Source organism: Punica granatum, chromosome 5, assembly GCF_007655135.1.
Source record: "Punica granatum isolate Tunisia-2019 chromosome 5, ASM765513v2, whole genome shotgun sequence".
Taxonomy (NCBI): domain Eukaryota; kingdom Viridiplantae; phylum Streptophyta; class Magnoliopsida; order Myrtales; family Lythraceae; genus Punica; species Punica granatum.
In genome coordinates this window covers 15634662-15778840 of record NC_045131.1, presented here as the reverse complement: position 1 = coordinate 15778840, position 144179 = coordinate 15634662, and the positions used below count along the sequence as shown (strand labels likewise).

At 36.1% G+C, this 144179-nt stretch overlaps 8 protein-coding genes and 1 long non-coding RNA gene across 19 annotated transcripts in view; 2 read left to right on the top strand and 7 right to left on the bottom strand.

Moving 5' to 3' along the window:
- The window catches only part of LOC116208878 (transcriptional regulator TAC1-like), a 1828-nt gene extending 883 nt beyond the window's left edge, over positions 1-945 (bottom strand). The window contains exon 1 of the mRNA XM_031542447.1: positions 201-945. Coding sequence (XP_031398307.1) covers positions 223-753 — 531 coding nt within the window. The 5' untranslated portion in view covers positions 754-945 and the 3' untranslated portion in view covers positions 201-222. The remainder of the gene's footprint in view (positions 1-200) is intronic.
- A 34381-nt stretch (positions 946-35326) lies between these two features.
- Positions 35327-39721, bottom strand: LOC116207239. 2 transcript variants are annotated; one of them, XR_004156891.1, is made up of 4 exons: positions 39011-39721; positions 38323-38371; positions 37439-37659; positions 35327-35522 (listed from the first exon to the last, which is right to left on the bottom strand). It is a non-coding gene; the product is annotated as an uncharacterized LOC116207239 (long non-coding RNA). The 2 variants fall into 2 exon arrangements; XR_004156890.1 differs by having other exon boundaries at positions 39020-39720.
- A 17777-nt stretch (positions 39722-57498) lies between these two features.
- Positions 57499-59019, bottom strand: LOC116209020. The gene is made up of 3 exons (XM_031542591.1): positions 58579-59019; positions 58363-58473; positions 57499-58200 (listed from the first exon to the last, which is right to left on the bottom strand). The coding sequence occupies exons 1-3, from the start codon at positions 59017-59019 to the stop codon at positions 57499-57501; spliced, it is 1254 nt and encodes a 417-aa protein (XP_031398451.1).
- A 12242-nt stretch (positions 59020-71261) lies between these two features.
- LOC116207157 (transcriptional regulator SUPERMAN-like) lies at positions 71262-72424 on the bottom strand. Its single transcript, XM_031540026.1, has one exon. It carries the CDS (start codon positions 72268-72270, stop codon positions 71584-71586), a length of 687 nt encoding a protein of 228 aa, XP_031395886.1. The 5' UTR covers positions 72271-72424; the 3' UTR covers positions 71262-71583.
- A 12303-nt stretch (positions 72425-84727) lies between these two features.
- On the bottom strand, positions 84728-86756 carry LOC116207574 (serine/threonine-protein kinase BLUS1). The gene has a single exon (XM_031540574.1). It carries the CDS (start codon positions 86622-86624, stop codon positions 85038-85040), a length of 1587 nt encoding a protein of 528 aa, XP_031396434.1. The 5' UTR covers positions 86625-86756; the 3' UTR covers positions 84728-85037.
- Positions 86757-86901: 145 nt separating this feature from the next.
- LOC116207575 (FHA domain-containing protein At4g14490) lies at positions 86902-97600 on the bottom strand. Of its 9 annotated transcripts, none has more exons than XM_031540576.1 (9): positions 97223-97600; positions 95163-95372; positions 95020-95076; positions 94231-94922; positions 93620-93732; positions 93155-93206; positions 91980-92456; positions 88185-90989; positions 86902-87283 (listed from the first exon to the last, which is right to left on the bottom strand). In XM_031540576.1, the coding sequence occupies exon 8, from the start codon at positions 89556-89558 to the stop codon at positions 88212-88214; it is 1347 nt and encodes a 448-aa protein (XP_031396436.1). In that variant the 5' UTR covers positions 89559-90989; positions 91980-92456; positions 93155-93206; positions 93620-93732; positions 94231-94922; positions 95020-95076; positions 95163-95372; positions 97223-97600; the 3' UTR covers positions 86902-87283; positions 88185-88211. The 9 variants fall into 9 exon arrangements, with proteins under 9 accessions (XP_031396436.1, XP_031396435.1, XP_031396437.1 ...); XM_031540575.1 differs by lacking the exon at positions 95020-95076 and having other exon boundaries at positions 94231-94475; positions 94806-94922; positions 95219-95372; XM_031540577.1 differs by lacking the exon at positions 95020-95076 and having other exon boundaries at positions 95219-95372.
- Positions 97601-111136: 13536 nt separating this feature from the next.
- LOC116209019 (LOB domain-containing protein 24-like) lies at positions 111137-111951 on the bottom strand. Its single transcript, XM_031542590.1, has 2 exons — positions 111790-111951; positions 111137-111409 (listed from the first exon to the last, which is right to left on the bottom strand). The coding sequence occupies exons 1-2, from the start codon at positions 111949-111951 to the stop codon at positions 111137-111139; spliced, it is 435 nt and encodes a 144-aa protein (XP_031398450.1).
- Positions 111952-116156: 4205 nt separating this feature from the next.
- Positions 116157-128576, top strand: LOC116206796 (TNF receptor-associated factor homolog 1a-like). Of its 2 annotated transcripts, none has more exons than XM_031539601.1 (13): positions 116157-116318; positions 117083-117321; positions 117820-117931; positions 118860-118948; positions 119035-119103; positions 119191-119320; positions 120644-120802; positions 121313-121661; positions 123446-123558; positions 124096-124246; positions 124646-125130; positions 125880-126081; positions 126941-128576. In XM_031539601.1, exons 2-13 carry the CDS (start codon positions 117144-117146, stop codon positions 128258-128260), a joined length of 3357 nt encoding a protein of 1118 aa, XP_031395461.1. In that variant the 5' UTR covers positions 116157-116318; positions 117083-117143; the 3' UTR covers positions 128261-128576. The 2 variants fall into 2 exon arrangements, with proteins under 2 accessions (XP_031395461.1, XP_031395462.1); XM_031539602.1 differs by lacking the exon at positions 116157-116318 and adding an exon at positions 116339-116934.
- A 1101-nt stretch (positions 128577-129677) lies between these two features.
- LOC116207270 lies at positions 129678-130786 on the top strand. The gene has a single exon (XM_031540174.1). The coding sequence runs from the start codon at positions 130024-130026 to the stop codon at positions 130366-130368; it is 345 nt and encodes a 114-aa protein (XP_031396034.1). The 5' UTR covers positions 129678-130023; the 3' UTR covers positions 130369-130786.
- The last annotated feature ends 13393 nt before the right edge of the window (positions 130787-144179 follow it).

Sequence of the window (144179 nt, the reverse complement as noted above, 5' to 3'; positions counted from 1 at the left end):
GTGGGCACATGAATACTATTGACAATATCTTAATGTAGAGAATTAATAAGTACAATATCAATGAACTACATACATGTTATAATGACTGCTGGTAATAACGCGAAAGTCCATCCCCGATCTCTATCAGAACTCTAACCATGTCATTTCCTGAAGAACTTTCGTTCCAGCGATTGAATCAGTTATTCGGAGAGCAAACGCACCTGGGTCTCGAATATCAACCGGTTATGATTCGCATGAGCGACCATATTGACCAAGTCGGAGCTCGAGATCAATCTCATCATTCTCCCCTCTCGTAGTACTCCTCATCTCCTCTACTTGTGACAGCTCGATTCGCAAGCTCAAGTTTGCATACGAAACTTCATCGTTCGTCTGTCCTGAATACCCAGCCCTCGGCATGTCCTGGTAGTTGAAATAATTTTCATCAGCCGAGGGTTGATGATTAAATCCCAACCCCGACACATATGAGGAATCATCACAGGGGTAGCCGTAGCCCCTCGGAGACTCCCAAATGGGGTAGTGCTTGGGCGGCTGGGCGCTCGGACCGGCGACCACCTGCTTTGCCCTAGCCCGATCCTTCCGGTGTATGTTCATGTGACCACCCAAGGCCTGAGCATTTGTGAACCCCTGCTTGCAAAAAACACACTCGTACGATCGCTTGGACATCCCCAGGACTGTCGTCTCATCAGCACACTTGAAACTAGGATCGTTCTCGTCACTCGAAGCCTCCGACAGATCGTGTCTCCGGGATTCCATTGCGAAAAAGTTATATCCCTGTGCTTTCCGCTAAGGGATTTATATATGTCTTAGGTTTTTTGGGTGGTGAATGAAGAAGAATCTCCCTAAGTACAGCCAGGATTTGACAGTGGGTGGGTCTCCAGATGTATGCTGGGGAGAAAGTGACGAGAAGGAGAGGCGTAATTGGAAATTTCGGGGTGGAGAGACACCTTTGGCATTTGCTGGGCGGAGGCATTCTCAGAGCCGGCCCTGTCCCTTTGCTCTTTTTTCTTCATGATGACAACTTTTAATATTACGTACTCATTGTCCCCATGAAATTTCAACTCCCCTCGGATGTGTCCAAACAATTAAACCAACACCGGAAAAATATTCGGTCAGTATTATTAATTTATTATGAATGAATAAAAACCAATTAAAATATTTAGAAGTGGAAAATTATCGGATCACTGTGAGACCAAATTTCCATTTTCAAAAATTCCGATTGAGTGTTGCTCAGCTAACTAGATAAGTAATACTCAGGAGGCATTTGTTTCTATATAAAGTTCGAACTTTACATAGTATTTTACTGCGTTTGTTTATAGAAATCGTAAAAGTTGACTATTGTAATCATTTGGTCGATTTAGAACTTTACAGTCGTAGTCGGAAAAACTTTGCATTCAAAACAAGTATAATTGTTAGATTACAACAGAGATTATTGTCGTGGAACCCATAATCATCTCTATGAAAATAAATCATATATTATATTATTACCCACATTTCCCATAAAAGCACAACAATATCGCGGTTCAATTTTTAACTTGGAAAAAAAATTCCATAGTAATTCAATACTCGAACCAAACTCCCCCTCAATCAATATTTTTTGAACAACATTGACCTGGAAAGGAGCTAGGCGAGGTTAGTTCACGACAAATAGGTATTGTTGCAAAGTGAAGTTACGGTACATTCGAATGAATTACTTAATAATTTTTCAGAGAAATTACTTGACCAAGTAACTTACTTTCACTTTTTATAAATTTTTTTATTACAATGGAGGACAGTAGGTCTAATATATTGAAATACAAATCTTAACAGTTAATAGAGGAGCACAGTCGCACAAGTAGTCCCACTATGAAATGACCGAAAATTTCTTGGTTATCAGGTGCTAATGTGCACCACCAAACTACATTCTTCCTCATATTTTCTACATTTTACTTGAGTTATTAGAAAAGGTTAGGGCTATTTCCACCTCCTATTTGGCTAATATATACTCCAATTGTTATTGGTTGTACTAAATTATCCTATATTTCAAATTTATAGCTTTAATAAATATGAATAAACCATAAATTATCTCCCAAATTTATCTTTTTTTTTATAGGAATTTATCCATTTCATTTCCTAATTTATTATCATGTGGTAATTAAATTGCATACTATGTATTTACCCCTTAATGGGCCGACCTAGATCGACTGGGTTAGTCGGGGTTCATTGGTCTTCCGAATACTATGGTTCACAGAAAAAAAAATGTATCTATATCTCATCTCATAGCTATCATATTACTCCTGGCTTATTTTGATGCTTTATAATATGACTATAAACATTGAAAAGAAATTATATAATAAACAGATTTTCCGGGTTAAATTAAATTTATTGTGGACACAGTAGTACATGAAATTTTCATATAAATCGAGTAAGTTAGTGCATACTCATTTTATGGATTGGAAATCATGAGTATTATTTAAACTAACAATTCATAGATTAAAAGATTATGAAACCAAATGAAAATAAAAAAGTTTGAATGTGAAGCTTGACCGCAGGGACACAAATATATAAGTCTATTATAATAAAGGCAACTGATATCTAATATATAATTATCAAAAAAATTATCAATAAAAGATTTACAACGAAACATATATTAAATAGGGAAAAATATATGTCACAACACAACATTTTGTTTTTGTATAAATTTTATTACAACATTTTAAAATTACATTATATAATACATCGCTTACAGTGTAATGTCAATTATGGCATGATATCAAATTTTCCATGAAAATTAAACGAATGGCTAATGTGACGCACCTGTGAATGAATAATGGGTCCAAACTCTTACCACATGCTAAATAACTCATATTCCGACCCGCCAGTGGCCTTTTACATGCCTGACTCCCTCACCATCAATACCCAAAACCTATTCCCACCTCTTCACATACAAAATAGCTCCTTTTGAAAAAAATCACACCATCAATATAATGAAAAAAAATCACATATAAAACTTATTACAGTTCATATAGTGAACAAGGGATGAAAAATTATTAGAAAAAAAATGGGAAGCTCATACCTGTTAAATGAAATGCAAACCTTAATTTATTTTCTTATATGGGAACAAAAGAGGGACAAGTGTGAAGAGAGAGACTGGCAATGCCATGGGTGAAGAATGGGAGAAAGGGCAAAGCGTTGAACTGACGATAAATTTGGGGCTGCAATGGTGGGAGAAGTGTGAAGAGGCGATAATAAGATTTGGGTATTGATGGTTGGGGAGTCGGGTAGGTCGAAGGGTACCGGACGGGTCGAAATATGGGTTATTTCACAAGTGGCAAGAGTCTAGGTCCACTTTCATGTACATGTGTAACCCGCCAACCTTCCGTTTGCTTTTCATGAAAAATTTGACGTCAAACCATAACTGACACTATACCTTAAACGTTGTGTTGTATAGTGTAATTTTGAAATATTGTAAGATAATTGACACAAAGGAAAATGTTATACTATGATATATATTTTTCTCAACTAAGAGTTCATTTGTGAGTGCGGTGAGATGTTTCATAATCACTTTTCTTTATAATTTTAAGCAGATTTGGTGTTTGGTGAGAGTTTTTCGAACCATGATTTGGGTCAAAATTGCAGTTGCAAATGTGATTTCCTCAATGAAGGTAATAAGTGCTAATGAGATCTCATTCTGCTTATTTTGTTTCAAGTATTAATAATTACTTTTTCTACTTTCAGCTGTTTTAAATTAGTTTCCTCCAAACACTTCAACTTATTCTAGAATCAACACGTATTTTTCAGTAATTTTATTTCATTGCTTATCCATGAGCGACAACACTCCCAAACAAAGGCTAAATATGAAAAGAATAGCAAAAAATTTAATGAAAGAGGGTGTAGCTCAGTGACGCGTGCCAGCGCCTGATTACCAAGAGTTCTAAGTTTGAGACTTGGTGGTACTACTTGTTTACCTTTATTCATTATTAGGATATCTATTTTATCGAACTTGGTTCATGGGCATTTATTGTAATTAAAAAAAAGTAAAAAATTGTAAAAAGTCAGATAAAAAGAGAAAAAGGAAAGAGCAGACCATAAAATCCATATAGCCATCCGAGAGCTTCCATAATCGGATCACATACTTCGAACTATCTTTTACATAGGGAGTATTGTAAAAGGAAAAAAAAACATTAATGCCATTACATGAGTAATAAATTCCATAAAAAAAGTATCAATGTAATAAACATTGTTTAAGCATAGACAAAGTCTTCTTCTTTAAATCAAGAGAGGGAATAGCACAGTGATACACCTCTCGCCTGATGACTAAGAGGTCTCAGGTTCGATACCCAGTGAGACTACCCATACCCCTTTTTTAGATATTTATGATTTCTATTTTAATGTACTAGGTCCATGAGCCTCCATTGTAACTGAAAAAAAAAAATCTTTCTTCTTTGAATTGGTTGACTTGTTAAGATCGATGGTATTGATTTTATACACGTCAATGACGTTTGTCTTCAGAGTTGATATAATAATTTCGACTCCAGAAGAGCAATTTTGGCTATTATGACCATCAATCTTGCAGTAAATGACTTGATAGCATTTTTACATCTGGTGGCTAGAATTTAAGCTTTTATTTTAATAATTTATAGGGGCTTATTTTTGCCTTTAATTAAGTTTATTTGAGTATGATTATTTGATTATTCTTTTAAAAAAGAAAGATTGGCTTCGAGATTCAAAGGAGCAATCAATCATCAATCAAATACTAAACGAAGGGCATTTGAAAATTTTGAATATATTATACAACAATTACTTTTTAAATATTGTAGTTATTTGAGATACAAACGATAAAAGTTCTTATAAATGGTAAAATGTGAGCCTGAATAAAAAAAAGGAAAAGATAGACTTGGCTTGAGAGTGACCTGTGGTCTATGCATATTGTTAATAATATAAATAAGTAATCGAGAGGAACTTGGTATGACCAATAGATCTTGAAGTGTATTAACCAACTAGTGGGCAAAAATAGCCTCAGTCATTTGTAAATCACTTAATAGAATTTTCTCTTTTTTTGTTCCCCAAAAAGGCGCCTAATGTGTTATCCATCGATGAATTTCCGGGTTTCTTACAATTTCAAAGAATCGACTATTAAGTGCGAACTGTGAACTTCCATATGAGTAGCAGAAGGTTGTTTTGAAAGTTCATAAACATATGTGTTGGATATTTTATAGAATAAAGCAAAGACCTCGCTTAAGACTTAGAGAAATGACACTGAATCCCATTTATTTTTTTAAAAATATGCACTTAATCCCAGTTGATCGGTTCAGCGAAGTCTTTATTTTTTGCAAAAATAACAATTGAGGTCGTAATTTTTTAATTCCTTTCTTCTTAATTAAGACCGTACTATTATTTTTTTTGGATAATGAGGATGTCTGGGCGAATAATCTCACGGTCCACGTAAACACCCTGCAAGCCTACATGACAGGTAAGTCTGACCACAGTTGTGTAGGTAGCCCAATAGAGAGTATTCTCCTGCATGACGTTTGTGATATGATTTGAACATAGGACTTCTCCTTGGTCGTTACAGGCTTTAATCACTAGGCCAAGCCTATTGGATTATGACCATACAATTATTTATTAGTCAATAGATTTACAACTTTATAGAAAATTTTTGTGTAAGGCCTTTCTTAGTTTTTAAAATATATATTTTTTAATTTGAGAAATAAAAAATTAAAAAATAAACAAAAATATAAAAAAGGTTGAAGAGAGAAGAAAAGTCTTGACAGCGATAGTTGAGTAAATGGTGGCTAAGGGCCACCAGTGCCCTTTTTTCTCTCTCTTAGAAGAGAGAGGGACAATGATGGCTCGCTGTTGACATCATCATCCCAAACAAAAGTAGTTGATTTCGAAAGCCATCAATGACCTTGCTTGGGAAGGGCGGTGATGGCCAAATATGGACCACCACCGCCCTTTCTTACTCTATTCCCCTCTCCCCTCAAAGAAAGAGATGGGTTGAGCAACTGCCGCACCAGGCGAGGTATTCAGTGCCCTCCGACAACGCCACTTAGGGTTGTGTGTCTGGCAAAGGACCATTGCCGCCCTTTCCTCTCTTTAATTCTCCTTTGTTAAATGCTTTCAATTTTTTTTTGTATATTAATTTCTTATTCTTTTTTATTTCTCAAATTAAAGAAAATATTTATTCTATATGAAGGATCTTAGATAATTTTTTTTATGTAAAGTGGTTACCTTATTCAGTAATAAATAATTGTTTGGTGTTAAGAAAAAAAATCCAAAATAGTGAATTAAATTGTTATTTTTGCAAAAAATAAGGATATGATCAAACCAATCAATTGCAAAATAGTGAATAAACGGTGCTAAGTACCATTTCCACAAATATCAAGGGAGATCATTACATTTTACCCTATTTTATATATTGTTATTATTAGAAAATAATCTATTAAATATCAAATATATTAATTTGTTAGTTTATATTCAAGAAATTTGGATGCATTTTTGGACGTTTATGTTTCATTATTTTTTCCACATTAGTTTAAATAACCTAAGTCGACCATTTGTAATTTCTTGAGTCATTCTTTTCAATCAATATAATTTATGTTCTCTTGAGTTCGACTCTCGGGTCATCATGTCTTCTCTCTCTACCGCACTATATAATATTTGTCCATATATATAACTTATATGCTAGAGGGCATTGCCCGTGAGAGCTTGTCTTTTGTCGAGAATATAAATAAATAAAACAACATAGAAAGATACTAAATAGCGAAGACAGTAGCTAGGTATATTGACAAAGAACCAATATAATATCAATAATGTCAATAATCATTTATATAAATATGTGTAAGGATAAATTTTGTTTAAAGATTTTTAAAGAGATTGTAATTTATCAGCGTCCAGAATATACTGAACATTAATTAAAAAGATAATGAAATTAAGCTCTAAAATACTTAATTTATTTAATCTTCTGCAAAAAAATAATTATCTTTTTATCAATTATTAAAAAATTGTAGATCATACTAATGCCTTAAGAATATAAAATAAATTTTTATTCTGTTAACTTTATAAATATATAATCTTTAAATAGACCCTAGAGACTTTTTAGCATTTTGACGATATGTAAGTAGAATTATTACAAATTAAATTACTTTAGGAAGAATGACAAGAAAGATCAAACGCAATCCCCAGAAAGTGCAATTATTCTGATTGTTGAACTTATCGCTATTTTCTCTTGAAAACTTATCTTACGAAACAAAGAAATATTATGGCATGTCCGTTGTAAATGTAGATTGTATTGGAATACTATTAAATCTGATATCTGTTTAAACAAAAGTTAATGCATGATTTAATATAAATATAAATGTTGTATCCAGTTAAATATATTTAAAAACCTAAAGATGGCGAATATCCAAGTTTCTTTAAGTAAATTAAAATAGAAAAATATTCATTTTTATTAGATTTACTAAATGAATAATCTGTTAAATTATTTTCTATTATTTTCATAAACGAAGATATGCCCACCGTTATTAAGATAGACTGAACTATTTGATTGGATTAAGAAACTGATGTTCATATCTATCAAGTGTAGATAAAAATAGGAATTGTAATCAAATCATATTCACGTAGACTTAATAGTCAGTTTTAATGTACTTGTATAAAATTAATTAATAAATTGACGTTTATTAATGTATGGGCAAAGATCATGTAAGATCTCTTGGTTGCGTAATCCAGATCTAGCGTGTGCGAAGCACCATAAAATCATGAGGTTTAACATTGGTTCCAAATCTTTCTTAACCATTACATTTTTTGGGTTTGCTGTAAAATGATGATGTGGCAGGTCAACATGGAGAGTTAACATGGATTGCTTAACACACGGTTTAATTTATCATCTTTATCACGTGGTTTTGTAAAAATTTTAAATATACCACGTAATTTAATGAAATTTTCAGATTTATCACGTAATTTAAAAAAATTTCATGAAAATTTCCCGCATTTCAATTGTTGCAAAACAAGATGGATGGTTTCAAAATTTTGTGAAAATTGGATTCTACAATATTATTCGTCTTTCTTGAAGCGTAACTATCAAATCCAAATATTTGAAGGGTCGAAATGCATCCTTGCGGTCCTATATCCATGCTAAAAATGACAATGTTCATTTTGCATCAATTTTCACCATGTTTTTTCTCAATATTTCACCTTTTGTTTACTCTAGTCATTTCACTCGTATTTGAACTTTTTAAGACTAGCCATTTACAGTGTGATTGGATAGGACGAAAATGGAGGAAAAGGAAAGGGAGGGATAATCCGTTTCCCTCCATCCATACGGAGGATAAATTCGACATTGCACATTCATCTCATGGCTATATTAGACTTCATTTTGGCATTTGCTGACGGGTGCACAGACAAAGTACTCCTGTGGTGTGTCTTATTAGTGTTCCTATGCTTGGATAAATTACTAACTAAAGACGGCTTCCAAAACGCGTTTTTATGAGTGGCATCTTATCATAATTATCTCCTACTTTACATTTAACCTTGTCGTATAGGAAGGAAAGAAGAAGATTTGAAATTACACTTCTCTTGGAATATAAATAATTGACGAGACGGCCACTTTCTCACAATATACAATGGTATAAGATGATCTCGAAAAATTATTAAAGGATAGAAAGGAAAAGGGAAAAAAGTGGACTAGGATTAATGAGAGTGGGTTGCATTGTATTGGACAAATGGAAGAATTCGCTGGATCTATTCATGATTTCATAATTTGACAGCTCTATCAGTTGCATCCATCTTTCTAGTGACAGTTCATTCCTAGAAAATTCATTAATTTTCCTATGTAAGTCATATGGCAGTATTCATCAATCACTTTCCTTTTCGTTTTATATGGGATCATGTTGGGACATCAAGAGGGTGCTGTTAGGCTGTCTCCTACATATTTAACTGACTAAATCTACAATTTAATTATTAGAGAGGATGCAAGTGTTTGTCCCATTTACTGAATTACGAATGGTGCATATATGACAATGTGGATTTATGTCAGTGCAAATGTAAGCATGTTGTTTGTTTCAATGCAAAATTAAGCACTTAAATTAAATGTTGAAATTTGAAGCTTTATTTGTTTTTCAAATAAAAATTTTACTCCACTCAGATCTATTATATTCTTCATTCAATTCAACAATACAGTTATTACTCTTTATCTTTTTTTTTTCAATTTAATAATAAATTCTCTTACGTACTTTTTCTTAATCATTATTACAACTGATATTTTAATACTAAATTCTCTCAACTATTCATTTTTTTTTCTTTTACTTCAATTTTATAATAAATTATCTCACATACTTTTTTTTAATAATTATTAAAATCAATTTTTTAATAGTAAAATTTTCCACATATTTGTCTTCATTTTCTTAAAATAGAGTAGAGTTAAGTAGAGTAATAACTCTATTTCGAAACCAAATGCAAACATAATGATCCAAATATGCAATTTATTTTGCTTATTTCTATTTTGACCCATAATTTTATATTTTATTATTTTTGAATTACTAAAAAATTAAATTAAAAAAGAGATTAGCCCTCTCTCTTTTTTAAGAGAGAGAGAGAGAGTAGATTTGGAACATCAAATCTTAGTGGCGGTGGCTCATCGCTGACCATTATTGCCGCTGAGATCTTCCTAAACCTCTAAGCACTTAAAATTAAATGCCGAAATTTAAGGCTTTATTTTCTTTTCAAATAAAAATTTTACTCCATTCAACTCTACTATATTCATTCATTCATTCAACAACACTGTCATTACTTTTACATTTTTCTCCAATTTAATAATGAATTCTCTAACATAGTTTTTCTCAGTAATTATTAAAATCAATTTTTTAAGATAAAATTTTCCACCTATTTGTCTTCATTTTCTTAAAATAGAGTACAATTAAGTAGAGTAATAACTCTACTTTGAAACCAAATGCAAACATAATGATTCAAATATGCAATTTATTATGCTTATTTCTATTTTGACCAAAATTTTTATATTTTATTATTTTTAGATACTAAAAATAATAAATTCAAGTAAAAAGAGATAAGCCCTGTCTCTTTCCTGAGAGAGAGAGAGAGAGAGAGATTTGGAACACAAGATCTCGGCAGCGGTGACTCGTCGCCGACCACCACTGTCGTCGAGATCTCCTTACAACTCTCTCTCTTTGTTGTTGACCTCATCGGGGATAGTGATGGCCGCCGACACCCTTGTCGCTACTTTGTTTCTCTCCTGATCAACTCATGACTTGTATCCTCTCTCTCCAAGTGGGAGAAAATGGGACCGATTTGTAATTTAGGCATAGTTGAGGGGCTCCACTATAAATATGAGAAATATAATATAATGTGTTTGGTTTCAGAGTTGAGTTGAGTTAATTTTTTTAATTAATTTGTAATGATTGTGATGTTGAATTATGATAAAAAAATGTGAAAAAATAATGAATAGTTGAGAGAATTTATTATTAAAAATTGAATTGAATGGTTAAAAAATTTGAAGAAAAATAGAAAAGTAATAATTGTATTGTTGACTTTTGTTATGTAGTGAGTAGAGTTAAAGTTAGAGTTAAAATTTTAAAATCAAATTATGAAATCAAACGGAATGATAGCTTTTAGTTGAACTATTCAATCATTAAGTACTTAATGATTATTTAGGTCCCTAGCTACTTAATCATCATTAAATGGCTTTTGAGTTAAAAAATTAGATCTATTAAGTTAAAGTTTTTTTTCTTTTGTGTTTATCAAACAAACTGAATGAAAAATAGTTATCATAGTAATTCAGAAATTTGGGCATTTTTTTTAAAATAAAACTATATGGTTCATTTTGGCAATACACCAATGAGAAAATGTGTAACTTATTCCAATTATCATTTTTTCTTTAAAATATATGTAGAACCAACAAAGTGTTGGTTGAGTAATAAGTAACTCTAACTTTCATAAAGAGGAGAATATAAATTTGAGTCTCTGAAAGTGTACTTTTTAGGAGGGAGAGTAATTTTTAATGTTTGATCTCCCCAAATTGCAAGAGCAATGTTTTCCACAATTATTTTTTTTTCCGATTATAATGGAGGGTCATGAATCTATTAAAGAGAAATAAAAATTGAATAAGAGGCAGCTCTTGATTTCCAGACGAGTCCAGGTTAGGACATAAATTTTTACTTTGTTTACGATTTTTTACTAATAGAAACATGCATTCGATGAAATAAATGTTTGTGGAGCCAAAAAAAAAAATGTCTGTGGACGGTAGGAATGTCAGCCGAACCCAGTAGCCCATAATGGAACATGTGGGCCTCGGCCTGGTGGGCTTTTTCCTTGAACTTTGACAAAGGAAGCCTTATAAAATAACAAAATTACCCATTTTAAGTGACTGAATAATAGAATACAAACTAACTTTGGATATTTTGTGATTACAACAAACGGAAGATAATGTACTGCATTATCCTTAAGTAGCAGAAGAGAAGGGACCAATGAAAAAACACACATCAGGATGGAATTGCTTATGATAGCCTCAATATTAAAAGACTCAACTTGAGACTGCATAATTCACTGAGGTCCCGTTTAGTACAGTGAAATGAAATTAAGGTTCCATTTGGTACGCATGAATGGAATGGAGAGGAATGAAATGAAATGACATTTCAAATAATGAAAGGTAATTGTGTTGAGAAAAATAATAAATTTTAAGTTGAATTTGAGAGTATCAACTCTTTATTTGAAAAAAAAAGGAACTTATTTACAGGATATAATTTTGTATAGATATAGTTTTAGATATAAGAAACTGATAAAAAATATTATTATATAAAACTTAGTAGAAATAGTTGAATGGATATGTGCCTTAGTTTTTTGAAGGAAAGAGTATTCAATCATCGAGTTGAAAGAAAAATATCTTTCAAATGGATTGATTTTTCTAACTCGTAAAAGTAACAACGTAGAATTTTATTCTATTCCATTCCCATATACCAAACGAGATCTGAATGGAATGGAATGAAGTGGATCAATAGAATGAAATTTAATGAGTCTGGGGTAAAGTGGTGATCATTTTTTTTTGAATTGATATAGAACATATGATGTAACATAATTAAAATCTTAAACATATATAATAAGATATATCTAAACAACAAAAAATGCATATTCATTTTATTCTGGTTATTTAAATTTGTTGAATTGGTGAAATAATCATTTCTTCGGATTTTTGAAGGAATGTTGATTACATTGCATTGAAAAAAAAAGGTCATTTATATTTTGTTGTTTGTTTGTTTGTCTCCATGGTTGTCAGAATCGCAATTCAAATAGTAGCATCGTACGATCCTACGATTCAAGGGGGGCTCATTGATTCCAATTCTGCTTGGTGAGTTGTGATTGTGGAATCGTGACCGAATCACGCGCTGAATCGTAGAATCGCAGAATCGTGCGATTCTGCGATTCTACGTTCAGGCCGGATTTGGCCCAAGCCCGGGCCCCGAAAGTGGGCCGAAGCCCAAACCCGAAAGCTCTCTCCCGCCCGCCCTTTCTTCCTTCTTTCTAGTCAGATGAACCCTAATTTCTCCCCTCCTTCGTCCTTTCAGTCCGACCTTCGAAGGCTTCGACCATTGCCCTTAATCTTCAACGAAATCTTCAATCCACCTGCTTACTTCTACGAGCTTTGATTGACGGTCCACCACCTGCTTCTTCCGAGAAGCTAGCTTGTCTGAGCTTCCATCCTTGCGGTTACTTTCTCTGCACTTCCGAGCTTCGACCGAGGCTGTCCATCCCTTCCATAGCACCGCAGCACCGATCGATATTTTTCTTTCGGTAGGGGCTGTCCATCCCTTCTGATCTAATTTATTTTTCCTTCGCACTTACTGGCTGGGTGTTGAATGTGAACGGCTCGGTGCGAAAATGTTTTGTCAACATTTTCCAGATCTGTTCTCTACTTGCCACTGTAACCGTAAAGACTCTATCTCAAAAGCTGCCAGTACCCATTCACTCGAAACTGTTCTACTTCGATTTCCACTTTCCGTAAATGAGCCCGCACAGTGGAGGTTTCGTAGCGCCTCATGAGCATCGGCAGAATTGATGTTTTCTTTCCTTGTTCTGTTGCTTGGTGAATGCTTAGTTGCTAAATCTGTTGATTGCTGCTTGGTTGCTGCGAAGTGTGAAAGAATGATATGTTTGTCCTTGATAGGATTTAGGTGATTATGAAGATTTGGATGAGATTTGATCTGTTTGTTCATTTTATATTATGAGTTATGACATATGTTGTTAACTTTTTATATAGGGAGTTTGAGTTATGATTTGGATTTTGAACCTTGAATTTCGATAATTTGTAACGATATTTTGCGTTTTTATGACTTATTGTTGATTTGTTGGTTTGTGTTTTTATTTGAATGAACAAGAATTGATTTTTTTTGCTCAGGAAAGTATGTTACATATATATATATGTTATTTTTTTAATTGCAGGTAGAATCTTACGATTCACGATTCTATGACCCTCGACCGATTCTAGGTAGAATCGCGATTCTGACAACCTTGTTTGTCGCTACTATCTTTCCCCTTATTATTAGAATTATATAGGAGTTTCGGGTTGGTAATTCCTAACACGACACGTTAACACGACATAGTGTTAAACGGGTTCGGGTTGGGCATTTTTGATATTCTGTCTAAACGGGTCCAACCCGTTTAGACACGGTTAATAAGCGTGTCTTACCAGGTTGAACCCGTATAACCCGATTATACACGATTAAACCTGTTTGTTTAGACGTATTTAATCGTATTATTATAATTGTGTACCCCATTAACCCATTTATATACTAAAATTACAAAAGTATCCTTACTAACCCTAATACTATAAAACCAATAAACAAGACAACACAAATTCACCAACAAAAGTGTTGGCTGAGTAGTAAGCAGCTCACCATCGTAAGGAGGAAAACATAAGTTCGAACCCCGGGAAGCGCACTTGTTGGGAGTGAGAATAACCTTTAGTTCTCGATCTCCCGACTGGATTAGTCAGACTCTATTGGGCTTCTAGATATCAGGGTACACACCGAAAAAAGACAACACAAATTCATTCCTTCTACCCCTCTTTCTCTCAATGCCTCTGTCAACGACTCACACCCAGGAACTCTCCCATAGACCCGCCTTTCTCAAACACTCATATGATCGCCCCATGATGCATATCTTCTCTATTCTCTCGACGGTGCTTGAGGTAACCTCTCTCTCTTCAAATTTTCCTCTTTGTCTCTCACTCTCTCTTGAACATTTCCTCTCTTGAGTTCAATTAAACAATTAGGGTTCTTGGATTTGTGGTTCTTTTTATTGTTTGAAGGCTTTTTAAGAGTAGTAGCTAATACATGTTTCTCATTCTTTATTCTATTTAGGCATAATGAGTTTAGAAATGAATTCGGAGGTGAAGTTGGAATCCTTTGGGAAGGAGAAACCCATGGCCACGATAAACAAAGATGATAATATAGTGGAGCTCGATGAAGACGAGATCAAAGACACTGCAACAGGAACTCAGGCAGGGACATCAAAAGGCAAGCGAAAGAGAAGGCTGACCTCACATATGTGGCACTTTTATGAACGGTTGACAGAAAAGACCATTGATGGTAAGAGCCGTTGTAAGTGCAAGCGGTGTGGCTCGCTTTTTGTTTGTGATAGTCAATATGGGACAAGAAATTTGAAAAAAGGCATAGTAAAAGATGCATTTGTAAGGATACACGAGATGTTAGTCAGCTACTCATGAACCACGGTATTTCTTTGAGAAATCTACATTTGATCATGAATGCTTTCGTAAGTTATTGATTGCTGCCATTATTATGCATGATATGCCTCTCGTCTTTATGAAGTATACTGGAATTAGAGTAGTATTATCATATTTGCGTGAGTGTGTGTTCGTTATATCTTGAAACACTACAAGGGCTGATGTGTTGATGGTTCATAAAAAAAGAGAAGTCACGGATTAAGTGCTTGCTTGAGGAAGCTAGTGGTAGGATTTGTTTGACATTTGATTTGTGGACCTCGATTGCTATTGATGGGTATATGTCTTTGGCCGCACATTTCATTGATAAAAATTGAATTTTCCAAAAGAGGATTTTGAATTTCTCCTCGACGCCACCTCCACATATTGGTGTGGCATTGAGCAACAAGATTACTTCTTTGTTGGCTGAGTGGGGTATTGAGGGAATGTTGCTTTCTATTACTTTGGATAATGCCTTCCCAAATGACACTTTCATGGGCTCGTTGAGATTCGCATTTAAATATGAAGGATGCACTCCTAGCCAAAGGTGAATCCTTTTATCAATGATGTTGTGCCCATATTATTAATTTGATTATGCAAGATAGACTAAAAGAGATTAATATTGTGGTAGATAGAGTGGGAGAGTATCAAGTATGTTAAGGGGTCCTAAGTTAGAAAATAAACGTTTCTTAAATGTGTGAAACTCGTCTTTGAATTCGAAGAGAGGCTTGGGACAAGATATGCCTACTAGTTGGAATTCAACATTTCTTATGCTTGAAAGTGGATTATACAATCGTTGTGCATTTTGCCACCTAGAGTTAAGTGATTCCTACTGCATTGGAGTGGGAGAAGATTGAGAAGATATAGAAGTTCTGGGTTTTCTATGAGATTACAAACTTGTTTTTTGGAAGTAATTATCCGACCATAAATCTATACTTTCCTTCCACTTTCAAAGCGTATGTGATGCTCAAGGATTATAGTGATGTGGCAGATGAAAATTTGAGAGCAACGTCATTGAGGATGTTAATGAAATTTGAAAAGTACCGGTCTGAATTTTCCATTGTTTTATCGATTGCGGTGATATTGGACCTTAGGTATAAAATTCAGTTTATGGATTGGAGTTACAAAAAGTTGTATGGTAGTTAGTCTTCGAAATTTTAGATTGTTCAAGGCAAATTATTCTCATTGTATGAAGAATATACATAACATGAGATGGGGAATCGAACATCTGCATCAAAAGAGAAGTTCCCTCCAAATCCTGATCAAGAGTCAATTGAGCTAGATATGTGAGAGGTAAAATTTTTAATGATGTTATGTATTGCTTTGTCAATATTTGTATCCTCTATATATTTTATTTTTCTTGTTATCATTTGCACTTGAAATATATTTTCTTTTGTCTCTCCTTGTTATTTTAATTTTTTATCAGGAGTTCGATGATTATGATAATGATGAGTATTCAACATCTTCGAAAAAATCTGAGCTGGAAAAGTACTTAAATGAGACAAAGATCGATAGAATGATGGACCTGAACATTCTTGATTATTAGAAGATTAACTCCCAACGATATCCAATAGTTGCAAGGATGACTCGTAATATTTTGAGCATTCCCCTATCCATGGTTGCTTCCGAGGCATCATTCAGCTGTGGAGGTCGTGTTCTCAATCAATATCGGAGTTCTTTGAAACCCAACCTTGTGGAAGCACTCATGTGCTCTCAAGATTGGCTTTATGGATAAGCCGGTAAGTATGCTTTATTAATACTTTTCAAGTATGATTTCTAAAGTTCTTTTATAGATCTTTTTCTATTTAGAGTAGATGCTTGTGAGATTTTCATGAATCAACTAACGGAGGATGTGATGAATTTACATGTTAGCGAGGAGCCATCAACTCAAGGGTCCAATATTGTGGTTAAGAATTAGTAAGGCTTTTAAAAAGTTAATATTTCTTTAACTTTTACATATTGCAATAACATTTTTACTTACATTGAATATGTATTCTTATGTTCCATCGAAGATGGCACGTGGAGCTAGGTTTTTTTTGGTTGGATGTTTTGTTGTTTGTTATCAAGCGATGAAACTTATGGTGAAGGTCATCAAGTTCAGTTTCTCATTTTGTTACTATGATCTTAGACTACGAATGTTATATTATCCCAGTACTTCGTTGATCTATGGATTATATATATATTATGTGTGGATTGTGTTGCACTTATGAGTGTGTTATGCAAGTATCTGATATAATATACTGTTATTGTGTTTTAACCTATAGGTATGGATACGTGTACCTATTATGACACGTTTCGACAAACAGGTTCAACATATCGTATCCGAATTGACACGGACATAAATTGGTCTTGTTTATGTTTTCAAAATCTAACCCGTTTAATAATCGTGCTGTGTACGTGTTATGACTTTGATGACATGCATCTGTTTAGACACAATACATATAAACACAACACGACATGAATTGCCAGTCCTATAGGAGTTAACGATGAAAGAAAAGCGACAAAAAGACATGGCCGCCAAAGGGTAATTAGGTAAGTCAAGTAAAGGCTTGAGAATCCAACATTTTAGCCCCATAATTTACTAGTATTGTACTTAAAGTTATATTATTACATTATTGATATAGTTCTACAAAAAGTGATTCTTGGTCCCATTTTGGGACTTGGGGCAAGTCGGGAGGATTTCCCCACTCGCCACTACTTTTTTTAAAAGAAAGTATCAATTCATAAATTTTTTCTTATGTCTTCTTTTTTCGATGTTCTTTGGACTCGACTGACAAGATAGCTGATAATCCCATTAACTTCTTAGCCTAAATAACCATTATGATCGGACCAATTATTTTCCTCAGTATTTGTAAATTCGACTTGAATAATATAGCGGATGACCCGATTAGCCCCTTCCCAAAATGAATGTTCACTGTGGTCGAGCCAATATATTTTTTTCCCGGACTTTTAGCTAGAGTTTTTTTTATATAAAATATAAAAAAATGTTAGGTTTAAAAATTAGCTTAAACATAATGCATTTTTTTTTTCAAATTTTAGATCTATATTGCAAATTGAATTCTTGTGACCTTTTTTTTAACTTAATTAGAACGATTAATTTTGAACTTTCTCTGTGTGTACTTCTAAAATCCGAATGCCTAAGGCAATGGAGCTCTACTATTTTAGGTTTAAACCCAGGTAAATCCACTAAAGGGTAAAGCTATAAGGATTGTAGACTTTCTCGATATATTCATATGACTAAAATTTGAAATTTTACTTAAAGAAAAAAGACATCGAATATTAATTTTGAAATTAATATAAGATGAAACTCTTGACCTCCAACTTCCTTTTCCTTTCACGATTTCATTTTTTTATTTGAGCCACCACCGTTTTTGTAGGCTCATTAAAAATCTATTTAGTAAATTATTTTGGAAGTTCTCTATTCCATTTTTTTTTACTTGGGCCACCACCGTTTTTGTAGGCTCACCAAAAACCTATTTAGTAAATTATTTGGAAGTTCTCTATTCACATGACTAAAACTTGATACCTTATTTAAAGATAAGAGACTTTGAATATTAATTTTGGAATTTATATAGGAAAAACTCTTGGCTCCCCTTTTGCTTTTCCTTTCACGATTTCTTTTTTTTTTTTTAATTTGCGCGGTGGGGCACTGAAGACCACCACCGTTTTTGTAGGGTCGGCAACAACCTATCTAAAAGAATATTTTGGGCCCACTTAGTTTAGCTACGGCGAACCACTTGGAACCGTTAAGTGCCACGCTGGTAAACCACTGAAATTAAAAGCAAAACTGATATCGTCGTAAACAAGATACAAAATAAAAAATTGGTATATTCTCATGTGATCGGTGTGAAGGATTGGAGAAGAATGAAATTAGATAAATCTCAAATATAATCGTGAAGGACGCTAAATAAGTCAATTAATTAACATCCATCGAATTATAAAGAAGTTCAAAGTAAATTAGCAAATATTGTTCATAGATAGTTATTTGTATCATTTATTTTCTATTATACCTACGTTATTACATAAATTGATATAATGTGAATAATAAATTATTAAAAAAATTCTAGACCCTGCGGCCTCACGCGGGTTCCGGACTAGTAATAAATTAAAATTAAAATAGGTCCATATCAACCTCATAAGAACACATGTCCTCCAAAAATAAAGGTCATATCGTAGTAATGAACTAAAAGTTTTCCAAACACTTTTATATTTCCAAAAATTGCTATAAACTTAATTAATCTTTCACATATATCCCTCTAATCATTTCTAATATGTTTGATTACGATTCTCATATATTATCCCCTTCCAAGACATCTCGTTGAAAATTAAATTTCAATAGAATGCGCTATTTATGTTTTAAAAAATGGTAAATTATAATTATTTTGATGTATTACATATATATATATTTTTACATCATTGTGGAAAGATTTTTCTTTTTAAACACTTCCAACTAACCAATATATATCCATTTATTTTGAAACAGTATATCATTGTCAAGCAACTCTTGAAATCATTAAACTAACCTCATCACAAGTGTAACAACCAAAAAATGAATCTAAATAATTCACATATATATTTTTCCAATGGAATCCATTTTAAAAATTTTCATCCTTTTAGTTAAATACTCTTTAATATTTTTCTCTCTGTTATTATATTTTGATTTCTCCTAAGTAATTTCTGAAAGGATATGACTATTTATTTTCCAAATTTATAGAATCATAATAATTTTAAGGGTAAATTACAAAAAAAACCCAAGTTTTGTAAAATGTCTCAATTTTGTCCTAAATTTTGTTTTGTAACAAAAAAACCATAAGTTTTCTAAAATGTCTCAAAAATGACCTCCGTTATAACTTCCGTCAATTTTTGCTGCTGATGGTGGGTCCCTTTAACAGTCCACGTAGGTCACACGTAGGCTAGTGGGTCCCTTTAACAGTCCACGTAGGTCACACGTAGGCAAAAATTGACGGAAGTTATAACGGAGGTCATTTTTGAGACATTTTAGAAAACTTATGGTTTTTTTTGTTACAAAACAAAATTTAGGACAAAACTGAGACATTTTACAAAATTTGGGTTTTTTTTTGTAATTTGCCCTAATTTTAATGTCGATTGTATTTATATTTCTAATTCTAACTGCGATGTAAAATTATCGACTTTTTTTCTGAACATTTTCTCTCCCATTCGTACTTCAAGATATACTATTTTAGTGAATATTATTTTTTATCAAAATAATATGAAAATATTCTAAATATAAGTGTATCCTCAAAAGACTTAGATCATATGGAATCATCAAAAATGACATGTTAAAAGTACAGAAATAAACTAAAAATTATAACGGGATTTTTAACTCGCCGCATTGCACGGGTCTTCCGAGCTAGTTCCAGAAACTAAAACACATCCATGCAAACAAGAGGAGGACACCTGTCCCTCTTTCCTCTTTTTCATTTAGAACCTTTTCTTTCCTAATTCCTTAAGTTACCTACAAACTTCGATTATTTTTTGCTTTTATCCATTCTTTTGATGTTTTCTTGCACCCACCAGAAGAATTTTAAAATTAGCAAGTCTTAGCTAGCTATACGATTAACTTAAATAGGTCATGCCCTACAAAAGTGGAATAAAGTACCATTTTGATTCTCACACGAACCTTTTGCTCTTAATGATACTACTATCCACAACTTCGGTTTCTATGTAAAATTTGTAGAGAAACAATGATAAAGTGAGTGATGTTATTGGAGCGTCAGAATATTTCTTCACTGTGATATAAATAAGATATCTCACTTCTTATCGAAAAAAATCTTTTACTAATTGTTTTGGGTGCAAGACCAAACGATAAAAATTAATTTTGACATTAATCCCTTTACAAAATTTTCTTATAATGTTATTGTTCTTATATTTTTCCTTTACTTAATAGTATTTGTAAATTAAATATTAGTAACACTTTTCTGTTAAAACAATCAGAGTTTTTCTATATTTATCCTTCTAAGGCATCTAGAGCATATAGTGAACTCTATAGAAATTATAATATCAATAAATAATAGCATGGTTAACTACAAAAAAATTGAACAAATTATTATTTTGTAACATATGATTTAAGTTATTTTTCTCCATAATCATAGTTTTGTAAAACTTTTATAAAAAAAATGAACTTGCAAATTCAATTGAATTAAGATGGTAATTGAGATTATAAAAGTACAATGTAACTAAAATTTGATAAATAATAAGGGCTTAATTTTAATTGTGTCAACAATAAGTTTAATAAGATTACTATTACATAATGATAAAAACATTAATATAATTGAAGAATTTGTAAAACTCAATGATATTATGTAATGAATTATAATAAATATTGTATTGATGTATATAAAGTTTAAAATTTTCCTGGGAAAAAAGGCAATGAATTCAGAATATCTTCATTTTTTTATACTAATAAAGAAGTCACGCGCAGGATGACATGTTTAAGTTTTATGCCATATCTTACTGCAAATATTTAATTATTATATGTTTCATTATAATTAAAGTAGACAATAGGACAATAAAAATGGTTATCAGTTGCAGAATTTTTTTTAGTAAAGAAAAATATGATAAGAGCTATATTTTTCTTGAACCCCCTCATATGCAGAAGGTCATGTACTGACTTGTGAAAGAGTATAATAATTATTACCCAAGAGTAACAATTATTTTATATCATTTTTGACGATATTATAGAATTTCGAAGAGATAAAATAGATTTTGATAAAGGTCAAGTTATCTGCCCGGAGAGAGGCTAGAGAAGCAAATGTTAGAGAGGTTATGTGCACGTGGTTCCCCTTTTGCTTTTTCAGTGAAATAGTTTTTCTACTTTTCTTGCATCTGCAACAATCATTTGCTTAATAAATGAAGAGAAGCAGATTACCTAGAAGCAATTAAGCAAATGAGAAGGAAAAAAGTTTAAATAAAATATAACTATGATAAACATCACTTTTCTTCCACTAAAAAAATCGAAAAAATTCCACCGAGAAAAAAAAATTCACTTCGCATGAAAATTACTCAGACATGACACTAGGGATAATCTTGGTCAATAAGATAAAGATAGGATCAGCATATGTTCAGGATTCCGATGAGCAATTATCCTTCCTGAGATCAAGTCGGTCATTTACCTTATCAGTTCTGCTTTGAAAACCAAACCGTAGGCCGGTATATTCTCATTTTAATGTTGAAGGTTTCTAGTTCTTCTTAATTTTTTTCTTTTTATTTATAACCTATAACGAAGGAGACTTTTTTTCCTCTAAGAGTTCTGGCATCTACAATATAGAACACCAAAATCTTTAAATAAAAGAATATGAAATACGGATTGAACCTCTATAAGTAAAATTCACCTGCAAGTATCCTTCCTGGCAATGCAATATGGCCTTATCTTCGAAGTCTTTTCTTGCACTATATGAATTTCCGGAGATATATCAAATTCTAGGAAAAGGATTGGAAATACTAATAATAAAGGGGGATTAAAAGAGAACAGCGTTAAAAGAAAGAAAAAGACAAAGAAGTTTTCCTGGCCCACAGCTTCTATTACTATTTTAGTCTGTGTCAAACTGTCAATGGCCCCATTACTCAACGTAGAAGCAATAGTCCATTGTTATCTAATGGTTTGTATGTCCTCAGAAGAACAAATGGTTTCTCCAAATAGATAATAACTGCTCAAGAACATGATAAAAAAGGGGCTAGAAAACAACATTAGTGCGCCCCCAACCTTCTCCTAGATAATTTTTGGAGTCATTGAAGTACTGGTAGTTTGGTGTCCACGAGAAATGCACTCCGTTCCATATTGGTTGCAGTAGCATAAAAGTTAGGCTTCATCATGAATGGCAATTTATAAAAGCCCACACTAATATTCTTCTCTTTTGCAATTCAAATAGAAGATGCTTATACAGAAAATTAGGTCAGTGATGCAATTTCATGAGCTAAACGAAAGGATTGTCTCATATTTGGTGACCCTTTCCTCTTTTGGCTATCTTTGCCATAAAGCATAGCATAATTTCATTAAATTAATTACCAAAATAAACTCCCTTTAAATTGTGCAATAGATAATAGAAAAAAGTTGCTACAAAACTTTACCGTTTCTTATCTTACTGGTCACTGCAAGTCTCTTGTAATATAGAATTGATGAATTGAAGTGAACCTGCCCGCTCTTCTAGATTTCTAATATTGATATCCTCACTAGAGAAGGAGATACAAGGCATAGCAGTAAGATTTTTAATGCTCACTGACAGCAACTAAAAACATAGAGAACAAAAAATAGGTGGAAAAAATCATAGTTAGAAGGGAGAAAGGAACATTTGGAGCATGAAAAATGGAAGCACAATTAACGAAGGTGGGAGGCATACTGTTAAGCAAGCAGTTGATAGGCCTGAAAATTACGGGAGTGGGATAAGCATAAAATTCCTTGCCAGAACATATCGTGTCACTGATAACTGGAAGAGCAGGTTCTATGACCCCAAAACTGTGAGAGGTAGTGAAGCAATACTAGGAATAGCAGGGCCAATTCATGGATTTGTCCTGTTACTTAAAAAAAAGTTTAATAAAGTCCGAATAATATATGTTAAACCTGCAATGAGCATCTGAGACCAAGGAAGCTACATCACACAGCAGCAATGACAGCATGATATAACTCAAAGAAAGAGACAAGAAATTATGGAAAATCATACCGAAAACTCTTCCATAGGCGCAAATTCAATCTTTATGGTCTAGTTCCCTTAAGGCAAATCCAATCTTTATGGAAGTGCGTGGAATCTCATTTCACGGGTTGAATTGTTAGGATCCATAATGATGGAGAGGCAAGTAATCTCTTCTTTTCCTTTAGAAGAAGGAGAGGATGACCCTACTCAATAACTAAAGTTGCATATTAGACATGAAAAACTTACCAATTTTACTGGAAGAAAGAACATACACTAAGAAATTAAGCATCGATTTAGGTTGACTGTGACCAAACATGCTAAATAACGAGTTTATTAACCAAAAGGAGGGGGCTAAGGTTCCCTCTGAACTTGAAGAGATAACAGAGTAAAGGCAAACAAAATGTAGCTATACCATGATGAAATTGACCCAAAATTAAACCAAAAGGCAACTTTAAAATCAGAATATATATCAAATGGATAAGTGATTTTTCCACCAAATCTTTAAACAAGCTACTCCTGTTCAACAAGTGAAAAAAATTAAGAAATATGCGTGATTAACTCAAACCATCAAAATTACATTTATCTACAACAGATGGATTACTGATTTTGCGATCAATTAATCGCAACAAAATACATCAACAATCCGAGGTTATGAAAAAGAGCATAATTTATCCAGCTCCTTAGATTCAACATCTATATATATATATATATATATATATAAAACAAACAATAAAATGCTCGAATTGATGAAAAACAAAATAAAAACGAAGTGGCCTGAATACCCGAAGTGACGATTGTGCGTAGAATGGAAACAAGTGGAGCTCAAAAGGTAGATAGGAAGCTAAAAGCGAAGGAACCTTCTTCACTTGCTTCAACCTCCAATATAATATCCTTTAACATATTGTAATCTAATATCCCTATTCCGTCTTCATACTTCTCCATGTTCTACCTCAGAAATTATTTTTCCCACTCTATGGCACCTCAATGCTATTTAGAAAATCCAAAACAGAAAGGGAAAAAGGTTCTATTTCCCTCTCCCTCCATTTGTCTAAAAAGGAAGAACATCGGTAAGACAACACTGACCAGTTGCGGAGTCTTTGTCCAGCAGAGAGGCATAGATGCAGAAAAGGAGCTCCAGGGAATAGAGAACAAGCAACGAAAAATCATGGTTCATAGTGCTTACTAACAGAAATATTAATGTGTACATATATATCATTACAAAATTTGATCCTTGAGCATGTACAATCCATCATACTTAAATTTGCTTCATAGAATGACTTATAAACAGGATAAGGGAACATTATGTTGAACATGTGATTATTGGTTACCTTTTACCTTTTACCAACATACAACGTTTTGAAAATTTAAGCACAGCAAAAAAAGATGGAACATTATGTCGAACATGTGGATAAAGCAAAGTAGATCCCAAACTGAATTCTATGACAGTCAATACACGACTCCTGATTAACTTTTACCTTCATGAGACCAATCAAAATACAACCTTATAAGAATTTAAGCACAACAAGGGAGCATTATGTCGAACATATGGTGGGCAAAGAAGTCAGGGGTGCCTGCCAGTCGATGACGCTTAACAAATGCAAGGCCATTAAAACTTGGAAATATTACCAGGAGATACAATCAAAAGACAGATGAAAGATCATATCAACAGAAAGTCAGAGATAATCATATTTACCAATAATAAATTAAAAGCTCAATGATTAACCAACGTAGTAGTTTATTAACCAACTACGCCCAAATCATTTTATCAAGATCTCTGTTTTCTCTCTATCAATCATCCCAATTAAATTCTCACCGCAATTTGATTTCTTTTTTTTTTTTCCTTTCCATTAACTATATTAATTATTTAGATTTATCTCCATAACGCTGAATTTTCCTTGCTAATTACCAACTTTCATTCTAATTTTCTTCTCAATGTTCAATTCTACAAAGCAAGAGTTCTCTTTTTATCTACTTTTCACTCTTCCTTCTTGCAAAATCATTTTATTGTTCGTTGAAAAACTTCGAAGTATACAGATTACATTGAATCACTTCTGAGAAATAATGTCTATAGCAATCAATTCAAAATAATACTTGAAAAAAGTAATTGTTAATTTACTTAGCAATATTGCATCTAAAAAGTTAAAGAAATAAATTTTAAAACATCAATTTTATAATTAATTTTATTCAATTATTAGAAGGCCTTTGTATTGAAGTTTGTCTTTTGTCCACCGACTCTTTTGGACGGCAGCCACATATGAACAGTTAATTAAGAGAGCTTGATAAGATCGTTGTGCTTTGTCACTCCATATATAACGCCTAAAACAGTTAATAAGTTGCGCCATGTATAATGTTTGGCCTCTCCAGCTACCATTATATAGCCATGTGGACAAGTTCTCATATGGGTTCCACTAACCACGTATTGCCATGCCTTCAAGTGCCTCCTCAATTATAAGATTAAAAATTAATTTAATCGAATCTATATAAGATGAAACGAAAAAGATTACTTTAGTAATAAATAATTTCAGTAGAATTTAACTTCCGAATCAATATATAATATATAATGCTCGAAACAGTTAACCAGGTTGTGTCACATATTTTGTTTTGCCTCTCCAGCTCCCGCCATGTCGCCACGTGGACAACTTCCCATGTGGGTTTCACCAACCGCGTATTGCCTCTGTGTTCAAGTGCATCATCAATTACAAGATTAAAAATTATTTAATCGAATCTATATATAAGATTAAAAGAAAATTACTTTAGTAAAAAATAATTTCATTCGAATTTAACTTTCTAATCGGCAAAAGTGTAGTAATTTTAATACGAAAAAATACATGTGGCAAAGCTATATAAGATTAAATGGAAAAAAATTATTTCAACAAAATATAATTTTAATCAAATTTAGCTTTTGAATTAGTATAATTGCAGCACCAAAACATTTGCTTTAATTTTAATAGGAATATATGTATTACTTTAATTAAAGGAAAAAAATGCATTCAAACAAATTTAATATTTGAATCAGTAGAATTACTAGGCCAAAACGATTACTTTAATTTTAATATGAAAATAAAAAATATATAAACTTAATTAAACGGAAAAGACAATTAATTTAATCGAATTGGTAGAATTACGTTGTACATTGAAATTCATGTAAGATTAAACGAAAAAAAATTATTTTAATCAAATTTAACATTCGAGTTGGTAGAATTGCAGTGTTGTATGTCGCGCTAAAACAATTGCTTTAATCGAATAAAAAACTATTTATCGAATCTATATGTAAGACTAAACCGAAAAAAAATATTTCAAAAATATTTAGTTGGAACAGTTAACCAGGTTCCGTCACATGTAATCGTTGGCTTCTTCATCGTATGTTGGTTCATAAGGCTAAAACTTTCCTATACAAAGGTAAACATAAGAAACAATCAATAAGATCAACAGTAAATGAAAAACATTTTATTTGTCCAACAATGGAGCACTTACCAATCCAATCACTTGATCCATCGCAATTCGATCTGTTCAAACATTAAATGATAATTATTAGAGAAAATTTCTTAAACGTCACTAACTATGAATAAAATACTTCATTAGAAGGAACTCCACCTCTCATCCTAAAAGTGACGATGTATTCAGGAAATATGAAGGAATCCATCTTATAATCGCTCCATATTACATATATCGCAGGCCCAAGCAAATTATCAACCCCAGTATCGTACATGAAATTTTCCGGCCTAATTGGTCAATTTCCAACATTGATTTCAATAATATCTCTAGCATTGAAAGCGAGAATTAGGATGAAAAAACCATTAGTTCACGTCTTTTCATTATATAACTAAATATTGAAAATTTTAGAAGAATTAAAAGATAACTTTATATAAGGTTGATCCACTGGGGGTCAATTGGGCCCCAAATTCAAGAGCACCTACACCAAACTTTCTTGGAAATCCAACCACTGTTGCTAAGGCATTGTCTATGGTGCCCTTATCAGATGGTAGCCACCCATATCGATTATTTGGATTTCCTCGAGAGTGTTTTACTATCTCAACATACTATTTAACTATCTCAGCTCAAATTTGGACCTCCATCCTATTCATTAGTTGGATATTAAGCACTTCCACATTAACGAAGTCTGCTATCCCGAGAATGAACATGTTTCTCACAAAACTTGAGTTCATTGGTGCTCGTGTTTGAGTTGAGTTGGACACAATACCAGAGAGCTCTGACTGGTTGCTTCCAAGTTGGTGTAATGGGAAGTGGCAACCTCCTTTATGGTCAACCCAAGCAATTTCTTCGAGATTTTTTTAACATCATAAATGAACAAACCATGGAAGTCAACCACAAACGTCATCTGACTCTGAATTCATACTTCAATCCTACCATTTTTGGTCCGGAAACGATTCTGAATGAGTTGGACTAGAGCGATAGGAAAGTCAAGCCAATTGTTAGTATAATATAAAAACAGCCAGACAAGATAGCTACTCTTAAGGATGTCGACATGAAGCTCAAGGAACATATGATTGTTGCATTCAACTCTCAAGCTTGAGAGCACTTCGACTTCAATAGCAGTAGAAGCTAAAGCAACAACAGCATATTCGGAAGTATCAACAATCTTTCCCTTCTCCATGATTTGAGCGATCAAATCCTAATGAAAAATACCAAGAAAAAAATGTGAAAGATGTTTCTAAAATATATATATTAGAAAAATCATAGAGTTAGATGTGAAAATTAGTGAGCTATAAAATCATAATTTATTCTTGTTATTCATAACTTATGTTGGAAGAATTCATTTTTTGATTATCAAATCAATATATTGAATTAATGTAATTTTATGATAATGTAAGGAGATGAATAGTTTCACTATAAAATCTAGGGTTTATTGCACCATATAGCTTAACGTTGACAGATATTCTTAGATCTATCCCAACGTCGTTTTTTTGCCTGAGGTATCCCAACGTTGCTATTTTTGTTTCACCAACTATCCCCTGAGGCTAAATGGAGATATCAAATTAGCAACGTTGGGATACCTCAGGTAAAAATCGACATTGTGATAAATCTAAGAATATCTATCAACGTTAGGCTATATGGTGCAATATACCCTAAAATCTATGATATAACTAGTAAAAGACATACAAAATTCTAATTTTTGGCTTTTAGACATTCCTTTATTGTCTATATTCACATCATTTCAGTACAAAAAATTGTAAAAAGTATCTAATATAACTTCAAGGTTAGTTTCAAGTGAATTTCATCAAAACCAATAGGGTAAAAAAAAATAAAGAAAAATAATAAATAAGGGTAAGAAATTCTTATTTTCAAAACAAAGAGTTAGGTAGGGATGGCTATAATGGATATGGCGCAATTACTCCTAGAACCATAGTCACACTACGCCTAAAACGGCACACTATATATTCATTATGTCCTTCACAGTTATGGAAAGTTATAACCATTTTCACACCATCGAAAAGCTGTGGTTATTCCAATTGCACCATCCTCAAAAGTTAAAAATAACATATATACAAATATAATAAATTAAACTAATAATGAAAGTGATCAATTAAGTAATAACCTATACAAAAATATTTAAAATCTATTATTATCTCTCTATTTTATTAGTTTTTATTAGATCAGATAAGAAATCAAGTGGACTAAGGAATAGGCCTGGACAATGGTTAGAATAATGGACTCATAATATAAGTTTAGAGATATAAAGATTTGCACTGCAATTTTTACCCACGAAGCTTTCATTAAAATCGTATTCACATTGGGTCAATTTTTAAAAATGAAACCATATCCACACCATAACTATTTAGTGTGGTTGTGCTGTGCAAGAATTGGTGTAGTATCCACAAAAACAATTTATTTTGGTACATATTGCAATTGCTAAAGTTAGGTGACTGGTAACAACCTAGCATTTGAAAATAAAAATAGATAAAAGGATGTTTACTATTGGCTTTGGTGAAAATGAGAGCTTAAGGAGCAAACAAAACTTTGAGAGTATTTTATATGTTCTAGATGAGAATCAAAGGAAGGAGAGGACCTCTATTTATATATTTATATATAGAGAAAAAATTTAGATAAGTATTATAGAGAGTTGGTGAGTTCTCTACATGCCATGATTGTTCATGCCATATTATTCTCTCCGATGACTTTCGTTTAATTTCTCTCATAAATGATTGTGTTAGTTCGCGTATCTTTCATCTAATAATCAAGACATTGTTATGTTAATATACTATACAAAATTACTACTATGAGATATGCGTCAACCTTCGAAGGTTTATAAGAAATTACCTTTTTCTGTAAATTCATGGCACCTCCTTCATGACGGAGAAAGCAATTTATCTTTCTTCTTTAGTAGTTGTTCGGTCACTTTCCTAACCCCAAAAAATTGATATTATGGTTATCTTCTATGGTGCGACGTAAGCATACATTCATTTTTTACAATATGTCAAAAACTATACCATCTCGGAGGCTCGGTGCTGCAGTTGCATAATATAATCATTATGTATACTTATCTAGAAAAATACTTAAAAAATTTCGTGATCGTGGATAATAGATGTACGTGAACTATTTATAAAATATATCAAGTTTTGGTTCATATTTATAAAGTTATATTATTGTAAATAAATCCATGAGAAATAGCTTGCTATTGTAATAATTATTTGGTATAGTTTGTATCCATAATTTGAAATTTAATTTTGATGTTTGCCATTTCGATGCTAATTATTATCGCCAAAACTATAATGTCAAAACTTTAAACAAAATTATATTATCTATGATTATTTTTTTAGGTTAATAATCCTATAAGATATTTATTTGGCCTAAAAAGCTATTTATTTGATTTCCCAGCAAAATTTTTTGGTGGATCAAATCACCAAGTTTTAATTGCATGACTGTGGAGCGTAATCATTTACGGAAATACATTAACTTGGTCCAACCTCATGTTTTTTAAGCAATGACTCATTTAACTAATTTGGTCAGCACCCCATTTTGGTCCACCGGCTACAGCAAAGTCTTGAACCAATTAGGCCATAATATGAGCTCCAACAGAAAATAATCAGACAAAGTCGGTTCACTATTCAAGGTAAGATCGATAGGCCCGACCAGGCGACTCAAGAAATATGATGACAAATGAAGGTTTTAGGGCCTCCCAAAAAGTTTACGAAAGGATGGCAGATCTTTCACAGACAAGCAGTACAACGCACAAACATGCAAACATGCAATTGAATCAATTAGTGTTGCTCCGGTCACCCGAACCGGGCAAAATCGGCTCCCAAACTCCCAGTGCATCTAGTCATGATAAACCAATATTAGGCTTGTCGAGATCGCCCTTCTACACATATCAACAGTACCTTGTCCATTGTGTTATGAAATTTGAATGTGCAATTGATTGGGATCCAGACTCCTCCAACATCCCTTGAATCCATGCGGGGACCCACGACCACTTTTCCATTTTTATTTATTTGCAAACCAGCTCCATTCTCTTTCTTTATTTGCAATCTAGCCTTTTTTATTATTTTGCAAACTAGCACGTTACTTTATTTATTTACAAAACTAGCACCACATTTTTCATTATTCACAGATTGGCCCCAATCTTTTTTTTTCATAAAACTAGCCCCATTCTTTATTTCATTTGCAAAATTAGTCTCATTCTTTCCTAATCTAGCACATTACATCCATATTTCTCTTAAACTCACATCCAAGTCTTTTCTTGCCTATTTTATTCTACATTTGCCATTTTTTCTCTATTTATTCCCCATTAACTTTTCTTCCATTTTTAATCTCATTCTTCCATTCTTGAACCCAACTTCCAACTCTACTTTTTTTCTTTTTCAACTTCGCCATTTTCCTTCTTGTTTCGTTCCCTCTCTATGGCCGAAATCCCTCTCCTCCCTAATCGGTTTTCATTAGCTTTCAATCCCATTCAATACTTGCCCATCTAAAAATCCTTCCAAGCTTGCTCTTTCATTAATATTATCACATTGATTTCAGCAAGGGGAGAGGATGAATTCGACCAGCATTGGAGGAAAAGAGGGGCAGCTGCTGAAAGAAAAAAGAAAGGAAGAAAGAGTACATTTAACGACTTTTCCGTCCCGCGACAACTTTCCGGTCTTGCACTTCCCTTCCAAGTTTACAATCCCCCATTCATTACACAGCAGAAAACACACTCAAAGAAAGCCAAAATTCGTCCAAATTCAGCTGTGCAGAAGAAAGAAAGAAAAAAAAGCTCATAAACGGCTTTCCCGTCTTGCACCGCTTTCCCATCTTGGACCACTTTCCGTATTGCCACTCCCCCTCATTCATTATACTTCCATTCAGCAGAAAATAGGGGAGAGGAGGGAAAATTCGGCCAGGTACACTGCTGAAAAAGAAAGAAAAAGAGTTTATAAAAACCGGTTTCCTGTTTTGCACAATCTTCCTATCTAAACCCTTCCTTCCTTTCTTGCCGGAAATCTCATTCAATCCTCATTAATGCTACAAGCTATCAGCAGATTTCGATCAGCATTTCCAAGGGAAGACACGGCTAGGTTCATAGGGAGAGGAGAAAGGAAATTCATTAAACCGTTTTCTTGATTTTGGGCAACATTTCTATCTAGACCTTTCTTCCCTTTTTGCCTCTCTCCCTCATTCATTACACATTTATTATTCAGCAAAAATATTCAACAGAGGGCCAAGAATTCGGCCAAATGCAGCTGCAGAGGAGAAAAAGGAAGTTTATTAACGGTTTTCCCGTTTCGGCGCAATTTTCCAATCTTGCACCATCCTTTCCTTCTTGCCTCTCTCCCTCGTTCATTATTCATCGATTTTCAGAACAGTCAGCAACTTTCGGAAGGGAGAGTGAGCAGAGAACAGAGAGAATTCGGAGGAAAAGAGGGCTGCAGAGGAGAGAAAAAAAAAACGTTATTGTCAAAAAAACATTGTTTTTTGGGCAAAACATCCATCTACCCTCACCCAAACTTCGATAAAATACATACCCCACCTATTTTCGACCTCCTAAATCCATTTCCGAGTTTAGTTTTAGCATTCGAAGCCTCCAACCCTGCATTTCAGCATATAACAGAAATAGCACAGAATCGGGTTTCCATAGCCCTTCCCGGGTCCTAGGCATGCCATTTCCTCTCACGTTCATGGTGAGTCGTGCCTACACCTCCTAAGGGTTCCTCATGACCCTCACTCTCCCTCAGTGAAATCTCAGTGTCATTTGCAGAGTAAAGTCTTAAAACAAACTCACACACATAGTTGACTTAATAATTGCATTCTAGCACATTCATCTACTTGCCTAGGGTAGGGAGATTATTTGCCAAGTAACCCCGGTTAATAACTAACTAAGTCACGTAAATTCGGTCTAATACACAACTTGTCTGCACTTATCTGTTTATCCGCTATTTGTCTATTTTTATCTGTTTATATCAGTTTTTATCAGTTTTCTTATGTTTTCCACTTTTATTTGTTGATTTGTTGCGGTTCGGGTCCGAACCCTTAGGATACGATTTACATGGGTCTAACGCCCCTAACCGTCGATCACGGGGTCCAATGCCCCCATACACCGAGTGCGCATCTTAATTTAATTTTCAGTCTTTTCCAAACCACACGGTGAGCACGAGTGGAATAATGACCGAACGCGAACCGATCGGGATTCAGTCGTTATAATTTGAATTTTTATTTATTTGAGAAAACAATGTAAGGGTTTATGTTGTACATTCATTCATGTAAAAATCCCGGTCGGAGAGTGAATGATTGGAGTGTTTCCTCGAATTTACGGTGTCAAAACGGGCGAGTCAAATGCAACCCTAAATCATGCGATAAATAAATAAAATGGCAAGCCTAGCAAGTTAGAGTACCGAAAGGGCGTGTGGTAGGCTCATACGTAATAGAACCCCCGAATTCGGAATTTCCGATTCCGTACAAACCATTGCCTTAACATACTAGGTGTATCCCATATCCCTAGACCCGGGCAACTCACCGGCCCTCGACTTTCGGGTCGTAAACAGGTAATGGCGACTCCTTCTCACGTACGTCTGTCGCGCATCCCCGGGAAGGTGGACACTCCCAAGCCGCGTTGCATAGGCGTGCGCATGCGTGCTCCGACGAGATGAAATTCGGGTGCGCACAACAGTTAATATAAGATATGTGAATATAAAGGAATAAAGACTTTATGGTATATGTTTTACTTCTTTGTTTTTTCGTTTTTGTATTTTTTTGTAAGAATATGTTTTGCTTCCTTTGTTATTTTGAAATTCGAAATACAACTGACCATTATAAGGTATTGTAAAATCATGTTTATACCACTTCTATATGTACATATATAAATATATCATAACAATAATAAACACTAGGGAAAACTCCTGGACATATCACGGTTTGAGAACAAGTATTACAGTGCATCATATTTCGAAAAATTAACATGGTGCATCACGAAAAATTTGAAAATTTTCACACCGCATGAGGTTTTGTGGCTCTGCCGACGATGGAGGCCATATCTCCTGAACGATCAACAAACTTATGCCAAATATTACAAAAAATGGAAGAGATATAGGAACAAGATTGTTCAGGACATGGCAGTTTGTGTATGGTTGTTAGTGCCTTTCCGTTTTAGGAAAATAACACTGTGCGTCACAGTTTGAAAATAATTTTCATAATGCATCATATTTCCGTGGCCAGGTGGGACCCAGATGCTGAGTAAGTACGGCCACATTGGCACCATTTGTGCCACGTTAGCTTTCCGTCCATCAGTTGACGGAAATGATACACGGTGAAAATTTTCAAATTTTTCGTGATGCACCATGTTAATTTTTCAAATTATAATGCAATGCGATACTTGTTCTCAAACTATGATGCACTGTGTCATTTTTCCTAAACATTATAATCAACAAATTAGTGGACACAATATAATTTATTACACTTAATGTAACTCAAATATCCAAAAAAAGAAAGAAAAAAAGAATGCCATAATAATTACCCAATCTATTTCTCTAAATAAAAAATATGGAGCTTGTTAGTATGTTTTCGAGTAAATCGCATATTTGATACAAAATATTTGACGACTGTAGCACTTTCGTACACTTATCAAAAAATTGTAGACTTTGTTACAAAAACTAAACAATGTAACAATCAAGAAAATTTTTTTCCAAACTATAACAATGTTGTACAAACCGTCAATTTGGGGCTAACTGAGTCAATTAGTGTTTATATGGATCTTTCGTGGCTGCTGACAACATTACACATTGCTTATGTGGCTCTGGGGGCGTTAGCATGTCATTTTAAATTAATAAAAAAGTGAAATTAAAATAAATATTTAATAATAGAAATATAACAAATAATAAATAAAAATAAAAAGAAATTAATTTTAAAAATAAAAATATTTTTTTAAAAATAAAAATATATATAGATAAATAAAAATAAAATTATAAATAATGTAAAATAAATAACAATAAAAATTAAAGTTATAAAAATTAAACATTAATAAATAAATAAATAAATAAATGAAAATAATGATATTAAGAAAGAAATTAAAATTAATATGAAAATATGTGAAATTATTAAAAAAACAAAACAGAGAGAGAATGAGTGAACAATGGTCGGATATAGAGGTAGGGGTGGGGGTGGCGCTACAGCCGGCCACTCCTTTTCCCCTTGACCGAGGTCTCCAACGGTCTCAAAACCCACTGTGCCCTTGGTCAAGAGGGTGGTGGCCGACTAAGATCTCTCGCATATGGGGGGTAAAGCTCGTTAGTGTGTTCTCACATGTAGAGTTGCCTTCCATGTATTTTATTTTCCTATGAAGACTTGTCAAGTGTGTTTCCATTATCAAAAGACACCCTATTAATCAAAAGAGTGTAGAGCAGTGACGAGCTCCCTCACCTGGTAACCAAGAGGTTTCAGATTCGATACTTAGTGCACTGCTCGTGTCCATTTATTAGCTACTAGTGAATCTGCAGTGTGTGCATGATTCGCGAAATTATTTAATGGTGTATGTATATGATTCTGGAAGTAAACAATCTTATTTATTAAACTGCAGTACATAGTTAGCAGTGATCAAAATTAAGTCTGACCCATGTTTTTTTATTTCAATTGTCTTCAGATACATCATGAACTATGTGCCCTCCCACAGCTCGGTGTTCATTTGTTGCTCTATTGAAAATATACGACGCTCCAACAATTCTTGCAATGCGATTTGGTACCTGCCAGCAGATGAGATAAGTATATTAGATATGAAATAACTCCGGACCTCTGAAATATAATTGATATTTTCACAGTTTAATAAAGTGGATGTATGATAAGAAAGAAAACAAATATATGTAAAGTAATTGAATGATAAAGTTATTCTTTGGTATGTGAAAGCAAAACATTAGAAGGACCTAAATGTTTACAATATGTACAATATGTATTAATATTCCTTTTCAAGATATGGCAGTCACGGAAGCCTTCCAGTTTTTTTTCACGGAAAGCAATTCATGCCATTATATTTTTTTGATAATAAATGATTAAATACTTATGTATTCTTAAACTTTAATATTTTAATAAGTTCGATTTGAAAAATGATGGTAAATAAAGTTAAATATAAGTGGATGGGAATTTATAAGATGGTGTGTGTCCTCATAAAACTTGGCCTGTAGAGTTGCAAAGGCAAGGAAAATATGGTGGGTAAGGCAATTCGCCAGAGCGCAAAAGAAATACAATCGAAAAAGGAGACGAAGAGTAGCAGCGAAAAGCACATTAAAAGTCCGTAACCTATGTTGCTGTAAGCGATTGTTGAGAGTTTAAGCATAGCTCCTAGTGGCCTGATAAGGAAAAGGCAAAGCTCCTAATGATAAGGGTCGAAGTCGACTAAACAGGAACTGGAGCTCTTTCCCAAAAGCATCCGGTAACAGTTTATATACGGGCCTCCAGCTCAATGGATTGGTATCACTTACAGCAAGGGCATAATGGGTTTAGGGCAAACTACCGAGAATTGGGCAATTGTACGAGCATGAGGTGTGGGATTGATCATGCCATAGTAGGAAACTCATACTCATTCAATAACAATCTCATTTACTGGCCATATTGAGGATATTTTTAGTAAGAAATGTGCTGTACACGGTCAATAAAGAAGAGGTAAGAAAAAAGGAAAGCTAATTGCTGAGCAGAGTATGTAAACTACAGTAAGTTGTGCACAGCTACGAAAAAAAGTCATGTAGAAATAAAAAAAATCATCACCGCATAAATTTATCATCTTCCCTTCTCTCTTGCTTTATCAAATATATATTTAATAATTGGTAATCATAAAGTAGTAAAATCATTTAGTTTCACATAAATTCTATTTATCCTTACAAATAAAAATGCTGCCACTTTATATCACAGGATGCAAATTTTCTTTTTGAATTTTTCTCTTGCATATATATATATATATTCTTTTTCAGTTATATTCTCCAAATTATATAATATTCTCTTTTATATAGGATGCTCGCCATAACATTTGATAGGAGCTCAATCATCGAAAAGTTACAGGTAAAAATATTCAAAGTATCTACCATCTTCTTATAAAACTTATACTAAGTAGGCAAAGTATTATGCTTTATTCAGGTAACTAGGTCAAGGCTGAATATGTGAATATACGATTGTGAGCCGTAACTGATAGTTGGTATGAGGAAAGTAGTATACTATATTCAGTTGGGGCGCCACATTTTCAGTTTTCCCTCCACCAATATCAGCATTTTTTTTAGACATCAATATTCAATCTGATAAATCATACTCATTTCTGGTCTAAATCATCTTTTTCAGTACCCCACTTATCTTGCTTCTGTGTTTTCTTCTGCTGTTGAAGCACTAACTAAGCAAATTTCATTTCTTTAACAGACTATGATGGATAACATGATGCAATTTTAGTAACCTGTTGTATTTTTTTCAAGATTAATTTCTTATTCACTGAAAAATATAAATTTGTCACAGGTATTAGCAACAGGACATCGCCCTGAAGCGATTGAGACCCTAAATAAAAGGAATGTGGTGGAAACAAATAATTGGCCAAATCCAAGCATATATATGGGGAATCAAATCAAGAAAGCGCTATCTTAATACAAAACAAAAGGCGAAAGGAAAAAAAGAGCTTGGAATGTACCAGAGTTGTTTTTAGGCTAAACAGTTGAGGTTGAGAAGAGGAGCATCCTGCAATGATGGGTGACGCAGCGGCACCTGCTCTTGCGGTAAGCAGCCTATGCCAACATCACTTAACCGGTCCCAGTTTGGTGTTCTTTCTTAGCAATGACTCTCATCTTCTGTTGTTCGGGTGTAGTCGAGAATACCAACTGCGGCTATGTATGCATGAGGTCCTTCTCTCTCCTAGAAAGGAAGGCATGACTAAAGAGGTCAGCATAAAATATAAGTAAAGGACATACTGGATGGAATAATAAATTCATACATAGACACTAAATTAGGAATAGGTGATATAGAACGATAATTAGCAAAGATATTTTTATTGTACTGTAACATGATAAATTGGAGTTTCACAGTATTTTACATGATCACCTGGCATATTGGTTAGCAAATCAAATTTAATGATGGGGAATTCTGTAAAAGGAAGACAAAAAAAGTCAATTTGCAGGACCCTTATGCAGCACCATTTTTTTTTTCTCTCCCCTAGAGCAGTAGCACCTGAACTCCCCGACAGGCAAAACCAATGTACATACCCACAGGCACGATGTCAGAAAAAAATTTGTTGCCACAAAAAGACCTTAAGCACGAATAAGAATTGCACACGAGTAACAAGTACACAAAGCTAGAAATACTTCACTTCAAACAATTTTATTTGACCTCCCAAATAGGTCCAAGACAGTCAAGAGCCATTGTTCTACACAATGGCAACTCCTTAGCCTAAATAGTTTATTTGGACCTAAGAAAGGGCGACTGGTGACACTGCAGCTTCAGGAATAACTTAAGCACACGAGGAATAAGACGGTAGAACCCATTTCAGAGGCAAGGGAAGACACGAAATGAGGATCTCACCTCTACCCATGGTATTAGAAGTACAAAGAGGTGTACGAGAGCACAGTGCCTGCATAGGTAATAAGGAAGTATATATCAGAATACATTTATAGTGTGCATATATAGAATAATAAATGGCAAAAAGAACCCCCCCAAAAAACAACTTAACAGCAGGTTCTTAACGTGGAAAGTCGGAATAAATTTCTCTTTTTCATTGTAATTTATGTGGGAAAAGACTCCCCAAAAACCTTAGTTTAAGTGCAAACAAAAGCTGCAAAGCTTAAAATAATAAGTATGGCCGAAATACTACTGGCCTCGAATTTTTTTGATGAGACAGGCAAAGAAAAAGAACAATAAGTGAAGCAGTTCAATTAGAGGTAAGCTTTCCAGGAAACACAGAATCAGAGTGTCCATCTTGATACAGAGTCAGTTACAAGCGCTTTGCCCGTGATTGTTTATTAATTTGGTTTGCAGTTTTCATGGTTTGGGACATTTTCAGGACACTATACATCGCAGCCAATCTGGAAAAATGTAGACAAACAGTGGCTTCTCGATGTACCGCATTCTCCAGAGTTATTTAATGAAGAACTGAACTCCAGATAATATCGGTAAGAAACTTGGAGTATGGCAAAGTTCAATGGCATCAGTTTGAGACAATTAGATCAGAAACACACAGGACGGAAACTGAGTAATCAGATGTATGACGAACAGTGAATACTTGCATGTTGAAGCAGCAACAGCCATGACACAGCGTTTATTGGTCGGGGCGGCAGTTGGGCATTCGGTACAGAGCGCCTGGTGGTAATGTTGCTAGCGAGGGGACCAGCGGCGGCGGTGTCAAGGGCCAATGTTGGACAAGTGGGCCGGTGAAGGACTCGGGAGGCAAGGCGTGCCGATTGTCACAAATGGCGTTTGAGGTCGGGGGTGGCACTTGGCATCCGTTGGGGTTCGGAGAAGGCGACAATGCTGTCTGGGAGGAGGCGAGGAGGAGGAAGAGGCAATACCAGCGTCAGTTTCCAACAATGGAGCAGATTGCCGGTGGCAGATCACACGCAATAAACAGAGGACTGTGGCGAGAGCCGAAAGCAGAGCGCCTGATCGGGGAATGACAATTATCCTATAGCCCTTCGAAATCTCAATCTTCACATCTGCGTTTGATCTCTTTCCTTCTCTGTTCCCTTTTTGTTTCCCATACTTTCCCCGGAAATGATCAGTGCTATCGAAGTGCCCACCTCTCTGCTCTGTTTTCCCTTCTTGCTCTCTCTCTTTGCAGACTTTGCTTATCGAAGCGCCCGTGCTACCTTCCCCCACAGAGAAGCACCCACCACTACTTCTCCATTTTACCGCGGATGCACTATTACGGCAATTAGCATCCCTCGTCCTCTGCTTCTTTGTCTATATACTTGGAACCTCGTTGCTTTGCGATAAATATGTCACAACACTCCAATACTTATTAATAGACCACCTTACACCTGCTTGCATCTTGATCTATTTTTGTTCTTTGCTTCATATTTGAATGTCTTTGTCACGGTTTAACATTTGTAACTCGCCTTGCTGTCTTTTTCCATAAGGTCTCCGACATATTGGCCCTATGATTTCATTCAACATATTGCCCCTATGATTCCATTCAACATATTGTCCCTATAATTCATTTCTTATGCAGCTAACGTCCAAGGAATGCTAACTGGTATTTTTTTTTCTTTTTTTCATTTTCAACTAACACGACCCCTCAAAACTCCGACTTGATCACTCGTAGGTTTTCATTGTGTCCTATGCCTGGTCATGTAAGAGAAAAAAAATTAGCCCAGTTAGTATGCACTCCCACTACTGGTGTTTATTTCTCCGCCAACATATTGTGGCAGTAATTTGGATGGACTGAATATCTTGGCATTCGGCGAAGGGATTTCTCAATAATTGTTTGCTATTTTTATCAACCTAATCGGCATTCTGCTTTTATCCAAGTACATTAACTTCTGCTTTAGCCATTAACTTTTGTCTCACCTTGCTTCTATCTAATTTTCTATGGAAGTTTTTGACTGTTTCGTTTCGTTTTCATGTACTGCTGATTTTAATCTGATAAAAACCAGCTAGCCGCTTTACGAGTTAAACTATGCTGCCTTTGCCTCCTCTACATTAAACTCTTTTGCTACAACTAGTGTACTGCATAGAGTATAATTACTGTTACGGTTCTCCTTTTAACTACACAATTTTTTACATGCATGAATTAGCGCCATCATAGTTGAAATTCGTGCCTTTAAAAAATTGCGTAGTGAACATCACTGGTTTTTTCTCCTTTGTTCAGATGAATGCATAGTGATTGTCTTGATATTTGGTTGGATAAGAATGCATTTATAGTTTACACGAAGGCATAATTAGAGCAGAGCAATACATTTGCAATGGGTAAGCTTTCTTCCGTGAACTCTAACATTGAGAAATTCCTGTAGTACAACGCACCCTCAGTTTTAATATGAACTCATCATTTCTATAGGAAGGGGTTATGCTCTTGCTTTGTTGGAATTTGAAAAGAGATGTCTAATATTAAATAAATATAACTGTGAAATTCAAGTAACTCCAGAAAATTATATGGGAAAATACTTTCTATTGAGTCAAATGCATGACCTGTGGCCAGACATATTTATTCTGTGGGCTTGCAAAGTGTTCACATGAGCCGTGAGATTAATTGGACTAAGCCCGGACACGCTCGTTATAAAAAGGAAAAGGGCAAAAAAAAATACTAACTGTGAAAGTTCATGACTAGCTCTTAACTGAGAAAGTTTTTCACGTCTTTATACACGCTCTTCATTCAATGCTTGTACTTTCCTTAAGGTTGACATCATATGAAGGAGAATTTTTAGCATTTTATTATGTAATATCTCCAAATTTTTTATAAAGTCAAAATATAATATATATGAACTATTGGGACTTTGATAATTTAATTAAATTAGGAAGTCAAGGATTTGATCGGGAGTTAGATATTAATTAAAGAATTAATTATTTTACATATGAATTGATCTTATAAGTGGCCGATGGATAAATTTTGTTAGGGAAAAATGCACCGTAAATTTCAACCTTTGAAGGTTATTTCAGTTTTATTCTATCTTATAAAGATTATCTGAAAATACCAATTTTATTCTAAGTCTATACCTTTTTTGCCAAAAATAGACAGAGAGGATAACGTGACTCAGTTAAAGGGGGTAACAGTGCCTACGTGGATTACCCCTTAACGAGCCATGTCAGCCTCTTCGCAAAAAAAAAGTCACTGTGGGATAGATTTTGAACATAATACAAACAGTGGGTATTTTCAAGTAATTTTTAAAAGATTTGATAAAATTGAACAAAATGCACACGTTAGATTTCAAGCAATGAAATCTAAGCAAACATGGAGCCATTCTCTTGGCCGATTACCCAAGAAATTGTGCCTTCATCGCGTCCACATCCATCTCGGCTGAGTTTATCCACATTCTCGACTGAATTGGAATTGCCATTATATTTTTCTTTGTTCTCATATCCACTACGTGGCTAACTTGGTAATGAATTGCCTTCCAAGCTAAGAATTAACTAAACTTAGAAATCCACTCAAAGATTGGCTAACCATGAGTCTACCCTCATCTTCGTTCCATGTGAACTCCGTGACCACAACACTAGGCTTTTGCCGTCTTACCAATTCCGCGGGCGGGCCGAACCTTATTTTGCTGTGGGCTTATGGACTTGACAATGCATTGGCCTTCGGTACTGAGCTTCAACAATATTCTCTGACACATCTTGAAATCATCCATATCACGAAGTGTAGAAAATGGGTATAAACATCAGCATATAAGTAACTAAGTATTCTATTCAACACATCACATTTCGATATATATATATATATATATATATTATTTATTTATTTATTTGAACATTTTTTAAAATATTGAAAATAAAATCCTTATTTTCACATGATAAATTTTATTTTTTAATTTGCTAGTAAATCTATATAATTAAATAATATTCTTATGATAATTTATGCATATGATTAACTAATTATTTTCAAATATTAAAAATATCATATTTATTTCAATATATGTTTATTAAATTATTTATTGTTCAAAAGATTAAGTATAATTATTACATATATTGATAGCATTTATTGTAAAAGTTAGTCAATTTTACATAAGTGATATATCTTTAGTAATATTTTGATTTCAGAAATTAATTTTTTTATTTTCAATTGCATTAATTATAGAGGGTTTATTGGGTAGCATTTATTGTTATTCAAATAAATCATACTTTTATACTGGATTATTATTGATGGTTATTATTTACAATTTTAGAATTTTCAACAGTAACTAAATTTTTTTAATAATAATCCTAATATATTCGAGACTTGTTATAAATAGTTTAATAAAAACATGATACTAATTCTCTTATTTAAATAGCATTGAATATTTAATTTCTTTTTCTTTTTGAGAATCATATTTTATTATACCGTTGATTTATCCTTTTCACTTTTTACCCGGTCCTAATTTAACAAAATAGTGTCTTAGATTGACATTTGAAAAAATCATGTGTATGGGTACTAATTATTTTATTTAATGTACATTGCATATTTATTGAACTATCAATATGGTACAAGATATATTAAAAACATCTTGTTTGGATATATAAACTTCATTTTGTATATCTTTTGAAATAATATTATTCGAAGTCATTAGTTTCACGAGTAAATTTTACTTTTGATATGCTCGTAAATTCATATAATTAGCGTGTTTTGGTAATTTATAGATATGGCTAAGCATAGTCGGTCCATTTTTTGATGATATTTACAACATAACACTATCAACTTTACCATATACAATGGTTCTCATTTATTTATTTCTTGTTAAATATTTTAATTATAATTCTTTGTTTTAATTTTCTTTTAATTATTAAGGGATCTAGTTACTTGTAATGCTACATTTTAATGTTCATATATACATATATATAAAGTAATTTTTAAATTTTGAAAATCAAAATTAATTTATTTTGAATTTTTAATTAGTTAATTAACTAAATCACATCTAATGCTATCAGGTGAATTTTGCTATATATAGACAGATATAGATAGATAACTCAAAATTCTTATTTCGCGCATTAAGTTTTATTTCTTACATGCTTATAAAGTTATATAATTACTGAGTTGTGGCAGTTTATGTATATGCTTAATCAATTATTTTCTAGTATTATAATATTTATTTTCATATTTGTTTATTAGAACCTTTTGTTATTTTAGAAAAATTTCAAGTACAATCATTGCATTTATTGATAAATTTATTCGAGCAAAGTAGTCAATTTTTGCGCGATTCTATTTTTATATTTATGTGATTAATTCTTATTGAAGTTATTCATATATATTTGTGAAACATAACTTTTATTACTAAAAATAATCTTGGGAAGTTTCAATAATTAATTTTAGGTTTAAAATGATATTTTCTGATAAAATTAGGCTACCTTTAGATAATATATTAATAATTTTGCATTTATTTGTTTAAGTTTATTTAATACTAATGGATTACAAAATTTACCAAATTTTGATTTATTTTGCACACTCTTTCTGAACAGAATCTTTCAAAAGTTAAATATTTTTTTTTTTAAAGGTGTTATTACCCCATATATCTTATGGTTTCACCAGATTCTCAAATCTATCATATACTTTAAAAATTACCTAAAATATCCAATGGTTTATATTTGGTTCGAAATCTATCCCGCCGTTATATCTTCCATCAACATTTAACGGTGTTGCTGATGTGGAACATAAGTGGGCCTATTTTTGCCACTGTGACCCTTAACCTAGGATAAATTTGAGAAAAAATTAAAACCATGGGATAGATTTAAGAAAAAAAATTAAAATCATGGGATAGATTTGAGAAAAAATTAAAATCATAGGATAGGTTTGGAGCCTATTTACGTTTCATTAACGGATAAATTGACAGCGTGATATATTTGAAACCAAATGTAAACCGTGGGATATTTTGGGTAATTTTTAAAGCATAGGATATATTTGAGAATTCGGTAAAACCATAGGATATATGGGGTAATAACCTCTTTTTTATATGACCATAAGTTTATAAAATTAGCAATTTGTGCTAATCTTTTTTTTGGAAATCTTATATCTGTAAATCTAATAATATTTTCATATTATATGTCACTTGCATCATGTGGATTCATATTTTCATACATTTATATCATTCTTATAAAATGGAATGGCTATTGTAAGACATTTTAATTCTAATCTGCAGAGTAGTGTGTTAATTGAAGTAAGTAAGGATAAACTTAAGTGCCTTAAGTGTAGTACTGAAAGGTGCTCATTTGTTAGAAAGTTGTGGTCTCGGCAATAAGACCCAGACCGAGGCAGTGAGATCGTTGGTTAGCAATATTCCCAGAGCATTTAAAGGCTTTTAAGGTTAAAATTATTCTCTTCAATTTATCACAACATTTTGTAGAAGAAAATCAAGATCTTTGCGTTATTCAGAAAGCTCTCTCGCTGAAGATCTAGCACTAGCTCAGAGGCAATATATATTCTTTTCATTCCGCTCAAATAGAATTTTCTACGCCAACAATGGAATCTCACCAAGATTTACCTAATTCGCAAGAAGTTCAAATTGCAAATATAGAATAAGATCTGCAAAATTGGGATATCCCTAAGACTAGTAAGAAAAAAATACACATTTTTTATTCTTTTCAGGATTATACGATTAAAACGGTCGAAATCAATCCCTACTTCGGAAGAAACTATTAACCTACAATTATTTGCGAATGAATCCATAAGAAAACATACAATGAAATAAACTTTTACATATTGACTTAGTACAGATAGTTGTAAAACCCGTCCATAGAGCATGATTAGATGTACCCACCTTAGTTTGCTCAAGGGACACAAGATTTACCTCTTTTAAGCAATCTTTGCTAGAAGTTTTAGAATTAAATTTATATGATGGCCCTGTATATTTTAATTGTTATCTCAATTTCTCTATAGATCTAAATGACCCTTTAGTATTAGATATTTTGACTCTTAACGTACAAATACAGAATCATGATTTCGTAAAGCAAGGAAAAGGTTTAGTCCTAATATATAGAATTTATTACAAACTAATGACCACTAATCTTTCACCAAAAAAGCCTTGAAAACGCCGAAAATGGAAGAAACTGTTGTAATAGAAGCCAATACGCAAAGATCTTGAGTCATTACCCCTAAGCCTATAAAATGGGAAGAAATTACATTTCCAAAATCATGGAATCTTAAAGAAATAATACCTAGATCTGATAGTTCCTCTAGTTCATATAATGAAGTGGTAAATAAGTAATTTCCTTGAATGCACCAGGATCAACATAATAAGTTTGCATGGACTGGTTTAAGAATCTGTTGGCATGGGTGCAAAAAACAAGGAATAGGGCCCCCAACCTAAAGAAAACATTATTTTCACACACACACAAACAATAAAAACAGAAAGGAAAAAAATTTGTAACATGTGGAAATTCAAAAGTTGAAGGGACCACTTAGTACAAAATTGATTATCAAAATAAAATAAAAAGTTCTTAAAACAAATCACATGAGGGAAGATCAAAGAGGATTGTCACTTGATTAGACAAATTTTAAAAGTTAATTGATATCCTGCCATACCCAAGGGCAGAACAACTGGGTTCAAACTCAAATGTCACACTCAAGTGAAATAAAAGCCCATGGCCTTGAAGGCAATTAATTGCAGTAGGGATGATGTTCCAGAAAGCCCCCGCTGTTTCTTTTAGGTTCTTACCCTCCTAGTCCTTCTTGCATCTTGCAATTTCACTTGTGGTTTTGGTTCTCCATCTCAGGTTTTCTATTCTAGGCAGTTTTATTCTTGGTATTGATGATGAAAGTGCTAAGCTACGATTATTATTCTTAGAGAGGGAAAATCAGTGAAGTTTAGAAGGCCATAGAGACATTGTATGCAAAACGGAGGGCTGCCATACAGACCTCTGTGTGCTTCGATGTGTACTTCAATTTCCAAACTGAAGAGCATCGCAGAAAAATGATTTTTCGTATTGATTAGACTTTGGTATCGGAGATATATACCGTTTGTTATTTTCCATAATTTGGAGTACTTAATTTAAATTAGTACTTGAGAGAGCATCTTGTCCTTGTTACTAATTTTTATTGTGATAATGAAATCTAATAAGTTGATCAAGTGGTTTTTTATTTATTAAAAGTTATTATATATAGGTTTACATATGTATGTATATATTATATCTAGCAAAATCTCATAATATAACTGGTGGGATGAACCAACGTGGGTTGATTCAAACTGTTCGATACTTCTTCCTCTTAAATAAGACTCTAAGTTTGAGTCTTGTGAATGGAGAAAATCTACGCTGGGAGAGTTTTATCCTTTAATGAGCCGACCCGACTCAACTGAATTAGTCGTAACCCAATTGAACTTCCGAAAATCAGGGTTTAGATAAATATGAAAAAAAAAACTGATGGGATCCCTAGGATAACATTTGGCAGCATGCTGTCAAAGTTGTATAAGATATTCGTAGCAGCTGGGAACTGGCCGTGAAAAATGTTATCAAAGCCTTTGGCGGCAGTTCAAAACTGCCGCCAAAAATCACCTACTAATAAAGAACTGCCGCATGGAAACTGCCGCAAGAACCTTTCCCGATGGCTTCTACGCTGGCAGATGTACGAACCGCCGGCAGAAGTTTTCGCGGCAGTTTTCTAACATTTCGCGGCAGTTAGTAACTGCCGTTAGTTGCGTTATATGTAGTAGCGAACATAATTAATAAGCTTTGCTTGGACTGGTTTGCGAAGTTGGAAACACATGGTGGAAAAATGGACGAAATTAAAAACCCACCCAAAAGAAAACATTATTTCCACAAACACAAATAATTAAAAAATATATAACATATGGAAATTCAAAAGTTGAAGTACAAAATTAATTAACAGAATAAAATAAAAAAGTCATAAAACAAAACACATGAGGAAGATCAAACAGGATAGTCAATTTAATTAGACAAATTTAAAAACTAATGATATCCTGCCATACGCAAGGGCAGAACAACTGGGTTCAAACTCAAATGTCACTCTCAAGTGAAGTAAGAGCCCATGGCCTTGAAAGCAATTAATTGCAAATGAGGGAATGAGTTGATTTCGAGGGAGAGCGAAAGAGAGGGAGAGGGAGATGGGGATGTGTGATTTTGTATGTAACCATAGCTCTCCTTTATGCCATACCTCTCTCTCTCTCTCTCTCTCTCTCATTTCTACACTTTCACTAAAACGAGCACTTTGGCACCTTTCTCTCTGATCCTACTTGTCCCTTCCCCTTTCTCTCAACACTCACTTTCCAAAAACACGCCCACACTCTCTTTGCATGGCAATTCTTTCCCCGTAGGTATGACATAACATGACATTCGTGTACGCTATTACCGATTCCTTAAGTAAGGTCCCTCGTGTTCGAGTCTTATAACTTGAGAAAATTCACGACTATACGTCTGACCTGGTTCGAATCTAGTGTAGCTTGTACCCTTTGAATTTTTTGATATCAAATGATGCACGCTGAAAAAAAAATAAATGAAGAAAAAAGAAACATGATTACCAATTATAGGTCATCCAATTAGAGCTCATGCGCATGCTCGCAGACCTGCATGGCTCCATTATTGTTGTAGCCAGCTATATGAAAAAAAAAGTAGCCAGTATATAATTTGCAATGTTGTAATATGTATATGTGATAGTAATGTACTCGTGTGATTAGAACTTCTTTGAGGTAGATATGTGAGAAGCCATATATACATCAAGCCAGCATAACTAATGAAGCGATGTGCGATCGCCTTGAGATGGCTTCGACAATTTTCTGTACATCATATGAGATTGTCCTTTTTCAGCACAAACAAATTATGCTCTTTCGTATTTTCATCTATGTAACTTTGTCGTTGATTAAAAATGATGCTTATTCAAAATACTGTTGTTTCTTGCATTTAATCAATTTCAAAAGATAAAAGCGCTACCATTTTTATTTCCTTTGAGTTATATTGTTTGAAAATGTATAGGAAGAGATCAGATAAAATTGTGACGTGAACCAAAACCTTATCGAAACTTACTGTAAACGGGAAAAATACATTCTGGTGTTAATGTGCATTTTCAGTGTTTTGATTTTGATGTTATAATCATTTACCATGACACTTGAAGGTCATTCATCTTTCAATTTAAGTAAAGGGTATTGATACTCTTGGATGTTGGAAGTTAGATAATTTTTTTGGTACTGTATTGTTGAATGTTCATGGGTGTTGCACGTGCTTTCTTACTAGCTATACAAAAAAAATGAAAAGTTATAAATAGAGTTTGAAGAAAATTAAAAAATAAAAAGAATGAGAAAAATGATGTAGTGTAGTGGCGCACGCTTCCACCGGTCAATAAAGAGGTTGCATGCTCGATTCTCATGGTTGGATTACCTATGCTTTTTAATTAGCTATTAGGATTTCTATTTTGATGTACTATACACACAACCATCCATTGTAATCGAAAAAAGAAAATAATAAAAGAGATGTTGAGAATAAGAAAATGGATAGCGATCATACGGCAAAAATTACAAAACATGTCATTGATTATTTTGAAGCATTCAGGAAAACATGTTTAAGAGCTTGCCCACAAATAGATTCACTAAACAATTAAACTAAGAAATGGATATTCTCTAATATCTTGATAAATTAAAATCAATTCACAATAATAGTATAAAGTATAACTACTCTAATTATCATTTCTGATTTTATTTTCTAAGTCCACAATATCTTAAACACCAAACTAGCCATATCTCTATAACAGAGTTAAAATGAAGGCTTGATGATCTATCTTGTTTAAAGCCCCAATCCTGTTCCTCCTTGGACCTCCTAAAAGATTTGAATCCGGGATATTCAGGAGGTCGGAGCAATTTCTACCTTACTATTTGATGCTATCTTCTTGTTATAGTGCACCCTAGAAATCAGACAGACGAATTCGCGTGTAACTGGCCAAATTAATTTAAGCGGGCCATGCGGTACAGTGCAAAGAATGTGGAATAGATTCTCCCCTAGTAATAAAGGAGTTGCACCAGTATTAGCATTTTGTTCTTGTACTTTGGGAACACTCAGTTCGTTCTGTCTTGGGCATGCTCAGTATCTGGAAAAAGGCCATGTATATCATGTTTGCTGGCAAGCGTGCAACTTAATTCAACAAGAGATCAGGTTCCCTCCGTTGACTGCATTTTCATTTTCTGGTGGATTTCAGCAATCATTCAGTGTTTACCTGTTGGAAATTAAATAGGTATATAAACTGATGTTCCCCTTCGCAATACTAATCGAATACATAACATATATACTTACACACACACACACACACACATATATATATGTATGCAAAATTGTATAAAAAAAGACTTCACCCCGAGGACTAATATAAGGTTGTAAGGCGTGCGTAAGTCTCATGAATAGTCGCGATGAAGCTGTGGGTTCAAATCCTCATTAGATGCATAGCGCCCTTGGTGAGGGCACTTGCAGGTGTGCTTCTCATGAACTGACTTGGACACATGGGGTTGTCAGGTATTCACGGGCTCGCCCTGCATAAACACACTTGGTTTATTAACAAAAAGTACTAAGTACATCAATTTCCGTCGAATTGATCCACGAAATTGCGACCTTGTTGATCAATGAGAACATGCGTCAAACCACCTCATGGGCGTTGGCTAAGTCTGTACTTCATAATATAGTTTATATTTATATTTACTAGTGTTCAATCCCCGTAAATTGCACGGATTTGTGTTCATATATTTATATTTTGTACGAGTAATAATTATCACAGTTTAATATATTAATTTAATTATTATTATTATTATTATTATTATTGAAAATAAAAGTTCTCAACAGTCCATTTTCAAAAATAATTTTCAATAGAATTGTATGAATGCTTTTGAATAGTTCAATTATAATTTTATAATTAACATTCTTATTATGTCTTGTAAATGCATTTAATTTCTTTCACAATTTTAGTTTGTATTATATTTAATTATATTATTTTATATATTTTTATTCTTTATAGTATTTTCAAATTTATGGAATCTTCCATTTATATTTTTATTGTTTTTATTCAATATCGTATCATTTTTTCAATCTATATAATCTTTCTTCATGGGTAAGGATTGTTATTGTTCTACATATATGTTTTTATATATGTATATTATTTCTTATATACTAGGGGTGTTCAGGTCCGAGTACCCTTTTTTTTTTCACGATACTCGAACCCTACCCTATAAGGAACATGTTCCAAGATTTTGAAACCGGACCTTACCCTGTTGAATCCTGAAACTGGAACCTACTCGGAACCTGTATTATACCACAGGTTCCAAGTACCCCTATTTGAACCTATAAAGCTTTTTGTCTCGCTAAATAAAACCGAAAATGTCTCATCCATAATCAGTAATCACGCAAAACAGAATATCGAAATAGATTTAAATTAATCCACAATACATCTACACCAAAGAGTAATATGTTTCATCAATCTATCCACAAAACTAAACATTCATAATACGATCAGACCTCACCGAGGTTGTCGAACTAAAGCTACCGACGATAAGGAACGCGAATCTTCCACCACGAGAGAGAGACAGAGAGATAGAGAGAGAGGAAGAGGGTAAAGTAAAAGGGAGAAATATATCTGAATATAATTAGGACAAATTATTATCGGGTTTGGGTGCCGGTTTCGGTTCTGGATACCCTATATGCAGGAACCAAAATCGGTTTTTATCGGTTCTTTATTTTAATACCCGGACCCTACCCCATTTTTAATACGAGCTATCCGGACCTACCGTAATGGGTAAGTTCTGACTGGTACCGGATATACATGGTATCTGTGCACAAACCTAATATATACTTTTTATATTTTTTTATTGTTTTAGAATTTATTAAAAGGTAATCATTTCTATAGTTCATGATTCTTATTTTAACACATTCAATCTCATTTTTTAATATGCTTATACATATATATATTTAGTTTTTATGATAAATTATATATATGTTTCATTAATTTTCACAGGAATATCAATATTTTTATATCAATTTCTATAAGTTACGCTCAATTTTTATAATGTCAAATTAAGTTAATTGTTTATAAACATTTACCACTTATATATAATTAAGAAATTATAACAAAAATTTTCACTTAATTGTAATTAGTAAGGGATTTAAGAACATTTAATTGCATTTATTAAATATTTTAGTTATTATTCTTTGTTTTTAATTTTTTCCATTTTTAATTTTCCTTTAATTATAACATAGTGAGTAGGATATTTAGAGACATTCATTGCATTTATTAAAAAAATTTAATTATTATCTTTGTTTTTTAATTTTCTTTTTCCATATTTTCTAAATTTTCTTTTAAGTATTTCTTATGTACTCAGTCTCATTTATTATGCATCCAATCCAAGTAAATTTTAGTTATATAGTTGTTCTCGCTTAATAATTAAGAGATTTTAAATTCGATAATCATTATTGAGATTAATTATGCTCTTTTATTTAGTTTTCCTTTCTTTTATTATCTCTTTTATAATTATAAAACGGGAAAATTTCAACAACACCCCTCATAGTTTGTGAATTGGCATATGACACTCCTCCTTTCAAAAATCAGCCACATACTACCCCTCTTAACGCTGACGTGGTACAAAGATAACATTCACTTTGCTACGTGGGTCCCATATCATGGAACTATACAAACCGATCAATTAGCTGATTTCTTTACCCGAACAAAATTTGACCTGATTTAGGGGGAAAAAATAAAAAATCAACGAAAGCAGGGGTCGTACGTGGCTAATTTTGAAAGGATGAGTTATCGATGGTCATTTTACAAATTATAGGGGGTGTCGTTGAAATTTACCCTTAAAAAAAAGCTTAATGGAAGATAAGGGGCTTATTGCTAAGAGATTCATGTTGCAAAGAGATTAAGTTGACATTGGCCCAGAGAAAGGGTTTCTTCGAAGGAAACCTCAACAGTCCAAAGTTCAATAAGACAAGCCCGTTAGGAGGTTTCATCAGCTCGAAAAAAAAAAAAAAAAAAAAAAAAAAGAGACAGAGAGAGGGAACAACATGCTTTTTTTTTTTCAGTTATAAGGGAGGATATGGTCTAGACAGTATAAGAATAGAAATAGCAAAGTTAAATAAAGGGGCACAGAAGTTCCACTGAAGAGGATCAAACCCGAGAACTTATGGTTCCGAACAACGACTTATGCTGCTGCACCAAATCCCCTTCCTCTAGCATCCTTCTTTCTTCGTATGTCTAATGAACTTCGGTCATGTTTGATATTAAAAAATTGAATGAAATGGAAAGAAATGAATTTAGAGAATCATGAAACCGATGTTTCCAAATACCAAGTGGAGGAAAAAAAATTATGAAATATGAAGGGATTTCGGCGAATTACTGAGGAATATCTCCCATGGTAATCACGATATTTTTAGCAATGGTATATCCAGAATCTGACTCTAGTAATCTGACTAACTTTCCCATCAGCTACTATTTAGTTTAATCAGTGTAAAGATCTTATTCTCCACCATCTATAATGTGCATTTGACTCATCTTGCCTATGTGTTGCATTTCAAGCGTGCATCGAACATAATTCTATGTATATAAAAGCATATTTATTATAATATGTAGGTTAGAAAAGATTGCTTAATGCTTATGCTAGAAAAAGAGATAAGGATGAATAATACCTCAGTGTCGAAAAACCAAACATCAACATTCATCTACAGCACAGTTATTGAGTTATCCCACAACAATTGAGTAATACCGCATAATAAATGAATAAAAATATATACAAGGATAAAGTCATGACTAACGTTTGGAGATCCAACATTGCTTAGCATGTGTAGTGACAGTGACAAAGAATCATTCACCTCTAACCATGCAGCTCAAACAACAATAGGACAGAATTTGAACATGCAAAAGAAACAATAATATCACCGCCATATATATAAAAAATCAGTACATTTGCTGACCTTTATGTGTCTAGAAATCACAATATATAGGTGAACCAATGTAGTTGAATAGGATTTAGTTTCAATTTTAAAAGGAAACCATTTCAAGCAAGCAAAATATTTCATCTTATCAAATTCCACATAAGGCTGACTGAATTAACCATATACATTAACAGAGAAAAATACATCAGCTGAGAAAAACAAACAGTATGTCTGTCATGATTTTTTTTCTTTTTCTTATTATAGAAAATGAGAATTCATTTATGAGTGAAAGAAATGGAGTACACGAAGGGTATACAGGGCACCTCACCACAAATGAGGCGACAGAAAGAAAGAAGAGAACAAAAACATAAAAAAAGGGCAAGATTAGGAGCACAAATTGGATAAAGAAGGAACACTCGATGAATAGCAAAAGCCCACTGAGACCACGCTAAACTAAAGTCCTGAAGTGTAGAAGAAACCAGATTCTCAAAGTCCTCAAAGTCCTTCGGTTCCATACACCATATTGTCCAAACATTGAAGAAAGGGATAGGTGGAATTACAGCTTTTAGGGATACCTTGCAAAGAATTCATGAAGCAACAGTTACACCAGTGTCCTTTGAAACATAATTCCAATGAAACATAAGTCTGACATGAAGTTTTTCCCAAAGAAAATAAACTCCGACATCATTTCAAGTATCCAGATCCAAACTCAACAAAAGTTCAGTTGAACTAATCCCGAACACCCACAGGATAAAAGAAACTGTATTTTGGACAAAGCAACAAACAGGGCTATTGTAAATGAGAGATTGCAATAAGATATTTACTTGGATTCGAAAGACAACTTGGGATAGGAGTATCCTCACCAGCTCTTTATTGCACACTCATCAATCATCATTTCTACTATCGTAAGCCATACAATTTAAGAAGAAAAAAAAAGCGAAAATATGTCGCAATTTGAATAATTATTAAAGAAATATTAATTATAAATTATATATATATAAACTGTGTGCTGCTGAAAAACAAACAAAGAATATTAAAGGTGTCAAGGCGTATATATTTTACCTGCATTAGGTGGCTTTTGGGCATTAGAATGATAACGAGCCTCACAAACAAATTTGTCCTTGAGAAAGATGGGTCAATAATTCAATAGGAATTATTAAAAATATATAAATTGTATAAATATATCATAGTATGTTGCCAAAATATTCCTTCAATTAAAAAAAGAAAAAGACAAAGGAATTTAACTTGTTAATCTAAGAAAGTGCAATCTGAAAAGTATCTTTATTAGTCGCATATAAAATTAATCTTACTTCTTCTTGAATTAAGCCTTCTGTGATCAACAGATATTTTGATTTTATAAAACTCAATAATCACGATATAGGAAGAGAAACCCACAAATCTCAGAAATCAAAATGGAAGAAATTAATAGTTAATCAATAGTCCCATGGTCTCTTTTTTTTTTTCTTTCCTTTGGTGGACGTCCTCATAGTCTTTGAGAAAAAAGAAAAGAAGAAAAGATGTGTACAAATCCATCGGAGCGAATAATTAATAGAAACAACCATGAAAAGTTCTTGATTTGTAATAACAAAATCAAATAAAGCAAAAAAAAAAACAAACACTTTATGGGCACACAAAATATACAAAAGCAGGACAACTTTTTAGGAGTTTAGAGGATGATAGAACAATGATTTCATATGCATATGTTTAAACTAGACAGGTGCTCAGCAAAAAAAAGAAAATAATAGAGAACGATAAGCTCAAAAAAGACGCGGGAAATGGGGCGTGACGTTTCTTTTTTTTTTTTTGTTACAATAGGAGGCTCATGGCCTGACATAAGGAAATGAAAAAGAAATCTAAATAAAGGGGCACGGGTAGTCCCACTAATGATAATCGAATCTGGAACCTCTAGGTTATCAGGTGAATGTATTAGTCACTGTACTACCTCCCATTTCTCAAGCATGACGTTTCTTTGACATATACTAAACTGGGCGTGTGCAAAGCACCTTGTTCAAGAAATCGTAATTAACTTTGCTTCTTCTTCTTGACCATTCATGCCCACTAACCATTGACACCTCCATCAGTTTCTTTGATTCAATAACTGATGCGGCAAAAAACGTGACAATTTTATGTTATTTGGGTATTTTTACAATTTTTAGAGAATAGTTTATTTTAGAGAATATTTTATTTTCTTCGTTATAATTTCATTTTGCAATTTTTAGGAAATAATTTATTTTAGAGAATATTTTTATTTCCTTCGTTATAATTTCGTTTTTCCTATTTAAGCGATGTAAGCCCTAGAGCTAAAGTAGTTGAGTTATTTTTGGATTATCAATATAAATTGGAGCTTTAGTGCTCTTTGCCCAATTCTTGGATTTGATCCGAGTTGGATGCCAGTTACTTAGGTATTCGAAGAATCAATAGGGATTGAAGGTCGTAGTTCCGGTATTCTGCGGAATCAACGATTTTGTGACAGGTTACTCGCGTGTACGCTGCGTCAGTTGGTATCAGAGCCGCGTTTGCTCTTGGATCAGCAATGCCGCCCCGAAGAACGGCTAATCAACGTCGTGTTGTAGAGGATGACAAATTGGATCGGAGGATCGAAGACATATCATATGATAAAGCCAATCCAATTTTCGATATATACCCAGATGAAGATCAAGAAGAAGTTATAGAATTTGTATTTGATGATCAAGGAAAACCAACGTTCGTTATCAATAAATCTGTATTAAATGATGTTGGAGGTTATAAACTTTTTCATTATTGTGCTTAGATTGAGGATATTCTAGATGAAGAAATTTCCAATGCAAATAAAGATGCATGGATGCTTACGGTGCCGATTTCGGAGGTTATTCAGTTGCCAAAGTTGGTCGAAGTGCACGTGACTCGATCGAGAAAGCAAGGATTCAGTGAAAGTGTTTATTGGCTAAGAGGTGTACGAAATTTTATGTACGAATAATTAAGAGAAAGAGTTCGCAAAGAGAAGAATGCATTCAAGTGGCAAGTGAGGAAGTAACAGAAGCATTTTAATCTCTCTATTCGTGAAGATCAAGGTGATAGCTCGGACGATGACAATTCGAGGACGAATTCTCTCCATTCAGGGGAGAATGATGCGGTAGAAGACGAGACAATTTTATGTTATTTGGGCATTTTTACAATTTTTAGGGAATAGTTTATTTTAGAGAATATTTTATTTCCTTCGTTATAATTTCGTTTTGCAATATTTAGGAAATAGTTTATTTTAGAGAATATTTTTATTTCCTTTGTTATAATTTCGTTTTTCATATTTAAGCGATGTAAGTCCTAGAGCTAAAGTAGTTGAGTTGTTTTTGGATTATTAATAAAAATTAGAGTTTTTGTGCTATTTGCCCAGTTCTTGGATTCGATCCAAGTTGGATACCAATTATTTAGGTATTCAAAGAATCAATAGGGATTGAAGGTCGTAGTTTTAGTATTCTGCAGAATCAACGGTTCTGTGACAGGTTACTCGCATGTATGCTACGTCAGTAATATTCTCTAAAATAAACTATTTCCTAAAAATTGCAAAATGAAATTATAACGAAGGAAATAAAATATTTTCTAAAATAAATTATTCCCTAAAAATTGTAAAAATGCCCAAATAACATAAAATTGTCACGTCTTCTACCGCATCATTAGCTATCACCTGTATAAGGAACCAGGTGCTTCACATTAAACACATCGGCAGTACAAATGTGGCTGGGAAGTTTAAGCCGATAGTCGTTCGAATTGATCTTCTCAATGACCTCCACAGGACCAATCTTTCTAGCAGCGAGCTTGTGGTAATCACCGGCAGAAAATCGATCCTTCGTAAGGACAGCTCAAAAAAATCGCCAACTTCAAACTCCACGTGCCTTCTCCTTTGATCAACAATAGCCTTGTATTTCATGGCAGCATTTTGCAAATTATTCTGCACAGCCTCATGAATCTCCTGCAGCCCGTGAACGAAGTCAACTGCCTTACCATGAACCCTGGTCTTATCCGGCACGGGTAACCGATCAAGGGGTCCCTGGGGAGTAATAGAATAGACCACCTGGAAGGGACTGAAACCAGTGCTGCGATTAATAACGTGATTGTGCGCAAACTCCACCTGACTTAACTTCTGATCCCAGCTCTTCACATGCTCCCTACTAAACCTCTCAACAGATTGCCCAAGGACCTGTTAACCACTTCTGTTTGTTCGTCTGTCTGCGGGTGATACGTCGTACTGAAGTTCAGCTAGATGTTCACCATCTTCCAAAGGCTCCGCCAGAAATAACTCAGGAAACGGGTGTCCCTATCAGACACAATAGAGCCTGACAGACCATGCAGACGGTATAACTCCCGAAAATACAACTGAGCAACTCGCACAGCATTAGTGGTCTTCTTGCACGGAATAAAGTGTGCCATCTTGGAAAACCTGTCGACGACGACATATATAGAATCATTACCTCTTTGGGTACAGGGCAAGCCGAGGACGAAATCCATACTGATATCCACCCATGGCTGCGAGGGAATCAACAAGGGCATGTACAACCCTGCGTTAGTTGTTGTACCCTTGGACACTTGACAAACCTTACAGCGTTGCACATACTTCTCCACTTCTTTATGAATTGTAGGCCAGAAATACGATGACTGGACCAACTGCAAGGTCTTGTCTCTCCCCACATGACCCTCGCCGTGTAGCTGCTGAATAATGTAGGCTCGCAAACTACAATTAGGAATACAAAGCTGATTTCCCCTGGAAAAAAAACCATCCTGCAACACGTATTTCGTTCTTTCTCCAGCCCAAACTTGAGCTAGCGTCACAGAAAAATAGGGGTCGACTTCAAGCAACTCAGCAAAAGAACTAAAACCAGGTACCTCAACTGTCATCCTGCTCAAAATGCTATGCCTCCGACTAAGAGCATCAGCAACGCGATTAGTGACTCCGCTCTTGTGCTTTACCACGGAAGTAAAACGCTCCAAGTAAGCCACCCATGATGCATGACGAGCTGACACCTTATCTTGGCTATGGAGGTGCTTCAGAGCCTCATGGTCGGTTTACAAAATGAACTCCCTGTGGAAAAGGTAATGTCGCCAATGCTTCACCGCCTACATTACAGCATAGAATTCCACGTCGTAGGTGCTGTATCTCACCTTCACCCCCATCAGCTTCTCGCTGAAGAAAGCAATTGGCTTGCTGTTCTGGCTCAAGACTGCTCCAATTCCCACCTTCGATGCATCAGAATGCAGCTCAAAGGGCTGTTGAAAATTCGGCAGGACAAGAATCGAGGAGGTCGTCAAACGCTCCTTAATCTTCTAGAATGTCGTTTCTACCCCCTCAATCCACTCGAATTTGCCTTCATTCATGCAGTTAGTTAAGGGAGCCATAATACTACTGAAATGGGGTATAAACCGCCTGTAAAATAAGGCTAACCCATGGAAGCTCTTGACTTCAGTAATACTCGTTGGTCTAGGCCACTGTCTAACTGCCTCGACCTTGGATGAGTCAACCCTCAGACCATCAGCAGCAACAACATAACCAAGAAAAATAACTTCTGACCTCATAAAAACACACTTCTTCAACACCGCATATAGTTTCTCGCGTCGAAGGACAGAGAGGATTTCGCGCAAGTGGGCCAGGTGTTGCTCGGGGTCGGCGCTGTAGATCAAAATGTCATCAAAATACACAACCACATACCGACCAATGAAAGGCCGCAGAATCTGGTTCATCACTCTCATGAACGTACTCGGCGCATTCGACAGCCCGAACGACATTACCAGTCATTCATATAACCCATCCCTAGTCTTGAATGCGGTCTTCCATTCATCTCTAACACAAATCCGAATTTGTTGATAGCTGCTCTTCAAGTCCAACTTCGTAAAAATCTCAGCACCACTCAGCTGGTCAAGCAGATCATCCAAGCGAGAAATGGGAAAATAATACCTGACCGTTATCTTATTGATGGCTCGACTGTCTACACACATACGCCATGATCCATCCTTCTTTGGCACTAGAAGTACCGGGACAACATACGGGCTCATACTCTCCCGAATAAACCCTTTCGAGATAAGCTCCTCCACCTGTCTCCTTAACTCTTCATGTTCAGCCGGGCTCATCCTGCAGTGTGTTCTGTTCGGAAGGGCCGCACCAGGCTGCAGGTCAATATGGTGCTAGATATCTCCCAAGGGCGGTAGACCATTTGGCAACTCCTCAGGAAAGACATCCTGAAATTCTTTCAAGATCGGTAAGGACTCACAAGACGTAAGACCCTCCTCCACAACCTCCCTGCCCACGAGAGCAAACATAAACTCTGCATCATGCAACTCCTCCTAAAATCGGGCAAGGGACAACAAGTTGGTTGCAGTAACCGGATTCGCAGGTTCGGGCTCGATAGCGTCCCTATCTCTGTTCAGTACCAGTACAATATTTAATCCCTTATGCGTGAAGCTGTACTTATTGGTCCGTCCATCATGGCTCACGCTCCTAGCAAACTGTCAGGGCCTTCCCAACAAGTGACACGCGTCCATCATGACAACATCACACCACACAGAGTCCCTATACCGGGAGCCAATAGAGAAGGTAACTAGCGCGTGCTTCGACACACTCACTTCACCTCCTTTCTTCAGCCATGCCAGCTTATACGGTTTGGGATGTGGCTCACTTCGCAAGCTCAACTTCTGCACGGCCTCAGTAGAAACGATGTTCTCGCAGCTGCCCAAGTCTATCATGAAACGACAGATTTTATTCCCGATGGTGCAAGTGGACTAGAAGATGTTGTTACGCAGTCATTCTTCGTCCGCAGTTCTCGGGGTCATCCAAAACCTCCTCACCACCACTCCATCTCCTGTCACAATCTCTTCCTCCTCGTCAAACTCAATCTCTCCATCGCCTCCAGCTACATAAACTGCGTCATCAGACAATTTCCTTCGTTAAAATTTCGTTTTGCAATTTTTAGAAAATAGTTTATTTTAGAGAATATTTTTATTTCCTTCGTTATAATTTCGTTTTTCCTATTTAAGCGATGTAAGCCCTAGAGCTAAAGTAGTTGAGTTGTTTTTGATTATCAATAAAAATTGAAACTTTTATGCTCTTTGTCCAATTCTTGGATTCAATCTGAGTTGGATGCCAATTACCTAGGTATTTGAAAAATCAATAAGGATTGAAGGTCGTAGTTCCGGTATTCTGCGAAATCAACGGTTCTGTGACAGGTTACTCGCGTGTACGCTGCGTCAATAATCGATCCCCATACCCAAGAATGCTCCGTCTCAAGCCACCTTTTCTTTCCATGCAATTATCCAATTCCCGCTTCCTAACCTCCGCCCCTCCCTCTTGGTTGACATTCTACCCACCCTACTTCCAGTTTGTCTCTGTACTTGTTCTGAAAAGTCGGTCTTGGTGAGTTTCCCTTCACCGTCGGAGAAAATGGGCGCCGTGACTGTTCAAAGGAATAGGCAATGGACGAAGGACGCATTTAACTGATATATAGGCAGATCAACGTTCGGTAAGTCAGCACCTTGGAGACTCTTTGGAAGGGCAACAGTCAAAGGGCAGAAACTGGGGAAGGTGGCGTGGGAGATGAAGAAGTCCAGCAGGGATGGCAGCTAACACGGGAACAAGGCATAGGGGCTAAACAAGGATGGAAGGTTGTTGGTTTGGGCGTGGCGCATGGGAGGGAGGGAGAAGGCACCGTTCTTTGACCATGAAACTGACTGACTGTCGACATTAATTAAGAGAGGCGAAAGGGTGGCTCAGTGAAATTGGCAAAAGGGCATGGGTAAGTGAACTATAAAACTGATGTCAGACACAGACTAATGTCAAACTAAGGATCAATATTTTAATTGTAGAGTGATATGTATCAATAAATAAAATAATAAGTTGTTTTATTATAAGTCAATTTCCTCTTACTTACTTGTGAAGTGTTTTTTTACTACAAATGAGACTCATTAACCTCGAAAAGGGTATAAAGAAAAAGAAAATGAAGAAGCACAAGAAGTCAATTAGTATTAACCCCATCCAAGACATCTTCGTCCCAAATCGAGTGCAATGCCGTTGCGACCAACTTCCTTTCTATTTATTAAGAGGTTTTTGACTTGAAAGGTAAGTGGTTGGCATCAACATCTTCTATCTCTCTCTTCCTTTCATTTAGTTTTTTTTTTTTTAAATAACTCGAAATATATGAGTTCAAGAAGAAACCCACAGATACAGAGACTGGAGATCAAAGATGTCCCAAATAACAAGAGAACATCAGCACGAGATAAAAGGAAAAATTACAACCAAGCAACGAAATCGACCTGTCTAGTAGTCCCGGAATTAATTTTTGAAATATTTAGTCATCAATTAAGCATCACAAACACAGATCGATGAAGTACTATATGGCTGAGGCAGTGCCTAAGCTGCAATCTCTGTCTTATCAGGAGGAATTTTTCGATGGACATGACTACTAGATAAAAATTTGGTGAGAAGGCAACTTTATTGACAGCTGCTTGGGCTGTTGGTTTTTATTGGTTTGCTTTTGCAAGATGCTGTTTCACTGCTGGCTGTGCTGGTTTTGAGGCCTTTCGTATTCCACACTCTATATTTTCTTGTACCCCTCTATTCTTTTTTTATTGAGTCAAGATATAAAAAAATAAAAATAAAATAAAATCAAGCAGTTCTAAACCTATATATATACTAAAGTGTTACTCGCGTTACGCGTGAAATAAAAGTAATTTTATTTTGAAAATCCTAGTCACTTAACTGATATGTTGATAAAGTATTTTTCGTTTTATGAGTACTAATTGGCACGCTGGTCCTACTCGCGAATCTAATAAAAGTAATTTTCAAGTAATTCTGCGACATATTTGTAAATTTTTACATATATTTGACTGCACAAATTTTCTACTAAGAAACATAACGCACAATTCTTTTTTTTTCATAAAGTTTAATTCAAAAATAGGATAATTACACAATAAGTTGTATTACTTGTCGAAATCATCATATTTATTACAAAAGTTTTAAATAAGTCTAGATCTTATTTATTGAAATAATTTTTATATACCAATCTCGTTGCAAGTAGTCGGGCGCCAATTGAATTTCTTGATACTAAGGTTCACACCAAAAAAAAATTGAAAAAAAAGGAGGAAAATAAAGAAAGTGATTTTGTAGGTGTGTTCAATGAAAATAAAGAAAAGCTAGAATTTTTATTTTATTTTACTAAACATGCATGTGAATGGGAATATGAATCCATTATTGATTATAGTACGCCCATGTATTGCTAATTCATCAATAATGTAGTCGCATGCTAGCTAAGTGCACAACTTTCACCACATTAGCAATTGATTTTCGACCCATTTGTGCAACAGACGCAATGATGATTGAGGCGGTGGAATGGTAGACCATTCAAATTAATAAGGTCATGGGGTCATCTTTTCCTGCTAGACCATAAACGTGTACCACGCCTAAGTTATTATTACTAGCTAGACCTCCGACAATAGCATATACATAAGCTACTAAACTTGTGATAGACCTAATGTTACATAATATATAACAATCAATTGCGACCATGCATGTGGTTTGGTGCAATTTGGTTTTCCTAGCTAATAAATGATTGCAATTGATTCTGTACGTATGAGAGAGCTGCACGTACGTACGTGCGGGGTGGGGGGTAAAACTCTAATTTGGGGGTGAGGGGGTGTATGTATGTGAGTGTCGGGGAGTGCTGTGTATGGAAAGGAATTTGGGGGTACTGAAAACATTTTGGAAGGCTCTGAACTGACCGAAACATCTCATCCTGTTTAAGGAAAAGCCATCATAACATTTGACCCTCCCTTACTTGTTTATCTCAATTGTTTGTTGGAAACATGCAACAAAATAAATATAACCACACCCCCTGATGATCTGGTCTGGATCTTCAGAGCTTCGGGAAGAGCATCCAGAAAGAAGGGAAGAATAAACAATAACTCACGAAAAATATAAACCCTCAAAAAAAATCATTGACATCATTAGCCCGGATACAGGCCAAATTAGGTGTATATATACATCTCTCTCTCTCTCTCTCTCTCTCTCTATATATATATATATATATATATATCTGTGTGTATACGAATATGCACAAAAAAAAAAACGAATTCTGGGTTATGGGCAGAATTTAGTCTTGCCAACTGATGATTAATTCTTAGCCCTAACATTTTACTGTTTCACTTGGAGTTTGATTAGCTTTCGGTGTCGACTGCATTTTGTTATCAAAAAACTCAATGCGTCCTGACTTATCATAGATTTCTCTACTTACAATACTTAAAATTAAAATTAAAAGAAAATAAATGTCAAATTTTTGAACAAATTCACGTCTTTTGAAGTTTCAGTTTTAAACTTTTCAGAATGTATGGTTATTATACCGATTATATGTATGCTGATCAATCTGCCTTTCCTAGCTCTGGTGTAGCTAGATCGATCTGATCTATACCTGTGCCTCCACAGCCCTCCCCCCCCCCCCCCCCCCCCCCCCCCCCACGCTCTACATAATTTGATTCGTCCCTTCTCCCCAAGCTCCCTCCCGGCACCGTCCTCCCCGATCTCGAGCGATCCGATGATATAGAGGATGGGGTGAGATAATTTATTAGGCGCGTCGAGTAGTTTGCTATAGATAACAATCTAAGACAAATTATTTGCCCATGTTTAAAGTGCCAAAAATAAAGGACGTTTCATGTATCCACACGAAGTTCACCTTGATCCGTATAAGAATGGTTTCAAGCCAAATTATTGGTACTGGACTAATCATGGGGAGGAGTGGCCTAACATTACAGAGTCATCTTCTGTTGGATTCATACCGATCCTCCTGCACCTGAGGATCTTCACAATCCATTAAATAAGTACAGAAACACGGCCTATGATGCGATGGGATAGGATTATGGTCATCACACGCATGGTGAAAATCCTAATCTGGAGGCTATGAAATTTCACCGGTTTTTGGAGAATTGTAACCACCCTATATGGCACGGTTGCAAGTGACATTCCACCCTTTTAGTTGCCGCGAGATATCTTAGCGCAAAATGTGAATATAATGTCCTGCAAGTTGGCATGGATGACCTTCTCGACTTACTACGAAATGAGTTGGCTCCGAAGATGAATATTGTCCCTAAAAATTTCTATGAGGCGAAAAGGTTATTGTCATCTCTCGATCTGAGCTCAGTCAAATTCAATTGTTCCCCGAAGGGTTGCAGGTTGTACTACAAGGATAATACTGATTTAAATTGTTGCAAATTATGTGGGGAGTCCAGGTACAAGTAATGTTTAGACGAGCACGGTAATCCAAAAAGGTGGGGAGGAAAATAATGCACTATATGCATCTCATCCCTCGATTGAAAAGGCTATACGCTTCAAGGAGGTCAGCGTGTAAAATGAGATGGCATTATGAGAATCATCAACCATAAAATGTTATGTGTCATACATTCGATGAAAAAGCTTGGAAGGACTTTGACGACGCGCATAAAGATTGGGCGCGTGAACCTTGTAACGTCTATCTCGGTTTGTGCGTGGACTGATTCATTCCATTTGCTAGAGGGAAAGAGGCGTACTCTTGTTGGCTTGTTATTTTGACTCCGTACAACTTGCCCCCAGAGATGTGTATGACGGCAGAATATACGCTATTGACATGTATCATTTTAGGTCCCAAAAATCCAAAGACAATGAAAGATGTTTACTTGCAGCCATTGATCGATGAGTTGAAGCAACTCTGGAACGTTGGGGTGCTTATTTATGATGCTTCCACAAAGCAAAATTTCATCATGAGGGCAGCTTTGATCTGGATCATAAATGATTTCCTGGCTTACGGAATGTTGGCTGGTTAGGTAACCCAGGGGAAATTGGCTTGCCCTCACTACATGAGTTATAGTAAAGCCTTCTACCTTAGAATGGTCGTAAGTGCTATTGGTTCGATTGTCACAGATTTTTCTTGCCAAAATCGCAATCATACCAGAGAAACGACAAGAATTTCTAGGCCGGGCATAAAGAGAAAGACTCACCGCCTCCAAAGCCTAGTGTGAAGAAATCTTATACTGGCTTCACGAGAATGTGAAGAAAGTTACCGAAGAGGGTGACAGGTCAATCCTGATGGTTACGGAAGAAATCACAATTTTGTAAAGCATAGTATCTTTCGGAAGTTACCATACTTGAAAGATCATCGCGTTCTTAACAATTTAGATATCATGCACATGGAGAAGAATGCGTTTGGCAATATCTTCAACACCTTCATGGATATCAAGGATGAGACAAAGGACAATGTTATAGCCCGTATGGATATGGAGGAAATTTATAGACGCGCTAAACTAAATTTGGTACACATGTTGGATGGACAGATCAAAAAGCCAAAGGACCAATATGTGTTCTCACGAAATCAAAGAAAAACCATATGTGAATGGGTCATGAATCTCATGATGTCGAATCGATATTCCTGGAACCTGGCCAAATTAGTGAACGTCTATCATTGCACTTTCCAAGGATAGAAGAACCATGATTGTCATGTGTTCATGGAACAACTGCTACCCATCGTCTTTAGAGGTCTTTCAAATCACATATGGGAAGCATTTGGCGGAGCTCAGCAAGTTCTTTCGAGATTTATGTTCCAAAAACTTAAGGCTTGAAGACTTGGGCATTATGGAGCGGAACATCCATATTATCCTATGCAAATTAGAGAGAAATTTCCGTCCTACTTTCTTCGACGTAATGTAACACTTACCAATGTATTTGATCGAGGAGGCATGATATGGGGGGCCCATACAATATAGATGAATGTATCCTTTTGAGAGGTAACTGCCCTTTTAAAGGGTTTTTTCAACATTCAATTCTAAGTTAGCTATGTTATAATTAGTGAGGGTCATGACCTTGCTTATAAGTACCTTGGTAAACTAAAGCGTACCATTAAGCAGAAATCTCGGGCTGAAGGCTCAATATGCGCGGCTTATTTGGTTCGTGAGACCAGCAATTTATGCTCATATTACTTTGAAAATGATGTTCGAACATGGAGAACACGTGGCCAAGTAACGATGATGGAGGTCCATTAAGCAGTGCGTAACCACTGTATGGTGTCTTCAACCAACCCAGTCAGTCTTCAGATTATATTGGTGAGGAATACTTGAATGAGGCGGACTGGAATGCCACACAACATATTGTGTTGATGAATTGCCCTGCAGTGAAGCCTTTCATTGAGTAAGAAGAACTAAAGTATCAAACGAGTACGATCTCCTTACTTTACTGTCATGGCTAATCTATTACAGTTTGATATTGAAAATGCAGTTACTTCATTAATTCTTCCAACATTGCTCCAAATGATGGCTACTATGCGATTAAGGATTATTTTGCCCAATGGTTCAAGACATTTGTAAGTACAACCTACTATAATGGGATATTATATGGATGGTTATGTTGGAAGAAATCTGATGATAATTTTGTTATAGTAGGTACATAATCTCAATAATAGGATTAAGGATCAAGTGCTACAGGATCTTGCTTGGGGTCCTAGAATGCGCGTAAGAAAATATACAACGTACTTCGTTAATGGGTACAAGTTCCAGATATATGGATATTGCCAGGGAAATGCGACATGGAACAGTGGTATTTGGGTTACAGAGGATAGTGGAGATGGAATTACGATTGATTATTACGGTATTTTAAAGGAGATCGTAGAACTCGACTATATTGGAATACTAAGCAAGATGGTGGTTCTTTTTCGAGGACAATGGTTCAACCGTACATCAGATATTGGGAGAAGCAAGATTTTCAGAAGATTTCTAAGGCGAATAAAAATTCAAACGTTGGAGCATCTGTCCATACCGGAGGATCAAACTCAACGGGTACCCTTGCCTGTAGAATGGTAAGTCATGATGCTTGTCATCGTCATTGAAATGATCTTTTTATGGAACTTGACTTGTAGTTATTCACATTTTCAACAATTCAATATAAGGTTTAACCGAGCATTGCTCATGAATTCATCTTTTCTTTGGTTTTTTTTTTTTTTTGCAGTCGAAGAAAGAAGGAAGACAAGTCACTCTCTTTTAGGTCTATGTGAAAAACCATCAAAAGAAGGATGGTACTTGGGTTAGCCCATATACACAAGAGAATGTGGTAAGTTCAAGTGGAGATTGAAAGGACTTGCTTTTTAATACTTAACAAGAACATTGACTTTGTTGGTTATTGAATGTTATTGATATGTGGATATCTTTTTTTTTTTCATTATCTTAACAGGAGAAGTTCACTCAGGCATCCCAATCTATTGGTCCCAACCTTTCTAAAGAGGACAAGCTTTGGGCGAAGATGGTCGGGACGAGTAAGAACGGCCATGCACATGGGATTAACTAGTATCGCCGCGATTCTAGTAGCTCACTACCTATTAATTGTGGACCATCTAGTGGCGGGGATGAGTGACAAACTTTATGAGGAAGTGACCACTAATTGAGCACTTTGGAATCGCAATTTAAAGAGCATCAAAAGCTTCTGAGATTTATTGCGGGTTGCATGGCAGGACAAATGGGAAAATCCATTCTCGCGGAAGCAACCTTGCAGCGATAGTGCCCATGGCGAGGGGGAGGACAAGGATTATGCAAATGATGATGATGAGTAGGTGTCGTTTTGAATATGTGTTAAATCGAATGGTTTGTACATTTGGTTTTCTCATTGATTGGAAGACTTGAACGTTTATACGTGGATAATCATGTGGATAAATGTTGGTAGGTGTAGGTGTTTAGTAAGTGGATATTGTGTTGATGTGGATGTTTGTATGTTCGGTTTGTAACATGAAATGTTTTTGGTATTTTGAGAAATAAAAGTAAATTATATTAATATAAATATAAAATATAATTAAGTGTAGAAAAATGACAAGTGAAATTTGATATAGCTCAACCGTTAAGGAGATTGCCATAAATGGAAGAGGGATGACCATACAGGGTGCGGGGAGCGCGAGGTCCTGGGTTTGAACCAGTCCAATAACAAAGAGCAGAGAGGGATCAAAGGCAGAATTGACTTTAATTTTTTGAAAGGCATTAGTGAGGCAGAGTTTAAAATTTTTTTTTCTTTCTTGCCATTAACGAGGAATTTACCCTCACTAAGCGAGGGATATGTCCCTCCCTAAACCGAGGGCATAGCGAGAGACAGTCCTTTGCTAACATCGAGGGATTAGCGAGGGAAATATTCCTCGCAGATCTAGTGAAGGATTTGCGAGGGTATATCCCTCGCAAAACCCATGCTATAGTGAGGGATTTTTCCCTCAGTAATTCCCTTGCTAATACCAAGAGATTAGCAAGGCCGTGTTTAGTGAGGGGTCTTGATCCCCTCGCTAATGCCTCGCAGGAATTAGCGAGGCCATGATTAGCGAGGGATCTTACCCTCGCTAAAACCTGTTATTTTAGTAGTGCTATGTCATCTTTTGTACTGAAAGGGCTTCTTCTCGTGCAAATTCAGATTTTATTGGAGATCTTTGTTAGGCATTTATCAGTACCATACTAGACAAAGTCAAGTACATTCATTGTTTCTTGTTACCTATCGGTAGGCCAAGACATCGTTGATGCGTAAATTCGGAAATCACGTCAGAACAACAATACTATAATCGGAGAAGAGATTGTAATTTGTTATTAACTTCAAATTATTTTATTATTAGATAACTTGTAAAGGTTGGCTATGGAGTAAATAACTCAGAGTAAAGGGATCTGTCTACACTACACTTAAATTAACTGCAAACCATATATTTCTGGAAAATATATTTTCATCATCATGGTGTTCAACAGAGTGATTTCTGCAAGCAGTTGGGGTTCTTTGACTCAATAAAGAACAAACCTATCCGTCGATCCCAAGGAATATGAAAATGGAATCATGACCTTTTAACTCCATTGAATCATTTCTTTGGAAATTGGGTTTCTGTCCAAGAATATCTTTTAAGCGATTTGCTTCGAGAAATACTATAATAAATTATCACATGTATTTAAACTAGAATTTTCGATTGAACCCCAATATTTAAAAATATCCAATTAGTCATTCACCCAAAAAAAATTAATTAATCGTGACTATTCCAGTTCGAATTGATCTGTTTAAGAAGAGGCAAAACTCTTGTAATCATGAATTTTCTCTGTTCATAAGATTTGAATCGAGAGCTTATTTAAGAAAAATAGAAGCCGAACCACCTTAATCAACTCATGTTAGTTTTCAAACAAGATTTTACTCAGTAAAAATTTCCGCAATATTTTGTTGAATGGTTTTATAACAAACCTTTGCTTAAAATTAGTGAGAAAATTAGGTTCCAAGGAAACATGATTACATTTCTCATCAATTTGCAAGTGTTATGTCCTAGGGGGGATCACTACTAAAATTTTGATTGTTTATGCAAATTTATATGTTATTTTTCAGCTTTTGATGAAATTTTGAAGATTCCCTCTTCCTAACTCGGAAAGTTATTTTCCTATTCGCTTGCTTGGAAGACCTCGCCCTTAATCCAAATTCTACATCCCTTTCTGTGTCCTAGCTAGCAAATTTTCTAAGATATAAGAGAATTTTCAACTTTTTGGCTGATCTATTATATATATATATATATATATAGCCATGAGGTCATCATCTATCAAACTAGATATATACACACACATCATTACGTATGACAGATAAAGAGCAAAAAAAGAATAAAGGCATACCCGTATACAATCTTACTGGCTATATGGCTGCGTATGAAAGTATTAGTTCCAAATACTTAATTAAATGAAAATAGTCCCCATAATAAATTAAACCAAATAATGTTCAATTATGATGTTGGTGACTGCTCCCTAGCTAGATAACATGCATTCACCAATGTATATTTATGTGTGTACATATATATATATATATATTTCCCTTTTTTAATTTATGTTGGCTAACTATTGGAAGTTTGCCGGGGCGCTCCTCGAAAACCATTGATCCATTTTTCATAGAAGTGTTTCGGCTAATTAAAACATACAGAAATGCTCAAAATCCATCTTTTTATATAAATACGGTAACAACGTTGGATTCGGATAACTAGTAAAATCTCCAAGAACCGTATTTCCTGGGCCTGAGCCCCAGCATCCACGCCTAGAACAACTGGCGGGCGGTAACGCCTAACTATCCTTCGATGATTACAACTCTCTCAATTACCCAAAATCGACCTAAATCGACATGGGGAATGATTACTAGAATGTGCTGCCATTAGTCACTAAATTAATCTCAAGAGGTAAGATCTCTACCTATCATGCTGAGATTGGAAATGATAGTTCGTAAGTAAGCGAAATCTTAGTTCCCATAATAAAATAGCCAAAATAAGTTTAGTGATGTTGGTGACTGCTCCCAGATAATTAAAATGGCCCCACAATATATATAATTTATTTTTCCTCTGGCGAGATGAAATTCGCCACATCGCAATTTGTAAGACCCAAACGTGAATCTAATTTTACCTTTTCGTATTATATATAGTTAAATTACTGTTAACCTAACAAAACTATCGCATGTACAAAGAAAACTGTGTTATTAATCAAGTTAATTACATCGTTGAAGGAAGTAAATTAAATCAGGTGTGATCAGTAGGCAAACTGCACCGTTAATAGGCGAATTTTACATGTAGTATAAATATTCAAAACTCACTAAAAGTATTTCGGAGCCAAATAAACCAATAACCAAATAGAGATTAGTTTCAGTTAATTAATTGAAAATATTTCGTATTTCACAAAAAAGGTGAGACAGTCGCATTCTCTTTTCATCCCCTCTCTCTCTCCCGAACATTATTTTCCTCTCACTTGCAAATGCCATGGAAGCTAGAAGAAGACAAACCACAACCATAACGTAGTAGCACATTTTTACTCAGTAGGGTCGGTCACATAGTCCTACAGCCCTGCAAAACTCCTTCGTTTGTATATAGCTGTCAAATAAAGATTTAACTTCTAAGGAAATTTAGCCAACGAATTTCATAGAATGATTTAAGTTCGACTTTTGTAAAGATCACTTATAGTTCAGCGAAGGATTACTATTGTATGTGCAATTATATGCATAAACAGTATAATTAAACTCTCTGTGGATTACTGAACAAAATAAAAATGTCTCTCTATGATCCAGCATAGTCAAATGTGCACAAGCATATCCCGATTCTATAACTTCCCAAGCATTGTGAATCTTTCCAGCCTCAAATTTACATTCAACATCGATTTATCACAAGAAACAGGACTTTTCCTTGTTTTTCCACCCCAAAACTTAACCAAGCTGAACAGATCAGAGAGTGCATTAGGACTAATAATCATTTATATATATATATATATATGCTGCTGTACTAATTAATACCCTGAAAGAAGGCAGCACAAAAACCTGGAATATTATATATTAGCCTATGGGCATCCTAAGCGAAGTTCCAAATCTATATAATCATCATTTGGACCGCTAAGAAGATCCATCTCCATGTTATTATTAGAATACTTGTACCTTTCCCCCATTTCTTGAACCCTAATCGAAGCTTCACTCCTCAACTTCGGTTTTGACTCCGTAGCTCCTGATCTCAAAGAGGAAAGCAGGTTTTGATCTGCAGCCTTTACTTCCTTCAGAGAACCCAATGCTGATGAAGGAGCTAGAGTAGGACAAGACATTGATGAGCAACTAGTGATCAAGAGGGGAGTGGCTGAGGAAGCGACATAAGGGTTAGGGTTAGGCTTATGGTTCGAGGTGGGGCTAGGGTTAGTACTGCTCAGGGAGAGAACCGGGTACTGATGAAAATCCTCCATGGGGGATGACTGCCGGAGACGTGCCCGGTCTCTCCTATGAACGTTCATGTGGCCTCCGAGGGCTTGGGCAGATCGGAACTCCCGCTTGCAGAAGCTGCAGGAGTAAGATCTCGGGGGCCATGAGATTCCACAGAGATAGTTATCTTCCGATCTACCGTAGGTGTGAGTGCTGCCATAGTTGTTGTTCCATGGATTTTTCGACGAGCACAGCCGGGGATGGTGGAGGTGGCTATGCGAGGAGTTGTTGCCGGCGCAGTGGTCCTTCAGGGTTTTGCTCAAACTGTTGTTTCTCTCCATACATTCAATCTTCTTGGGGGACTAACTGAACTGGGAAGAGATGAACAACAATGAAAAGTTATATAATAATGTGGAGAAAGAGAGAGAGAGATGTAATGGGAAGAGGAGGAATATTATTATTTTGGAAGAGAAATGGGGTGTGGGTATGATGGAAGCTAAATACAAAAATATTGGGTACATCACTTTCAGGGTTCCACATCATTCGCATATGAAATTATCTTTGTCAGGTTTTATCTACCGGTCCTCGTGACCCTTTTTATTTATTAACAGAACATGCTGCTTATTTTTAATACAGTATTATTACCAGGTGAATATACTTATTCTACATGTTCGAAGTAGTAAATTGTTTATTCATATATCTACTGAAGTTGTATACTAATATACCTTTGCTCATATATATAATGTCTGGATTGGGACAATATATATATAAAAAAAAGATATATATATATATATATATATGAGAAAATCGCAGCAAAAGTCCTATAAATTTATCCACATTGTCCAGTCTTCAAACTTTCACTTTGACTAAGTCATCCCTAAAACATTTAGTTCGTCAAACACTTTTAGTTCAAATCGTGACTGAATGTTATCCAATTGACTAATGAAATGCACATAACATCGTGAAATATTCCCCACGTTTCATTAAAATATCTACGTGGAATATATAAAAGTAAAGTGAATATTACGTGGAAGTCCTATAAGTTTTCCCATATTATCAATCGAGTCTTATCAATTTCAGGTTGGCTAAATCAGTCATTAAATATTTAATCCGTTATACATTTTAGTCCAAGTGCTGATAGGGACATAACGACGTGAAATAACTGCGAATAACTATTATAATAATATTAAAAATAAAAATAAAAAATTACTTTCTAAAAGGGAATAAGAGGAAAATATTCGTCTTCTTTCCAAGATCGCCAATGCTGAGTGAGCTATGGCAAGTCTGCTTTCATTTGGGTAAACCCAGCCATCGGTTACATGTCAGTCGACACCATGACCCGCTCCCTCCTGCTCTTGAGCTGGCGATACTAGATTTAACCTCAATGAACCTATATCTGACCTCGTCATTTGAGATCTAACTTGGGGGCCTTATGATGGGCCTGAGCTTTCCATGTAGCTCAAGCTTCCTAGCCACCCAAGCTCACAAACTCCATGGTTGGGTTTGCCTTGGGCTCACAAACCTAACCGTGGGGTCCACAAGCCCTGACTTGGCAACCCCTTGCTCGATGGCCGCTGGGCAAAATCAGCCATTGGTTTAAGGACCCCCAGGTTTGCTCAGCCAAGGCTCATAAACCCCATGTTTGCATTTGTTCGAGTGGCTGCAGGCTCCCAAAAACTCGCTCAACTTCGACATCTTTGGCTTCGTATTCTTCACTTTAGAAAAATCAATTATTTATTTTAAAGTTTTTATCAATATTAATATAATATTTACTCCTAGTTATTTCATGTCATTGTTATGTCAATACTCGATTTAACAAATATAGCGTATTAAATGTTTTAGGATTATTTAGCCAAATTGAAGCTTATAGGATTTGTTGATAATTCGGGAAAACTTCTAAAATTTCCCGTGTAACTTTGAACTGTTTTTATATATTTCATGTAGACTTTCTTTATAATGACACGTGGAATATATTTCACACTACTATGTCCACGTATCACTCAGTTAATGCTCAGTCGTAAACTGAAGTAAAAATGTACAATGAACAAAACGTTTTAGGATTGATTTAACCAAAGTGATATTTAGAGGACTTGATCGGTAATGCAAGTAAACTTATAGGTCTCACAGTAATTTTATCTCACGTATAATGTCTGGTTTGGGACAATATGCAAAGAATATATATATATGTGCGCGCGCGCTTTTGACATAGGCATAAATCCAATTATCAACCTATCTATTTATATACTTAAAGCATAGCTCCCGTAGGGACCCTCCTTGACATATTACAACAAAAAATCATAGGCGGCTTCCATTTGTTTTCTCAGCATGTACCATAGTATTTAGAAACTCAATGGACCTTGTCTAATCCATATTAAGTCGGGTCAGCTCACCAAAGGGTAAAGCTGTTTCAATCAAGAATTTTCTTCATTCAAATTCAAAACCGATGCCTTATTTAAGAGGAACATTGCATTATAGGTCTTCCAATGTAATTTTATCTCACATATACTGTCTGGTTTGGGACAATATGTAAAGAAAGATATATATATATATATATATATGTATGTATATGTACAGGCGCATATGCTATGGGCATAAATACGATTATACATCTATCTAAATATAAGCAGTGTTCTCGTGGTGACCCTTCTTGACATATTTTGACAAAAAAATCATTGGTTGGTTCAAATTTTTTTTCAATGTGTGCTTTGATAATCAGAAATTCAACGAGTTTTTACTAATCTAATTCGAGTCGAGTCGTCCACTAAGGGGTAAAACTCTCACAATCAAGAATTTTTTTCATTAACAAAATTTGAATTCAAGATCTTATTTAAGGGAAACAAGCGCTGAACCGCTTGAACCAACCTTTATTGGTTCAATTTTTTATATCTTCAATATTTTCCATTTCATATAAGTCCCTCTAACTTTCCTTTGGAAATTTTTTTTTAAGTTCTTTATAACTCTATTAACATATGTGAAAAAGATCTATATAATATTCTACTCAACAAGTTATTAGAGTTATATACAAGCATGATTTATATTAATTTATGTGCTCCATATCTCCATGTTTATTTCTAATTCATTTGACTTTGTTTAATGCTCAAATACCATAATATATTCACATATTTGATTATTTAAATTATATGGAAGAATATTGGTGAAAATCACGTTAGAAATAGTCGTATTATACAAAACTCGAAGTAATTTATACAATATTTACATAGTTTATTTCGAATTTATGATAAAATTATTTTCAGTATGATTATACGTACCTTCCTGCTTTAAGCGCGTTGCAAAAGGAGACCCACTACATCAAGGTTCTTTCAATTTTTTCAGATAAAAAAAGAGCAAAAGGAATAATTATATCTTTCTTAGAAATGGGCAATCAATATGTTTTTATCACAAAATTGCTATGTGTTGGAGTCTCCCCAGGTTACGCTTCTCTTTCTTTCTAAAATAGGAAAGGTGTGTTTTTATGATCATCTAGCGAAGATTATTAAGCCAGTGCCCTTCCTTCAAAAAACGTCATAGTCGTGCAAACCACTGTTTTGACCGGAATGAGTCAATTGGTCAATGTGTAACGGCACTGTCTCATTATGATTGGCCAATGATGATTCGCTTTCAAAAAAAATTAAATAAATGAATAACAATCCATGATTTGAAAATCAAGCTGAACCAAAAACACTTAGCTACCTTTTACGGGATTTTATATAATGACACCATGTCACGGGGACATGGAATCTTCATTGGCTATTCCGAAACTTCAAGTCGGTATCCATCCAGCCCCTCCTCTACAAACAAATATAAATCAGAGTACTGAAGTTTCATTCAATTTTAGTACTTCAGTTATATTTCTTTGTAAATAAAAACTTATAGAAGTCTCCGTTATAAAATGCAGTTCTTTAAAACAAGTATAGAAGTCTCTATATCCAAGTTCTCTATTGTCCGAAATCTGTTCTGAAATAGGGTGGGAGGCTTTGTACTTACCATTTTTATAGATTTATAGTACTCCGTTTGTCAAATATTTAGTACAAGAAAAATTAAACGGAGTACCATATGCTCCTTCGCGTTGTACTAAGTTCCAGTAGTATTGGTGCAGTATTCAAAACACTAGTATATTGAAAATTTGCTCCTGATAGTATTAATTTTTTTATATTTGTAGCAATTCATTAGTTTGTTCATTTAGTATGAAGAGAATGAATAAGAGCACCACATTTTTTCATGGAATAATAAACTCAACTAATCATGAAGCACTTCTATTCAAAACCCTAATACTTTGAATACTCACTCATGTACTGACTTTTTGAACTGATAATACTAAATTTTATAGATTTATACTACTTAGTTAGTCAAGCATTTAGTACAATGAAAAGAATTGGAATATCATACATTCCTTCATGGAGTATTAAGATCTACTATTGGTGCAGTACTTCTTTTCAAAGCCCTAGAAAATTGAAAAGTCATTCTTGTAACGACCTTTTTAACTAATAATATTAAATTTTATACATTTATAGTACTTTGTCAGTCGGACATTTAGTATAGAGAGAATGAATTCGAGTACCACACATTCTTTCATGTAACACTTAAACTGACTGTAGGTGCAATGCTTCCTTCAAAACTTTGGTACTTTGAAAATTCATTATTGTACTAATCTTTTGAACTGATAGTATTAAATTTGATATAATTATAACACCTTGCTAGTGTGACTCTTAGTACAATGAAGATGAATTGGAGAATTATCCATTCCTTTACATAATACTAGAATTTACTATGGGTGTAGTACTTTTACTCAAATGTCTAGTATTTTGAAAATTCAAAATTCATTATTGTACTCACTAGTTAAACTAATAGTACTGAATTTCATATAATTAAAGCACTTTATTAGTGGGGTATTCAGTAGATAGTACTTTATTAGTGAGTGTCATAGTTTCCTTCATGGAATGCTAAAATTGACTGTGAGTGCAGTATTTCTATTAAAAGGCTTGGTACTTTGCAAATTCGTTATTGCACTTGCCTTTTAAACTGGAAATACTAAATTTTATACAATTACAGTACTTAATAGTGTAGCATTTAGTACAAGGAAAAAGAATTGGAGTATCACACATTCCTTCATATAGTACTAAAATTTATTATAAATGTAGTACTTCTACTCAAAGGGTGGTATTTTGGAAATTCTATATTGTACTAACCAAACTAATAGTGTAGCATCTTTTTCGGTGTACGCTGGTATTCGAAAGTCTATCGGGTCTCGACCAATTCAGTTCGAGTTGGGTCGGCCCACTAAGGTGATAAATCTCTCACAGCATGAATTTTCTCTATTCATAATATTTGAACATGCAACCTTGTTTAAGGAGAACAAGCGCCGAACTACTTGAACCAACTAATGTTGATAATAGTGTGACATTTAGAGTTTCATACATTCCTTCAGATGGAACTAAAAATTGTTATAGATAGAGTACTTCCACTCAAAGAGTGGCATTTTGAAATTCTTCGTTGTGCTGATCTTTAAACTAATATTACTAAATTTTATATAATTAAAGTACTTTGTTCATTGGGTGTTTACAGCATAGGAATTGAATTGGAATACCACAGTTTTCTTCACAGAATACTAAAATTATTGAAAAGGTTGGTTCTTCGAAAATTCATTGTTATACTTGCTTTTTAAATTGATAGTTCTAAATTTTATTTAATTATAGTACTTTATTAATGTGGCATTTAATACAAGCAAAATGAATGGATGTACCATATATTCCTTCAAATACTATAAAATTTGACTAAAGGTATAGTATTTCTACTCAAAGGTTTGGTATTTTGAAATTTTCATTATTGTGCTAACCTTTGAAACTAATAGCACAATATCATATATAATTAAAGTACTTTGATAGTGGGGCTTTTAGTATATACAGAATCAATTAGAATACCATAGTTTCCTTCACGAAGTAATGAAATTGCCTATAGATGCAGTAATTCTATTGAAATAATATTTTGAGAATTCATTGTAGTGCTTGCGTTTCGAACTAATAGTACCTAATTTTATATAATTACAGCTTTCAAGTAGTATGGCATTTATTACAAGAAAAATGAATTGAAATCCCATACATTCCTTGAGATGATACTAAAATTAACTATAGGTATAATATGGTATTTTGAAAATTTCAACAGTATACAGACCATTTCACCTACTAGTACAAAATGTTACATAATTAAGGTACTTTGTGAGTGGCGCATTTAGTACATAGAGAATGAATTGAAGTACCATATATTCTTTTACCGAATATCAAAATTGACTATGAGTGCAGGGTTTCGGCTCCGTAATCCAAAAGCAAAGAAAGACTAAGAATGTAGTATTAAAATTGACTACATGAACAGAAATTAACCATTCTCCACTATCGGATCCAATTTTGAGAATCCAACGATGGAAAACCCCTATATCATGGTGAGACGATGTCACTTTATAAGCATCCCATTCTAGAGGGATTGGATTAACATCTAAAATCTGCTACTACCAATGCTGAATAAATGGCCAAGTGTTGCAAGTACATATTTCTTTTCTCTATAATTCATGTTATGATATTCAAGCCTTTTGCTTCTTTATCTCTATTTTTTTTAATTATAAAGGAGGTCCAAAACCTGATACAATGAAAGATAAACCCTAAATAACTAATAAAAGGACACGGGTAGTCCCACTAGATATCAAATATGTAATTTCTAGGTCAAAAAGCGAAAGTTTGCGCTATTGCACTATACGCTCTTTTAATTCTTTAACTCTGATTTTGTTGCTATGAAACGCCAGCATAATCCATGACGTCAAGGAAGCTACTGTAATCAAATCGGGGATCATAATCTCTCATGACCACACACGTAGAAGTTGTAAAAGACCTTCATTATTATATGGTCATATTGTAAGGTTTTCTCAGGTTTTCTTTTTCTCTAATTGAATTTTCACTTCGTTTTTTTTTTTTTTGTGTTTCTGTAGTCTGCATCATTAGAAGTCATATGGACCCTACTAATCCAAATTTAAGATGGATCAACCTACTAAAGGGTAAAAGTCTTGCAATTGTCTTCAAGCACAAGACTCAAACTGAAGATTTTATTTGAAGGAAAGAGATCTTGAACCACCTGATCCAAAACATGCTGCTATTTTCATGATAGGAGAGTTTTATTTTTTAGTAGATCGATATGGCTCGAACTGGATTAATTGCAGCTCATTAGGCTTTCGAATATCAAGGTACACACTGAAAAAATATGTTGGTATTTTTAGTTCGCATTTTTTGTTTACTTATATGGAAACCATCCAGCACTTCTGTAAATTCTCATCTCGTACGTTTTGGGCCAGTATGTATTATAGAGCCACGAGCCATCAATCACTAGAGAATGATCCCGTCTAACAGAAAAGTACCGGACAAAACTTCTTCTTTTTTCAGCGTGAACCATGTTATTCAGAAGTTCAATTGAGCCTTAACTATCTAGTAGAGCCGAGTCGACCCACTAAGGGGTAAAGCTCTCTCAACGTGATTTTCTACATTGCAAAAGAACTCGAACCCGAGACTTTACTTAAGCAGAACAAGTGTTGAACTGCTTGACATAACCAACAAAACTTTTATCTTACTGTAAGAAAGCACATTAGAGGAAGTTTGTTTGACTTATAATAAAATGGTTGAAACAACAATTGCTTACCTCACAACAAATTACAGTGCTTAAGCTACTAAAAACTAAATATGGATGGTTAGATAATTCCTTTATGCTTGAGAGATATATCTAAGTATAATGATTTTTCATAAGCAATAGTTAACTTGTCGAAAAAGATGATATTTGCAGCCATCAAATTTTTCGTAACCAGTTATCTTCAAATGATTCACGCCAGAAATATTATTTTTTGATTTACGAAAAATGCACATGAATGACATGCACTTACAGAACATCGCACGACATTCCCGAGCAAAATGGTTTGATATTTAGTCGGTGAAAGACAACGTTTTGGAGAAGTTGAATTCATGCTTCAACATCAGAATTAAGACTGATAACAACTAGTTCGCCAATTCAATTACTCTCTTTTTTTCCCCCTGAATGCCAATTCAATTACTCGTTTTTTTTTTCCCTTCATTTGGTACCATTCGTACCAACAACCTTCATTAAGAACTTCTTTTGCATCAAGAGTGCTAAAGAATAGCATGTAGTAACCACATGGCTTAACCAACTTCATCCTTCTAATAAAACTTTTGTGCTTGGTGTTTAGAATTTTTTTTTTCCCTAGCAAAATTAGCCGTATCGTGGTGTTCAGACAGATTAATTGTCAACTCACAAGAAACCTAGGAGCAGAATGTGTTTTTAATTACTTCGAGGACCGTACCAAAACCAAGATTCACTACGTAGAGGAGTGGATTGTCTTGAGATCTTAAATAAGCTCCCTTTATTTGATTACTCAATAATAAATTAAACAGTCATTCAGTGAAGGGGTTTCTCAACTTCAAAGCATCAATTTTCGGTCCAGGTGGGTCATTAATTAAATCTTGGCCGATTGATTGATTGATTACACGTTCAGCTCATCTTCTGCCGCAGGTTGAAATGGTCTGTGTATGTCCATGTGTACATACATATATATAAGTATACTTGCTCTATGCATGCATGGGCCAATGGCATATAGCTAGGGTTTATAGGGTTCTAGTGCAAGCAAACAAAGAAACAAACGTAAAAAAAGAAAAATCTCACTTCAGAAGGAGGACCAAACTCTCTTTTTCCCTAAATTTGCAACAAGATGACCTTCTCCTCAGATCCCTCAAGACTTAGACAAAAGATACTGCCACATTTAGCAGAGATTTCAGTGAAAGACTGTTGGCCAATGGGATGAGCCCAATTATTCAGAAAATTTAAAAAATGTTAGAGGCCATTATTTTTCTTTATTTTTTATTTCCAGTTAGAAACAAGTCCTATGAGCCTGAAAATGCATGGAAAAATAAAGAAATACAGGAAGTCTCAATTGTATGGGTTGAATTCAGATCATTTGGTCTCAGGTTGAGGGTGCAACTACACCAATCCCCTCGGTCATTTATTATGCTTTGTTTCTTTATGGAATATAATTTACTTCACTTATCTTCACTTTACTCAACTTTATTTTTTCTCGAAATTCGACAACATAATTATTACTTTTTTATCTTTTTAATATAATAATAAATTCTCTCAAATGATTTTTCTTAATTGACATTACAATTAATTTTTAATATTAAAATTCTCTCAATTATTCATTATTTTTTTCACAATTCAACAACATAATCGTTATTTTTTTTATCTTCTTTCTCAATTTAATAAGAAATTATCACACATAATTTTTTCTAACAATTATTACAATCTCACTTTTATATATATATAGAGAGAGAGAGAGTGAAGTGAAGTTAAATTCAAGCCATTACCAAACACCACCTTATTTTTTCATTGATTATAAGAGATGTTCATGAATTTATTATAAAAATAAACAAAAAAGTAAAATAAAGGGGAATGAAATGTTTCACTGAGGAGATGGAAGGAAAACTTCTTCCTTTTCCTTCCATCTAAATCGACGGCTTTTAGCAAGGAATAGAGGTCTTTTCTTGTTTACATAGCTTTCTCTTTTTCAACTGAAAGTACTAGCTGGATCTGAGTTTTACTGGTTTGTCCGAAGAATTAAAATGGGACAGAATGGTCCACCCATGATAGAGATTAATTAATTAATCAATTATTTATTTGTTTATTCTCCTTTTTTATTTATTTATTGGAGTGGAAAGCTGGAAGAACAACTTTATGGGAGTCTCAGAAAATCTAGGGATGAATAATACCATTTTTGTGGCTGTCTCTGACAGAGAGAGACAGAGCGAGAGAGAGAGATGTGCATGGGAAGAGGATTGTAAAAGATAATGCCAAATATTTGTGCTGTGGGGATTTTATGTCTGTACTTAAAATCTACTTTTCTTTATGTTCTTGAGAAGTTCAATTAGTTGGTTAATTATTAGATTGACAGTGTGTGTTGTCAGACAGTTGCAATGGAAAGAATCAACCGTTCCCCATTTGCTTGCTTCTCATCAACCGGACAAGAGACTCATATATAATTCTTTTATAAGAAGATTCAATAATTTATATTGAGAAATTTCAATTTATGATTGTTTTGCTTAGATTGCGCTACGCTCTCCGGCTAACGCGTGGCGGTGCTAAGTTTGCTAGACGTGTTAAGGCACTATCCCAAGAGTGCGCAGGGTGAAACCACCAACTGTCCTCATCGTACTAAAACGTAGAGTGTCATGGCCCCTGAGGTCCAGAGGTTTTAGTCAGCAACTGGGTTTTTGAGATAGTGACGGTGATGTCGATCGGGGTGTTGATGATGATGAGCTTTTGATGATGCCGCGATCATGAGGGTAAGGCCGCTTCGATCCTCCCAAGTGTGCGCGTGATTAAGTGGCCCGATATTTGTAGGAAGGCAGCCTGGAAGCCGCCCTTGAGGATATTGGTCACGGCCTCAGCCTGTGAGAGATACCGGCATCAACCTGAGCTGGCCTGTGACTAATACTGGCCTCTGAGAGATGTTGGCCTCAGCCTGGAAGTCTTAATTCTAATGAAGAGATTGGATGCGTGTCTCGGCTATTTGCAAGTTGAAAGTTGTGAGCCTTAAGCTAGAACTCTCGACTCGGTGGAATAGATAGCCCGTAAGCTGATCCTAAGTGTAATGCAACCACGAACCTCGGAAGATTCGTAGCCTGTGGATCTCGACCTCGCAAAGCCAAGAGAAACCGTACCTAGGTCCGAAAAACTAAGCTTGGGTAAAAGTCCGTTCCTTGCCCGGAAGTTGGAAAAGGGGTAGAAGGGACAGGTGCTGAATGATCGGCGTTGTGTAGGAATTAGAGGTGCATGGTATTGAAGTGTGGAAAATGTAGTTATGTAAAGTGCGGTGTAAGAAACATAAAGATACAAGAAAAGTAAAAGATAAAGGAACAAAAAAATATATTAAAGATGCATGTTGTGTAGTTATGTTGAAGGGGGTACAAATGAATACCGAACCAGTATATATAGGCTTGACCTAGGATAGAGCCCAAGATACCGTAATCGGAAAGCGTCTAATAAGAAGAAACTAAATAAAGACTATCCTAGAAATTATTGTCTATTTGGAGATATTCTCTCCACTTATTCCTAACAAAATTGGAGAATAAATCTCCATTATTCCTAACATAAAGATAAGACGAAGAAAGAAAATTCACTAGATCTATGCACGTTCGGAGCGGAGCATTCATGCAAATATTCCACTTTTCGGAGCGGAGCATTCATGCAAATATTCCACTTTCCATTTGCATATTCATGTATATTTCTTTTGCATGCGATAACTTTTCATTGTCTTGGGCTTCACGTAGTCAATCATATATTATCCTCTTTTCTAATAGTCTTCCCAAACTTCCCAATCAAGGTAATAATCTTCACATTACCATCACTATAGAATTACCTCATGCATGGAAAGTCCTCGAAATCGGCAAGACCATTATTACACGTCCATGGCCAATATATTCATAATCTTCTTTCACTTGGCTACTCTTTCATGGAAGAAATAATATGAGATGTTCCTCGAAATAGAGAATCCTTGCCAATCGTAGAGCCGTTCACATTCATTCCCACCCGTACTTGGAAACTTACCACAACTTCCATACTTGAGCCCTCCAATCTCCACATGACTGTCCAAAATCAGGTGATGCCGCGGGCTAGGATCAGGTCTCATCTTGGGCTTCGGTCATAGGCCATTCTCCTTGCATGGGACTTGCTCTTCCAAACCAATCAATAATGTGCTGCCTTGTGGGCCCAATTATACCCATAAAATCCATCTTATCCGTCACATGCCCAACGAGCTCCACAATTATCACTAGGTGCAGATATTTAGTGTAAACAAGGACCTATTAACTGTAATTAATCCTCATTCGAGTATCTAGTTGATTCTTGCAATAAGATACTTCTGAGGAGTTAGGTGACACTTTTAACATATGAAGGCGTGAAATGAACCCATGTCAAGAACAACTCACCACTGTGTAATAAGAATGAAGAATTAATAGTATTGGATGTTGGACCAACTGACAGGGACATAAGTTTATGGGTCTATAGGTCCAACCGGGTTTTAAATGTTATCTGGCCACATAATTAAAGATTAAATAGATTTTAATGATGCTAAGAAGAAATATGACAAAGATTTTAATGTTGTTAAGAAGAAATGTGACAAATAACTATTGCAATAATTCCAAAGAAAGAAAGAAAAATTTCAGACGGTAGGCCTGAGATAGGCTTCAATACGAAAAGCCCAATAGAGAGGGGTAAAGGAATGTGACCATTACTATTATTTTATGTTAGGGCCATTTATAGTGAATTACCAAATGGGCTCGAGATGAATTGAATTGGGACGAATCAATTACAAAGCCCGCCTGAATACTGGTTATAAAATAGCTCACTGAGGAATATAACTCCCCAATGACTCATTTTCAATCAATGAAATTATCTTTTCAACACCCTTAACTTCAATTACATTTTCCATTACGAGTTAACTCCTTTTACTTATTCAAGGCATCAAACCTCGGGATATCCATGTTTCCTACAGCATGTTAGATCAAAAGACTGTAACCGATGAGGCTGAAACCCCCTGGCGGCGGAGCTACAGAAGAGACCGAACACGGCAGAGTAGGGGAAGAATCGTCGTGATGAGAGAGATAGTCCCTCCGTTCCGGAGTCCGTTAGAGAGGAACAGGTGAAGTGGGTCAAGAGCCCATGATTGGCTAGGAAGGGTGAGCTATTATATTTGCCAATAGATTTGCAATTTCGGAATATGGTTGGAACTTCCATAATTCGATATCACACTCTGTACTTACAACAAACTGTCATCTTGATTGAGCTTATCTATGTATACATAACTGTGAGCATCTGCTATCAGCTCGAGATTTAATCGAGGGCATCATGCCCGGATCCTAGTTCAAGTAGGAATGCTTATATTCAAAATAAATAGAGATTATGACATTGTTAGCAATTGGTTTAAACTCTTGACATAGTCGAAACCCGAGATTGAGTAGCTCACAAGCACTGCTGCTCCATCGGACACGCGACCCCAACCCTAGCTAGTTTTCTAATTTTTTGGAATTTGGCGCCGAAGAGACTCCATTTGAACTTCCAAGTCCAAGTTCCTCTTCCTCTCCATCTCCAACTCAGCCCTCAGCCTTTCAATCACCATAACCAGCTGCTCCTCCTTGCTGCTAGTGCTGCTGCCTGCCTCCATGCTTGATCTTCCCTCCCCTCCAAGCCCTAACCCTAACCCTAACAGCCCAATCAGATAATTCACCTTCTGAATCTCATCCTCCAAGCTCCTTTTTAGCACCACCAAGGTCCCGATCATTGCCTCCCTATCGAGTCCCTGAGCTCCGGCTCCCTGGCTCTGGTCGTCCCCTGCCACTTGGGCAGCGGGTGAGCTCAGGCTCGATTCGTCCGTGCCTCCACAAGATGACACACCCGACTCAACCCCGAACTCGGCTGCTTTCTCTTTCAATATTGATTCCTCAGTGAGTCGAGTGGGCTTGGTCGTTGAGTCATCTTGGGCACATTCGATGGGGAATACCGGATCGAATTCGAGCATGTCCTCATTGAAATTCCACCCGCTGATTCTTCTCACCCTCATGCCAGCTTCTTCATCATCTTCGCACTCTTCACCTCCCTTGTGGATGGATATAGAGTGAAGGAACTTGGTCCGCCGGAATCGTTCTTCAACACTGGGCAATCCGAGCAGTAAGCTCTTTACAAGGAAGTCCGAACCCTTGCAGTTCTTGAAGAAGGGATGCTTCAAGAGCTTATCAGCCATGGGCCTCCTCGAGGGGTCTTGGTCCAGACAGGAAGCAACCATGTCCTTGAAAGCCTTTGAGAACTTCTTGTTACTATCCTTCTTGAGCTTCTCATAGTCGGAGAATCGGAACCTCTTCGTGATCTTCATAAATAGGGACTTCGAAGGGGAAAGGTGAGAGTGAGGGGGCCGACCGTGGGCCAGTTCCATGGCCGTGATCCCAAAGGACCATATATCGGCCTTGAAGCTATACCCGGTGTGTGAATGGATCACCTCTGGCGCCATCCAATACAGTGTCCCAGTAACATCAGTCATCAAAAGGGACGACGAAGAAGAGCACGAGAATCCTTGGCTCGTATTTGACTCGTAGATGGAAGCTGAGACCCCAAAATCTGCCAACTTAACGGACCCATTTGAGTCCACAAGGATGTTACCAGCTTTGACGTCTCTGTGCAGATGGCCTTGATTGTGCAGGTAAGAGAGAGCCAACAGAGTATCCCTTAGGACCACAGCAATGGGCGGCTCTGATAGTCCGCCAGGGAAGGAAGAGGCCACGATCGACTGCAAGGACCCTGCAGACATGAAGGGCATCACAACCCAGAGGCGGCGGCCCACTGTGAAGGAACAGTGAGCGTTGAGGATGTTGGGGTGGGATAAGAGGGACATGGTCTTGGCCTCCCGCCTGACGCTGTCAAAGTCCGCGCGGGACTGATCAAGGTCAATCGACTTGATCGCGACCACCACCGAGTCCATGGGCAAGCACACTGCCTTGTACACCACCGCGCTGACTCCTACCCCAATCTCATCAAGGATCTTGTAGGAGGTAGGGTCAAGGGGGAACTGATGTCGCTCTGGTTTCTTTGACTCTTCACCATTGGCCATCGAGGGAGAATGCAGCACAATAATTGTCGAACCGGGCTATTTGGGACAGATGGATTTATAAAGAAATGAACGTAAAGGAGTCTGAGCAGTTTTCCCGTGAGCAGGAAGCGGCGGTGGATGGAAGCTTTTTGAGGGTGAGACGATGCATGTGATAAACAGCTGCTTTACGGAGGAAAGGCAGAGCCTTCAGGTTCTTATCATTAAATGAAACAAGGAAAATTGCTTCCAACTTCTAATAAAATCCTCCCCATAGGCTAAATCCCGACATCATTCGAGATTTCGCAAAATTATGAGCCATATCTCAGATTTCACACAATTAATGCATCAGCCGATAGTCTCATTGATCGGTCATTATGGCATCATAAATCGATTTAGCCACACAGAGTCAGAGAGGCTCTATTAATGACAGATCTCCTGTCATAAGAAGATGAGCTTTTTACAAGAGAACGGAAGGAACTTCATCCTTCCAGATTAGGTGTCATTCCAAATAAGATTGCTAAGACGAACTTCCGAGTCCCACCTGCAGAAAGCTTTTGATGAGGAAGCCCCCGGTGGCTCAATCATCTGCACTGATACATTATTTACTAAACCGTGCTCCACTTTTGAGATTTGAAGCCGCTATAGTTGATTCAGCATACATTCATATGAAATCATAAACCCTGTTGGACATGAGGACAAACTGAGATTATTGACAATGGAAAGAAATTCCCAACGAACCAAATTTAAAATACTCATGAAACCGTCTGTTGCTATAATGTGACATCAAAGCAAGAAAGCCGACTGCAGCAGTGCCAGTCTAACCAACAAAGTAACAGGACATATCCTAATTAAAGTCGGAGAACTTTCGTTTGGCCTCTATGAGACAAATAAGTGATACGAAATCACAGGAATCACAATTCTCCCTGGTCATTTACAACAGAAGATTGTCAATGGAAGTTCAAACTGCTCCTCGTGATCATAATAATGAGAAACTTTTGGACCAGAAGCTGCTGTACTGTGCACTTCCTCTGGAGACACACTAGCCACAAAAAACATCGGAACACGGGTTGTATGGAAAGTTCACCATTATAACACGAAAAGATTTTTCCATTTCCATTAGCAGAGGATAACGTCTAAAAATTGTTAATTCATTTTAACTTCCCCTTTTATGTTTCAAATTGTCCACATTTCACATTCTATACGTATTTTTCTTTTTACTGCAGTTGCACTAGGAGATCTGGGAAAGACGGATTTATTATCACTACTCTAATCATCAACCGAATAAACTGCCCAACTTAAGGAACAACTATTTTCAAGTTGAGATAAGCCGTCAGTGAAAACGAGAATGAAAACTAGGATATTTCCATTATCATTCTGTTTAAGTGATAACACACGAGTTCATCCCAATTCATATGTATACCCTCCTTACAAGTGCTATAGCCAACATGCATTCAGATGAGATTACACCAAATGTACAAATGTCAATCGATGCTCCACGAAATGATTTTACATGCACACTTCTGGGCACTTTCACAAACAAATGTTCAGGGAAGCGAAGAGAATTAAGGAATGACTAGTTACCTAATCAAAATTTCCATGGTCCACAGGCTACCGAACAGGTTCTTTGCACTTGTTAGCCTTCTGCTCTGCGACATACTCCCTGACCCGCACGGCTTTGGTCCTCATCTCAGCAATCATCTTCTCGGTCTCGTCAATTATTTGCTTAGGCAAATGAGCCTCCATGAAATCAAACCACTCCCTCAGAGTCATCTTTGTCAGATCAGGCAGCGAACCATCTTCCCTGGAACTTTCATTCACCCCACAGATATTCTTATTCCGTGCTTCAACATGAGTTCCCCTGCTATCCAATACATGGGAACATCCTTCTCCTAGATTTGGCTCTGCCCCAGTAAGAGTTCCAACCACATTCCCATTATCCGACTTCACATTTCCATATTCTTTTCCTAAATTCAAAATTTCTGCACTCTCTTTATCTTCCCTACCTTCATCCCGTGCCTCTTCTACCGTGTGCAACCTCTCCACATCCTCCATAATACCCATTTGCTTCTCCTCATCTAATTTCTTCCTTCTCCTCGAGCCTGCTTGCGCTCTTTTACTTTCAGCTTTCTTACCTTGGCATTCCAACCCATGTTGTTCCTCCAAATTTTTTGAGAATAAATTTTCCTTATCCCCATTCTCCTCTCCCGAATTCACCACCCCAACCTCCTCTGTACTTTCCATAAGATCAGGACACATCTCTTTCACTGCATAGTTCCCCAGAACACCTGCTTGCTTCTGCTCATCTAAGTTCCTAATCCTCCTCGTACCCGCGCGAGTCCTTCTACCTCCAACAGCCTTCTTCTCTCCACATTCCGACCCATACTGATTCTCGGAAGCCCCAGCACCCACTGATGCAAAACCTAATTGCTTCTCCTCTAACTTTTTCCTACCTCGGGTCCTTCTTGGACTCACCCGGGCAGGCCCCACCTCCACCTTCGAGGCTCCTGTATTCCCCAATCCCTCTTCCGGGTCTAAATCAACAATCTCACACTTCAAAACACTACCTTTCGCATCCTCCTTCAAGTCATTCACCTCTTTCGCACCTCTACGCGATTTCGTCTCCACAACAGCAGAATTGAGCTCAACCGAGATGGAAGTGGACTCACCGATCTTAACGACATCCGCGTCGCCCAGGAAGTAGGGTTTGCCAGGGGAAACGGAGGAGTCGTTGAGGAAACTGCCATTGGAGGAGTCGAGGTCCTGGAGGACCCATTTCCCGGATTCGGGGTCGAAGTCGACGGAGAGGTGCTTTGAGGAGATCCCGGCGTCCTTGATGGCGACGTTGTTGCCGCGGACAACCCGGCCCACCCGGACCCTGCACCCCGGCCGGAACTCTAGGGTTTCGCCGGCCCTCGGCCCTTTCGTGATGTGGAGCTTCAGCGGCTGAGCATCCATTGCTCTGCCGAAGAGAGAGAGCGAGAGAGAGCGAGAGCGAGAGCGAGAGCGAGAGAGCGAGAGAGAGAGGGAAAATGGGAAATTTGAAAAAAAAAAGAAGAAAGGCGGCTTATTCTTTTTTGTACTTACAATTTAGTCACTTATCTATTGACTTATTCCAAATTACTACCAGGAAATTTCTTTTTGAAAAGCAGTCATTCCATTTATTTAAAGTTGCGTCCCACACCGTTCAATTTGCGTTATCATTGTCACTTTATATTAGACAGAGCCACTGACCGCAGGCATCGTCGGGGGACGTCATAGGTCTGTGGTTATCATGAGCAGGTTACTTAAACCCTAAAACCTGACCTCGAAAGAGGCTCACCCGTTGGGGGTCTTTGCCCGGAGTTTCCCCTCGTGCGGCTAAAACCAAAGAAACACCGATGCCCACGCTCTGTGACTGGCCTCGAGATGGTTTGATGGTGTAGCTGCTGGTACTCGAAATGTACCCTGTGGCTACTGTCTCCTCGCCTCTCAGGCATCCCCCACTTTTTTTCTCAAGTTTTTAGACCATACATTTGACCATGCTGAACCGATTGATGGTTCGGGTAGACCTCAGTTCGTTAACCTTCAAATGAACCTCTTACAAGGTACGCAGATCAGATTAGTTAGGATCAATCTGCACTTCAGGTTGACGTGGTCCTGGCAATGAGACCGAGTCTCCCATGACTCCAGTCAAGCGGCTATTGTTTCATCGATTCACAAGGCCGATCAGTTTGTCAGTTGCATATGCATCTAAACCTGCAACCATTTTATATTTGCACCTCGAATTAAGCTGTGGGGTGATCTGAAGCTTAAGCCTCAACTGTAGTTTTCAACAAAACTGAATAGTGCCGGCTCAAGTGATCCTGAAAGTTCAAATGAGCTGGAGCCTCGTCAACACCTTTCTCAACCTCGACGTGCCCTATTCAAGTAACACTAATGATCTTCTTCAATCAAATGGAGCATCTTTTTCAAACCAAGTGTCATTACACCGTATACCAGAAAAAGAGTAACTGCACATTCATTTATTGAGATTGTCTGAGCAGTCGAGGGGCTGATAACTTCGCATCTTTCACTGGCTACGACGTAACCACATTGTACAAGAGCTCTTCTGGCAGGGCGGACATAAAAAAAACAGAGCCCCGCTGATAGTTCTTTCGTAGTATGTCAGTTTCTGCTACACAGATCCTTTGCAGTTGCTTCTCATCCAACAAAAGACCCAGCCAAATTCTCATGTAAACCTACGAGAATGACATGACATACGTCCCCGCATGATAATGAAAAGATTAATAACGCAACACCCGACAAGTTAATCATAAGAGGCAGGAAAAGCTCACCAGCTGTGCATCGCATGTGCTGCAAATGGGACCTATGATGGTCCACATCGACACTACAGGTCCAGGATAGCATCTGCAGAGAAGAGAATACAGTGATGAAATTCAGGACAAAGGTGCATTGAATATATAAGTAAACACCAAATCATAAAATCCTAGTTGGCGGCTAGGTAACTATGTCCTTTGAAAAACCCTGTGGTGCACAAGATAAGACGGCGTCAAGTCGAGAAAATATATAACAAAGAAACGACGACAAAATGACTCCATCGATCTCAAAGTCGAGAAAATGAGTAGAAAAACAGCAGCGCAATAAAAGTTCAGAGAATTAGTTAAGGATGAACAAATAAGGGATTCTCGAGATCATTAGAAACCTGCCATCCATTCGATGAAGACACAAATAAAGATATTGGCACCTTCATAAACATGAACATTTGCACAATACAAACGCATAGAGCAAAACGAATGTCTGCTGACAACAGCAGTAAACTACTCGGATTGTTTTAGGGAGAAAAGGAATACCTCTCAACAGATAAAACAACTCTTTCACATGATTCTTCATATCAAGAGGCATGCTATGTTCCATTACTTATTCGTGTTCGTTCTAAAATCAGAGTCCTTTCAAAGCCGAAAACCAAACCTTAGTCAATAGGTTACCCAGAATAGAGACCAAAAAGATGTACCATTAGGGTTATTTGAAGAGAGATATTTCCTGATCGAGCACAGAATTCGACTCATTGGCTTAAAAATATATATTATATAAGAAATAAAAGCTTTACAAAACTTCAGCAGGAGATTCAAAAAAGACAGCACATTCCGTGCGCAATCATTATATTTGGCAACTAAGTATTAGGAGAAATTGCTAACGGAAGCAAGCCAAATGATGGATTACCAATCACCACATAATCATCAGTACTTGGAACTGTAATCTCACTATAGATGTTCAATAAGATGAATTTAAATTTAAAACCCATAAAAAGGCAAAAAATCAAAGAAGGGATAAGCCTTTCCATGAGGATCACCTGATAAGATTTGTAAAGCATGGAGAAGCAAAGTCATGCATCTTTACCTTATAGAAGGGGCTCGCTTCCACATAGGTGGTGCACGGCTTTGTGGAATCTTCAATGAGAATTGACCTGTCTCAGGAAGCACTCCAAACTCAAGGATATCCTGAAGCATTCTGAAACGGGTAGCAAGGGTCTCCAAGTCCAACACTGCACCTTCTAACGTGTTAGAGAACATCGAATTTAAGCGTATTGTGCTCTCACTTTTCAATTCTTCCAATGCTGGTGCAGCTTCTTTCTCCTTGTCTTCTTGGATATCAAAGCCAGTAACACTGTCAGAGGAGTGGGTCTTTTGAACCCCTGAACCAGAAGGTTCTAGAGTCCCTTTAGATTTAGCAATGCTAAGAGGACCTTCAGCTGCTAGCGGTGGTACTATCTCCAATGATGATGGTGAGCTCCTTGACCGAGCCTGGGAAGAAATAAAGCACTAGATCTAGTATTCTTCCGAGCTTCGTGTGCAGAACGGGAATCAGCAGGTTTGCCTGCAAAAGTGTGCGACTTTTCAGTCAGAAATCCACCTAAGTGAAGTAACGGCAATAGCTAACCACCCAATCTCTGTTCGACACCATCCTTATCGTCAATTTTATTTCTTATCCAAAATCAAACACAATATCATTCTCCCAACGTCAATTGCAGGATTAGTCCATCAGGTGAAACATGAACTCTACAAAGACACTTCTTCACAGACCAAAAACCCGACTTATAGCTCGAGAAAAGTAAAGAAAAAATTGCATTTGGGCTCCCTTTTCTTTAATGGACTTTATTTTCCAGGAAATAAATTTCCAAATTTTCCATTGTTTGGCAGCAGAAAACCCTCTATTTAATGAAAAACATTATCTCTCAAGCAGGAAAATCAGTTTACATAACCATAAAATGATGTACGACTCAGTTATATTCATTTTTCAGAAATTGCCAAGGACCACAAAAGCCAATCCAAGGCCACTGCTGCCACCCAGCATATAATCATCAGCCATCTGGGACAACCTGAATAGACCAGACCAGGTCAATTCCAGCATGCCACACCAGCTGCTTAATGTGGGTGGCAACAAACCTGAATGGGCTGGTGCAGCGAAATTGATCCGAGCATGACTATTGGTTTCAGCAGTAGAGAATAAAACTCATACAGGTTTTCAAGCATAATGCTCTGGATAGTACCTAGGTACAGATTGTCACTCCATACCTTCATTAAGAGGCTTGATCAACTGAGCACAATGGCGGTTATGTTTACCAACCTGCAACCATCAAACACTGGCAGTTTAATTGGTGAGAACAGTAGAAGAAACCAGGCCCTCAAAATGAAAATTAAAGGATCATCAGAAGGCAAAATGATGTGAAATTATATATTCGATTAAAAGCATAAAATCTGATGTAATGATCATTACAGTGCTTATTCCACTTAATTTCAAATAATTCATAACTGAATAATTCCCTGATTCAGCATGTACATGCATAAGCCCTCGTCCTATCATCAAGTTCTAAAGCGATCTAGATCTTTCAAGTTTCCAGTGCAGGGGAAAAAAAATCAAATGAAAAAAGAAATTATCAGAATGATAATACACCACCTTCCTGGTATAAAAACAAGTTGTGGAATCAAACTGCACAATCAAATTAACACAGAATGGGAAATACAGGACTATGGGTCCACCTTTATGGTTGGCAAGGTCCAACCAGTTTCTGGAGACCATTCTAGAGAAGGGCGCAGATCCTTCGAGTAAGCATCCCATGTGTCTCCTTCACCTTCTGGAGGACGGGGTAACTCTATCTAGCCAAGGACCAAAACTAAATGAGATAAGAACAAAAGGGCTTCCTCTCTGTTAAGAATACATAACCGGTACATGAAGAAAGTGAAAATATCCTTAACAAAAGCTATCAAGTATATAATTGCAGACAGGTCACAACAGAAACAAATTTTAACAATGTAAATCTTCTAAAATCCGAAAATCATTAAGAATCTCAATCAGAGAAAAAAGCAGGTGGAGCTGTTGGCATCAGGTCAGGAAAACTCCAGTATGTACTCTCAACATCAAGAAAAAGTGTCCAACATCCAGAACACTCAATATATGAAGATATATGTAGATGCCCATAATTATAACGCCATTTCAAAACTCAAATAGAAAGGCAGCATCCAGACCCTCAGCTCCCTCTATTGAAAATATCATGCAATTGCAGGTTCATACCCAGAGGAGATGAACCCCGAAGACTTTCTTGTCCCTCATAACCTACTTCTATTTTTCAGGAAGGCAGGAAAATAAGTACCTGAACCTTCTCATTGTCCAGTACTTTAGTCACACGTCCAGACCAATAGCAGTTATCTTTCCACCAGTCAACCAAGTCTCCCTCCTTCCACTGATCTTCGGCAATAACAGTCAATTCAGAGCTGTCATCAATATTGATCTTCTCGCTCTTGCGACGTACTAGGGGGAAGCGCGGGCGCACCATCAATTGCTGTTTTTTTGGTTTAACTGATGGAATATTCTGGTACAATTTCGTTGGCAAAATTCCTGCAATCTCAAGTGTTTGACTTAATATTAGCAATACAAGTCCTGTAAGAACTAAGACTGAATGCAATTGAAGTTTGAATATTTCATAGAAGGTTATCTATGCAGTAAAGGACGATGATGCCCGGGTTGAGCTTACTTTCATCTGGAAAATCATAATATCTCAAATGCACATATGGGTCACCACTCCTTCTTGTAATCTTCCATATCTTATAGACAAGAACAACGGTTTTGCATTTTATAAACTGTTTCCCAACAAGAAAAGAGACTACCAAACAACAATGCACAGTAGCTTAGTTTTATGATAACCCATTGAGAAGTGTTTCTCCAAACCTTGCAACAGAACCAAGTACCATAAAAGCCGCGAATAAAAGATTTCGACTCTGCTAGCTGGCCGACTTCAACTGGCAAGTCATGCTCAACCATAATTGGGGATAAGATGCTTTATGCCTGCAATGCATGCATAGAGAATTTAGAGAAAGTCCACGTTCAATATGGTAACATAAATTAGTACAGTCAAGCAACAAAATCCTACAGCGCCAAATACCAACAAATTTTTTCTGTCACTTCGTGCCACCTTTTACACTCAGTTTGGATTGAGTAGCTGGAAGGGAGTTAGACGGGGTCAGAGAAGTTATTGTTCCAGCTTAGCAAAACTTCAGATTAAATTTGGAGTGTTTCGAAACCTACAAGCAAGCTCAATTTCCCAAGCCTTCCACAATTAGGAGAGTTTGGATCTCTCTTACCTAGAGATATTTGGACAATTGTGCCCCCAACAGTACATAATAAATCAAAAAAGCCTAACTAAACCCTCGGAATGTTTTAATAACGTTTTGCCAAACAAGGGCTTTGAAAACTCTTCAATCCCCTCGAAAAAGCTTCCCTTCCCCTAGTCACGACCTGAAAATTCAGCAACATTTCCCCTGAGTTCTCAATATTCCAAATATTAACCTACTAGAAAACTTCATAATATTTCCCAAGCAAAAACTATCCAGCTAATTCGATGCTAAATACATCTCAAGAAAATAATTAAATCTACGAAAGAAACTTCTAAAATATCTCTCACAATAACCTATAAGCGGTTAATCAAAATCTTTCATAGTAAAATAAACTATTATATAATTATTAAACGAATATTTATTCTTAAAAATACATATAAATAAGCCATAGTCAATATTCGATCCATCACATAACCCACAACCACATAAATCATGTATACCTTATCCAAACCCTCACCAAGCTCAAGCACTAGCAAACAGTCAGACCATTCAGTATCATGACAAATTCAGACGAGCTCAACAATCATTACATCTTTTACGATCAGTCCAAACATCAACAAAATCAAGAAACACAGCCATCGGCTCACATTTCCCCACGACAAAGTTATGACCGGTACCAGTCCAGACATCAACAGAATCAAGCAACACAGCCATTGAGTCGCATTTCGCCATGACAGAGTTATGACTGGCCTGTCCAGACATCAACAGAATCAAGCAACACATACATTGAGCCGCGTTTCCCCATGACAGAGTTATGACAGATACCGTGACCTTGCACCCCTCTGTTAAATCCTCCCTAACTCCCCATATCGCCTCTCATAAGCAAGGCCGCCCATTATCAAACCTCCAACCTAGCGTCCATCTTATATCCCGCCAGATAAGCGGTCTAGTGTCCCTTTTTATATCACGCCGGATCAATGGTCTAGCGTCTCTTTTTATATCCTGCCAAATCAACAAGCGCCCCATTTTCTATCCCGTCGGATCAACAATCTAACGTCCTTTTTCCTATCACACCGGATCAACGGTCTAGCGTCTCTTTTTCTATCCCATCGGATCAACAGCCTATGCATCTCATGGCTGTCAGCAAACAAGTAACATCAGCACACACAAACACGTCACATCATCTCATAATTAAATAAAGCATTAAAGGTCAACATCTCACACAACAAATCAAAGCCAAATTCTCAATCTCTAGCTATTACAATATTATTCTCAAGATACCACATATAATTATAATATCATTTGACAATGGAATAGAATACGTACAAGACTACAAAAAATAATCATCAAGTCAAGCTTTCAGGGTGCAAATTTGCAGTCTCCTTGATCCATATCCATTATAACCACAAAAATAAGGAAATATGCAAATGATAAGCTGACTCAAATATAGGTATGACTTTACCTCATTCACACAATGAAACTGATAGAATGGATGGACTTGAACTCCATGACTATGGAGAGCCTACGTATCTCATTATATCGAGAATCAGAGACCATCTAGTTCTTATATCCCCATTAACTTATATCTAGAAATTCAGAGTTTGTAACTAGAGATAAGATATTCCATATCAACACCTAATTCTTCTTGTTGGAACTAACAGTATATAAAACTTAACTTATGTAATTTCACCCAACACGGCACAAAAGGATACATTCATGGTCTCCATATATTCTTGCATATCATATTCCTCTTCCACCATTTAATTAAACAATCTAATCAACTATTAATTCGAAATTCATAACATGAACAACACGATTGAATGGAAGAAACTGGAATGAAAAAAAGCAACTGCCTGCCTAAACATGCCTATATCCTATTTGGCTCCAACCTAAACCCTTTTGGCCTAATTTCCCCCAATCTATCACTCCAATTTCAGAGTTCCACTTACCTAAATACTTCCAATTTCACAAGAACACAATCAAATGAAAAGCTTAAATAATCAAAATCCACCGAATTGAGAGCAACTGCACCTCTTTCCTTTGAACGTTATCCTATTTACTGTCCTGAATGTTCCCTCAGCTTGCTGTGTCCTCTGCCTCCAATCGGGTCCCTTTCCCCGTCATCCTCTTGCTTACACTCCGTTTACTCGCCTTGACCTCTCTACGTAGCTCTCTCTCTTCGCCTCTCTGTACCGCCCGAGTCCTCTCTCTCCTTTTCTACGTGTTCCAATTAGGCCAAACCCCAAAACTCCATCTTCCTCTTCATCGAGCTCAAGCTCAACCTATTGCACCCCTTCACTCTCTCAGTCCCTCTGCCGTTTACACCCAAACAAAGCTCTCGAGCTCTCTCTCTCTCTCTTTCTCGCACCGTCTCTCCCTCCTTCCCCCTCTGTGTTTTTCTGTAACTGCCAGAATATAAAAGATAAAGATCAGCCGAGGCGGTGGGAAGAAATGGAAGGAAGAATGGGCGTGTCAACTGTCATGGGTGGGCTTAAAGCCCACACTATCAATCGGTTCTAATGGGCCCAAACTCTTCTTCTTTTATTAATTTTAATTTTATTTTATTTCTGTCAAGTGGACCAACCAACGCAGAACACTATATATATGTATATATACATATGTAAATGCCGGGTTTCACAACCCTAGCCCCTTATAACCCTCTAAGCAGGATACCCAAACATAGTGTTACAAGACACTTTAATACTACAGAGACCAACTCAGGTTTCGACTACTCTTAAAAGCATTGTTATTAGAATTGGACCGGGCCGGCCGGTTTGACCGGTCGGACCGGATACCGAACCTATGTCCAGTCCGGTTAGTTAAAAAACCCAAAATGCACTAAAAAATCAGTGAATCCATAAAATCGGCCAGTTTTTAAATAAATCCATCGAACTCATTCGAACCGGCTAGTTGCATGAATTCAGAAATTTAAATGAAATCTGAACCGAAGCTACCCCGACCCAAAATGAAAACGACCAAAAATCACAAAACTAAATTGAAAATGAGCACAATTGAGTCAAAATCAGAATCGATTGAAAACTAGTCTTCTTCATCTTCACTCTTCATAACCTCCACGGGTAAGTGCTCCATGGTAATCAACCAACCACCATCAACAAGCATCCAAATATCTCAAGAATATCAAAGACCACCAAACATGTTCCTCTCAGCTCTCAAAATTTTGCAACAATTCGTAACTAAACCCATCACTCCCTCTTAAGAAAACCCTAAAGATTTATGTCCTTTTCTTCCATTGATTTAGATAAGGCGACGAACATAAACCCAACAACCTTGAAATCAAGAACATGAAAGAGCTTCAACAACACTACAGCTCATGAATGCAGAGGAGGGAGTTCCAGCAGAAGATGCAGTTATGGAAGCCGAAGTAGTTGATGATGCCATCGTTGCGCTTGACCGAAGAACAAGATTTGGGGTTGTTGAAGATTTGGGGCTGTTCAGGAGGAGCTATGGGAGAAGAAGAGGTCGGTGGGGAAATGAAGAGGAAGAAGAATAAGCTATAGGAAATTTGATGTAAAGTGAAATTAAATTAGAGCTACAAAATCTATACCAAAACACAACACAATATATAGTTGAGCACAAGGACAACATATAACATAGGTTTTGCTTTTGCTTTCCATAAACATTTATCTCAAGAACACAATTTGAAAATATTGACCCCACCTCTAGATATAACTTGACACATTCTAAGTGAGGAAGACTCCAACAACGGAACTTTTCCATGGAGTAAAATATTGATTTCCTACAAAGAAGAGCGTTTTTCTCATCTTATTAAAATAAGCAGGAAATTGCGTGAAACCAATAATATGATCATGCATCTTATTCTCTCCATTCTCTAACAACTTCTTAAATGTTTTGACTAATTCTACTGTGAACTGTTCAATGGTGCATCGATTTTGAAAAATGATTCATATAGAGGCAAGTGCATTAGATTAATCAAGTTTTCATCTCTTTGTGCCAACTTCATCTTCACATTTTAGCTCTTAAATAACACATTTGAGTTTTTTCGCTCTCTTTCACTTAACTTAAAAGAAAGTTCATAAGTCCATAATAAACTTTCAAAATTTTCCCAAAAAAGAAGAAGAAGAAGAAGAAAATGCTTATACCTTCTGAATTAGTATTTCTTTCACCACCTTCATAAGTTGGGTATGTTTCTACATGTCCTAGTAGATCTCCTCTTCATAGAATTTCTTGGGAAGTAGGAAAAACTACCGTTACATATGTCAGCACCCCATTTTGGCTCACCAATTCAGGCAAGGCACATCAGCAATGATTCGGGCCATGACTTGAGCATCGATGCAGAAGAGGGCTTGACAAAGCGGCAAATTGTTATTCATTCTTTAGTCAACAAAGATAAGCAGATGATTCAAGCGCATGACAGAAGAACATACGGAATCATCCAGTAACATACAGAGCAAACAGGGAGCCCATATGGCATCCAAATCGGCATTTTCAGAGTACATTGCGGACAGTCATATTTTCGGATAGTTCGATCCATCGTCGGAAGATAGCCAATATTGGACTTCAAAAATCCACATCAGTGCCAAACAGATGAAAAGTGTCTTCAAACGCATTTTGCAAATCATATGCTCTATACATAACAACTTTCTGTATACAAACAACTTTTTTAGTGAAAGTCCAAAAATGCCGGTTTCTCATAGAAAAGTTAATTCCAAATGTCAGATTCGGCCATACCCCACAAGCATACAGAGCATGAGCAGTGTTTCAGATTGTCTCTTAGAAGCCACACAGACACTTCAAATGACTTATGAGTGACAAAATAGGCATACCTCTCTTCGGAAATGCATAACCGGAGACCGGTCTGACGGAATAACGGCAAACAAAGTTGACACTGCATTGCCCTGAAAACCCTAAAAGACAGACGCAATTGGGCAAAACAGACAACAAAACCCTTTTCAATTTCCCAAATAACCTCCGAGGAGCATAAAATGTCATTTTCAGTGGAAATCCATATTCGGAGGTCCTCTTTGGGGAAACTTGACGTCGGATGCTTACCTTACACAGTGCTAGCCTTCCCAAGGCTTAATGTAGAATCGTCAGAATGAATTACACAACTCATCTAGATCTCCCGAACAATGCTTTAAAGGTCTTAGAAGCATTTTTCATGTCCTTAAAGGTCCAATCTCGACAAACAGATATCACAGTGATCTCCGGAGCGCCTAAGCAACTCAGAAAGCAATCTGAGAAATCCAGTTTCGGCCTCCTGGGACATCTCCGGCTCCGCATTTGCATTACCGGCTTAAGGGTCAATTGTTCATGTTGTTTGACAATTTATGTCGAAATGACCAACGTGGGATGCAGATACAATATATGTTGTCAGAAATGGCTAACTTTGCTCCAATCGCCTAAAATAAGCAAAAATCGGCTTCCAAGCCCAAAAATCACACGAACATTCCATTGGGAAAAATGGATGATTTCGGGCTCGTTTGAATCGTTTTCGCGCGCACAATGACAATTCGATGTTCGTTTTAGTAACGAGCCTCAAACGTGCAATCAATTGAGGCCCGAACTTTGTCCCGAACCTTCCTCAAAACACGTGGGACCCACGGCATGCCCTAGGGCAGCCGTAATTCCCATTGCCGCCCTCTCCATTGCCTCTTGTCTTCTCTTGCACACTTGCACCAAAATATCTTCAACTCTTCCAAGATCACACTCCAACTTCACTTCCATGCCATTAATGCTTCTTGGCTCATCTTCATGAAGAATGCATGGAGGAGATTCATCATTATCTTGCTTAGCAAATTCGGATCCCCATAAGCATGCCCTTAATCAATCTTTTTCTCACTTAATTGCACTTAAGCTTAACCTATATATTGCATTTATGTCATTAACTTAATCACAAGTCACCACATGCCATCTCTCTAGCATTTCTTACTCTTCAAGAAGCTCTCAACTCCCCTTTAGTTCTAGCAAAAAATCGCAGCAAGCAAGGGCAAGCAAAACCCTCAAAGACTTAAGTCGGAATCATGGTATTTACCATCCCGTCTTAAATCCAAACTTCACCAAACTTCACACGGTGGCGATGTCCGACCCGACTGGTGCCGGACGGGTCCGAAATTCCAAAGGTACTCTGTTTTTCGTGATCTTTGCAGGGCTGTGCTAGTTTCACGGGACCTACGGAAGCGTGAAAGGAATAGAAATTCAAAATTTCTTACCCGTGAAACTAGATCCCAAGACCTACTAGTAGAATGGGAATAGAGAAAGTGTACCTGAAATCTTTTAAAACGTCGATCGAGCGTCCCAGGCGTGATGCCTCTACCGGTATCCACACCGACTTCGTCGACGAGTCTTCGAGATCAGCGGTGCTAGCGGCCAATGCTCGAAGGAAACACCGGTGTGACTCCGATAACAATAAGACTAATGGATGTCTTCAAATCGAACAATTCGATCCAAACTCTCGTACACCCATACACTCATATATACAAAACATACATGCACACACATATGTCATCTATATATATACATATATCCATCCCATTTCTGATGGCTATATATATGCATTCGACAATGCATTGACTTTGCATGACTTTCATGCAAAATGAGGCCACATGGAATGCACTTGGCATCCATGCAAATGACATGTGTCTCTTGGCATGTGTGTGCCACGTGGCTCTCAATTCGGGTCCCGTGTGTTTCTGTGTTGTGTATCGAATTGAGTCCATCAAATCTAATAAATCGGGGTCTAATTAATCGGTAAATTTAATCTCATTAAATATCCGATTAACTAATCGCACCGTAACTCGTCTAATCTCTATTAGACAGATTTAGTGTTTCAAAACCATCTCGTCGATTTGGTCGTAGTGTGTGACCCTGTAGGTTCCCGATTACGTTGACAGTAATATCGAAATCTCTATTTTAATATTACAAACAGTGAGTGGCATCTAGCAATGCATCACTGCTACTCAAGTAATCGAAAAGTCAATTTCTCGACGAACCTTGTAACCTATGTTACCGTGCAGTATAATCCCTTTGTCCTCTATATCTCTATTGAGCCCAAGGCATGGTCGTTGTCATCCTTGTATGGCTCAATCTCTCTTTCTTGGTTTACCGGGTAAGTCTATCAAAACAAATGAGATCGATATCCCTATATTGACTCATTTGGGTATGCATACATTTATAGACTCTGCCCACCAAGCGGCCGTGAGATATCACTCCCATTACGTAGGAGAGACAAATCCTATCTTGGTCACTCACATTCATCTCCATGCTCTATGGTATACCCAATAAACTGTCTTTATAACCAGCCTGTTACGGTGGCGTTTGACAGTATCAAAGTATACGACATTACATGTAAGAAACTATGATGACCTCAAGTCAAAGGACCACTGCACCATAGTCACTATGAGATCTGCTAATGACAGTCACGTAACAACCCATGTAGCAGTCTCATGACGGGTCAATCCAGTACACATTACTCTTAATGTATATCTGCGGTGTGACTCGATGTCTCTACATCCATGACCTGTGAGACTTGGTCATCAATCTACACCCACACTAGTCTAACCGCATTATCGTTGTCCTAATTAACGATAATACTTTGACTATGGACATTTAAGAATAGTGTTCAGTCATTATAGGATCTCACAATCAAGTCACACTTGATGCCTGTTGAACCTACTATTCCAATGACGTTATTGTGTAAAATTAATATTCAGTGCAACCCATACAATAACATAAATGCCTCGTACTATAATGAACTATATGTCATATTACAGAATTGATGACAGATTGCCTCTAGGGCATACACCAATTCCCAACAGGCTGTACGGGTCGATCTGATAACTCTGGGACCAAAGGACCACCACAGTCACCTTCGAGGGTCAGTTAGGAGTCAGGAGCCGCTGACCTTGCCTCAAAATTCCATCGGGAACTTCCGTGGTGACGTCCGACCCGACTTGTGCCAGTCGGGTCTGTTTAGTGTTCCAACCGGGTCTGTTTGTGCATTTCGGGTCTGTTCAACAAAAAACGGTCCAAACCCGACCCAACAAAGGTCCAACTCGACTTCTAACAGTCCCATCTCGCATCCTGGGACTAGGTATGACCATTCCCGACTTAGAAGAGCTAGGACTTTTATATTCTCGTTGCGTTTATGGAGTTATAAGGGGTTTTATGCATGTTTTATTTCCAAGTTTTAATCTTTATGCAATTTCCATATTATATCATGCGTGTTTATCATCGTTTAACGTGCTAGCATGTTGGAAAATGTTTAAATCGAAGTCGAGAAAACCATATCGACCCGGAAAAGCCGAGATAACTCTAGGATTAACCTCTTGGAGAGGTAACCGAGGGTATTCTTGACCTTTTGGGTCAAGACCGGATTCCTTGCCCCGATTTGAGTTGTTTCCCGAATTTTTATTTTTTCCCAAGTCCATGGAGCCAGTATTGTTTTATCGATTCTATAAACAACGTGTTTGTGCATGTTTGTATGTTTGAATGCCTTTTCCAAACTCTTAGCAATACCGGCTTTGTTAAATACATGTCATTTATCGTGTTTAACATTTGAGCATGCGAGAAATAGTCGAAATTGGGTTAACGAGAATGCTTGAAACCCGGAACGGGTCAAGGAAACCCACGGCTATTCCCAAGAGGAAAGAGCCGAGAGTTCTTTGACTTTATTCGGGTTAAGAACGGTCTTTTTACCTCGATGAAATCAATTTCTCGGATTTTGTGCAAATTGCAATTTCAATATCGTCGTAAACCCCGCATGCTAACAACTTTAAAACATTGTTTTTAAAGTAAAAATGCATGAATTCAAGTATCGATGACTATTTCGGGGCCATTTGGATTCCGAGGGTATTTTGTTCATTTTGACCAAATTATCCTCGACCTTCCTGGACTCGTCTTGGTCGCCGTGTCATGAATTGTTTTCATTAAATTAAGCTTTTCTGGCACTCATACCTCATTCAGTGGATTAATTCATGATTTGTCTGATTAACTGTAACCTGCACATTTATTGCATTCGGCATTTAATTTTAAGCTGTAATCCACAAACGGGTTAATCGGGATGCTCACATGATTAAACCCACTTGGCACTGATAAGTTTGCATGAATTGGTAATTAACTGATAACTCGCGTCGATGAGTTGTCAAATGACGTTAATGCCTTTTTCAAATCTCACATTTCCAAAATCCCGAAACGTGCGGTCCAATGTAGCATGGACGTCTAGGAAGAACTTGTGTGTCTCAACTTGAGTTTTACTTGATTTCAAGTAACTCAGGTCAGGATACAGAAGATCTTTTTAGATCACTTTCGGTTAGATCGACCAGTTCTTTGGCTTTTTCGGGGTTCTTGCACAACCCTGGACGATCCAGGGAATTGGTCGACACCAGCTACAGGCCGAGGTGGCCAGCACTGTGATGTTTCCCTTTTCTGAAAACAATTTTCAAATAAAGGGTAAAATCGTCTTTTCACAATTCAGCGATGCCCCTAAGGTTAGCTTGACAGAAACACTACGGTATCAAGATAAGAATAGGCTACCTGTTCAGGTGCAGGTTCATCTGCAAAGCCTTTTCTTATCCATTGATGAGTTTCTGTCATCCTAGCGAAGACTCGGGTAACTAGAATGGTTATCTCTGTTAGAAAACATGCAAAATGCGGATTAACCTTTCACTCGATCTAACCAAACATTAGATGATGGTTAGGAGGAATTCTAGATTCTAAATCTAGAGTCAAAACACGAGTTTGATTAATTCAGTGGAAATTCAGTGTCACAATGCAAAACAACTGTAAAAGCAATCCACACACACGAGATTTGACTCTCTTTGTCTGGTTCTCAAACCAAAGCTAAATGCTAAAACCTTGGCACATGCTTGTTTGTCTAGGGTAGGATTTGCATGCCAAAATACTCCGGATTAACAACTTGTTAAAACACGTACACTTGACAGTAACAAACACTTTGTCTGTTATTATTAACATGTTGCGTGTTATCTTTCTGCACTTGTTTGTCATGCAGGTCGAGCCTGATCCCTAGGTCAAATAATATTAGGGTTCAACGCCCTAATCATCGATCACAGGGTCCAACGCCCTAACCATCACTCACAGGGTCCAACGCCCTACTTAGTGAGAGCGTGCATTGAATTTCAGTTCTTCGGTATTTTCCCTAAACTCACGGCGAGTTAGAGCGGAATAATAACCGAACGTGAAACGACTGGAATTCGACCCTTTTGTAATTTGTATTTATTATTTTCGAGAGCAGTGTAAGGATTTTATTTTGTACATTCGTTTTGTAAGAATTACAGTTGGTGAACGAACGGTGTGAGAGTCAAATTAATCGAATCGGTCTAATGCTCGCCCAAAGGAAAGTAAATCCAAGATCTCGCGGTCCTGGTTCACGCAGGAATTCAACCTCCATGATTCGATGAACTGTAACGTAAGATTGTGAACCAATTTCCCGACACAAGGGTTTACTTCTCTCTCGGCTTCTCTACCGACATCGTTTAGTTCACCGAATTCCCGGTGTCAAAACATGTGAGCCGAGCGCAACTCAATTCACGCGGTAAATAATAAAACATGCAAGCCTAACAAACCAGAGTACTGAAAGAGCGTGCGGGATATAGGCCCGCACGTAACATGAACCCCCCGAACTCGGACTTTTTGGTTCCGCACAGACCAATACCTTAACAACAACTAGTCGTTCCATACCCCTAGACCCGGGTAACTTATCCGCCCTCAACTTTCGGGTCGTAAAATGATAAGTGGCGACTCCTTCTCACGCGTGTCCGTCACGCATCCCCACGGGAAGGTGGACACTCCCAAGCCACGTGATCCAAAAGCGCGCGATGCGGGCTCTGACGAGAGTCCACATTCAGGTCCGTATAACATATACATATTATAGATATGAATATATAATAGCTATCTCTAATTTATTAATTAGAAATATTAGTAATTTACTAAAAGTGAAACTTCCATGGTGACGGTGGACCAAGGAGACGGAGAGATCGTGCAATCTTTTAAAATACTAGTAACATTGGCGGATTTTCCTGAATATTAGTAATATTTTCTAAATTTTCATTTATAAATGTTTCAGCCAATATACCAATATGTATTAATATTTCATGGATGCTACATTACGAGTGACGATGAGTGAAGGGGAGGGGGAGACCATGTTTTTTCTAGCTTCCATTTTCGTGAGCTGTATGAGAAGAAAACTTCGTATATGTCCATCTACATCTATCAAATCGTTGCAATTGATGTGCGATAGTCTTCGAAAACTGGGTATTTATGATCCAATAAAAAATCAAACGTATTTAAATATTTTTGGTATTCTATATTTTTTTTTAAAAAGGCACTCAACCTATAAAACTGTTTATCATATTTTAACGAAGGCCGGGGTTTTTAATCAAATGAAAGTTAGTTAATGAAATAAATAGAAAAAGGAAGGGAGAAGAGGGTGGGGTGATTTATATATAGCTTTGTATAACTTTTTTTCCCTACTATGTCCCCCACCAACACCTTTTTCGTTTCCGAAATATTAGCATTTGTGTATTTTATAATTATTATATAGTATTATTTCTTAAAATCTTCACTTGTAAATGTTTAATTTATACCAATACGTATTAATACCTTATGTCCGTGTAATTTTGTGTATTTTTTTAATATTAATACCTAAAGTGTTCTGGCCATCATACCAATACGTATTAGTACCTCACGTTCTTTTAATTTTTTAAAATATTAGTAATTCTTTTTTAAATTTTCTTTCGCAAGTGTTCCGGCCATTATATTAATGCTCGTTAGTACCTTATATCCATGTCATTTTATGTATTTTTAATATTTGTAGTTTTTTTTCTATAAATTTTCATTTGTAAGTGTCCCATTCGATCCATTATATGTATAGATACATATTAGTTCCTTATATCAGTGTAATTTTGTGTATTTTTAAAAATATTCAATATTAGTAGTTTTTTCTATAAATATTCATTTGTTAGTCTCCCGGCTACATTTATAGATACGTATTAATACCTCATGTACGTGTAATTTTTTAACAATCTTGGTTAAATTCAATTTAAAAATAAGAAAATTAGAGAAAATGTAGGAATTTAAGTGTATTAATTTAAATAGGCTTCTCATATGCCTGATACATGGCGACTCTTGGTGAACTGATTTGTCAAGCATTTGAGAAGCTTGCAATTCCACGTGGTGCGACCTCACTAAATGCTGATTTTTATTTAATTATTTGGCCAGGTCACTATGTAATTGTGGATAAGCAATGTTTATAACTAGGTTACACACCCGCACAATGTAAAAATTACGAACTCTACTGATAATAGATGATTCATATTTTCTAAAAGATTGTACCAATTAAATTTGGTACGGTATAAAAACAAATATTTCTCCAAGCTAATCTTCTTTTGAATTTTTAATATTTCTAATTGGAAAATCATGATTGCAATATAATAGGCCTTAAATGGCCCATTAATTTTCAATGTGAAAATTTTATTTGCAATAGGTGTTCGAAATTCATTAAAAGTATCTTGTGGTCTCAACCATATCCAAGCGAGAGTCAGTCTCAGTCAATAGGCTAGTATAACCTTATATTTCATTGGAAAAGATGAGGGTATTTTTAACATCACGAATAGAAAAATAAACTATTTAAATTGGTGATAAGTTCCACTAAGCACTTTACTAATATGGATTGGTTTTAGGTAATCCGACACTTATTAAAGTTTTAAGTAATCCAACACTTATTCTCTTTTAAGTGATGCCTCATATGCGAATTTTGTGATAGGGAAAAAAATCACAATTGGGCAAATTTTATCACTTCGTAGGCTGACCTCGCTTGTACCAAAATTAATCGGATCTGTTAGGCTTTCGGATATAAGCTAGTACATGTTGAGAAAAAGTATGCATAATTAAATATAAAATTAAAATAATTAAGAAAAATAAAAAAGAACTTCACAAATAAAAAAACCACTTAAATTGATGATAAATTCGATTAGGCATTTTACTAATATCGATTGGTTTTAGATAATTCGACACTTATTCCCTTTAAATAAGGTCTTTGGTGAGAGTCCTATGATTGGAAAAAAATCACGATCAAGTGAGTTCTTATCACTTAGCGGGCTAACCTTACTCGTACCTAAATTAATAGGGTCCATTGAACTCCTGAATGAGGTAGTGCACCATAAAAAAGGTTCAAATAATTAAATATAAATTGAAAAATTAAAAATTAAAAATCTTAAGAAAATTAAGAATTTTTCTTTAAAAAAAAAGAGAAGGATGGGTCCTTTAGTGTGGGAAAACCCACCCTACTCTCCCTACCATGCATATGGACCGGAATTAATGTATTAGATAAAATAAAATTGTGTTTTTAATAAATATTTAATTATTTATATTGATTAGATGTGAAATAATGTTTACATTGAGGTGATTAATATATAAAAACTTAAATCATAATACAAATTCTTATATGGCATATAAGATGTTTGCTATTTCCTTTTTTCATTTCTTAAATGATGATACTTCAGTTTTTTCAATTATTGCTTTGATTTTTACTTTTGTGATGTCTAAATATCTATATATTATTGAAATTAACTTTTGGATTTTTACTTTTGTCATAATAAATGAAATTTCTTGTCGTGAGTGTTTCATTTAATGCATTTGAAAAAGTACAAAAAGACAATATGATTTTAAAATTATAAAAAACTAATATAATTTGAAAACAATGAAATATTAACAAAAGATACAATACCTTTTTTATCAAAATTTTACCAAAAAGCATATAACATTAAGAAATTAAATCTATGAATAAAATTGTATTGGACATTTTCAATATTATCATAATAATATTTACATTTTATACACAAAATTGATGATCATGTTAAATATTAAAAATAATAATATAGATGACTTATTTTATTTAACATTATAAAAGGTTAAATACAATCAGAAATATGTATAATTAAAATATGCTTGTGCAATGCACAAGATGATTAGTAGAAAATTAATATTGAATCGTAGAACTTACTCTAATTGCAATTAAAGATTACTCCGATTTTTTGACACAAAAGGTACTCTACCCTATAGAATTTCTTGTTTCAAATTGCATTTAATAACAAAAATATTATTACTCTAAATAAGAAAATTAATCTTTAAAAGTTTAATTAATTAAAATAACATAATAAGCGATAGTATTTTTGAAAAAGCATCGATCTATCTATACATTATGTAAAACTAACTTAAGATCAATAAATGCTCCTCAATATTTCATTAAATGCTTTTCAAAAAAATGCAACAACTATTCTAAAATTTATTAAGACGATAATTAAATATAAAAATTGATTAAAACATTATTTTCATTCTATTAAAAGTAATAAATTGAGCATATATATATATATATAAATTATTACAAGTCACTAATTATAATTTATAGTCATATGCAGAAATAAAAGTTGAACATTGAAATATATCAACATCGAAGAATACTACTTTAAGAAAAAATTCAAAACAATTAGTATTATCTAAACTAAATATATGCAGTAATTAAATGATCAATGGATACTAAATAAAAAAATTGTTGCAAAATTGATGCTAACTAATATAATTTTATTTTAAAATAATTAAGCCGACTTTCACATTGGATTTCTAAAAGAATCATTTGCAAACACTAACCCTACGAACTTATGTACGCATAAAAAAAAATTCAGCCAAAAAGGGAAAAAAAATTGACTTCAAAGGTAAGAATATCATTAAATGTTATTTTAAAAGTTCGTCACTGGATCATTTTTTAAATTTTACCTATTATATTAGAACTTATTGTTTTAATTTGAAATTAGTAGTTCTAAATTCTTATTGTTCTTAAGAATAATTTTCATTAAAAGTATAATTTAAAACCCCGTGCAATGCACGGGATTGAATGCTAATATTATATTAGCAAAATTAACAAGATCAAGTTTGTACACCTACATTTAATAAATTTGCATAATGCTCACGATTAAACAAATGTTAAATCCACTTTAAATGAGAGAATTAGTTGCAAAATTGTTACTAAACTATTAATAATTAAACTAATATATTAGAATTATTACTTGATGCTTTTTATTATTGTTGAAAACTCAAGAAAATGATAATAATTACAATTAAAAAAACTTGTGCAGCGCACAGGTTAGAACACTATTATATCCGTATAACCTTTTTTTTAATCAAGTCTCATTCGTCCTCTTAAAAAGGTCTCTTGGAATTGTGAATGTTTACTTGAATTTACAGAATTTTCATTTTGTGATCTATCATACACATACATATATATATATATGTATGTATTATTTCTAAGTAATTCATTTGCCAATGATCATCTGCTTATAGTATTCTAGATTTATTCTTTAATGTCGCGGTCGACGTCTCTATTAATATTTTAAATATTAGATTAGTTGCGAACATAAATGGTTGTAAAAGTTTCTTTTTTCTTTTTTTAATGGAGTAAGAGAAAACTCTAAAGGGTAAGATCCTATTATTAGTTCCTTTTTGACGTCATCGCCTCCTTCTAGACACAACACCTTTTGTCTTGCTTTCATTATTCATACTCCAATATGGTGATTAGGCCCGCATGCGGATGTCATTAATATATAGTTCCATCAAAATAATTTCCGGTCTTTCTGATATGTATGGATGTGTGACACCATGTAGTGTACTCTCTCTAGGTGCTTTCTTACATGTTTTGATGCTTAATATCGGGATATACAACGACATTTATGATAAATCTTCTCTTGAATATATATAAAGCATTCCCAATCTCTAGGCACACTTATTATTGAGAATCATGGGGCATTACAAATGATGATCCTTATAGAGATGAGATTCACCACAAAAATAAGGAAGAAAAGTTTATTCTTCGATTTGCGATATCTAATCAGTTCAAACAAAAGAAAAACAATTTCAGTTAAACCAGGGAGTTTTAGTGGAAGTTCCGTGCATCTACTACAGGGGCCCCTTATGCTTATTTGACAAGTTTTCCATGCCCATGTCATCAGTTTGGGGATGCTGGGTGTTCAGTTCCGAGATACTGATGTTGGAATTGAGGAATACTGTGATTTCTGCTCGAGTCTTCGCGATTTCACTTTCGACATCATGTATTTGCTGTTGGAGCCAAGATACGATGCCTGCACATCCATAGACGGGATCTTGAATCCGGCAAAGTGCTTCATAGTATAAAGACTCCACTGCCTCAAATCGAGCCCTTTCAGGGAGTTGCTGAAAATTACATTCATAATTTGCATCAACATATGAGTTGTCAATTTTTATTTGGCCCATTTCAAATTGATAACGAAGAAAATTTGAACAATTCGATGACGTATCAGATACCTGTCTAATTAATTATGTGAACCACCTTAATTTATATATGTGCTTCTGCTAACAATGAAGGTATCAACAGCTTCATTTCTAGATAGTGCATATGTTGAACTAAACTTCGATGGACAAAACATAAACACGAAATGCGAGATTTTAATCACGGCTCTTCGCAAATTGTTAAAGGATTTAAATTTAATGAAAAATATACTGAGTTAACTTTTTCACATCATCCCAGCCTTATGTACTTTGTCGGAATATATATAATTAACCTCGATCATTACCTGGAGTAATTTACCAACATTACTAGCCCCATAGATTTTATGAACATAAGCAAATCTTTGGGGATCATTGGAAGGAAAATAAGGAGAGCAGATGCAATCTTGAGGACATCTCCTCCTCAGATACTTGCAAGCTGCACATCTTGAGGACGTTGGATTGGACATTCCTTCAGAGGAAGATTTTCGGAATCAAATCTTTATGATGTTAGAAAAAATCTGTTTGATATTTTGCTTATTAAATAAAGGGAGTGCTTCTATAATGGGCAATGCATTTATTTGTGGCTAAAGATTTTATAACGGCTAGTTAATTTAATTTATTTAGGAGGAAACCTTCGATGTTACTATTTAAAGAGAAAAACGGCTAGTTAATTTGAATATTTGGAGCCTTGTATTCATATTTGTACAAAAAATGACTAGTATTCTAACTCATGCATTTTAACAAATTTATTTTCAATTATAAGTATCCTCAATTTTTAAAGATGAATTTATATTTAAGAATAATAAGAATTTTCAACAATAACTAAAAGAATTTGAATAATAATCCTAATAGATTAGACAAATTTTGAATAAATTAATACACTTTTGCCATTCATTTTCTTATCTATAATGCATTGGATTTTCTTTTTGAATATTATGCATATTCACTACCGATATTAACTGAAGTACAAAACTTGATTTTGATTTTTTAAAATAATATTTTGTTATATCTTTATTTTTATTTATTGATTTTTCTTTTCACGTGATTCTAATTTCATAAAATTAGTGTCGTTTTTTAGTTTTTGCAAAACCTGTGTATGACTAATAATCAGTAGTATTTTTGAAAAGGTATAATATTTGCAAAATTAACTTGAAGCGCAATAAACCTGTGTATGATTAATAATTGATAGTATTTTTTAAATGTAATTAATTAAAATAACATAATGATATATAGTATTTTGGAAAAGTATTATATTAGCAAAACTAACTTGAAGCGCAATAAATGGTTATTATACGTTGAAAAAGTATTATACTACAAAAAAGATACTTTTTTTTAATCAAAAGTAAGCAAGAATGAACCATCAAATTTCGGGTTACGTATAGCACGATATTTCGAAAATTTTCACCACATAGCACATAACATATTAATTTTACCATTTAGCATAATATTTTGAAATTTTTTCATGAAATAGCACAACAAGCAATAATTTCAAAAAATAACACAAAATTTTAATTTTTTTTCACCATATAGCGCAAAAAAGTGACAAAAAACTAACATCCTTCTACGTAGTGTAAAAATTTCAAAATATTGTGCTATTAGGTGAAATTATTACTTGTTGTGCTATGTTTGAAAAAAATTCAAAATATCGTGTTGAATAGTGAAGTTAATGTGAAATGTGCTATGCGGTACAAATTTTCAAAATATCGTGCTATATGGTGAATTCAACCCTTAGAGTTAATAAAAGTTTAAATTTTTTCCCAAAAAGCATATTATGTTAAGAAATTAAATCTATGAATAAATTGTATTGGATATTTTCAATATTATTGGAATAATATTTGCATTTTATATAAAAAACTGATGAAAAATATTATTATTCTATATAAAAAATTGATCTTTTTAAATGTGATTAATTAAAATAATATGATAACCGATATATGTTTTATTTGTTTTAACAATGTGATACTATGTAAAATAATTATCATTAACCTTTTTTGATAATAATTTTAACTTTTTATAAGTCGTTGAAATGTCGCATCATATAATAAATGAGAATCCCAAAAGTATATATACAAATACAAAAAGATTACACTACGTAAGACAGTTTGTCTATAATTTACATTAATTAATATTTTTTGTAATATAGCAAATTATTATTTTAAAATTATAGTTTTAAATGATATAAAATAATTTACACAATGCCGCTCTTAGCATAGGTAGACGTTTCAAACCGAGCTTATATTGACATCCCGCCTAGCCCAAGGCATCTACTAGTCGTATTTAACTCTAGTAGGGCATTTGGTATGAGGTAAGACACGTGAATTACTTGGAATCTCATTTTAAAGTCCCTGGTCATCACATATTACCATGTTTGGCTATTATAGATTACTGCTAATCTAGGGCACGTTTGGTTTCGGAGTTTGATTTTAGAATTATGATTTTGATTTTAACTCTACCCACTACCCAATAAAAACACACGTTTCCCAAGTTAAATTTATAATACCATCTCATTTGTCTTTTCCACAATCAAAATCAAAATCAAAATCAAAGTTATTTTTAACTCTGAAACCAAACGCACTCCTAGATACTGAAGGTAATCCACTTTCCTATTTAATATATTTTTCCACCATTGGGTGTCTATCTAGATTACCAGCAAGATTATCAGTAATTTAAATATTACCAGTCCATACCAAACATGGTAATAGGCATTGTTGGTAATTTTAAAAGTGAGAATCTATTTTAGTGAAAATCTAAATTACCGATAATCTTAAATGGTAATGGACCAAAGGCCACCTAATTAAATTAAAGAAGGCAAATGAAAGAAGAGCCCCTCCCCTAATTGGGCCAAGCAAATATAATAAAATATAATATGCCCGTCCTTATGGGCTTACCATTGTCGCAGCTGAGGCCTAAACCCAACACACCTTATGCGATCGAGTCATGTCTTATGCCCGTACCCGAGATCCAGGTACCCATGTCTTTCCTTCAGAAACTCCAACTTGCTGAGGTGGCAAAAGACTAAAACCCTAAAATCCTAAAACGACTATATGATGCAAAAATATTTTCAAAATTCGATATGAAATCTGGTTTCTGGCAAGTACAAATTGACGAATAGGACAAATATAAGACAACATTTACAATACCTTTAAGTGATATAAAATAACTTACACAACGCCGCTCTTAGCATAGGTAGACGTTTCAAACCGAGCTTATATTAACATCCTGCCTAGCCCGATGCATCTTCTAGTCGTATTTAACTCTAGTAGGCCATTTGGTATGAGGTAAGACACGTGGATTACTTGGAATCTTATCTTAAAGTCCCTGGTAGTCACAGATTACCATGTTTGGTTGTTACAGATTATCGGTAATCTAAATACTGAAGGTAATCCACTTTCCCAGGTAATATATTTTTCCACCCCTTGGTGTCTATCTAGATTACTAGCAAGATTATCAGTAATGTAATTATTACCAGTCCATACCAAACATGGTAATGGACATTGTTGGTAATTTTAAAAGTGAGAATCTATTTTAGTGAAAATTTAAATTATCGATAATCTTAAATGGTAATGCACTAAAGGCCACCTAATTAAATTAAAGAAGGCAAATGAAAGAAGAGCCCCTCTCCTAATTGGGCCATGCAAATATAATAAATATAATATGCCCGTCCTTATGGGCTAGCAATCACAGCAGCCGAGGGCCTAACCCAACATACCTTATCGGATTGGGTCATTCTTATGCCCGTACCCGAGATCCAAGTACCCATGTCCTTCCTTTAGAAACCCTAACTTGCTGAGGTGGCAGACGGAAGTTGTGGGGCCCACTGAAGTGCCTGGCCAATCAGCGCGGCGGCCCATCTGCCTCTAAAACCACCGCCGATCCAATCTTGCACCGGTCCTGCCTTCATCATCCCTCGCCCTTTCTGGCGTAATCCTTCCCCTCATGGAATAATAAATGGAATAATATAAAATTTCCAAATTTAATGAAATTGCTTTCGCAATTTTCCCTTGAAAAGATGTAGGAAAATTAAATATATTCAGTATGATACTTTTAATCTTCCTGGTCCATGCAGTTTAAGGCTTTGCCCGATGAGAAAAATCTCATTGATACCCTTTTAACGTACTGGCAATTACCTATTTATTATTGTGTATATATGGCGCTGCTATTCAAATTAAATTTGAAAATTACAGGTAATGCAAAATTTTTTATATTGATGAAAACAATTTATCCATATAAATTTTTTTATATCAATGAAAATTTTTATATATTCGTCATGCACGCATTAGTGCTTGAGTTATTCCTTAATATTATCATATGATATCCATATTACTTATGTAAAATTTTAATAAATCATTTTATCGATTTATATTATAATGTTTTACTTACAGTTCAAGTTATCAAAATTTATATGCATAGTAACACTGTAATGTTAATTGAGTTTCAAGTAATTTTTCATAACTTGGGCGCATCTAACAATTTCTCTTTGGTACTTTGCGTTATCAAAATTTCCATATAAATAAATATATTTTTTCTTTTGCTACAAAAATTACAATTGACACAAAATAAAAGAGTACAAGAAAATATAAATATTTAACGAGGATAAATGGAATAAATGATTGAATAATTAAAATACAATTTTCTTTTCTCCTTCTGGTTTCCGCCTTTGGTCTTTCTCTCTCTCCCTCTCTCTCTTTCGTTGGCTGCTCCTTACGATCTCTCTCTCTCTCTCTCTCTCTCTCTCTCTCTGCTTTCTATCTCTAATAAACCCTGCGCGAGGTTCCAAAATCACTCGTCTCTCTCAACCCGGAGGGAGAAATAAAAGCTCCAATCTTTGCCTCAGGTTCGTCTCTGCCACCACCCCATCCAATCGCCCGCCGCCGCCGTTCTCCCCGTTCCTTTTTTGTCGCACCCGGTTTCAACCCTTTTCGGTTCCCCCCCCCTTGGGCTGATTGGCCCGATGTCGATTTGGGTTAGGGATTTTTAGGGTCTCTCAATCTAATTTGACCGTTTCGTACCGCGGGGAATGTCTCTTTGGGGTTTCGATAGCATGCAATTGGCCCCATCCGGCGAATTATAATTCATGGGTCTCTCGTTCTAGGGATTTCCTTGATTGGAGGGGTTTATGGATTGGATGATATTCTATGGGGATACGATGATTTTGTGTCTGCTCTGGATTGATGAGTTCTGCGGAATCCTAGAGATTTAAGACAGTGATCGGATTCAGAAAAGAACAGGACATGAGTTATGAAATTTTCTGAGTTTGTTCTTGTTTTTACTGAAGTAGCTGAAAACTGGGAATTAGGGTCCATTGGGAAAGTAGTAGAATGGGATCAGCTTGAAGGTTCACCGAATGGAGAATCAAACAATGGAGCCTTGGTTTTGTATACGATGCGTTCTTGGTGAATTGGGAGAGCTTTATAGGATGCGGAATTTGATTATAGCATCACTGAGTAATGGTACATCAGAAATTATAGTTCGCTGTGTAGAAACGGGAGATGATACAAAGTTTATTGTTCGGGCTGTATTTCAGATTTTCTGCAATTTTCGACTCTGATTTTGTCGGAAAATGGAGTTTGATTTGGGTTGTTTTTGTTTCTTGTGTAGCTAACTTTATTGGGTTGGCACCGCGGGGTCAAAAGGTTTCTTTGTGAGTTAGGAGGTTCCTATGGCAGGGGTTGTTTTGGAGGAACCGGGAGTTGGGAGGTCTGATGAGGGAAGCTCGAGCATGCCAAGCTCTCATTCTGGTGAAGCCCTCGCAGAATGGAGGTCCTCGGAACAGGTGGAAAACGGGACGCAATTGACTACGGCTCCGTACTGGGACACTGATAATGATGATGATGGTGGTAAATGCTTGGATACGTTTTTACATTCTCATCACTCCATTCTCTTTTTATTGCAAAGTTTTCCCAACTCTTTTTTGAAAGGGAGAAGGAATGAATCAGTAAGTTTAGGCAGGACGTGGCATGAGGTGTCTAGCTCGGCTCTAAACACTTTGATATCTTCTGGTTTTGTAACGGAAAAATTGATGGATGAATGGATGGTGTTGTCAATTTACAGAATAGGTCTCCTTGACCCGATTTCCCTTTTTATTAGATTTCTCATTCTGGATTCCGGATTCTGGCTTCTAAATTCAATGTAGAGCTACCTGCTGTCAGTATTAGATATATATATTTGTTCAATCTGTGTTAATTTCAGTGCTCGTACATGTGGAATACTACTCTTGTTTCCATGCATTGCATGCCACTCAGCAGACTTTTTCTTTGTAGAAGCTTCATTTTCCAGATTTTCTTCTGATGGTATATCGTGTTGTGGTTGATTTGACAAGAGTTGCTTTCAAGCAGGGCCAAAACCGTCCGAACTCTATGGAAAGTATACGTGGAAGATAGAAAAATTTTCAGAAATTACCAAGAGGGAGCTCCGTAGCAGTGCGTTTGAAGTTGGCGGCTACAAATGGTATGGATCTCTGAATGTTTTTCCCTGATATAATTTTATTTCAAATGCATTGCTTCCCTTATATAATTTTATTTCAAATGTATTGCTTCCCTGATATAATTTTATTTCAAATGCATTGCTTCCCTTATATAATTTTATTTCAAATGTATTGCTTCCCCTATATAATTTTATTTCAAATGTATTGCTTCCCCGATATAATTTTATTTCAAATGTACGATAAGCATCTCCTTCCCCCTTCTCCATGAAAACTAATATTTTGGTTATTGTCTTCAATTTCTCTGATGGCAAAACCCTATAAATTTGCATGCACTATCCTTTTATGGCTTCATCGCTGCCTTGAAATTTTGCTAATAGTTCTTGTGAAGATTTGTGGTTTTTCTTATTACTTATCGTAAGTTGTATGCTTGTTTAACTATGCTCTGTGCCACTTATATATATTTATATATATATAACATTTATTTAATTTAATTTTGAAAAGAGAATGGGCCGTTTTTCTACGAAACCTTAAAAGCATTTTCGCTTGTGTATTTGGCACTAATAAGTTAATTTGACCGTTTCTGTGATACAGATGCAAAACTTTTAACCTAAGGTGCTTGTTTCCTTGTTATTTGTGAATTAGGTCTGAGCTTCTCTGGTTCTTTTTTATCAGTGCTTATACTAAGGGCATGTTTGGGTAGTCTAGTTTAGCATGTGAGCTCTTTGCTGCCTCTGAAGTTTTTAATAATGAGAATGAAAGAATGTTAAAGATTTGTTTGGTTCGCCGGCATTCTGCAATCTCATGATATCAGTGTAGGTCTTCATTTGCTATGTTTGTATCTACTACATGTTATAGATCATTTTGATGTAATATGAATTTTGCATTCAGGCTTATGCCAAGATTAATTGTTCTCCTTTCTTTGTTAAATTTGTGCCTTCTTTTGTGGTGAAGGTATATTTTAATCTATCCTCAAGGCTGTGATGTCTGCAATCATCTCTCTTTGTTTCTATGTGTTGCAAATCATGATAAACTTCTACCAGGTATGCGAATTCTATTTGTTTCGTTTGGCGCAAACTTTGATTCCTTTTAGGTCGTTGCTACCTAATAGTTGTCTTGCTTTCCACAGGGTGGAGTCACTTCGCACAGTTTACAATAGCGGTGGTGAATAAAGATCCAAAGAAATCAAAATATTCAGGTTAATATATGATAGCAATTTTAGTGTTTGTCTTGAAATTCTGGTTTTTAGCAGGGTCAAAGTCTGATTGGCTGTCTACTTTTGCAGATACTTTACACCGATTTTGGAAGAAAGAGCACGATTGGGGTTGGAAAAAATTTATGGAGCTTTCTAAAATGTCTGAAGGATTTGTTGAGGAAGACACACTAATTATAAAGGCTCAAGTTCAAGTCATAAGGTTTCTTGGATTTTAATAATTTGCATTATCTCTTCCTATTGTTTCGGAATACTTTTTGATCATTGCAGGAATCTTTGCTCTATATTTAATTTTCTTAAAAAATTTGACAAGATAATAATATTTGTACTAAAAGCATTCGCGGAATTAGAAACTCAGGAGGATGTTGGCTTGTGAATTACAGTCATTTCCTCTGGTGTCAGAAGACTGAAGTCTATATCACTTTCCCCAGTTATATTTCTTACGCAAAAGTTGGTGGCTGTCAGAAAAGGCAGTGGTAGGCGATGCTAGGCCTAAAAATATAATTGGTCTTACACCTGGCCTAAAAATAATAGCACAATTAAGTTTAACAAGATTCAGTGCTTTGCTAGGAGTGTAATTTGCATTTTTTTATATGCATTCCGCGATTTGACTTGCACTTGATTATTATTATAATCCTCAATATTGAGTGTTCTGAGTTGTGCATTCAGAAAACTATGCTTGATAAAAGTGAAGTTTGGTGGTATACCTTGAAATGTATTTAAGTCTGTCCCAATGGAGAAAGATTTACTAGTTAATTTACCTCTCTATGGTTCCTCTGAGAGACAATATCTGACTTTTTATAACGCAAACGGAAACCAAGTTATACTTCTGCTTTCCCGTTTTGTATTTCTTAAATCCAGTATGCATCTAAGTTAGAGATATTCATTGCTCTTTGTTTGCTGGGCAGGAGGGGAGTTGAGCTTTTTAAAGATAAAATTCTAGTTCTCGTTATTTGTCTTCAGGTCTTCTCTCTCCATTTTCTGAAGCGAAACCTTTGTGTGTGTGCTGTTCGTTTGTCTGTTCAATAAGAAGAGCTTTTCGAACATAACACAACTACCATTTTATTTTCTTTTACAGTTTGTTTTCCTCTGCAGATGTACTTTTTCTTATTGGGCGAATTGATCTGTGATATTAGTATTTATGGAATGGTTCTAGCATCATTCTAAGGCTTTTAACCAGACTTGTACCAACAGTCAAGCGGATTTGTTCTGCTAACTATTTTATGCACTACTATCCATTTTAGACTTATTGGTCAAATTGTTTGTCATTTGTCTCCTGTCATGATTATATTTTGTTGGTTATCATTTTTGTTGGTATAGGGTGGTACGTGCGACTTCTCACTCTATGTTAATTGCTTAATGTCTCACCTGATAGTTGCACTGCTGTCTTCATGTATTACCTATCCCAAGGCATTGATTGAAATTGCGTTCAACCTTTCAATTTGTCATCTTTTTTTAATTATTTTTTTCCACGGATATTGGTTTTGCCGTTTGATGAATCCTCATCCCTGCTTTTAAATCGCAGGGAGAAAGCTGACAGACCTTTCCGTTGCCTTGATTCTCAATATAGAAGAGAACTTGTTAGGGTATACTTGACAAATGTAGAGCAGATTTGCAGACGCTTTGTGGAAGAGAGAAGAGGAAAACTAGGCAAGCTAATTGAAGACAAAGCTAGGTGGACAAGGTACTTAATAATTCCCTGGAATTTGACTGAAGTGTGTATATATATCGATAGTTATTTTGGTTAACTGAACTACATACAAGGGTGATTTGAACTCATTACCTGTAGATAGTTATTTTGATTTACTGAACTACATACAAGGGTGATTCAAACCCACTACCTCATGAACTATCCACGAAGCGGATGCACATTCTATCTGCTTGCACTAGTCCCTGACACTTTTCCAGATACATTGTTCACCATGTCATAATCTTTCCTTTTTATGTTTGAAATATATGGTGTTCAATTTTATCTTAGTTGAGTTTAAATTACTTTGGCATTTTTTACACCGAAGATTATCCATCACATATGCTTTTAAATTCATTTACGCATTAACAGATTTCTTCCTTGGCTTTAAGATCTGTTTCCAAAGCATCTATCAGCCATGGGTTATAAGAAAGCCGATTTGTTCATTTGCATCTCTTTCTAGAAGGATGTGCGTAATTTCTGAAAGAATATTTGTAATTCCTGCAGCTTCTGTGCTTTTTGGATGGATATCGATCCTGATTCCAGGAGAAGCATGTCCAGGGAAAACACAGATGTGATTCTCAAAGTAGTTGTAAAGCACTTTTTCATAGAAAAAGAAGTTACATCTACTTTGGTGATGGATTCCTTGTATAGTGGATTAAAGGCTCTTGAAAGCCAGAGCAAATGCAAGAAGGGAAGGGCAAAAAAGTCTGATACAGATGACATGCCAGCTCCAATTGTTCGTGTAGAACAAGATACTTTCTTTTTGGTGGATGATGTATTACCACTACTGGAAAGGGCCGCAATAGAACCTCTGCCTCCCAAAGATGAAAAGGGTCCTCAGAATAGAACGAAGGTAAGCTACAGTTCTTGATGCAGAGTTTATGCTAAAATGAGTTCTTAAAATGGCTGGTTACTTGAAGTTGAATGCAATAATTTTTTATTTCCAGGGCTTTAGTCATAGATAAGGCATGTTTAGTAAACTTAACAGAGTATAAATTCTTAAAAGACAGTAGAACTATGTTAAAGAAGAAAATAAGAAGGGATAGAACATGGGAGGAGGGAGCTAGGGGTTATATTTTACTGGAGGATTGATGACAACTGACAACCAAGAAAAGGATCAATTGTTTCGTTATGTTTTTCTATTCTAGTCTGCAGACTAAGCGAGATCTCACTGAATTGGTGCTTTAGATGTCTCTATAATAACATTCATCTGATGTAATGATTTAAGAGCATCCTGGTGCTATGTTTATATAGAATGCAAATTTATTTTTGGCTGCACAAAGTTGGGGGAAAAAAAAACACATGAAGCGACAATTCGGCGACTGATGAAGCATGAAGCTGGGGAACACTAGCTTCCTAACTTCCACTTGTGGGTCTTGATGTTAAAATACATACATTCCCTCGACAAATTTTCTTCCTAATATGTAAATTCATTAATTGCAGATTTTTCTTCATCCTGGCTTCCATCTATTGTTCAATACTGTTTAACCCAAGATTATGAAGTCCATCATGTGATAGAGAGATGGTCTAGCAATGAAGCATTAATTTGTCATTGCGCGAAGATGAGAGATAAAAGACTTTTCAGACAATGAAAATTCGGAAGTAGGTGGAAGAGGAATGGGTTGGCTTTGTGATGCAACAAAATGGGGAACATGATGAAAAGACGGGTGGCCTCAGGGTCGTTTTACTGAAAAATAACTTGAATTATTTGATTTTTTGGTCCATTTAGTTATTGCTTCTGTGAACATAGTCACTAAGTGATCCCAGTGGTCACAGAGATATTCTGATATAATTTTATGTTTCTTTCTGTGTTTATTTGGCCAATGCTATATAATTGGGAAAGAATATGCCAGCAAAGAGGGAGGGGGTATAATCTTAGTAGAAGTGGAGAAGACAAAGCTTGAAAAATATAAAAGAAGAAATAACTGGGGAGACAAGGAGAAAGGGAAGCAGGTACAGGAAAGAATATATAGGGACTGTTCCATTTTATAAATCAAAGGCAATGTGGATTAGTATTAAATTTCATGTTTCGAAATTCAGACGTATGAGAGTATGCACTTTGCATTAATTTTACCTTCTATTCTTTTCAAGCACAACTAACTAAAAGGTTTTTATAATACTAATCAATTTGACACGTAGCCACAGCTATAAGCTCCAGCCACCAAAAACATACTCTTTATCATTTATGTTTATCAGGTATCCTCTGTTAGGACTTGTTCATGATTATTGAATTGGTTTTTGCTGGGTGAAAGTCGGCTCTGCGTTCAGGCATAATTATCCATATGCACTGGGACATCAACAATTTGATGAATTGAACCTTCACTAAATCCTGGTGGCTTCATCCTCAATCAGGACCTTGTAGTTCTGCCTGGCAATATGTACTAGTAGCACCACCTGCGATTCTTGAAATTGGCCCTTGCATCCTCACTTATTAGGTTTGATCAATTGCATACCATAAATAGGTTTGATTGGCTGGATGAGGTTGAACTTGTTTCCGGGTCTGCCTTATGACTAGCTTGTATAGAAGTTTATTTCTTCAGAGATTAGGAATAAAATAGTGATTATTCTGTAAGTTTAGCGGTAATTTCATGTCTCAGATTGGATTGTTAATGGCTGAATTTTTGTGTCAAAATATAGGATGGAAACTCTGGAGAAGATTTCAACAAGGACTCAATCGAGCGTGATGAAAGACGTCTAACGGAATTGGGTCGGAGGACAGTAGAGATTTTTGTCCTTGCTCATATATTCAGGTTACTACCATTGTCTTTTGAAGGGATCTACTTGCTTGCAATGACCATTTGCTTGTTTGTTCCTACAGGGATAGATTGTATAATCAATTCTTCACCCTTGTCAGACTTCTTTTCAAGTTTATCAAGGCTCAGTTATCCGAAGTAGAAAAGGAATAGCGGTTTGAGTGATTGTGTTGTTGTACCTTGCGGTTTTTGAGGGCGCTTATGAGTATTTTGGATTTGTTGGTTTGGTGACTGCCAAGTTCAGTACAGGTTTGGTAGTACAATTGAGCTGTGGTGGAAGCTGTTGATATACAATATATTCCTTAGATGCATAATGGATAACTTGAGACTGAAAGTGGAAGGGAAAATCCGTATGCAAACTTTTATTTTGAAATACAAGTGGCTATTTGAGGCTAAAACTAGACTCTTGAGATTGAGTTATCCCTGTAATTTTATTTTTAATTTATTGAGTTTTTGAACTTCCATCATGGATATTAATATGCCATCTTTTTATCACTATCTTATTGCACATGTCCAATTTGTCCTTCAATACAGCAATAAGATAGAAGTTGCTTACCAAGAAGCAGTTGCTTTGAAGAGGCAAGAAGAGCTTATTCGTGAAGAAGAGGCTGCGTGGCAGGCTGAAAGTGAGCAGAAGGCTAAACGTGGAGCTAATGCAAAGGAGAAGAAATCAAAAAAGAAAGCGGTCTGATTTTCATCGTCCCTCTTATTATAAAAAGTTTTTCTTCATATTGCACTTTGACTTGTGACTCTAGCTGGTTGGTTTGCATATGGTTTTGACTACAGACTTTTGGAACATGATACAAAATCAACCTTAGAATAAGATGTTTCTGTCATGAAATTATTATAACATCAATCAGTTGACTCCTATGTAAGTTCATTGAAGGATTGATGCGAGCATGCTTATTTTCTTCTCTTCCTCTCTGAGGACAAAATAATTGATTACTGTTTTGAGTTGGCAAATGATTTTTGTGTCCTCATAATGTGGACTCTGATCTGGTGGGTAGATACAATCCTTTTCAAGAAAAACAGTGTTTCTGTGGTCCTTGTCGTAACACAGTTTACCTTATTCTTGTCTCCCCAGTCTAAGCAAAAGAGCAAAAATCGCAAAGCCAAGGACAAAGAGAGAATGGATCGACCTGTTGTGTCAGCACAAGACAAGACTCAACAACGAGAAAACCTTGACCAGGATGAAAAAGAAGAGTTGACATTTCAGGGAATTCAGCCCGAGAATGAAAAGTCTGATATGCTTGAAGATGCCTCAGACGTTTCAGACTTGGTGGATTGTGTAGGTGAATCTCTTCAGCCTGATTCGGAAGAGAGAGATGCAAGTCCCATCAACTGGGACACTGACACTTCAGAAGTTCACCCTCCAACAGAAGCTAGTAGCAGTGGAGTTTGTAGCCTGTCGCCTGCTCAGAATGGTATAATGAACGACAAGAGAAGCCCATCTGTGATGGATGATAGTTCATCAACCTGTTCTAGTGACTCAGTTCCCTCAGTTGTGACGAGTGGGTCATACAAGGGGAACCCATTTCCAAACTACAAAAACCAGAAATCACCAAGCAGGTAAGAACTAGCAAATGCTATTGTTTTGGTGTAGTTGCCCACCTGCCCATTATGATTGGGCGAGGAACAGCATGCCTCTTATACTAAAAGGATAATATGCCCAAACCTGAAGGGTTATGCAAGCGTATAAGGGATACGTGTACAGTTCGCTGGTTCAAATCCCGCATGTTATCCTCAGAGCTGCTGCCATGAGGCGATGGTTCCACATTGTCAAAATTTTCATGGAAATGGGACTGCTGTAGTAAATTGCAAAAAGCTGTGCTGGTCTTTTTATGTTCTGAGAAACGTCTTAGTATCAATCTAAACTATGAGTATTGCACATGAAAGTGGCCAAGCTTAGTGGCATGGCCTAGAAGAGGCCTCAATTATCGGTTGAATGGGACTAAGGTTGACTTTGTGTCCAGAAGGCGAGAAAGTCTTGCAATAGAATAGCTTTTATGTTGCAACATTGAGGTTTATCTTAGTGAAACGTCAAGGAATATCAATGTTGCTAGAGCTTACCAATGTGGCAAATGAGAGTGATGGTGAGAACATCTTTGAAAAGGTGTGACAAAATTATAAATCTTTGTAACTTATCATTTTCTGAGTCTGTTTATGTTGCCTGTTTGGCTGATGGATGGCCAAAATTAAGTGGTATTTTTAAATTATCCCTGCTCTTATATATTAGGAGTAGATGTGAAATTATCCTTCACATGTTTCTTTCCAATAGAAATGAATGGTGACAATATGCTTTTGTTGCCTGTTTTTAGAGGAAAGAGCCAAAGATCTAAGGCTACAAGTGAGGTGAGCAGTAGGGTCAACCAAGGCGACAGTAATCCTGGGCCTGCAACAGCAGATGTAGCAGAGCCGTGCGATGCTCCGACCAGTAAGGCAACTGATGTTGAGCTCGAGGCAGTTGCTTCTCCCTTACAGCCCCATGCAAGCCAACTTGAGAATCACAATGTGACAAGGGTGAGTTCACGTTCCATTCCCCTGGATTTATTTGTGTACTTTGTCCACTTACCTATTTTGACAGATATAAGTCACCATACTACCTTTGGTTGAAGCCAAACTGTGTTTGGTCATTAGGAACGAGGTCTATTAGTATGATTGCAAGCCTTTTCAGGCATTTCCCAAATTATGGTCCCAATTGGTGATAGATAAGCAGTAGCGTAGTGTGAAATTGCCACTTTGCCCTCTGATACACATAAATATTGCAAAATCAGTCAAACCCTTGCATGCTCAAACAAAATCCAGTGGCTGTTGCTGCCGCCGAATGTTTGCCTGTGACTGCTGGCCAGACCTGTTGCACTATCAACTAAGGAAAAATTTAAAGTAGAGTCCATTAAAATAATTCGATTTATAGGAGTGGCAGTCTTTTGGCATTTACTTATCTATCCCCAACCATACAACTGAAGTTAACTAAATTCTCAATTCTATTTTTCATTAGTTCTTCTCTAGCAATTCTGTTATGCATCAACAGTGAAAAGGATGCTCCAGTGTGTTTTTGGCAGCACTTCAGTTTAAGGCTATTAAGATCAGTGCGATGTCCTCTATATCGGTTAACATGGCCATAGCCACTTGTGTTCGTGGATTCCATGTTGTTATAATTTTCCATGCAGATGTACATGCACATATGTGCAATTCGACAAAAGTCTATATGCTTCCTTGCGCATATATGCAAGTCAACATAAGCCTACATGCGCTTCTGAATCAGATTGCAAAAATATTTACTAGATTGTCTTCGATTCAATTGCTCTTTTATTCTGAAGTGTTCTCCTTCCATGTAATAATATCTGAGACATATCTGTTCCTCCTTTGAACTGAATAGGATGAAACATCTTCACAGAAGAGACCAAGCTCCGAAGACCAAATCGATGAAGAAAAAGCATCCAAGGTGAAGTCAGTGACGGGCCAATCATCCTCCAGTGGGTCGCTTGAGGATTCAACTTCAACCTCCAGCAACCAACTAAAGTCGGACCACAAAAATAGTTCGACACCTGATCCTGCCTCAGCAAGGAAGGCGCCAGCCACAAGCATTGCGCAACAGAATGACAAGGCAACCACTTCATCCCAAGTGGTATCGGGTTTGAAACCTGACGTGCAAAGAACATCGACTCCCAAACCCCCTGAGAAATCTACTTCTTCTCAAGTGCCTGTGATGCCTCGGCCTTCTAGTGCTCCTCTTGTGCCTGGTGTCAAGCCTCCTGCTCCTGCAATCTCCATTGTCCAGTCCACTCCACTTCTTGCCCGGTCAGTCAGTGCAGTTGGTCGTTTGGGTCCAGATCCTGCATCAGCTGCCCCAAGTTATGTTCCTCAATCGTATCGAAATGCCATAATTGGTAACTCTCTGCCATCAAGTTCGTCTGCTTACTCCCACCCTAGTTCCCCAAGCGCAGGAGCAAAATCTTCAGGGGCATTCTCACAGGGGCCCAACTTAGTCTCTTCTTCTCCCATGTTTTTGCCACCGAGCGAGAGGATGGGCTTCCCTTTTGGTGCAATGGGTCGGGATGTAATACCCAATGGTCTGCAACCACAGTGGGTGGAGAATCATAATCCCGATAACAACATGAGGAACCTTGAGTATTACAGGTCCAATGAACACAGTGGGTCCCAGGAACAGTTCTCGGACCTCCAGGCAGGCCCGTCAGGCCGCCATGCTCAGGGTTTACTATCTGATGATTTCCCCCACCTTGACATCATCAATGACCTTCTGGATGAGGAGCAGGGGATTGGGAAGTTTTCTAGGACGAACCCTGTCTTTCCGCATTCTCTAAACAGGCAGTTCTCTTTCCCAGGCGAGGTTGGTGTCTTGGGGGACATGGAAGCATCTGCTTCTAGTGCCTCTTGCAGGTTCGAGCGGACAAGAAGCTACCGAGAAAATGGTTTCCAGCGGAGCTACAGCTCATTTCCAGGTGGGTTCGACTCAGTCCGGGAATATAACATGCCTCAGGTCAGTCCTATGCCCTATGCAAATGGTCAGATGGATGGTATGATCCCAAGCCAGTGGAGTATTGCTGGTTCTGACCTGTCAATGCTGGGAATGAAGAGTCTCGAGGGGGAGGGATACCCTTACTATTCACCCGAGTACTCAAATTTGGCATGTGGGGTGAACGGTTACAATGTATTTCGGCCTCCGAGCGGTCCTTGAGTTGGAAGGGGTGATATGACAGGGTCGGCCTCTGCCCGAGTCGGGGGCATGGGGCCACTGTCTGTCGTAGTGGGCCGTAATATCAGGGAGGGGAATGCCTGGGGAGGGGTTCTGTTTAGGGGTCTTAGTGTGAAAGAGAGGCGCCTGTAATCCTTTTTTTTTTTTTTTTTTCATAAGTAAACCATTTTGTTGTAAAGAGTGTTCTGCTTTGATTGGCTGCTTTTTCTTCTTGGCCCCAGCCGAAAGTTTCATTATTTTCAGCAATTTTATAAAGGTGGGGTCTCAGCTATTTAAGCCCCATTGTTATTTGCTTTTACTTCTCGTCTTGTTATCGTTTGTCATAGGGCTTTATCCTGGAACGTGACTCTCTGTTAGATCCATCCCGGTTTTCCTTGTTGGAGGTTATTGCCGGCTTGATAATGTGAGATGTCTCAATGCCCCCCCCCCCCCCCCCCCCCCGTCCTGGAGGAATGTGTTTGAATTCGTTAGCCTGTCTTGGGGGGGCGATAGTGTATTTGCATGGAACAAACTTGTTAAGCCGTGTGAAAAGATTGCGAAGAAGTTGAAAATATTCGGTCGAATTTGTCGAATTCAACCTACTAATTGCTTCTCATGTACGTATGTCATCACGCAGACTTGACTGGGACAAACTGTTTTCAGTTTCGTATTCAAACACATTCCAACATATTTTATGATTCTTTTGTATGTATCCCTCCCCATTGTCGGAATAATTTAATTTGATTCCTCATAAACCCGTTGATTCACAATCCATGACATTTTATTTTTTTAGTTACATGGGAGGTCCTTGGATCTAGTAAAATGAAATTAGAAATCCTAATAACTAATAAAGGAGCAGGGGTAGTCTCACTAGATATCGAACTTGAAACCTCTTGATTTTCAAGCGAGAGCGTGTGTCATTGCGTTACGCTTCCGATTGATAGTGCATGACATCTTAGTATTGATTGACAAGCACCGCGGTTTCTCCTGAAGCATCTTTGACCGATACCAAGACAGGGAAAACATAGGGAAAACTCACGAGGACGACTGATGCAGTGCTATCCATAATGGGATAAAGTGTAGCTTGGGCTAAGTCGCGCATAGCTTACCCTCTTGAAGCCAATGATCAATACTAGCACGATTAAAACTCGGCATTGAACGGCATCGTGACATGGAGACCCGAACTTGTATCATGGACGACCAAGACAACGAGCTCCTTGGCCATCAAGGCAATCTTCCCCGGTGTAGGTGGGGCCAATTCTCTGTTATTTCCTCTGTTCTGAATCTGACCCATTCAATGTCAATGCTCAACAACATATACATATACATATATATATATATATATATATATTTGAATATATTCGCTATCACAAAATGAGTCAACAGTCAAAAATTCTTTTCACCAATAATAAAATATACAATAACCTAAAACCGTAATCTTATTCTGCAAACACACGAAAACCATCAACCTACCAACGTTCCACTTTGGTTTAAGTGGGTTCGGCGCTTGTTCTATTTAAGTAAAGTTTCGAGTTCAAGTTCATATGAATATAAAAAATTAATGCTGCGAGAGCTTTATCCCTTCGTGAGTCGACTCGACTCGATTGGATTAGTCGGGGCCCAATTGAGATTCTGGATATCAAGTTCACAAAAAAAAAAGAAAAAGAAAAAGAATTCAACCTTCCTCCCCTCCAAGCCACCCACCAAAACCTCTATAAAAATGCTGCTTCTCTCAACATCTCTTCCTCTAACTTATCAAATTAACCATGACGGTCGTACGCTCCGTAATCCCGCTTCTCCTGCTCCTCTGCCTAGTCGTCAACATTCAGCAATATCGAGCTAGCAGAATCCTCCACGAGCAGCAAGAAGTGGTTGACAATGAAGAGCTCGTGAAGGTCGAAGGTGTCGGGGACCTGAACATACAGTCCCTTCTGAGAGCTCCCTCCCCGCCTTCTGAATCTTCGGGTTGCACCAACATACCGGGCGGTGGGGGGCCCAGCTGCCCGATGAGCGAGATGCACTTCGCAGGGGATGCCTTTGGGCATCCCCGGGCTTACCCAAGGTCCACCATCAGCCAGTTCGGAGTCACAGCTGATCAGAAGCGGCAATAGTCGGTCTCTCTTGGCCTCGTTCCCGACTCGTGAGGCTACCTAGACATATATAGGCAGGCCAACTTTGACGTATATAGATACAGATACAGGTGACACAAGGAAAATGTTGAATTTGATTCTCCCATATAATTGAAAATCACAAAGGAAAAAATAAAAAAGAAAAAAAAAGAAGACAATTTTTATTGGTACATAGATCACGAGGAACAGCTTGAATTTATTTAATTCAGCTCTTCAGACAACATAGGGATTCTTTTTTTTTTTTAATTAATTTAAACCACATGGAGTATATTTAGTGGAATCGTCACTTTTGTTATATTTTCTCTCTCTTTTGTTCAAACTGTTCAATTGGTTGGGCGGATAAGTCATCCTTGTCATGTACATATATAGATATAAACATCATTTTCTCTTTATTTGTTTATTTTTTCAATCTATCTCTCTATTCTTAAGATTTCATGATTTTGTCGTTCAATTGAATAAATTATCTTATTTCAGTCATTAAATAGTGTGTGTTTCGCCGATTTGGTAGTATAAAAAGTCTATGATTGTTGCTTATCGGTTAAACGCGCCATAGGAGCAACGAATGTAATGGCACGACCAATCTATATATTGATTTAACTGTGGGGGCAGCTGCGAATTTTTCTTGATATATTTCCATATTGAGAGAAGGGGGAAGTCCTTTTGGGAATAAATGAATGTGATCATATTCATTGAAGTTCGTTCTTTCAGAAAATAATTTGTAAATGGATTCGAATATGATCAACCGAGGAATCTCGAATGAATATCTTTGTTAATTTTTCTTTTAGGTATAAACCCTGAAATTCAGAAGTCCAATTGAGCTCCGACTAATCTAGTCGAGTCGAGTCGGCCCATTAAGAAATAAAGCTCTTCAAGTGTGAATTTTCTGTACTCACAAGGACTCGAACTCGAGATCTTACTTAAACGGAATAAGTGTTGAACCCTAAAACCAACTCAAGTTGATTCTTTATTTAATTATTTGCCATTTGAAAGAACGTGTAACTGGCTGCCATTATCTCCGTGCAGAGATGTAGAAACCACACGTAACTGGTTACCGTGCATAAGAAAAAACAATAAAAGAAAATAATCTTCCTAAAAACTATAGGACATGTATAACATGTACTCTCAGTTGTCCATCATTTAGAATTTCTAAGGCGAGAAGCGCGTGGAGTGAGAAGAAAAATTAGTCTATGTCTATCAATACTTTTTGTCCTGTACTGTAAGATGGAGATCTTTTTTTATGCATTTTTTTTGAGGTCACAAAATATTTTTAAGCTATTACTTAAAATTAATATTTGCTCCAATATGGATTTATCTTTGATCATCAGGTGGTATTTTGTGCGTTGAAGTATATCTAATTTTTTTTTTCAATGAATTTGACTACACGCGGCAATTTGAAGTGATTTTGGGCATTTATTTTGATTGGACACCTGAAGTCAATGTTTGATTCTAGTTGTCTATATGTCAGCTACGTGCACGATGTTTAGTGGAAGAATAAGGCAGGCGAAAAAAAAACTTTATATGAAATTAGGTTTTATATCTTAATAGTTAAATTTTTTGAATTAGGAATAGACCCAATTATTTATAAGTCTAATAAATATTTCATATGATATCAAAGTGAGCTCGGTTATGCTTTCGCACGCATATGTGAGCTCATACCATGCCAAGTAATATGTTCTCTTGGACAGCTGAAGTGTGTCCGTGTCCGGTCCTAGTGTGAAACTCGTGATCTCTTTAAAATTTGAGTGTGGAGAGAAGCCTGGCTCACTTAGTTGGGATTAAGTGTGGCCTCATTTCCAATTACTTCTCCTAATTATATATTGCCATATGAGAATGGGTATTGATAATTAATATCATATGGAAAAAAATTGAATACAAAGCCATGGATTTATATGAGACTGAACACTATAATTTATCAACTCGAACTTTTAAATTAAAGATAAATTTAACTGTTTATAAGTACAATGGATATTTTACGAATAAAATTTTCCTGTCCCCGTTTCTTTCCACCAATGTCTTCTATTGTAAGAATTAACTATATACATTGCATTTTTACAATTTTAAATTGGAAGAAATCGTACCAACTCAAAAGTTAATAAAATCGACGTTAAAAGTTCACAAAAAAAAAAAAACAGAGAAAGAAGGTTGAGTGCAACAACCGATATACCTTCTTGATCTGAATTTTTTTTAAAAAATTCATTTTAACTTGTTTTCACGTACGAATGCAAGTCGAATGCATAATTCTCGTATTTGACATTTTTTTTGGTATGTAGTATTCGAAAATTTTTCTTGAATGGTCATTACCAGATGGAAAGATAGATTAAACAATTCAACTCTGGTTAGATGCCTGGCTATTAGGGGGCTGACTTCAACTTTCCATTCCCTCCTCCCTCCCTTTCCGGGGTACACCACCTCGTATTTGGAGTCACAATGAACTACGATTAATCTAGGTTTAAGATGGTCAATTCTTCCAGGGGTATATCTCTCAACGATTATAAATTTTTACATTCGCAAGATTTGAATTTGAGATTTTATGGAACCTAACTCAACCCACATTGGTATTCTATCTTAATTTATATTGATAAACGCGTATTCCACCTTTAATTTCATATTGATAAACACTATCTAGCCAGCCAATAATTCCCTTTCTAAAAGGAAAACTCGAGTCCAACATCAGAAGTGCCCAAGAAACTTCAAGACATGACTAGACAAGGCAAATTCTAAGCGTTTACGTATGGAATTCTACAATGCGAAATACCAAAGAAACGACGTTGGTCCACTTTACATATTCAAAAGTCCAAAATTTGGACTTCAAATTGTTAGTAACACAATTACTTTTCTGTGTCTGAGACCAGGGAGCTAAGTATATGTGTCCCGACAAGACACGCGATCAAAGGAACTGGCTGCGCATGTGTGTTGAATTTATGTTAATTTCAATCCGATGTAAAACCCGATTAACATTAATATGGGTTAGTTCAAACAGTTCGGCACTTGTTCCTCTTAAGCAAAATATTGGATTTGAGTATTATGAATGCAGAAAATCCATGGTGAAAGATCTTTATCCCTTAATGGACTGATCCATCTCAAATAAGAAAAAAACATGATTTGTAGTTTCCAATCAATTCTGTCTCGACCAATGGGCTGGCAGAGGTTAGTCAACCGATCTTGATATGGTATACTATTGTCAGATTGGTTTGAGACGTACGATCCCAAATTCACGAGCCTTCGAGAAAGGCACTAGACACAGTACTCGCCGAAGTAAGGCGAAATCAGACGCTCCAACCATTAGGGAACTCAACGTAGTCCTGCACTCGAGGGGCTCGCCGAGCCTCCCTTAAAGAGATCAGCGTGCCTTCCCCCATGAAGGGCTTGGTGAGCCCCCCACCCTCGGCAACCTGCGAGCATTCCTCCCCCGGCGATCGGTGAACCTTATGCCCTCGACGAGCCTTTTACCCCTGGCGATCGGCAAGCTTTCCGCCTCGGCGAGTGTTCCGCTCCCGGCGAACCTTCCGCCCCCAGAGGTCGGCGAGCCTTTCGCTCCCGGCAAGCCTTCCGCCCCCAATAAGCATTCCGCCACCGGCAAGCCTTCTGACCTCGATGAGCATTCCGCCCCTGGTGATCGGCGAACCTTCCGGCCCCGGCGAGCATTCTACCCTGGGCAACCGGCGAACCTTCTGCACCCAACTAGCATTTTGCCCCCGGTGAGCATTCCACCCCCAGCAATCGTCGAGCACTCTGCCCCCGGCGGTCGGCGAGTGCTTCGCCCCCGGCGATCGGCGAACCTTTTGCCCCTGATGAGCATTTCGCCCTGGCGGGCATTTCGTTCCCAGCGGTCGGTGAACCTTCCGCCCCCGGCTGGCATTTTGTTCCCGATGATCGGCGAACCTTCTGCCCCCGGCGAGCATTCCGCCCCCGGCAATCGGCAAGGATTCTGCCCTTGGCGACCGGAAAGCCTTCTGCTCCTGGTAAGCATTCCACCCCTGGAGATTGACGAGCATTCCACCCTCGGCATCGGCGAACCTTCCGCCCCCAACGAGCATTTCACCCTCGGCAATCATTCTGCCCCAGGCGATTGCCGAACCTTTTGCCCCCAATGAGCATTCCACCCTTGGTGATCGCGAACCTTCTACCCCATGCGATCGGCGAGCATTCCACCCTCGCGAATCTCGACCTTAGGCCTGAAGAGAATCGAGCGGGCCCTGACCCGACTCCATCCCATCGGCCCATGATGGGCCCAAGTCCGGTCAAGCGGTTTTAGGTTCGCCTCGTATCTCCCTCTATAAATACCCGCTCCCTTGGGGAATTCGGGTAAGCTCTTTTTCTCCCCTTGTTGCTCTCTCTCTCTCTCCCTCTTAGCTTTGACTTGAGCATCGGAGGGGGTTCCTCGGGACCAGCTCCGAAGCTCCCTGCTGACCCCTGTTCTGTGGTTCAGTAATCCTAGGATAGTGGGCACGGACTTGGAGATCAGATTGACTAGACCTTCTAGAGAGGAGAAGGATTCTTCCTGGTGGGAGGAAGATCCCAACCCGGACTTTTTCTCCGCATTAGATTTGATGTATGGCCCCGATTCGGGTCCTTCTTGTAAGTAATTTCGTGTTTCCTCTCATACTTTTGGGGGTGAGCGAAGCCTGTGTTGAGAGAGCTCAAAACGTGGGGGGTTAAGTTTATTCTTGAAGGAGTTTCACCCTAGCACTCCACCATTGTTGGCCATGCTGAAAAATAAGAAGCGTCTTCTTTGCCGTGGACATAGATAAGAATGTCACATCGCTGTCCTAAACCTTGCATACCATGTCTGGATATCGTGCGTGTTTAGTATTCTCTTGTACTCGATGTTTGCGAGTCGAGTTTCACGTTTCCTATGGGAACATCAAAGGGAAAGATTATGAGTTGTAATTAAGAAAATCTCAATGACTTGCTCAGAGACACGCAGTACTTATTTTAGCATCGTCAAAGGTTAATCCCGAACAAGATCAATCGCAATATTTGGTTTATAATCATGGAATATAGGAAAACAAATTTATGTATATATTGGTTAGGATATTTAGTTCATATTTATTATCTATTTTGCTTGTAAAATATGTTGGGTTGCGCACATGGGACAAGCGTATAATGTATTTGTGCCTAATAACTTTGATAGGTTTTGCTGGAGACAATTCATCCGAATCTTGAAACATATTTTTCTTCGAAGGAACTTTTTAGTAGTCAAAAGTCAAAAACTTTCAGCAAACTAATAGTGGCACATTAATTCCCCCCTCGATAACTATTCCTATAAATACCATCTGCATCCCATAGGTATGATCTTAATTAATTCTTTCACGCTATCGGATTATAATAGATCGATATGATCATGAGACCCTTTTGTCTTCACTTAGGTGCACTTGTCGTGATCGTCGTCGTCCTCCTCTCTTTTGTAGGGTCCCCCACAGCTGCTAGAGTACTGCACGAAAAAGGCGAGCAAATAGAGGAGATCACACAAAAAAATAAAAATAAAAAAAAATTCATGAGTTAATATATGGTTTGAGTACCATCATTTACCAGCTTGAGCTTTTAAGTGGAAATGAGCTCATGTCCGTATAAGCCCAATGGAAATTTAATATGGTATCATAGCTTAGGTTACGCGTATGCGTGCCTACTCGCGTGTGCGCACCCACACCACGCTAGACCTAGTTTGTTGAGTGCAGCCAAAGTGCGCCTCATGTTAGTCCTCCCTTATCCGAGCACGGAAGAAGAGCCTGGCTAGAGGTCAATTGTTGAGGGCAGGTGTTTAAGGGCACGTGACAACGTGTAGGTAAAAATAGACTATACGTTGCACGTGATGGCTGGTGTTGAGGAGTAAAATGGGATAAATCCCACATCGGAAAAGAAAAGAAAAATTCATGGATTAATATATGGCTTGGGTACCACCACTTATGAACTTGAGTTTTTAAGTGGATATGAGCTCAAGTCCATATAAGATCAAAATGAAAATTTAACACAAACAACTGAATCCGCAGTCTCTTCAAAGGGGAGATGAACCATCTTCAGGTGCCTCTGGTGGCACGAACATCCCCAGTGGTGGCGGCATGAGCTGCCCTTTACTTAGGGCAAGGAGCTTTGCCAGCCGTGATGCTATGCGTCTTAATGGTGAAGGCTATGCTTACCCAAGCGTCAGTCCAATTCCGAGTGGCCATCAATAAAACTTGAATTAACGAAAGTTTTTAGTGACAAGGAAGGCCATGATTCTAATACACAAGAATAGGAAAAGTGAAACTGAGGGGCAAGGGGCGTCTCACAGGCAGGATCAAGTCTGGTATCTCTTTGGTTCTATATCGAAATTTGTGTCATTATATTAAATTCCTTTTAGAAAGGAAGGAGGAGGCTTAATTAAGCACAAGGTCCAGAATTGTACAATACATACTAAGAATTACTATGTTATTCTTTTTATTCAAAATTTCTTGCCATTTGTGCCGGCTCTTGTGAGTAAGTTTATTTCCTTTATTGCCCTTAATTATTTGGTGGACCAGAGTTCAATACGGTGACATTCCTCGACCTTGGCTTATCCCCTTTCTCATTTTGATAAGTTTGTCTTACCCCATCTCACCAAATCCCATTTGTCGGTGAAAGTCTGCCATGTGGCAATATCATAAGTTGATTAGAATTTGCCATTTTGATTTTAAGTATTATCACAAAAATAAAAAAAATTCATTGTTGACAAAAATACAATTTTTTATGTGTTTTATAAAATAATATGACGTGTCATAACTATTATATACAAGAACTTCTTTGGATTGGTATTATCCAATTACCAAAATAAACTTGTCAGATGGATTCACTTTAGCTTTAACGTATTGTTCTTTTCAAGCATAAACGAGAAACTGCAGTCAAGATGTGCTTTAGACCAACATTAATATAAAGAATCTATATAAATTATTTATATCGATTCCTTATCTGTATCTATCCTTTTTCGGTGTGTACTCTGGCATTTGAAAGTCCAACGGGACCTAATTAATCCAGTTAGAATCGGGCTGACCTACTAAGGGGTAAAGTTTTCTTAGTATGAATTTTCTCCATTCACAAGACTCGAACACGAGATTTTAGGGAACAAGTACCGACTCGCTTGAACCAATAGACGTTGATTATATATGTATTTACTTATACAACAAAACTCGCTTAAGTGCAATAATTGCTATTTAGTGACTCACTAAACAAACGACGTTTCCATTGAATAAATTAATTTTAATTCTAATAATATAAAAGTGATTATAGAATAATATTAAATGCTATTTGATGAAATAAATAGTTAATTTATTAGCAAAGATTTCTCTGGTTTGAAAATTGTCCATTTAAAATGCCTTTTAACTTGAATATTTGAAAAATAATAAAAATATATCTAATTTACTCATGTATATATATCTTGAAAACAAAACATAATTATTACTATTATCCTTAATTTATAAACGAAGATTTCTCTAATTTGAAGATCGCCTGTCTAAATGCCTTTTAAATGAAAATTCATATTGGGAGAGTTTTATATTCTTGGTGGGTTGATATAGCTCGAACTGGATTAGTTAGAGTCCACTGGACTTCGAGGTCCACTGGATTTCGGGGTACCAGAATATACAAAAAAAAAGCCTTTTAAATATAATATTTAGCAAAATATTGGAAAGATGCCTAATTATTTGTGCTTATAATACCCAACAAATAAAATATAATTATTACTTTCTATAATTTGAAAAAAACTGAAAAACTAGATCAATTTCAAATCAGATAAGAATGAATCCTAAATATTGGAGTTATTATTGACTGCTATATGCTTAACTTAGATAATTCCAGATTTGAATATCTTTTATATGTTATGGAGGTAATTTTCTTTTCATTGTATAGAGTTGATAATTTCGTAAATACTAACTATGAAATAGAAATAGTTTTTTACTGATATTTATCGTGCCATTCAGCCATTTAGATAGTTTGAATATATAACAGAAAAAGGCCAACTTAAAAATTCACTAAATAAAAGCCTATGAAGTGGAAGTTATTCAAGAATTGACAGATTAGTGTGCGAATTGTCTTGAAAATATATTATACTAATAAATTCTATTAATAAATTCTGATGCCTTTGTCCATGATGCATAGGAAAATTGACTACTTTTTGCAATAAATTCTATTAATAAATTCAATAATTATATTTAATATATATTTCCTAAAATAGCCAATAAAAAATATGAAAATAATATTGGAATAGATCATACTCTAAACTAATTAGTCATGCGTAACAATACACTAATTATATAAATTTATGAGCATATTTAATATAAAATTTTACATGCAAAAAGTTAGGAATTTTGAGTGGCGCTATATCAAAAGATGGGCAAAGTGAACTTTTTATATCTAATTAGTTAATCTTTATATTATATTGATGGTTAAATAAACTCGCAATATATATTACTTAAAATTACTAGTTACTTATACACATTTTCCAAAATAAATAAATAAAATATTAATTCTACAAAATAGGGTAACATAGAAATTTTTAAAAAATTAATAAATGAAATGAAGATTGTAAAAAAAATAATTTTCAATAAAAATTACAAAATCAAGTTTGAATGCTTGCAATAATATTAAAGATTATATAAATATTTAATTAACACCAAAGTTGTACTAAATTATATGAAAATGGGTCTAAATTATATGAATGTGGATCTAAATTATATGAATGTGGGCAAGGGCCTGACCTCGGTTGAGAGCTCCCCGCCGACCTCGACCCCTCGGGCGAGGTGGCTGTCTCGTCGGAGGGGGAGCCCCCAGCAGGGTCGGGCCCCCTCCTAGCCGGCCCTCGACCCCTTAGGCGAGGTGGCTGGACTCGGGCCACCTCGCCAGAGGGATTGAGGGCCGGTGGGGAGCCCTCAGCTGGGTCGGGTCCTTGCCCACTCCTCCCCTGCGTCCCCTCCTTCTCCTTTGGTTTTTCCAAAAAGGTTTTGGGCCAAAATTTCAAAAAAGAAAAAGTATGGGGTTTTTTTAAAAATCGGCTGGGTGAAGAGGGTCACTTGTCGTTGTTCTATTGGAGTTTAAAAATCATTAGGCCACATTGGCTGCCGTTTATTGCCATGTCACGAACCATGATGGAATTACTGATGGGCGACATTTTTGGTATGACGAGGGTAACGTCTTGCTATATTAGAAAAAATTGGGAGTTGATGTTATATTTGGGAAAACGGTGCAAATTCATGATATTTGGTGTGATTATCCCTAGTTAAAAAAACTTGTGTAATCTATATCTATCTATACAAAAGTAAAATTTACTTGAATTGCCATAAATGCTACTAATAAATGCTATTCAATTAAAAATAGAAAAAAATAATTTTTAAAGATATATCACAGATATAAAATTGACTCTCTTTTACAATAATTGCTATCAATAAATGTAACAATTATACTTAATATTTTGAACAGTAAATAATTTAATAAACAAATATTAAAATAGATATAATATTATTTATATAAAAAATAATTAGTTAATCATATGTATAAAATATCACAAGGACACTAATTAAATAAATTTACTAGCACATCAAAAATAAAATTTATCATGTGAAATAAGAATTTTGATTGTAATGTTTCAATAATGTGCAAAATAAAATTTATTAATCTAAAAACATGATGCTTTCAATATATATTTTTATTATATTAGTAATATTCAACATGTGTTGAATGTAATACTTAATTAGTTACCTATGCGTAGGATTTCTAAAAAAGTCAAATACAAGATTCTAATTCTATGAATGAGGGTCACATAAAAATTAAAGATTTAATTAATGAAAGTTAAGATTATATATTATTTTTTAAATTATTTACAAAAATCAAATTTGTATACTTACACTTCATATTTGTGGGAATTTTAATATAGTTAACAATTAAATAAATATGCAATGCAATTAAGCAGGAGAATCAGTAGCAAACTTGCTCAAAACTATTTTAAATTACTCTAATATATTAGATTTATTATTCAAAATATTCAGTTATTGTTATTTTATTATATTCAAAAAGTAATTTTATTTTTTCAAAATTATGAATAATTCTGTTGAAACTAATCCATGTGATGCACAGGCCAGAACACTAATACTTTCGTAATAGATATTGGGTCAAAGTTAATGCGCTTAATTTAGTATTAAGAAACGTGTTTTAGATAATTGCGTATTTGAAATTGAGATGGGTTGGACCTTGGGAAACAAGGTTAACGGCGTTGAAAAGGAGTTTTACTTTTTACGCTTTGTTGGCTGCCTTTCTTTGACTGTGGTTTGGTCAACTACACTGAATACTATCCGATTTAGGCAAAGTCATGCATGCGCTTCTCGCGGTGCTCACCGAGAAGGGAGCAAAAGGGATGTCTTCATTTATTTATTTCCCCCCAACAGTATATATATATGTTTACAAGATGCCACTGTTAATTTTTTTTGAAATTATATACTAGGGAAGATTTATACTATAAATCACACAGTACAAGACGATTTTTTTTTACAGTTCTTCTCCAAACAATACAATTTTGATTTCACAAGATAGAACTAAAATTTAGATTTTTTTTATCATATAGTGCGAGGTCAACTTTCTTTAAAAAAAAATGTGACAAAAAGATGACGTGACACCATTTTTTCATACACTCTTGCATATGTGAAAGGTAAAATTGTTTTAGGGGATGTAAGTTTTTCAAAAAATCACCGGAACATGCAAAAGAGGGTAAAAATGCCATGTTATCTGATGTGATTCTTCAAATAGACGTGGCATCTGCAATTGGCCATCTCATACACACATGAGTGCTACGTCAACTTTTCGTCACATTTTTTTATGGAAAGTTGAAGTTGTATTATATGGTGAAAAAAATAAAGTTTTTGTTTTATCTGTTGGAATTAAAGTAATATGTACTGTTTTGGTTAAAAAAGTAAAACTTGCCGTGCTATACAATGATATTTACCCCTTAAATTTTTGGAGTTATTCAATTAAGCCCCTGATTTACAAGTATTTATGTATATAAAGTTTTCCACTTTGAATGAAAATGTATTTAATTTCAAAGGTGGAATTTTGAATTTTAGATTGGAACTTCGATCATGCTTGGATTGTTCTTCGCGGGAGAAGGAAGCAAATGGTAGGCTGCAAGACTCTTTTCCCCTGAATTCCGTTCAAATAACTGGGCTTGACCTTTCATTTAAAAAAAAAAAAGAAGAAGAACTGGGTTTGACCCATAAGAAAAGATTGATTAACCCAATTTATCGATGTAAGCTGACGTTATATATATTAAAAAGTTATCTATATAAATATATGTATCATATTTAGAGACTTCTTGTTGATGACCAGATAAATAGCCATTAGTGTAAAGAAAAGTATGTATGTATAAATCAGCTTTGCAAAATCATAGTAATTACTATGTTCCAGTGAACATGAGCCTCTCGAAACCTAATCAAGGTTTCTATATGCAGGAGTAGTACCGTAGTGGCAAAATTAACTAGGAATTATATTTAAACTTGGAACCTTGTGTTCATATATGCTTTTGATTCTTCTTCACTGCAGAAAAAACAAATGCTAAACAGCAAGAATTTTTTTTTTCCCTTTATTTTTTGGTGAATTCCATTCAAATAATTGGACTTGACCCACAAGAAAGATCGATTGACCCAATTTATCAAAGAAAAAGTTATGTATTGTATGTTTATAGCTTCGCTAGCACTGACGAGATAATCCACCATTTGTGTAAAGAAAATCAATGAATATCGGCTTCACCAAATAATGATAAATGCTAGCAAACTTGGGATTCATCTCAAAAACCAATTTGGGCTTCTATAGGCATATATGAAAAGTAAACCATAGCTATGACTCATCACCAAAGCAAACCCTTAAAAGAAAACAAAACATTAATCCCGTTAGATGGACGAAAGCGAATCCACGGATGGGACGATCTAAACATGACTGATACCACATAATGCTGAGCCTATTTCAAAAAAAAAAGAAAAAAGAAAAAAACCCCATGATACCTTTCCAAGACCGTAACCACTAATTTTAAAAGCCCAAATCTTTTTGTACGTACAAAAATATACTAAACAGTAAAATGAAATTAACAAGATCAATTTGCGATGAAAGACTTTTCATGGATATTAGTCATCGTTCAACAAAGTACTCTCACATATAAGATAGTATTTTTGACCTAAGGTTTCGTAAGATATTAAACAAATACCATAATAATGTCAACCCATAAATTAAGAATATTTCTACATCCTTTTTTTTTTTCGGTGACAAAATTCGTACATTCCTTTGACAGTACTTCCAAAATTTGATCTTTTTTTTCCATGTGAATCATAATATCTGGAAGTCCAATTGGATCACAACTAATTCAGTGAGCCATGTCGATTTACTAAAAGGTAAAACTCTAACAGCTTGAATTTTCTCTATTTGCAAGTCTCGGATTCAAGACCTTATTTAAGAGAAACAAACAACGAATCGCTTGAACCAATCCATGTCGATTAAATTTGAATCTTTTTAGACGTAGGGGAACTCAGTTGATGGCAATTTGGAGGTCGAAAAGCTTACGGGTGTGTAAACTAATTAGTTCGTTGAGGACATTAATTCTTTTATTTTTTTGTGTGTACCATAGTATTTGAAATCCCAATGAGTACCCACTAAGGAGGTAAATCTCTTCCGGTATGAATTTTTAAACATATGGATTGTTCGGTGTGATATTAATCCTTTTACAATATGCTCTTTTCGGTGGCTTTACATTTTTTTTTCGGTAAGAGCTTTACATTACGTTTTTGTGCATTACGTTCTTCCTTGTTTTTCTTTAATATATATTTTTTGGGTGAACTGACATATATTACTTATAGCCACTTACAATGGAATTAATCCTTTGCATTAGTTTGATGTTACAATTAATTTGGCAAGAAGGGAGCGAATGAATGACAATAATTACATATTCGCCAGCTAATATGTTTCTTCTATATATCAAGTTCATTTCGACGGAGAATGGTAAAGTTAACTTACTTCATCCAGTATGGCCCCGTTTAATTATCGAAAAAAATACTACATCCAGATCGCACTTTAACATTAAAATTTGCGCATCTTTAAGCCAAAGTTACAGCAAGGATCACTGGTAAATTGCTAAAATGACTTAGGTCGTATAAAATAAACATAATATACTGATTTGAAATGAAAATTAAGAAGATTTGGAAATTCTGCATTTATAAAACTTACATTACATGGGTACGGAACGATACCCTTTTGCACGGTTGCACCCAACCAATTACAGAAAGACACAAAGAATTAATAAATGAATCGAACATTGGCAACAATGGGAGAGAACTTATCCCACAAAAAGAGAGAGAAAAAAAAAAAGAAGAACTAGCTTGAAGAATTGAAGGAATTTTTTTTTTTAAAAAAAAAACCGTGTATGTTCCTATACACATGTATACAGTATTTTGTTTTCTGTTCATTGCAATTTTGCAAAACGTCCTCAAAAATGAAAATCTGGATTTTGAAATTAAGACCTCTGGTGAGCGGCTTTCTGGTCATTGGTGACTGAGGCAACCCCGAAGCTGGTTGCTCCTTGAGCCATCGGATATGCAAGAGGGGGCAGAGGGCCTCCTAGTCGGCTGCCAGCAAAGTTCTTCTCGGTGAGCCTACAGATCCCACTGCCCCTTTCCGGAATGTTCGTACATGGGTTTCCTGACGATGGCACCGTACCCTTCTGGAGGGACGACTGGAGAGTTGTCAGTGCAAGATATAACGTCTCCCCTTGCAGCGGCCTTGCAGCTGCTGTGTATTGGAATCTGCTAAGCAAG

Coding starts and splice junctions, on each gene's coding strand:
- LOC116207157 (XM_031540026.1), bottom strand. CDS start 72,270: ATGGAGAGAAACAACAGTTTGAGCAAAACCCTGAAGGACCACTGCGCC.
- LOC116207574 (XM_031540574.1), bottom strand. CDS start 86,624: ATGGCCAATGGTGAAGAGTCAAAGAAACCAGAGCGACATCAGTTCCCC.
- LOC116206796 (XM_031539601.1), top strand. CDS start 117,144: ATGGCAGGGGTTGTTTTGGAGGAACCGGGAGTTGGGAGGTCTGATGAG. Junction 119,321..120,643: donor GCTCAAGTTCAAGTCATAAG/GTTTCTTGGATT, acceptor TTTAAATCGCAG/GGAGAAAGCTGACAGACCTT. Junction 125,131..125,879: donor AACCAGAAATCACCAAGCAG/GTAAGAACTAGC, acceptor GCCTGTTTTTAG/AGGAAAGAGCCAAAGATCTA.
- LOC116209019 (XM_031542590.1), bottom strand. CDS start 111,951: ATGTCCAATCCAACGTCCTCAAGATGTGCAGCTTGCAAGTATCTGAGG. Junction 111,410..111,789: donor ATGTTGGTAAATTACTCCAG/GTAATGATCGAG, acceptor TGTAATTTTCAG/CAACTCCCTGAAAGGGCTCG.
- LOC116207270 (XM_031540174.1), top strand. CDS start 130,024: ATGACGGTCGTACGCTCCGTAATCCCGCTTCTCCTGCTCCTCTGCCTA.
- LOC116209020 (XM_031542591.1), bottom strand. CDS start 59,019: ATGTCGTTCGGGCTGTCGAATGCGCCGAGTACGTTCATGAGAGTGATG. Junction 58,474..58,578: donor AATTCGAGTGGATTGAGGGG/GTAGAAACGACA, acceptor GATGCATCGAAG/GTGGGAATTGGAGCAGTCTT. Junction 58,201..58,362: donor ACGACGTGGAATTCTATGCT/GTAATGTAGGCG, acceptor TCCGTGGTAAAG/CACAAGAGCGGAGTCACTAA.
- LOC116207575 (XM_031540576.1), bottom strand. CDS start 89,558: ATGGATGCTCAGCCGCTGAAGCTCCACATCACGAAAGGGCCGAGGGCC.